This window comes from Crassostrea angulata, chromosome 3 (genome assembly GCF_025612915.1).
Source record: "Crassostrea angulata isolate pt1a10 chromosome 3, ASM2561291v2, whole genome shotgun sequence".
Lineage (NCBI taxonomy): Eukaryota > Metazoa > Mollusca > Bivalvia > Ostreida > Ostreidae > Magallana > Magallana angulata.
Window position 1 is genome coordinate 41498839 of NC_069113.1, and position 144179 is coordinate 41643017.

The 144179-nt window shown below is 33.9% G+C and overlaps 10 protein-coding genes and 1 long non-coding RNA gene across 17 annotated transcripts; 5 read left to right on the forward strand and 6 right to left on the reverse strand.

Annotated features, from left to right (window-relative positions):
* Positions 1-9387: 9387 nt before the first annotated feature.
* LOC128178157 (NF-kappa-B inhibitor alpha-like) lies at positions 9388-12109 on the reverse strand. The gene is made up of 5 exons (XM_052845194.1): positions 11498-12109; positions 10763-11085; positions 10543-10631; positions 10074-10313; positions 9388-9945 (listed from the first exon to the last, which is right to left on the reverse strand). Exons 1-5 carry the CDS (start codon positions 11926-11928, stop codon positions 9940-9942), a joined length of 1089 nt encoding a protein of 362 aa, XP_052701154.1. The 5' UTR covers positions 11929-12109; the 3' UTR covers positions 9388-9939.
* Positions 12110-19654: 7545 nt separating this feature from the next.
* Positions 19655-24626, forward strand: LOC128175915 (uncharacterized). Of its 3 annotated transcripts, none has more exons than XM_052841811.1 (5): positions 19655-19937; positions 21317-21386; positions 21493-21620; positions 21833-21910; positions 23263-24626. In XM_052841811.1, the coding sequence occupies exons 1-5, from the start codon at positions 19758-19760 to the stop codon at positions 23350-23352; spliced, it is 546 nt and encodes a 181-aa protein (XP_052697771.1). In that variant the 5' UTR covers positions 19655-19757; the 3' UTR covers positions 23353-24626. The 3 variants fall into 3 exon arrangements, with proteins under 3 accessions (XP_052697771.1, XP_052697773.1, XP_052697772.1); XM_052841813.1 differs by having other exon boundaries at positions 19656-19796; XM_052841812.1 differs by having other exon boundaries at positions 19664-19909; positions 21316-21386.
* A 1664-nt stretch (positions 24627-26290) lies between these two features.
* Positions 26291-30501, forward strand: LOC128175914 (DNA replication complex GINS protein PSF1-like). Its single transcript, XM_052841810.1, has 7 exons — positions 26291-26462; positions 26670-26734; positions 26816-26911; positions 27560-27650; positions 28029-28145; positions 28503-28577; positions 28814-30501. The coding sequence occupies exons 1-7, from the start codon at positions 26388-26390 to the stop codon at positions 28880-28882; spliced, it is 588 nt and encodes a 195-aa protein (XP_052697770.1). The 5' UTR covers positions 26291-26387; the 3' UTR covers positions 28883-30501.
* A 388-nt stretch (positions 30502-30889) lies between these two features.
* On the reverse strand, positions 30890-45554 carry LOC128175917 (adenylosuccinate synthetase-like). The gene is made up of 13 exons (XM_052841814.1): positions 45364-45554; positions 43205-43307; positions 42667-42780; positions 41181-41238; positions 40182-40227; positions 39423-39484; positions 39003-39084; positions 37895-38018; positions 37648-37802; positions 37157-37281; positions 32515-32615; positions 31978-32127; positions 30890-31674 (listed from the first exon to the last, which is right to left on the reverse strand). Exons 1-13 carry the CDS (start codon positions 45520-45522, stop codon positions 31622-31624), a joined length of 1332 nt encoding a protein of 443 aa, XP_052697774.1. The 5' UTR covers positions 45523-45554; the 3' UTR covers positions 30890-31621.
* A 5436-nt stretch (positions 45555-50990) lies between these two features.
* Positions 50991-58050, reverse strand: LOC128176134 (uncharacterized). Of its 2 annotated transcripts, XM_052842212.1 has the most exons (7): positions 57545-58050; positions 57023-57212; positions 55892-55912; positions 54884-55083; positions 53129-53288; positions 52650-52795; positions 50991-51609 (listed from the first exon to the last, which is right to left on the reverse strand). In XM_052842212.1, the coding sequence occupies exons 1-7, from the start codon at positions 57946-57948 to the stop codon at positions 51372-51374; spliced, it is 1359 nt and encodes a 452-aa protein (XP_052698172.1). In that variant the 5' UTR covers positions 57949-58050; the 3' UTR covers positions 50991-51371. The 2 variants fall into 2 exon arrangements, with proteins under 2 accessions (XP_052698172.1, XP_052698173.1); XM_052842213.1 differs by lacking the exon at positions 55892-55912 and having other exon boundaries at positions 50994-51609; positions 57545-58049.
* A 98-nt stretch (positions 58051-58148) lies between these two features.
* LOC128176133 (acetyl-coenzyme A synthetase 2-like, mitochondrial) lies at positions 58149-69622 on the forward strand. Its single transcript, XM_052842211.1, has 13 exons — positions 58149-58615; positions 61639-61735; positions 62482-62681; positions 63158-63330; positions 63873-64025; positions 64314-64465; positions 64565-64698; positions 64896-65101; positions 65509-65635; positions 65860-65987; positions 66991-67054; positions 67310-67431; positions 67702-69622. Exons 1-13 carry the CDS (start codon positions 58294-58296, stop codon positions 67870-67872), a joined length of 2049 nt encoding a protein of 682 aa, XP_052698171.1. The 5' UTR covers positions 58149-58293; the 3' UTR covers positions 67873-69622.
* Positions 69405-73375, reverse strand: LOC128176135 (mitochondrial import inner membrane translocase subunit Tim9-like). 2 transcript variants are annotated; one of them, XM_052842214.1, is made up of 4 exons: positions 73292-73375; positions 72006-72071; positions 71684-71779; positions 69405-71355 (listed from the first exon to the last, which is right to left on the reverse strand). In XM_052842214.1, the coding sequence occupies exons 2-4, from the start codon at positions 72054-72056 to the stop codon at positions 71227-71229; spliced, it is 276 nt and encodes a 91-aa protein (XP_052698174.1). In that variant the 5' UTR covers positions 72057-72071; positions 73292-73375; the 3' UTR covers positions 69405-71226. The 2 variants fall into 2 exon arrangements, with proteins under 2 accessions (XP_052698174.1, XP_052698175.1); XM_052842215.1 differs by lacking the exon at positions 73292-73375 and adding an exon at positions 73210-73282.
* Positions 73376-73557: 182 nt separating this feature from the next.
* Positions 73558-121641, forward strand: LOC128175314 (TALPID3 protein-like). 3 transcript variants are annotated; one of them, XM_052840846.1, is made up of 32 exons: positions 73558-73889; positions 74240-75189; positions 75338-75609; positions 75850-75992; positions 76415-76589; positions 76792-76974; positions 77488-77764; positions 78883-78970; positions 100104-100206; positions 102275-102319; positions 102833-102898; positions 111600-111814; positions 112717-112789; positions 113103-113369; positions 113497-113662; positions 113879-113986; positions 114232-114449; positions 114784-115005; positions 115213-115427; positions 115550-115692; positions 115947-116176; positions 116555-116801; positions 117065-117219; positions 117505-117704; positions 117883-118097; positions 118275-118363; positions 118602-118773; positions 119230-119514; positions 119641-119811; positions 119983-120150; positions 120346-120471; positions 120678-121641. In XM_052840846.1, the coding sequence occupies exons 1-32, from the start codon at positions 73822-73824 to the stop codon at positions 120992-120994; spliced, it is 6372 nt and encodes a 2123-aa protein (XP_052696806.1). In that variant the 5' UTR covers positions 73558-73821; the 3' UTR covers positions 120995-121641. The 3 variants fall into 3 exon arrangements, with proteins under 3 accessions (XP_052696806.1, XP_052696804.1, XP_052696805.1); XM_052840844.1 differs by having other exon boundaries at positions 119230-119811; XM_052840845.1 differs by having other exon boundaries at positions 113500-113662; positions 119230-119811.
* Positions 86316-96779, reverse strand: LOC128175316 (uncharacterized). Its single transcript, XR_008242663.1, has 2 exons — positions 94750-96779; positions 86316-86705 (listed from the first exon to the last, which is right to left on the reverse strand). It is a non-coding gene; the product is annotated as an uncharacterized LOC128175316 (long non-coding RNA).
* Positions 88210-91980, forward strand: LOC128175315 (probable E3 ubiquitin-protein ligase IRF2BPL). Its single transcript, XM_052840848.1, has one exon. The coding sequence runs from the start codon at positions 89576-89578 to the stop codon at positions 91382-91384; it is 1809 nt and encodes a 602-aa protein (XP_052696808.1). The 5' UTR covers positions 88210-89575; the 3' UTR covers positions 91385-91980.
* Positions 121642-137194: 15553 nt separating the features above from the next.
* LOC128177819 (microtubule-associated proteins 1A/1B light chain 3C-like) lies at positions 137195-143503 on the reverse strand. Its single transcript, XM_052844689.1, has 4 exons — positions 143343-143503; positions 140556-140611; positions 139543-139649; positions 137195-139275 (listed from the first exon to the last, which is right to left on the reverse strand). Exons 1-4 carry the CDS (start codon positions 143395-143397, stop codon positions 139110-139112), a joined length of 384 nt encoding a protein of 127 aa, XP_052700649.1. The 5' UTR covers positions 143398-143503; the 3' UTR covers positions 137195-139109.
* Between the last annotated feature and the right edge of the window lie 676 nt (positions 143504-144179).

Consider the following 144179-nt stretch of genomic DNA (forward strand, 5'->3'; position numbering starts at 1 on the left):
ATGATGTAATCGTTTGTAATTGTCCTATCAAATTTGAACTAGAATTAAAACAAAGTTCATAGAACAACAATACCGTAGAAGGTTGTTGGATCTGTTTATAAAAAATTGTTTTTATATATCAAATATTATATTTGATGGGCTTTCAAAACACACACTATTAGTTGGAAGAGTTATCTGACGAAGAAGGAAATAAATGTTGGATCAGTGCTGTTATTATGAATAAATATGTTATAAACATCTCCATGGCACATTGATCACAGAGTTTAGTGGTTATGAACTTCATAAATATTGAAAATTTATTTTACTGATACAAAAAAAAATTACAGTATGGGCATTGCCTTGCGGTTCAATGATATTACATGATTGAAATAATTCGCCCTTGTTTATTTTGCAAGTCATTTTATGTAAAAGAAAACAGGTTTTTAAACGAAATTTTTTTTTATGAATTCGCCCATTCAAAACAGTCTTCAAAACCTTTGTTTTTCTGTTTATATAACGAGCTTTATGAACATATATGTCTGTCATCTTATTCCCGTAAATGGAATTTTCCTTCTTTCAATTAATAAATTAAAATCGAAATTGTAAAATTTCCACTTGATATTCCATACAAATATCCATAAAAGGATTTTCACTTCCTACATATCTTTTAAATATTGTTCACAATGTTTTGTAACAATTCTTAAGAAAAATAACGATAATTTGTTTTTTCGGTCCTTTACAATCACAAAGAATTGCATTAAATTTATTCGGACCAAGAAAATATTTTGGGGTATTTTTCTCTCGTAATTTTCTTGATGTGTTCATAATTTGAGGGGGGGAGACGGTAGTATTATTCAAGAGAGAACTTGTGGAATATGATTTTTGTACTAAATAGATTAGACCTCTCTCTCTCTCTCTCTCTCTTGCTCTCTCTCTCTCTCTCTCTCTCTCTCTCTCTCTCTCTCTCTCTCTCAGAAGAAATTATTCGTGAATTATTGCACTCCTTATCGATCATCAAGGTCCATGATTTATCACGAAACCATACCATGAATAAAGTTTACGAAATTCTGGAGTTGCGAAAGATGAAAACGTGATCGCTACTTCATGCAATACTGAAGTGCAATTTCTTGATGTCAAAAACGAGAACGAGGTGAACAGGTAATCGAAGAGGATTACCGCGTACCTGTATCGTCTATATCTGACAATACGCCGCATGTTTAAATATCTCCCCCGCATTGCCCAATGCAGCACCCAAGACTTTACAATAAGAAATGCACACGCCTTAGATACGATACAAGGGGATTTTTTTTCCTTCAATTTTCTGTAGTGTTTGGGTGTAGTTTTGAATGGCATATTTTCACCCACGTGCAATTATACATGCAATCCAATGCCGACAGTTTTGCATATTTTTATTGAATTAACATCTGGGATAGTAAGTAAGAGGAAGTTTCATCCCTGAAAATGGTGTGATTTTACTCAGTTTAATGATATCATTAAATCGCACTATAAAAATGTCCGAAAAAATAACACCTAAAAATAGCTTCGAAATCTTTGCTTTATCTTTGTCCTTGTATATATCCCTTTTGTCTTTTAACGTTGCTTCAATCAGGTTTGCATATTACAAAAAGTAAGAAGAAACGAATTTTACCTGTAAATTTAGCGCCTTACTTGCATGACTTGGTTATATTGTAACTGTTGGGTGCAAAAGGGGAGGGGGGGGAGGGGGTAGCAAAGAAGTGGTTTAAATTGAACATATTGCATAACAATATACAGTGGGGTTGAACAATATCAATAACGAATTTTACTTTTACACCATATACCATGTACGTTTAGATAAGAATAAGGAGATACTTTTAATCAGATTCATTAATAAACATAACAGGATCGACACCGGAATGCTTCACACGCTCAATACGATGGACATTTAGAATTTATTATCGTTTGATCCCATAATGAGGATATTACATTACATTACATTATTACTTTACGCCAAATTATAAAATTTCCAACATCATTCAGGATTTTTAACATTTTGGGGAAGTAAATTTGACAACTTATATCTGTCTGTGCAAAATCTGATCTTTCATATGAAGTATTTTTCCTTCCTGCAAGATATAAAAACATACTATTTTAAATATGCTTTAAATTTCTTGTAAATACACTTCAAGACTTTTATGTGTTTTAAAATTTTATAGGCTACATATATATTCAAGAGAGTTCTTGACAATTTCATTATTTGTTTTATTTGTCGATTCTAATTCCTTAGTGTACATGTATGTCATCAATCGCTTTTGTGTAACTTGGTTAAATGTTAGCGCTAAGCAAATCAATTTGTTGTATTGTTGTACACAGTGTAAATTGAATAGATCACATTACACAGGACTGGTTCATGAAATGTATATACAACATTTCTCGGAGAGGGATGGGGGTTGATAGCTGAATCAAAAAACAAAATACTTGTAAGATAGCACGTATAACATTCCTTATGCATATCTTTCCATTGATAAATGCGCAATTACAAATATTGTTGTAACAATTCCTTTCTAGATATAAATACTCAGACAATCCTTCATTCAGCTTCCTTAATTAATCGTCGAAATAAACAGCTAGCCTGTAATAAAGATGTCGCCGTTTTTATTTAACGTATTTATGTTATCCTGTTGTTCACTTTGATTAATAATGATGAATTTTCGATTGTGCCCAGGTTAAATTTCTCTTATATCTTGTATAGATCTAAAAGTAATAGGAACGAACATTCTCTCTCTCTCTCTCTCTCTCTCTCTCTCTCTCTCTCTCTCTCTCTCTCTCTCTCTCTCTCTCTCTTTCTCTCTCTCTGTTGATTTATTTTAAATTTATTCTTATAACAGGTTACCTACATGTACATCGTAGCTGCAGATCTACAGCTAAATTATTATTCAACAAAACAAGGATTTTGTTGTTTGGTAAAAAAAAAATCATCAGTATAAGCTACTTATCTAAATATTTAATATACAAAAAATAACATGCATCCCGGAAATATTGTTTGGTTTTCATTTCTATATAAAGGGCCATGGAAAATTTTCCTCAGGGATAGTGCCATCTATAAATAATGAGAATAAATTTTTGAAATTAAAAATATCAGTAAGAGTTTATTGATTTATCGGTTATCATAACACACAGCACTCTGTATACGAAATCAAATATTTACAAAATATAATAATTCTTGAACACAGTTTTGATTTTAAAACCGATGTGAAAGTTGTAAACAATTATCTTATAAGATAATATACTTTCAAATTTTCCTTCAAATCCAATTCTGTCTTTGTTATTTACATGCAGCGAGCATCATTATCTTGTCTTAAATCAAATCAGAAATCAGACATTTATAAATCTGCAGATCATTGGATTTCAGTGGAGAGGCTTCCATTATGAAAGCTTTACAATAACCATAGGCACACCCCTACCCCCCCCCCCTCCCCTCCAACCCATTTCACGTTTGTTTTTGCTTTCTAAAAATCTGAGGCTGATACTCACTTTCTAACATGAAAACAGTGGTTTGCATATTATTTCTTAAGACAATGAAACCTCTCCGATTCTTTGAGCTATTTTCAAAAATCGCATTTTTCGACTGACACATAAAAAGAAATCTCTCTCTCTCTCTCTCTCTCTCTCTCTCTCTCTCTCTCTCTCTCTCTCTCTCTCTCTCTCTCTCTCTCTCTCTCTCTGTATCATATCAGTCGAAATGCGCTTTTTTAAACAAGCAAATTAAAAAAAAGGACTAATAAGTTGAATTATCGAAGAAGTATTATGCACATACTTAATGAAAACATGATAAGAAATAAGTGTGAGTTCGGCTCGGATATTTTTTTTTATTTTCAATAGATTAAGATCGGGGGTATCCATGCCCAAGAGCTTGTGACAATAACTTGTTCTATGTTCTGCTGAAAACTTTTAATCAAACAATGTATTTCTGCATTGCGGTAAATCATAAAGTTGGAATATACATCGGATGGGTGTGGATACCAATGCAAAGGATGGGCGTGGATACTAATGAAAAGTATCAATTCCGTCTAATGCAATGGAACTGTTATAAAAATGAGACAAAGATTTCAGAGTACATGTAACGAGTCGTGATAGAGTTAATACAAGTACACACCATCACACAGGGGAGGGACAAGGAGGCCACTTTTTAAAGGGAGGCGTGGTTCCGAGCATAATTATAATTCCTTTGTAGGAAAGCGGCCGGATCCCTTCACCCCCTCTCTCTCTCTCTCTCTCTCTCTCTCTCTCTCTCTCTCTCTCTCTCTCTCTCTCTCTCTGACCCCTTACCCCCCTCCTCCCCCACCCCATTTGAATCTGCTCCTTTTACCAAGCATCGATGTATACATACCATCTCTTCTATTCTAAAGAAAAATTATTGGACGGTGTCTCCATGGATTCCTAAATATTTCATAAATGCTACTGCATTCTTCATGCCGGGGGGGGGGGGCTATAATCATGTATAGCAGTGCAATGAAGTAAGTTACTTGATTTAGGACATCATGCAAGCAGTGGAAATTTTCAGATCTCCGGTATATCTACATGTACACATATATATATATATATAAACATATGCCGGTTGCTATTTAAAACCCCGTCAATATAGTTCTTATCATATAGCTGGTCAGAAATTAGAACATGGTATAACAATGAAAACTAAAATTATGCATATATAGCTTACGGTGGGTATTTAAATGGTTACCTACTTTAATATTACAATATGTTTAAAAGGTTCTGGACTTTCTCAAAGCAGTTGGGTTTCCCATTTCATATAGCATAAAATTAAATATTACGAAAGTAGTGAAAGAAAAAATGGGTCTCGTTTCGGCATTCCCTTTTAAGGATCTGCACGTCTGGGAATGATGTATGATTTATTTCAAGGTCCTTCCTTGTTATTAACAAGTACATCTTATAATACTTTAAGAAATCATTTTTCTTATTATTTTTTTTTTTGCATAAAAACATGAAAATCATTCCATAGCTAATGTACTGTACGCTTTTTAACTGTTTATTGAGAGAGAGAGAGAGAGAGAGAGAGAGAGAGAGAGAGAGAGAGAGAGAGAGAGAGAGATATTAAAGTTTAAAAAAAATGTTACTTTCAACGAAGGGTAATGTCTTATCGAACGCCCTCCTATTTACAGATCGTTCACCCTCCAAGACAACGTCCTGTGTAGGGCTTACTTTTATATGTATGAATCGTATTAAACCTTTTATCTCAAACACATATAGCAAATGGTATTTTTCAAAAGGATTTTAAACCACCGAGCAAAAGTTTCTTAGGACATGTATAAGTGACGGTAATAGGTCCCTTTGCTGAATTTTTCATGGAGTCGAAAATACGAGTTTATCAGTTCTTATTTGACAGTATAACCTATATAACAGTACTTAGTCGGTTGTACATGTACTTCGGAATTCGCCTTCGGGGCTTCATGCGTTTTCTTTCACATTCATCATTATTCACTTTTAGCAAAAATATTCATGGCTAATGGCGGAAATCAACATGGTTAATTTTGATTTTTGTTCCATCAGGGAAAGATAAGGGTTTATTTCTACATTACAGAAGCTATATTATTTATGCCCATTGAAATATGAATAAAAAGATATCGAGATCTAACCAAAAATATGAATGATAGCTAATTTCCTTACTCCGCGTTTTGTAGGAGACGTAATGAATTCATCATTTATCATCTACTTCCTAATCTAATTAACATGTAATCATCTATAAGACTGCTACATTCTTATATCTTTAATCCACTGTACGTCCCTGTAAGGTTGTGGTTTATTGTACGTTAAACATCAGACTGCGGAGCTCCATGTGACATTAATATGATAATGGCGAAACAAAACCAGTTCGTGACATTTCCTGGATTTTTCGGCGAAAGGTTCCATCTCCGTTATGCTGCATTGTCATTGTGAATCAATGCAAACCTTTTATATCTTACTTTGATCTACGTACTATAAAAAATATATAAATCATTCTTAAATATGTGTACAGTCTTATCAAAGATGTTTCGTCCTACAGTATAATCTGACTGTTCGATGATGCCAACAAGGCATTGCACGAAATTGAGAGCTTGAAGAAGATAAAAAAAAAAAAAGAGGAAATGTTGCAGTTTTCTGCGTTGTTTGAATCGAATATTTAATAATGCTGGAACCTCTTTTTATGATACAACGTTCAACAATTGTTCTCCAAATAGATTTGAAGAATTCAAATACTGTACATACATAAGTTAACATTATACGGATATATTATATTTAAACATGTTAGTTAAAGTAAATATTCCACTCTGTCATCGTTTACCTTTATCATAGATCAACAAAGACCTATTCTGATACCTCACCCAATGTACAACCGTTCATATTGCGTTTGTTATTTTCAGAGAACTTAATTCGTCTTTAGGACAATTAGTATGCAATTAAACAAAAATGGTTAGAATGAATATGCATATAAGCTTTTGAAAACACATGTTTGCTGAAAATTTCATGGCTATATTTGGTGTTATAGACAAATTAATGCACAACGTCTATATTTTCAAACGGTAAATTTCGATGTTTAATGTGTCCGGATTTTATATGTTACAGAGCCATTTATTCATTTCATTAAAAATGTATATCCCGTTTCCCGAAATCAAAAATAAATTTAGAATATATTTGGTTTAGCGCTTTATCATAGCACAGCGATAGCTGGTAACACAAATTAAATTAAATTCATGTATAATGATGAATTACCCGATGTGAATTAATTTATACATACATGTATCAATAATGTGTCTGTAGCAGCAGATCAAAATTTTATTACTAGATAATATTATATTGTATCATTATCTGTTGGAATAACTCTATTCTATTGGTATATTTAGACCACAGGCACCTGACATTGTATATATATTTTTCTCGTAACTAAAAATGTATATACTCTACATAATAATAGGTAGATGGTACATTTTTTAACATTACCATTTTTCTGTCTATCATCGTATGATAAAGTTCAACACAGTGAATAATTGGTTTTTAGAAAAATTTCGGAATTCTTAAAACAGTGTTGTATTCGTGTTTTTGTGGTTTGGCGGTTTCCATTTCCATCACACGGTACATTTACAACACCGCAAATTAAACATTCTAAATTTATCTTCTATTTTAAGAATGCTATTACCTCTACGTATTTTTTAGTTTTTCCTTTGCACTTTTCTATGTTAAAAGACCGTGCAAAATATGATCGAAAAACACTTAATTGTTTCTCAGAAATGAAGTGATTCCTTTATATTTTGAGGCAAACTTATTCAAATTCGGTGTGGTATATGCGGGGCATTAGCCACAGAAAATTAATCGAACATTAGCAGGAAATATAGATTTATACATGTATATCAATTCTTAATTAAAAATGACTTTTCGATCTATAGATGAAAGATTCTATAAAGTTAGTTCTTGAAATAAAAAAACTTAAACATTTTTTTTCCGAAGATAAAAATGGATTAATCCGGATTTGTTTATTCCTAGAGGATAAAATCTCGCGATGAAAAATTATAGATACAATTCATATAATATATCAAACTATTTAAGAAGAGTTTCTAAGATATTAAATATATTTTCCTGATATAAACGTTTTACCTGTAATTGTACTTTGATGTCGTCAGGGATATATTTAGTTAATTTAGTTTTAGCAAGTTCTTCTTTGTTGCATGATTTAACCGTGTGTGCTGTTGGGAAATCCAACGCACGTGGATCGTTGTGTTTATGATGAAGCAAATAAAAATGTTGTTTGTTGCTTTTTCTTATATTTAGCTTTGATGTTTGTAACAAGAACTATTCATCAATAATTATGTGTAAGTACGGGGTGTCACGAGCTCTGTGAGGGTTTGGAAAGGGGCCCATAGGCGCGGATCAAAAGGGGGTTCAGTGCCACCCTCTGGAAAACTAAATAAATATTTAAATCAGATAGCAAAGTTATCGAAAATAGACCTTGGATTCTCTCGATCCCAGAAAAAAATTATCCAGGTTAGGACACCCCCTCCTCCGCACGCATGAGGTCGAAACCCCGGGGGGAAATCATCGCTATTCAAAATAGCTTCTCGAAATCTATCAATATTTTGGCAAATGATTCAATAAAACCGAATGCAATTGTAATGATTCAATAAAACCGAATGCAATTGTATAACGCCTCGTCGATGTCTTGAGTCATTACGGAGTTCCCCCAGTCATCTGTGGGTTCTGCCAAAAGTTAAGGCATTTCCTCTCTACATTAAGCATTCATTCTCTCGGTATTTGAAGTGAATTTCCGTCGTAGCGAAAATAAAGATGGTGATTCAATGAATCTCTGAAAAGACACTATCAAGAAATCATAACTTCCTGCCTGTCACAAGATTTCGTGAATTGAGCACCAAATTTCATTGTTATCTACATTTTGCAAAATGCCCGGAAAATTGCCTTCAAAGATAACAATCCTATTTCTTCCGAACTAGGACACAATGCTAAAAAATGCTCAGCTAAAAAAATGTTCTTATTTCGTGAAAAGTCCTGTCCTTTTGTAATATGGCAAGCACTTAACGACAATTGATAGTGGACACATTAATCTTGAAAATCTTCTCAAATTAACAATTAGGAAGTCCGTTAACAAAACTGGGATTTTTAGGGAAAAAAGTGATAAAAAAATGGAAGTTTATACACAAAATCCCAACATGAATCCTGTTTCCTGGCATCTGGCTTCTATACCGCATTGTGGTCCCTCCTCCAGCTGATAGGAGGGTGGTACATAATGATCGTGGTTTACGACGATGATTTCACCGAGGTGTCACCGTGTCAGATGTAACTGACACCCAAGATTTATGAAACAAATACTTCATTATCTATTTTCAAAAGTCATATTGACTTACAAGATTCGTGAATATGATGATTTAAAGTTACTTCACCGTTTATCAGCAAAATAAAATTACACCCCCTTTACCCATACAATGTAATGAAATTACAACCCCTTTACCCATACAATGTAATGAAATTACACCCCCTTTACCCATACAATGTAATGAAATTACAACCCCTTTACCCATACAATGTAATGAAATTACAACCCCTTTACCCATACAATGTAATGAAATTACAACCCCTTTACCCATACAATGTAATGAAATTACAACCCCTTTACCCATACAATGTAACTTCGCATCTTCCTTCATGTACTAGTTTTCAGTAACTTCTTTTGTTACTTGATACCGTTTCCTAATCTCGCAAACTACATGAGCATTAGGTAAAAATGCAACTTTATAAGGAAACATATTGCATGTACTCATGCAAACAAAAGTTCTGTACTTTATATGGGAAATAGATTCTGTGTCATATCTTACACAAACACATACACTGTGAAATACATTTATTCACTTAAAGAAAACACAGTAATATTTTTATGATTATTCGATTTATTTCTCAAACAGATAAAAACAACACAGTGGAATGGAATAGATGTAGATCTTCCTCTACTGACCTGTCTGTTCACATACAACATTCACAATAAATATACAGGATTTCTACAGCGATTAGTTCTTTATACTGGCATAGGGCAAGTCCAGCTGGCACCTTTACATACAAAATTTTCAAAGATGTTCAGACCCATCATACAAAACTCAAAAAATCTTACACATGGTAAAAAAATCTCATGCATGTAAAAAAACACATTTTTCCTACATAACTTCCCGCTACTACTGCGAGATTATACATATATATCAAACATGTATTCCTTTAGATGAAAATACTGGAAAAAATTGTTGTTTTGTTTTTTTTGTTTTTTACAAATAATCACAACCATGGATTAAAGTTTGTAGTTTGAGTTTCCTGCCAGAGTTAGACTCGTATTTATCCTCGTAGGGACGAAGTTATCACAGATTGTGCCGGGAGTCATCTCGGGACGTCTTGGGCCGACCCAGTTGTGAGCATGACAATTGGAAAGTCATTTCAACTCTGAAAAAATACAAAGTAAACTCAACATTAGGATCAGTTCCATTAGAACTTAAAAGAAGGCAAAGTAAAGTAAGTAAATTTTCTGAAGAAAATAAATCTAATTTTAGATTCAGGGACCGTTATCTTACCATATCTTCCTCACTATCTGAAGAGTCATCGAAAGCAACATTTTCCAGTGACCCCCCGTATTTCTGCAATTGATGCACAATGTCGTGATAATTTCGTCCATCAGCTAACATGATGGCTGTGAGTCCACTGTACGTTCTGGAATGAAGGTTGATGGTGCTGTATTGCAGCAAAAAATCCAACAACAAAGTGTTCCCAGTTTCTGCAGCATAATGGATGACACTCTTGCCACTTTTTCCATCCTGGAAAAAGAGAAAAAAAGAACATTGTTAATTAAATTTTCTTGTTCAAGCCACAAAATTCTTACATACATTGCAAACTGTTGTGTAGTGAGTAGCGGAAATACCACACAGGTATAAATTAACGTATTCATATTAAAGGTCACACATGATCTCATAAATCTTTCATTTGAAGGAAGAGCTTTTTTGATTGGTTAATAGCTTTGCATTGTTTCAGACAAGGCTGTCTTACCTGTGTATTCAGGTTGGCTCCTGACATCACTAAAAGACGAATAATTGGGAGATGGGTGTTCTCTGCTGCCAAGTGCAGACAAGTCTGACCTACAAAACAAAGAAAAACATACAATTCTCTATGAATAAAAAAAATACTTCTTCCTCTATGAAACACTTATAATCTGGCTAAGAAGTAAATATGAATACACAGTTATAGTTTTGCAAATTTGCATGCATACCATCATAATTTCGAGCTTCCAAGTCCTGAGAAGTTCTTTTGCTTGCAGTACTAGCAGGTGCAAGCAAGATCAGGGCGATATCGTCATACCCCTCTCTACTGGCAATGTGAAGGGGAGTGTCCCCTTTAGAATCCCTGGCCTCAATGTCCGCTCCCCCATCAATGAGGGCCTTGACAACTTGGGGAAGTCGTGTCATGACAGCCAAATGAAGAGGGGTCTGGAGCATGTTGTTGGGAAGATTTAACCAATCTCTGCTAGGGGCTTGCTGGATGATATACAGAGCAATTGGCACCAGTAAATTGATGATTGCCATGTGTAGTTGCCTATAAAAAAAATATAGATATTAGATAATTTTAAGTTTCAGGTTTCATAATGATTTTTTCATCCATTCTTCTGATCTATTTTTATACTGCTTTTATCACCATATATCTTGTGATTTTTCAATTAAGTAAACACTATTTATAAAATTTGAGTGATCATTCAATGTTGACATATATCCAATATATGTGTCAGCTCAGTCAACATGTTTATTCATGAGTGAATCGGGAAGTACGTCTGACTCATTTGCATAAAGCTATCGTTTGACCTCGCGGCCGATCACATGCCCTACACGCGTGCGCAGTACTGGAAATCCCCAGATCGAACAAAGGTCGTTAACTACAAACCCTGCACCCTGCACACAAAAGTTTAAATTTTATATAATTTTGCAAATTTTAAATAAGATTGCGAACTTACGAGTCTCCATCATTATCTTGACTGTATAGCTGGAATACTTCTGGTGATATTTGGGGAGTTGGATCATGTGATAATTCACACGAAACTTCCTTTCTGTCGTAGCTTATATAACCATCATCCAGAGAGCATTTTGTTTCCTCTGTAGATGGATAGTTTTGAGAACCCAAAGTAAGCCCTTCCAATTTCTCCTCAATAGTTTGAGTGTCTGGGCTCTTCTCGGCAACTACGGGAAGAGACCCAGCATACGAACTGTAGCAACTTTCCACAGATCGAAGATCCACACCGCTGTCGCACACAGAATCGCACTTGTCTGACGAAAAGTGGTGTGCAGACTTTTTCAAATATTCTGTTGAACCTCCAAAAGGTGCACAGTCTTCAACCAAATCATCTTCAGCCAAATTTTGGTGGCGAGCAAAGTCTCTGTTCGACATTTTCAAATAAATATGGCTGCGATCGCTTCGTACAAATACGCTAATCAAAATCACACTTTCAGTTGAAAAAAAATCCAACAAATGTATGACTATATAAAGTTCCTGTGTTAAGAGATACACTAATACGTGTGTCGCTGTCTTCCGACTTTCAAATGGCCCGTCGCCCCGACGATGTTTATATTAAAATGCAATGGTTGGAATTCCCGTGATGACGTCAGTGGAAATCCCCGTCTACAGGCCATAGACATATATTCATTTTCACGTTTTGCACAAGAGAACGAAGAAGCTTTTATAAGACCTCGGTACAAATACTAACTTTAAAATTTTTATAAATATATTCTTTTTAAATTATTTATGTCTTTTACTCGGGTGTCGATTGTTTTTTGTTTTTTTTATTACATAACGTTAGAAAATTCAAATCACATGTAGATCTATATATATACGTAGCTCGGGTAAGTGGAATTTTTACTATTGCCATGCCTTTTATAATGGAATATCCATTGATATTGATACCGTATTTAAAAAAATATAAATTTGTATTTTACAATCTACATCACATGCAAATACCAATGTATTACGCATTAATAATCATGTACATCTATGATAATTATTTAGATCTGTAACACATGAATAGGGAGAAATATTATGAGTCTTGTTTCTGTTACATTTGGAAACTTTTTTGCTTTTATTTTTTATTGATTTATTGAATGGTGCTCTTATCGAATCTGAAAATTGATTGATAAAAAACAACAGAAACTTCGTTTTTCAATATGTTCAGAAATTGGGAATTATTCACCCCCCCCCAAACTTTGTCAATTGACAAATAATTTTATTTAAATAATGAATAAACAAATATCAAATTAAACACAAAAAAACTTCAAGAGAAACAAAATGAAATTGTTTACGGGATTATGATATAAACAATATTATAATAGCTTTATTTCAGGTTCGAATTTAATATGATGTGTATGTCATGATGATATGTAGCAATCTCATGAAAATGTCGTTTAGATCTAACATTGTTAACTGACTAATCATTAATATTTATATTTGAAATTATGTTATCTTCTTAGGACTTTTAAGGCATGTAAGTTTATACCGGACATTTCAGAATTTCCACTCAGAAATCCCTATTTATATATATACATTTTATAGGACTTTTAGAAATTAAAAACACTTCAGTTTTGCATAATGTAACACCCAAAAAATGATACTTCGTCCGTTAGAAGATCCCACAAAATAATCGTGTAATTGCAGTCCACGGATGCTTGCAGACAGACCCATCTTTCCAAGTCAACATAAATAAATGTTTATGTAGAGCAGAGCGGATCAGAAACCCTTGACTTGGGCATCGTCTCAAGCCACGGGTTTTGTGTCCATTCTATTTCCACAAACGTTTGTGGAAATAGAATGGACACAAAACCCGTGGCTTGAGACGATGTGACTTGGGAAGATAAGACAGACCTCGTAGGGCGTATTTATAAAGGCGATGTGTATGGGACGGGTAAAAATCGTTCTTTGGATTTTTTTTTTTAAAAATGCATGGGTTAAATTAAAATGTAATTATACAATAATATTTGTCTGTTGACCTCTCAAGGCGTTTAAATCGATTGAGGGTGGCCACAGACAACTGTAAACACCCATAAACAGTGCACACATGCATCTGTACATAATATGCGTTCATCGGACATAACCAACATTCCAGTAAATGCCGGGAAGAGCAGATCGGTTCAAGGATGTATAATTAAGGTTGTTCTTAACACAAACGTTCAATTGTGTAATTAAGCGACTCGCACACAGCTTTCTAAGAGAAGCAACTTCCTTTGAACAAAATTAAAGTTTTACAATTTTAAGTATATTAGCATTGGCAACCACCCTGCATTTTAAGATATCACATATTAGCATGCGCGGACCCAGACCTTTTTTCCGGGGGGGGGGGGGGGGGCACAGTTATTTGAGGGTTGTTTTTTTTTTTGGGGGGGGGTGAGGCATATTTTGGGGATTTTACCATGTAAATTTAAAGAAATTTGAATTTTGCAGACCCCCAGCCGCCTTCTAGATCCGTGCATGTATTAGGTTTTCATTTGGTTGAGACATTTTCCAAAATAATGTAATACAGTGAATATTCAAGCATATTTAGGTTCGATTTGAGTTATACAACAAAAATCTCTGAGTTTTTCAAACATTGCAATAGATAGTGTAATTATTGGCATGCTGCCAAAATATGTTGTATAACTAAAATGCACTGTAAATAACGTTTAAACTTTAAAATCTTTTTAGCGACTAAATATAGTGTTTAGAAAGACCAAGATCAAAATAAAAATGACAAGTACATTTATCGAAGGTTCATATACGATAAAATTTATATAAACGGTTCTATTCAGTGTGTACATGTATTAATAGATTAAATTTAAATGTTCTATATTTTATTGTATATTAGACTATCAAAATTGTCATATTTACGCATATTATTTTTCCACAGAGGATACAACATTTGTAAATGATAAACAGTTTACGTATTAATAAATCCTGAAAGTAAAAGTACTCTTATTGCATGTACTACTTTTTACTTTTTGTTATTCAAACAATATATTGTAATATTTAACTAGCCGCTCAAGGTAATCATGGATAGATCGGGATTCCATACATACTAATCGGGATAAGAAAAAATAAGAAAGAAAATCAAATAACTTCTAAATCATAAATGATCATGAATTTTGAGAGAGAGAGAGAGAGAGAGAGAGAGAGAGAGAGAGAGAGAGAGAGAGAGAGAGAGAGAGAGTGAGAGAGAGGTGATTACAAAGATGTTTCAAAAAGTATCATTCTGCATTTTTAAAACTCTGATGAATCACTCACAAAGGAATACATGTAAAACAATATATGTCTGACAACCAATTTTTCGATTTATCTTTTATTATTTTTCTTCTAAAACTGCAATTTGCGGATACGAGATACTTCTATATCAGGAATCGGAACACTTGAAATATGTTAAAGAATTTAGTTACTTAATGATTTTGCACTGTATACTATTTATGCACTTGACTCACCGTGATTTTCTATTTATTTGATACGTAATTTGTCAAAATTACGCGATAACACGTGATTTTGAAGTTTACGTAACCTTCAGTTCTAGTTCCGACTAGTTTTTTCCAGAAAGTCTTTTTTTGATCTAAGCGAGACAACTCGTGCAGCGAAATAGGGTTTTGATTGTCACATGACTACATTTGGAGCATTTCGAACTATTTTACGCTATCGGAATGCTCCTAATAACGTCATGCGACAATTTAAAAAAAACTAATGTTAGAAAATTGTGTATTTTCCTTTATATATGGAAATAGAGAAGAATGTACGTGATGTTTGCGTGATTGGGGAACAGTCGTCGTTCTGTATTAACTGCCGTGTTAGCTCATACAACATGAAAAATATCTTCGCAACATACTAGAGTTTTCATATTTTAGTTCAATTTCACTGTTTACGTAACAATACAAAAAAAATTTGTCGAATTTAAGTTTTAGTTTCACTTCGATTTTTTGCGATGTATATGTAATTATACCTATTTTAGCACTTGACTGATCGTATTTTCCTTTTTGATATAATACGCAGTATGTCGTTTATTACGCGATTACATTACATAAACCTTCTGGTTCTAACTCGTTGTTTCCAGAAAGTGTTTTGATCTTTTGATCTAAACGAGAAAAATCGAGCATCAAATACACAACTGAAATGGTAAAACATTAAAGTAAATTGGTGTTTGGTTGCGTTTTAAATAATATAGGTAATTGCATGTATATGTATCTTTATCAGCTCTCTCTCTCTCTCTCTCTCTCTCTCTCTCTCTCTCTCCCGCTCCGTTTCCCGGGGTCCTTGAATCAATGCATTCACAAATAGATCAAACATAAAAATGGATTATACTTCTGAAATTCGCTGAAGTTGATTTTGATCTGAACACCACAATGAATACTGTGTATAGATATAGCGGTAGTTCTTTGTTTCCACTTTCAATTAAAATGTATGAGTTTTTTTTATACAATTTTTTTAAATGTAGATTACTAGAATGGTGATGGTTTTCATGGAATGTTCGGAATAATACACAAATTTATTGGAAAACAAACCTGCATTAAAAAAAATAATAATAAGTAGTTACATTGGGGGTTTACACTAAACGATTTTCTGCGATGTACATCTATTTTTGTATTTTTGACTGCATGACCGTAGGTTCCTATTTTGTTTGAAACGCAGTTTGTCAATCTTACAAGACAGCATGTGATTTTGAAGCAGTTCTGACTATTGAACTATCTAAAGATCCGAATCGTTGTTTCCAGAAAGTTTTGATTTAAGTGAGACAACTCGTGCAGCGACCAAAGTAAAAAAAAATTGCATTTCCATATGCATTTATCAGCCTCACACGCATCCGAAAAATCTTTAACAGCCCCCCCCCCCCCCCCAAAAAAATCTTCGCAACATACCAGAGTTATGTAGTTCAAATTGATTGTTTACATAAAAATACAACAATTTTTTTTTTCGAATTTAAGGTTTAGTTTCAATTGGTGTTTACACTTCGATTTTCTGCGATATATTTATCTATTTTAGCACTTGACGGACCGTATTTTCCTTTTTTGATATAATACGCAATATGTTGATTATGTTTCCAGAAAGTTTTTTGATCTCCTGATCTAAGCGAGACAACTCGTGCAGCAAATACACAAAAACGTTAAACATCGTGGACACTAAATTGGTGTTTGGTTGCTGCATGTATATGCATCTTTATCAGCTCACCTCTCTCTCTCTCTCTCTCTCTCTCTCTCTCTCTCTCTCTCTCTCGTCAGCTTTTTCCCCCGCTCTGTTTCCCGGGGTCCTTGAATCAAAGCATTCACAAATAGAATTAGATCAAACAATATTCCTCTGAAATTCGCTGAAGTTGATTTTGATCTGAGCACCACAATGAATACTGTGTATAGATATAGCGCACAGGGGCCAACCCCGTTTTAACATTAATTTCAATGGCATAACCATAAATAGAGCTTGACTCCTGTGATATAGCGGTAGTTCATTCTTTCCACTTTCAGTTAAACGTATGATTTATTTTTACAATTCTTTTTAAATGTAGATTACTAGAATGGTGATTGTTTTCATGAAATGTTCGGAATAATACACAAATTTATTGGGGAAAAACCCCGCATTTTAAGTTCATTTAAAAAATGAATAAGTAGTTATATTGGGGGTTTACACTAAACAATTTTCTGCGATGTAAGTCTATTTTTGCATTTTTGATTTTCCTATTTTGTTTGAAACGCATTTTGTCAATCCTACGCAACAGCATGTGATTCTGAGGCTTCCACTACCCTCTGGTTCTGACTATTGAACCATCTATAGTTCCGAATCGTTGTTTCCAGAAAGTTTTGATTTTAGGGAGACAACTCGTGAAGCAATCAAAGTAATAAAAAAAACTAACAAAAATTGCATTTACATATGCTATTATCAGCTCCAAACTCGTCCGAAAAATCTTTACCCATCTCCACCCCTCCCCCCAAAAATTACAATTAAATTAAGTCATGAATACTCATGATTGATAATCCTAAATGTTACATGCTCACAAAAAAGGTAAGGCGAGGGGGGGGGGGGGGCTCAATCATAATTCAATATCTTTATTGTAAATTTAAGAAAAATGTTTACTGTGAGAAAAAGTTGGAAGGGGGGGGGCATACATGACTGAGCCCCCCCCCCCCCCCCCCCCCCGGTGTTAGAGGACGCACATCTCTCTGCATGACAGACTGGTACGTCTCACTAACTCGAACCAGATCTTTCCACGTACATGTTGACCTGCGTGTGTTTTTTAAAAATGACGAATGTAAAAAATCGTTTGAAATGTTTCTCTACAACATATTTTACAAGATTCAATTCAATTCAATTCAATGGTTTATTGACATCACCATAAAACATTTATCCAAGTAGATACATAGACATTTTGTAGCATTATAATCACATGGATTATAACAATTTTTTTTATGGGATCAATACCACAGTACAATTTATAATTGAAAATATCACAATAATGAAATCGAAGATTGTCATACACAGGACAGTAAAGTACAAAATGTTTTCCGACTAATAATTTACAAGCATAGCATAAACGTTTTTCCTTTGGGATAATTGGTTTACAATATCTACCTGTTTCAATGACTTATTCTTAATCTTGTTAGCAGGGATCTTTCATGCTTTTTCAAGGAAAACTGTAAGTAATCTTGCAACTTGTACTCGTTAGTATTTAATATTTTACTGTAAAAATGAAGTTTTCCTGAGTTAGAGGATGATATTTTGTTAAATTGCTCAAAGATCATATCAACAAAAAATTTATTTAACTTAAACTTAAAGTATAACTCTTTTTCGAAGCTAACTCTTTGTATTCTTTAAAAGCTGATACTAACAGTGCATTATTATATGTGGTATTTGATTCCATATTTCTTAGTCTGATATAGTATTTAAACATGTTTTCATAACAAAAATAGTAAAATAGATAAGAACCTAGTTCAGCATTGACTGCTAAATTTGATGCTTTTCTATGTACACCTAGAATATCTTTGAATATATGATTTTGAATTTTTTCAAATGGAAAAAATTCTGAGGATTTTAGATCTAGTTTATAGTCTGAGATCCATATTTCAGATCCAGTACAATATTTTTCCAAAGCATTTAGACAAGAAGTACATCCTATATTGGGCCAAGAGGAGAAGCAGAAACTATTGTAAAAGAACACACATCTTTAAATCGCTTTGTACCTAGGATTTCTTCAATGGTGTTTAGCTACATTTATTACATACATGTAACAAAGGGTTGTCGCTAATGATTTACGCCCAGTAAATTGATTTCGTTTATTCGATTTTAATATATAAAAACTTGCAATTATTATTATAATTATTCGTTAAATTTCAGGTGTTCACCCTCCTTAATTGATCAGACAAGCGATCTCCTGAAATATGACCATGCAAGTTCTTTCGTTTCGTAGAAGCCATAGAGGTGACTTTTCTTTGATCACTCTTTAATCTTGCCAGCTGTTCGACATTCACAAATACATGTAGATAAAAAACAAATACAAAAAACATTTAATATACATGTACTTCAAATCCATGTCTATCGATGATACTTTTGATTTAGATGTTTGTAAGGATTTGACTTTTATCTCAGCACCACAGTGAATACTATGTGCACATCGATAGTTCTTTGATAAGGGGTTGTTAACGATAATTAATAAAAGAAATAAAAAAAAAATTGAAAAAAAATAGAAAGGGGGGGGGGGGTAGTGCACGGTCCAGTCCACAAGCACCTGTGGCTTAATTACGAACCATTCTGTTTCCAGAAAATTTTTTGATCCAAGAGAGACAACTTTATGAATCAAGAAATCATATCTATATATATTTATTTTTATACATGTTTGGTGTTGATTTTGAGAGAAAATATTGGTTACTGAATGTAAGTTTTAAAAAAATGGTAATACATGTACAGTGACTGTCATTTAATTATTAAGAACCCAATTTTTGTGAAAGAGACTGTTTTGAAATAAAAGAGAATCTAATCATTGTATAAAAAATAATTTTAAAATGATGTCATTTTATACCAGGGACGTACATACGTCCCTGATATATCAACCAACAAGTGGGCGTATATTCCCAAGTCACGGGTTCTGATCCGATACGCTCTTTACAAAGATGAGCGGAGCGGATCGGACACCTTGGACTTGGGAAGATGAAAGTGCGCATGTGCAATGAAAGCACTTAGTAAACATTAGGCATGCTCTCGTTTTCCTTCATGTTCAAACGAGATACCGGTATTCAATGTATCAAGTACAATGGGACAAAGATTATGAAGTGAAAGTAATATATCCTTTCAGACTATCAAGAGTATTGTTTATAATTGTTATTTTAAATTTACTTTGGGTTTGGCTATTTTCCAAACTTAACCCATGGCTTGGATTGAAATTGGATCTGCATCTGACGAGTTATTTCGAACAAGAGGTGATGTGTGTTCGACCTATCATAGCATACGTATTACACCTTTATCAATTACGTTGTTTAGTTTAAAAACCAGCAATCAACCTTGGATCTTTAAATATTTAAATTCAAACTATTTCATTCCTAATGAATGCATGCCTTTCAATGGACAAGCTATGGATGATGGTCAACAATGTCGTACATTGAATAAACTGAAAGTCATACACATGTAAAACAATATACATATGCATAGATGTAATTAATTGAAAGGAAAACACGTAAGCATTTACAAATACATTCATAACATGTATATATATATTTTTTTTTTTTACCAACATGTTCATACATTTATAGGTACATGTACTTTTACAATATAAACTCATCATTTCATAAATAATGTATATAGAATATTACATGGCATTTTTTAAATCACATCCTATATTAGTCCAAGGTCATTGTATATCAGCCTGAGAGCCTTACAGGGACTGAGAGCTTAGAATATAGGGTGCGATATAAAAAATGCCATCAGGCATGTCACAGTGTTTTAATTTCATAAACTTAAAGAAAACATCATGTAATGAATGATTATTGTCAACAAATTGCTCCATGTCTATTTACCTGTCTCTTATATTTGCGCCAGCTGTTTGTATACCAAGTTGACGTCGACGTAATTGACCTCATACTCAGACATTGGAATTGAATGACACATACCAAATTCCATATTATAATAGCCAATTAATAACAGAAAGAGATGTTTAATTATAGCTAAGAGTGCTGGAAAAGGGTGTGTGATAAATTTTATTACACACCCCTAGGGTTTATTACACATGCACAGACAAATTTTCGTTTTATATTGCACAGGGTGGAAAAGGGTATATCTTCTATAGGTATAAGATATAGTTTAAATATCTGAGTTATAAATAAAAGCAATGTATATTTAATGTCCCCCTGGAACATATATGTATATTTTAGTTGGTTGGCACATGATATACATTGTAAGTCCCTGATTGATCATGCCCCCCCTCCCCCATCCAAGTCTTTTTTATATTTTTCAATGCATCTTCTAATGGAAAATATATATATTTTTTTTCCCAGAAATGAATTTATTTTGACCAACATTAACATTAATCCTGGTAGTTAGCTGCTGAACTGTAGCTCTTTGGAAAGATCCATTTGTAAAGTTTCATTTCTATGCATTGATTGAAAGTTAAGTTCTGCTGCTTATAGTTAAATCATGTATGATGCAGCACTGTGACTTTAAAATATATATACCCCAGTATTAATTGTGATTATCATATTGAGACCATTATCAATAGTATGTTCATGTTTCAGAAATATATATAGGCATAATTGTTCTGGATCATGATTTTATAAATTAAATAAAAAATTTTCATACATTTTAGATATTGCTCTCACATCTTGGGGTAACTATTATTGCCTGCTTCTTAATCCTGAAATTGGAAATCAGATCTGGTGAGTTTTTTATTCATATTAAATATCCATATGTCACAACTAGTTTTTGACATTTGTCAATTGAAAAATACAAATTAAATGTTGATATGTGTGTGTTGCATTCCAGAAAGCTTGCTTGTGATTCCTTCAGTTGGAATCAATGTTACATATGCCAACAGACTGGGACAAGTGTACACAGAGTTCTACTCAAGACAGCTGGTCATGGACCTTGTCATTGTTGAAGCTATAATCATGGTGAATATATCATTAAAAAAAGAAATACCTGTATTTACGTTAATAGGTTTTGACATTTTCAGTTTTGATTCATTTGTTTATGCAAGAAATCCATTTTTCTGAAATAAACAAAACATAAAAGGAAAAGCCTGCAATGCACCTTGAATATTATCAGGGTTTATAACACTTGTCTGATGTTTCATCTAATTGTTTCATTAATTTGGTATTTACAGCAAAAGCTTGCTACCTATCCAGTCATATTGTACCACGATTCTTTCACAAGGGAAATGAAAATTAAGCCCCTGTTCATGGTAAGCTTGGTGACAAAATCAGTGATTAGAACCACAGGCACCTGACAGCATAAATTTTCTCATAATAAAATTATATACCCTATACCTAATAATATAAGGTATAGGGTATTTATTATTATCTTTATTATGAGAAATATTTATAAAGTCAGGTGCCTGTGATTAGAACATAACCATTACACCCATCAAAACTGCAGTCTTCATCATTTAGAATTACAGTTGCATCAATTAAATTTTCAATTAACAACTTTGAGAACAAGAGGAGAGAGAGAGAGAACATTTTATTGGAGGTGAAGTTTGTTCAACAAGTGAAAAAAGGATCATAAACTTTAAGATAAGTTAGAGCATATTAATTAAATTGAATGTAACTATCATAAAGTGACTATGTGGGCTTTTCTAATCTCAATTGATTTTCCAGCAAAACTTCGAAAAATACTTGTTAAATTTCGAATGTCAAATCTCCAACTTTCTGTAGAAACTGGTAGATGGTTAGGCATTCCTCTGAATGAAAGACGCTCTACCTTATGTAATAATAATCAAATAGCAGATAAGATGCCTTTTATATTAGAATGTAATGCTCTCTCATGTATCAATCAAAAATACTTAGAACCTAGATTTTGTGAAAGACCAAACACCTTCAATTTTTGTGAATTATTGTCTACTTTAAAACTTAAAAAACTCAAAAAATTCTGTGTATTTATATAATATGAAATCAGTCCGTCCTCCTTGAACATTTGTACTTTTTTCTCATTTTTTTTCTCTAAATTGTACTGTACATTTACCCCTGACTCTATATCTACATTTGTAAATATTTAAACAATAAAATGCACTCTTTGGTGATTCATTCGGGATATGACACGCAATATAGTAAGTACCCCGGTAAGTAAATAATTTATTATAGTGACAATATATATATGTGTATATAGCATAATTACAAAATTCCTTTTACAAATATAACATCAATACACACGGCCCAACGGACCGAATAGTCACTTTCAAACTGTTACAATATGTGAATAAATTTTACATGTTTTAGGAGCTAGGTGGCTTTGTCAAGTGTTTCTGTCTTAATTTAAATTGTATAATTCGTTAATAAAATAAGCGATTTGGCGGGGGTAGTTATATATAAGTCAACGAACAGCATACTATCATTTGTATTATTTTGACTTACAGTTAAATAATATATATATAAACATATACATATTAACGGCCACAAGAACTTATATACCGGTAATCTCAATATTATTTTTAAATGCATGAATATGAAAATTAAAATATATATAGGCATTCAAATGAAGAGTGAAGAACCTTTAATCAAAGTTCAAAACCTTACTTATTAATTGTTATTCTTACAGAAATGCAGATTAAAGATGGCAGAACTTAAAAGTATTTACCAGAAAGTTCAGAAGAATCTTAGATTTACCTCATCAGAAAAGAAAAGTTGACCCAAGATTATTTTCAGCATTTTTTTCCCCCTTTTTATCCATTTGCTTAGTATATATACGTGTATATGAGCCTCTTCTGAGGATGTTTACAACCTTAATATTTATGGTAAATGTGATACATGAAATAGCATGGATATTTCAAAATAATAGTGGGATTTTTTTTATAATTCTTCTAAGCCTTTATATCGATCTTGGATATTTTTTTGGTTCTGTTAATTTTAAGACAATGAATTTTGACTGTTTTTTGTTTTTATTGATATTACCTTTACTTCCAGTTATTATGGCAGAGAACTATATATAGACATAGGTCTCTGGTAGTGTAAAATGATAATATCCACAACATGACAGTGATTCTGTATACAATACTAAAAATTACGGAATGTTTTAGAATTATAATGATTTTTAAGCATAATATACCATCACTCAGTGTCAAAATGAACAACTTTATATTAATGTATATGTATTCATGTGTTTAACAGATTTTTAGAATTTGCTGTTAACGTGCATCATAATTTATACATTCTAGTCTGTACGTTGTACCAATTACTTATTCCATGATACATCCTACAGGTAAATGAAGGCTTTCGTTCTATAATAGCTAGATCATAAGTTTTCCTCTTTTTTCACAAAGTATGTTCTGTACGTCTGCAATTAATTTTGTATATTCATATTGTTTTGCAATACATTAATTAGTTCATGTGTTAAGAAAATTTCAGGGACTAAAACTCATGTAGATTTTGTGTTTTTTTTATATCCAACTTAATTTATGAGTGTAACAGTTTGTTTTTTGTTTAAGTTAATTGTCACAACACTTAATCTAGTCTTTTTTTAATAGTACTGGTGGCTAAATTTGATGTTTCATTTTCAATACCAATGATACTTAGTAGATCGATTGTGATCTTGTATTCCATGAATATTGTGCTTTTTAGCTCACCTGAGCCAAAGGCTGAAGAGCTTTTCTGATTAAAATTTCTCTGTTGTTTGTTGTCATCATTGTTGTCAACTGTGTTGAAAGCTTTTTCTCTAAAACCACTGGGCCAATTTTAACTAAACATGGCACAAAGCATCCTTGGAAGAAGGTCTTTCAAATTCTTTCAAATGAAGGATCATATTTTGTCCAAATGGGAGATGATTAGAAAAGAGTGTAAAATTATTAAAAATTGAATTTCTGTTAGGTGTAGAAATAGAATGATTATAAACTGAATTAAACTATTGAATGAGTAAGATGGCATAACTCGATCTGTTGAGCAATTGTTGGTGGCTTGTAACAGCAGGGTCTTTGGCTGTGCTAATTGCAATTTTGGAATATATATTATTTTTGGGAGTTGATTTTAAATCAACTCTCCTATGCAGTCACGCGGACAAACCGAAAGTGAAACAGTGTTTGGACCTCAGCACAAATCATTGCTCCTGACAAGACTTAGTTCTTGAAAATAATTGACGAATTCGATGTAATGTATGCTAAAGCATTGTTTTTCAAGGAAACTTATTTACAAATACCTTAAAAATAGTCAAATTTTGAATGGGCCGAACAATTTAAATATTTTTTGTAGTCGTATGTATTCCTACGCCAGAGTTCAATATAGTCTCGTTCAACTCGACGCTCGGCTGTCTCCGTAAACCCTTGTCGGAGATTTACGGTGTCAGCCGAGCGTTTGCAATTGACTGAATGAGACTAGAGTTCAATATTGCTTGGATCCATACAATTTTCGAGAAATATTTCTACCACTGATACATAGTTTGATTGAATTAATTTTATCTTTAAATATTATTTAACATGATTCATATGGAGGTTTCTCGACATTGTAGTCGAAAAGGTTCAAAAATTCATATTATAAAAATATGCGTAATTCAAATTAGAAACTACGTATACATGTACTTGTCATGCAAAATAACATATCATTGATTTTAAAATAATTAAACATCGACAAAATCAACTCCCGCCAGTTCTTCAGTACTTTGATTTTGGTTTTAGAAGGGATATGCTGTCCTTGAATCCCAAAGCTGCCATTACATTGTAGCTGATTATAGTTATGTCCAATTAATGGTTCTCAGGTGAGCGATGTGGCCCCTGTACCATTATTAGTCATATTTTCTTTTTATACCTCAACAATAATTTGTTTTCTGCAGAAATCCCATGATTTTTCATCTTTGCTGCTGTTGTTGAAATTGCACAATAAGTGTATTGTAGTGTGTAAAACTGACTGTATGTTTTATTTTGAGAATTTTTTCTCAGGAAATTAATTGATCAAATTAAGAGCTATCTGATTAAACATATTTATTTTATTACTGAACAGATATGATTTACGTGATATAAAATTTAACAATTTTTAATATCGATGTATACATACATGTGTATAATGATTACAGAACAAATAAATATTAATCATATGCATTGTTAAGAAAGCTCAATTAATTAATTGATAATATTCAGTCTTACAACTTTAATATCACCATTTAATATTTTCATTTTTTGAATGTTATTTTGATATAAACAGTTATCAGCCAATTTAATTCCAAAAGATTTAAATATCTTTCTTTCGTTTGTTTAAGTTACTTGCATTAATGGAGTTTTAATTTGCACATCTGTCGTCAACCCTTTGTGTTACTTTTTTTATAATGACTTCTCACTCTGAGCTTCCAAAAAACTAAAGGTATAATATTTTATAACTCTCTACTTCCAAGAACATGCCAATTATAGACTTATATAAGTCACAACGAATGTATGATGAGTAATAAGTGTATACAAATTCAGACCCTGTAATTTGAACATGATATAAAACTCTTCTTAAAATGACAGTGAAGTATGTAACGATAGTGTCCCTAGAAACACAATGTTTTTGTGTTTATAATAATGAATTGCAAAGTCTTTATTTCCTGAACGGTTTTTGCCTTTTTTTAATGTCGGAAACAAATTAGAACGACTTATCAAGTAAGTGTGATTTTTATTAACCTGTCATCTATTGGATATTTTGGTCCAATCAAGAACGTCGTGACATATATTCTTTAAGATGGCGGGAAAAATGTAAACAAAAATGCTGGCAGAGAAAGCGCTTGACCTGTTACGAGAACTGCAGAGAACGTTGGATGGGTCCTTACCACCATACAATGTGTGAATACTTATCTTTGTTCTTTCCCATTTATTCATACATATTTTATTATCTAGCTCTGACTGATCACTCAAAAATATGCGCAAAGTATCATCAATCACAACTCTGATTTAAGTGTAAATATCTTATGTTAATACCAAAGCAGAGTCCACGATGCTTTTTTTTTTAATAAATTTAATGTCATTGTGATCTGTATAAATTTTTCAGGAAGATGGCATCCGACAAATTTTGGAAGAAATGAAGGCATTATTTGAACAGAACCAAAAAGATGTGTATGTTTTGTTATTTGTTAAATCTCATAAATATACACCCCCCTTGCCTCCATAACTACATGTGTTTTTATGTTTGTTTAGGAGTGCAACTGTTGCTGGTGAAAACGGTCTTTTTTCTGGTGTTCAGCTGAGACATTCTGCTTTGGAGCGTAACAAAAGATGTCTCCTGGCTTACTTGTGAGTATTAGATTTGTACCAGTATGTAAAAAATTAATGATAAAACAAGGATTCAAAACCAGGTTCCCCGAGTCTCTAGTCAGGAGCTCTACCAAATGAGCTGTCTGTTGCCGGGGATTGATATTACATTCCTCCCTTTTAAATGATCTTTGAAAATGATGGACCATATTGTCATTATGTGGTAGAGTCAGGTATATGGCATTCCTACTGGCTCTGGCTAGCGGGTTAACCCTTTAGCTCGATCGGTAGAGTGCTGGACTGGCATGCCAGAGGACCCGGGTTCAAACCCCAGCAGAGGCAATAAGTGTCTCTGTTACAATTAGACTGTTAAAACACGAGCCCCCCTGAATCTCTTGTCTCTTACCAACAGAGCAATCTGGCGCAGGCAATCAAACCAGTCTGACTGTCACAGATTCATAAATCGATTATAAGCTATTGCTGATTAATAAATAGCAGTTTAAATTTATCATTAACATTTAGAAATAATCTCATGAGTGAAAATTTTATTGAATGAAACTGTTAGAACACTAGAGAAACACAGAGTTGTTTAAAGATAAAACGTTACCTATTTTTGACTGTTTTCAGAATTTTTTTATTTCATATTTTATAAATTTAAATGTAAATATCATAGATTATTTATAAATCCAGGTACAATCGGTTGGAACAAATAAAGAAAATGAGGTGGGAATTCGGAAGTGTTCTTCCACCAGAGGTCAAATTCAACATGTGTGAACAAGAGGTATTAATAGACCCCTCACAATTACTGTAGTAATGCTCTCTTGCAGCTTAATAAAAAACGTAATACCTGCATTATTTGATCTACGTCATTTAATTATCTACCAACTGAAACCTCGCAAACATTATAATATGACTTACAAAAGAGCAGTACTAGAGGTTCACTGAAAGGGTCTCTTTTTTCAAGTTAATATTTGCTATAGAGGTTTATTCTATCAGCTATGATGAAATGTTTTTACTTATATATTATATATTGAGGGATGAATGATAGAAATTACATGCATCATTGCCTTTCAAAAATTCTTAGTTTTCATTAAAGGATTTTATATGTCTTTTATTGTCTTCAATCTTTCCATTTTCTGACCAATATTCTTCTTTTCAGGTGCAGTGGTTTAGCAAGTACAACAAGATGCTTGCCAATTATATGAGGTCCATTGGAGGGGAGGGAGGCCTTGACCTCACACAAGATCTAAAGCCTCCCAAAACACTATATATAGAGGTAAAGGTGTTTTTATTAATGGGCGTTAGAAAGTTTTCTTTTTTGGGGGGGGGTGAGAATGAGGGGTCAAATATCTTCCATAGAAGAATAAGATCTGCCTCCACTCGATCGAAAGAGAAATTCTGAGGGTGACTGACAAGGGTCCTAATAATGCTTATCCCTTTATAGTCATATTTAGATTTTTACCCATTGAAGCACCATCGAATTGATTAAACTTGTAAAACTACAAAATGTTTTACAAACCTGAAGTCTAACAACATCACTGCCAAAATCAAGGCTTGTAGTTCACTTGTGTTTATTTTTCACGAACTTAAATGCCAGAGGTGTCTTGTTTAGTGCAAACATCAAAATTTACAGGTTAGATGCTTGATGGACCATGGGGAATTCGAAACACAAGATGGAAATATTCTCTTATTGAAGAAAAACAGCCAGGTATTTTTCACAACACATATGTTAACTATCATATCAGTGATGAAATTACAAATACATATTTAAAAAAGAAAACTGTTTATTAACAAACTTTTGATCAATCAGTATTAGAAATACTTTGAATAAAAATTGAAAACTTGAATATAGATTTTATATGCAGTTCAGTTTGTATGATTTTAAACCAACTGCAGAATATCTGATCCCTCAGAAAAGATTAGACAATGTGATATATTTTTCAGCATTTCATGTTGAGATCGGAATGTGAACATTTGATTCGTCAGGGAATACTTGAACACATTGTCCACTGAAGTTAATTTATGTGATTGCTGACCTGAGGAAGTCTCAACAGTACCTGTACATTTAGCAAATTGATTTCCAAAGCTGAACAATTCAACTTCATAAAATGTACATTTTGGATACACTACCAATCATCAATGCAACCTAGCAATTGATACCAACTATATTGCTGCTTTCTGGAATGGTTTTTCTTACCTGTAATGGACAAAAAAAACTTCTACACCATTTTTTCACCTTTGTGTAGTAATCCAAGCAGTATCAAGTGCTATATGTATTTTATTTCTGTGCATGTTGGATAGTACAAATCCACATCCTTACTTGAGCTTGGTCATCTGTGATATCATTCAGTAAAAATGTCGCTTAAACATTGCATATGCTATCAGTTCCTTGAAATAAAGAGTTGGAATTACCTGCAACTTGTATTTGTATACTTGCAATTCAGTGTATAGAGTGAATGAATATGGATTAAAAATGTGTATAGAGAATTTCTAATCATTCCCCATGCCAGATCTTTCTTGTTGGATAACTACCTCTATCGCCAAATCAGAGAGGAGGACAAATGAAAATTTGATGTATTTAGCAAAATAGCAACAGATTTAAAATATCAAACTTAAAACTTTCCCAGATTTCATGAAATGAAACCTATGTATTTACAAGGACACTGTTAACTTTGTTAGCTTATTGTTCTATACATTATTTTATCTAGGGAGATGAGAATTACAAATGGGACACTTGGCTAACAAATATGGGACACTGTTAGACTATGTTCTTTGTAAATCAAGATAACCAAGAGGAGTTTAATGTGACATGATTATTTAATAGGGTAAAAGTAGGTACATTTACACAAGTATTCACTGTTGGAGTAAGCCTCTGGAAATCATTTCACTGTAAATACATGTTCATAACTCCTTAGTGTTTGGAAGATAACACTGAACTAAAAACATTCATATTGGAATTTTACAAAAGAAAAGCCTTCAAAAAAAGATATTCAAAACTACAATTTTTTTAAATATAATATAAACTTCAATCTGATGGTTGAATATGAAAAACACTGGGTTTTTTTTTTTTCATTTTTGAAATAATACGTGTAAAACATGAAATCAACAAACCCATAAAATCATAATAATCTGTTTACTTTCACAATGGCTTACCCAGAGAATAGAATCTACTGTTGAGAAAAAGATAAGTGTTCTATGCATCACATGTAATTTGGCTTTCAGATGCATGCTTTGAATAAAAGGTGAAATTCACTTCAAACAAACAAATTATTGGCAAAGAAGGATATTCAACAATCAAACAAAGTTTTGAAAAATATAATCATGTATGCATTTAATAATTATTGGCTTTGAACAACGGTGACTGACAAAAAGTAAGAACATTGTATTAAAATGCCTACACCTTAAACATTTCTGGAAAACTTAGTACCGGCAACCAGAATTGTTGAATCTTGCACTACAGCAAATAACCCAAGCCGAACAAACAAACCCTCTGAAGATTTGAAGTAACCAGATAGAGATGGAGATCCTATAGACCTTCTAAAGTCAAAGCCCAATATTGTGACAGTATACTTTACAGTCATGGAATTTACAGGTTAATACATGTATATGTGTCTTTACCATTTTTCATTTTTCTTCTTTAATAAAGAAAATTAATAATTGAGACAGTCAGTTATTGCCATGGGCTCTTGAAACTCCAATGGAACTTGAAGTTGAAAAATTTGATTTATGTCAAACTAATAATTGGTTTTAAAAACAGATCATTTCATTGTAAAATATATTTTAATATGCAGGTATGAAAAGAAATTATTAAATTAATAGAAAAGGAGTAAATTTGATGTAAGAAAATATTAAACAGGTATTTATGTGTATACAATGTATCTAAAATATAAATCGAGAAAGAATATATGAGCATATACTTTTTGACAGCCAATTAACACACATCCAGCAGTGTTTTGTTATTTCTTTAAGTTTGACACAATTCAGATTTTTATGTTCTCAATACTAAGCATTACTTAAAATAATAAAGCCTTAAGTTACCACTGGCATTAAAAAGAAAAATCTATAAAAAGATGACTGAACAATTGTTCCATGCAATTCATAAAATACCCGCAGAATATCAGTCATGCAGTCAGTACTGTAATCTCCTTGTCAACACAATCCATAACTTCTGCATTACAGTAATATGCCCTATGCAATGTACATAAAAAAAATCCACAAATTCAAGTCTTTAGAAAAAAAATCTTTTTAAAAATTCTGCAGCTGCTGCTAAAGTACATTAATTGAAGAATCAACAATGAACAGGTACACTATGCAGATATGCCATATGACAATGAACACAATGAATCAATACCCAGAAGTCTGATTAACACACAGACCAATAGATGCACAGGACATAAAAAACATGTACAAGTCACATCTCATTTCATTGTTGGTAGATCTTGATTTTTCAACATTTCATATGTGACACAAATACAGTGATAAAAATAAACGTGTACATTTACCATATACACAGTACAATAAGCATTTCCATTTAACATGTTATATCATAGTTTCTAAAAACATGATTCATTGAAAGATCACAGTCACATAATTTAATATCTTAAAATATGGAATAGTATTGTCAATTCTATTGTTAAACAATTTCATAAAATTTTTCCATCACCAACAGGTACATGTATAGAGGTGTGGATTTCTGATATTTGTCATTTTCCTCATTTTTATGCCACTGTTAATGTTGGAGGCGATAAAATGTTAACAGACTTCAATCACAGAGTCTCTGGCTTGTCCCACTCCAATCCATTTGACTGAAAATGTGAAAAGATAAACAACATTGGTTACAACTTTCAATAATGATTTTTCATACCATAAAGAAACTTAAATTTGTGACTTTATTTCACAACTTATAGGAGAAAAACTTATTCATGATAACTGATTTTGGGAGATGTACATGTTTTGAAAATAATATACCAAAGACAATTGAAAATTGATTCCCTTGAAAAAAATTCACGAGATCAAGTCTCTCGTGAAAATTTCTCATGTGCGAATGAAAGTATATGTAATGTATCAATGATTGTAAATGCAATTGCAAGACATTCAGATGGGTGTACCTGGTACTCCAACAAGTTCTTCTATCTTACGAACGTAGTTCTGGGCATTCTGAGGTAGTTCTGAGAAGTTCCGAGCTCCGGAGGTATCACTTTTCCATCCTGGCAGTGTCAAATATTCCACCTCTAATCGGCAGAGATCTTCATCAAGAGCTATCATAACAAAAATACCAAATTATGACATGATTCCTATTTCAATAGTGATATTCTAAAGCTGTTTTTTGTCAAATTTAACAGCAAAATTACAAAAATACAGTTCTCTGTGCATCATATTGATTTTAAAAATTTCTACAAATATTATTAAGTAAAGTAAAATTTTAACTACAATTGAAGAATCTCTCTCAAACCTCCCTCAACTTCAAGGAGTTATATGTATAAATTAAAAGCATTTAAAATTCTCAACACATGGACACTTCTTAATTTATAATTACAGAAACTTTTACAATAGTCTCTTATTTATCATCAGAATGAAATGAATTTTAATAGCATAATGTACATCTAAAGAGTTAAACATATTTTGAAATTGTTTCCAAAGATCACCTGGAAAACTGTCATAGTTTTTCTTTCCATCCATCTCATATGCTATTCCTATCTTTACTTCATCAAAATCATCCAAAACATCTAGCTTGGTTAGGGCAAGACTACAAAAGATATGTTAATAAATGTCTGCATCTATTTGAAGTGACTTTGTTTAAAACACTGGACTACACTTTATAGTTATACATAGTTATATCTACCAGGTACATGTATTCTCACTCCTAAGAGACTGAACCCATTTACAGAGTAAATCCCTTTTGACAAGTGAGGTACCAGTATGAATATGCCACTGGACAAAATCAACTTAGCATACACAAATTTTAGTCTTCATCACTGTTTTCATCACCGAGTCAACAGGGAAGAAAAAAATATGATGAAATTATCACAATGACACAATTGTCATAAATTGTATCATTTAAATAATAGACATATTCAATTTCAGTTCAATAATTCTTTTTTGGAGCAAGGCACTTTATTAAAAGCATTTTCCATTTATTACAACCATTCAAAACGAGATGTTTGTCAAACACTTATGTCCCCTCCTTTTGAAACATCTGTGAAGAAACTAAATAGAAACTGCAAATAACTGAAACATCTTAATTTCAATATGTTCATCCTCTCCAAAGAAAATGAGCGGAAACTGCAAATAATTGGAATTTTTATATGTCCAAGGGGCATAACTCTGTTAAAAATTGCTCAATTGTAACCAATATCAAACTTGACCTAGATATTATGATAAACCTGTATACCAAATTTCCTCTCTGCGAGGAAAATGAATGGAAATTGTTGGTGGACTGACATACCGACAGCAGCAAAACAATATGCCCTCCCTTCTTCAAAGGGGGACATAAAAAGATGTGTCACAGGACTGCAGTGTGTTGCATTAGTTTTACTGTGCAAGGCAGCAGTCTTAGTTTGGGAGACCACTGATGATGCGGGAGAAATGTAATATTGTGGAATCAGCATTTTTCGTGGGGGACCAATGTTCATGGCTTTCGTGGGTAACCCACTAACCCTTGCCCACGTCCCCACGAAGGTGTATACAAGCATTTGTTTAATATTTGATAAATTATCCTGAACTTCCTACCCCCACGAACAAGGAAAAATTTGGCTATCCACGAAAATTAACCCCGACAAATAAAAGAAATGGTTCCACAGTATAAAACATAGGTAATCACAGATTACAAAGCTCACCGAGACGAGACATCACCCTTATGAGACTTCACCTTTATGAGACCACCTTTATCATATTAAATGAAAACATACTTTATGATCTTGGATATTCATGGATTCTGTTTTGACACAATATCGTATATCATCTGTTAAAAAATTGTATGATAATCATATGTTCATATGTTAATCAATACAATAATATAAAATTAAATATTGCATACTATCATATTTACAACATATATCATATAATACAATAAAATATCATAATAAACAATGATGAGATATGATATTGTAACGTATGATATGACATTGTATTGTGTTAATATAAGTTATTGTATTTGATCACATAATACAATATCATAATATTTAAAACAATATAGCATTATATTACAATATCATATTACATAATACATCATAACATTGAAAAATATGATATTATATTGTATAATATAGTATGATATTGTATGATACTGTATCATTTTTGAAGCATAATATAATATTGTATCATATGATACAATATAATTTGATACAAAATTGTATCATATCAAATGATACAATATTATGTGATAAAGTAAAATATATAATACAACATTATATAATACATATTGTATCATATGATACAATAATATATTTTACAATATCATACAATTTCATGTGATGTGATAATATATCATATTATAAACCAATGTCATATTATACATTATTACCTAATCAAAGGGATTTTGTTGTTTTATTATAAATGAAATATTTGCGTCTATTTTGAACTGCCGGTCAATAGACTGCGATCTATTAGACCGCCGGTCAATAGACTGCGATCTATCGGACCGCCGGTCAATAGACTTCGATCTGTTGGACCGCCGGTCAATAGACTGCGATCTATTGGACCGGCAACGTATTTCAGAACGCAGGTATGTTAATGTTACATCCTTTCGATAGTTCTCAGGGAATGTATATTCCTTTACATAGACTCTGTTTTTAGTACATGTATTTGGTGAAACCAAATTCAAAGTTATCAAAATGGAGTTACTGTATCAAATAATCAACAGGTTTAAAGCCTCATATAAGGTAAAAGACTACATGTATTTAAAATCTAATGGGTTGAAAACTCCTCCTTCTTTGTGTAAACTAATATTAAATTGAGATGTTGTAATGCATGCAACAGGTTTTTTGCATGTAAAAGATGAAAAAAAATCTAAGTAAATATTGCATAATGGCACGAAAACCATCTGCAAAATTGTAAACCCCGAAAACTAAAAAAGAAATTAGGTAATAAAACAATTATTTAATGCTTGAACAGTCAATAGACCAGAATTTTTTCCCTTGGTGCAGGGAACAGCTCAGTATGATCTATTGCCCTCGGCCGTTGGCCTCGGGCAATAGATCATACTGAGCTGTTCCCTGCACCTCGGGAAAAAATATTCTGGTCTATTGACTGCTCAAGCATTAAATAATTGTATAATATTGTATGATACGATATTATATAATATTACAGTATCATATCATACAATTTCATGTGATATAATTCTATATTATAGAAACTAATATCATATAATACAATATTGTATGATACAATATTATAGAATATACAATATTTTATCATAGAATACAATATTATATTTTGCAATATCTTATGTAATAGTATCATGTGATAAAATAATAAATTAATAATACCATATTATAGCATACAATATTGTATCATAATATACAATACTATACATAACGATATCATGTTACAATATCATAACATAAAATATAAAAAAAATTGATACAATATTATATCGTATCATATAACTTTTTATTATATTACATATGATATTGTATTGTATCATATTAAACAATATTGTTTCATACCATACAATACTATATCATAGGAATCATGTTATAACATTTATTAACAAACACATCTATCTATCGAGCAGGTTTGGGCGAGGTAAGAAATTTCTTTAGCATCCTTGATAATGGAGATCAGGCTCTGCATCTGAAGCAACCTCTGCGTTTCATTTATAATAGAGTTAAATCAACTATGCAAGCTATCATCTATAAAACATGTGACCTGTTCCAAATAAACTAAACCTCATCCAGCATCTGAAACCTATGGCTCAGATTCAGCATTCAAGCCTGTCAGGTGCATCAGTATACATAAGACGCATCTCCATGCAAGTTTGGTGAAGTTCAGACCAGTAAAAACTAAGATATCATTAGAGGGCACTAGCAATTAAAACCTTAATATGCTCCAGCATCCGCAACCTATGGCTCAGATTCAACATCCATGCCTGTCTGGTGCATCTGTATCATAAGACACACCATCCATTCAAGTTTGGTGAAGTTAGGAATTGTAATAACTAAGATATATTTTTTAGCATCCTTGATAATGGAGATCAAGCTTTGCATCTGAAGCTTCCTCTGTGATTCATTCATATTACAGTTTAATCAACTATGCAAGTTTGAAATAGTACTATTAAACATGTGACCTGTTCCAAAAAACTTAACCATATCCAGCATCTGAAACCTATGGCTCAGACTCAGCATTCAAGCCCATCAGGTGCATCAGTATCATAAGACGCACCATCCATGGAAGTCTGGTGTAGTTAGGACAAGTAATAACTAAGATATAATCATCAGAGGGCACCTGTTTCAAAAACTTTAACCAGCTCTAAAAACCTTAACCTCCTCCAGCATCCGAAACCTATGGCTCAGATTCAGCATTCAAGCCTGTCTGGTGCACCAGTATCATAAGACACCCCATCCATGGAAGTCTGGTGAAGTTAGGACAAGTAGTAACTAAGATATAATCATCAGAGGGCACCTGCAACAAAAACTTTAACCAGCTCTAAAAACCTTAACCTCCTTCAGCATCTGTAACCTATAGCTCAGATTCATCATCCAAGCCTGCCTGGTGCATCAGTATTATAAGACACACCATCAATGCAAGTTTGGTGAAGTACGGACCAGCAGTAACTTAGATATTGCTATCAAAGGGCACATGCAACAAAAACTTTAACCTGCTCCAAAAACCTTAACCTCCTCCAGCATCCGAAACCTATAGCTCAGATTCAGCACTCAAGCCTGTCTGGTGCATCAGTATCATAAGACACACCATCCATGCAAGTTTGGTGAAGTACGGACCTGCAGTAACTTAGATATTGCTATCAAAGGGCACCTGCAACAAAAACTTTAACCTGGTCCAACAACCTTAACCTCCTCCAGCATCTGAAATTTAGGACTCAGATTCAGCATCAAAGTCTTTCAAGTCCATAAATAGGTCCAGATGCATCATCCATGCAAGTTTGGTGAAGATAGGACAAGTAATAGCTTAGATACAGGACCTGTAACAAAAACTTTAACCAGGTCCGGACGCCGACGGTATAGCATAAGCTCCCCCTGACTTCGTCTCGGTGAGCTAAAAAGTAAAATTTCCAGCAAGTCTTCAAGAAATTACTATTGATGAAAGAGAAATAATCCTAAGCCTTACTGTGAGAATCCGTTGATCATGGAGGAGTAACGTAACATGACGATATCCAGCCAACCCACGCGTCGCTTCCTTCCCGTCGTCACTCCGTACTCATGTCCGACATTCACAAGTTTTTCACCAATTTCCTGTTCATTATAGATGCTCAGTGATGATAATAACACTTTTCCGTATTATTCTGATACAATTTCTCTATTTAAATTTAAATATGTCATACACAAAAACAATAAGTTTCTGTTAACCAAATAGAATCATAATCCTTAATTTCACCTTTAAATTGATATTGGAATGACCTTGAATATTTAGCTTTAACCTTAAACATCTCTGAAGCAAGAAGTCCCAATTTTGTATCAATTTAGAGTAACAAAAAGATTTAGAAGTGCAGAGTCCTTTTCTGTTAAGAAACATACCAAACAAAATATGCCTCAGCTATTGTATCAAATATTATCATGTCAGACATTATAAAGAGGACATTCCGTAACATGTTCACTTACATTGTGGAGTTCAGTGGGAAATCCCCCACTGCCCACCCTGGTGAGGTAAGCTTTGACCACTCCCACAATGTCCCCCAAACAGTGAGGAGGGATTCCCAGTCCAGTGCAAACTCCTCCTATACTGCAGTTGGAGGATGTCACATACGGGTACAATCCTATTTAAAGACATGGAATGCTGATTAAATTTTACCATCAAGCAACTGCAAGTCATACAGTTAACAGATCAGTTTCACTCAATCCTTCTTACCAAAGTCAATGTCTAGAACATTAGATTGGGCTCCTTCAACCAGAATAATCTTCCCATCTTTGATGGCCTTGGCCAGGTATGGAATTGTATCCTTCACAAACGGCTTCACCTTGTTTCTTAATACCTGCAAAGCAATAAATCACAATTACAGACAGTTATACCTTATACCGGGAAATATTGGCCCCCATTGAATTTTAGCCCCTTTTGCCCTTAAAGTCAGAAGGTGAATTTAAGACTTGGGGAATACCAAGTTTCAAATTGTCTCTCTTTAATTACAAACATGCCTAGGGGATCTGAACTGCAGATGGGCAAAAATAACCCTGTATACAATATTTATGAACAAATTAAAAATCACTTGCTTTATCAATCAAGCATGCACATTTTTCTTCAATACTTAATTATTTTCAGCGTGCCGTTTGCATGAAATCATAATTTATCACTTAAATTTCTTGTTGACAAATCTGACAGACCAAAAAACACATAAATCAGTTATCCATTTCCTAATATTTTTTCTACTATTAGAGAAATATTTAGAATTGAGGTCAGACGACACGTTCCTCTAGCATCTTTTTGTATCTCCTTGTTATATAGAGTTCAAGTAAAATTATTATTATTTAAAATTATTTTTAATTTGATTGAAATTTTATTTATATATAGAATTATGTCTAGAAGGCCAACTGGTTAGAGAGGTGGCCACTCCCTGCTAGGAGCGCGGGTTTCATAGGTCGTGCGTTCAAGCCCTGGCCCCGGTGAAGCTCCAATATAGTGAATTTTCCTGTGCTGTAAATTTTTTTATTTCTATATCAGCAATTTAAGTGTATTTTCAAAAAGATTATAAAGGAGATTGCATACTCTAGTGTTTTGCAGAAATGCCTAGTAAGGTATTCTGATTTTTTGCAAGAAAGCGTGTCAAAGTAGTAGTAAATCAATAAGAAATTCCTGGAAAAAGTTATATAAAATTGAGGAACATGTCGTCTGTCCTTAAAGGTATGAATGATTTGCTTGACAAGCCTTTATATTATAGATGTGTAAGTTTAGTTATATGAAGGGTTTGATGACATAAAGCTATAACCTTGGCAATCTGTTGGGGACAGTGTAATTACAGTACCTTGTATCTTTCCAGCTCTTTGTTCACATCCACTTCAAGATCATCGTGGTGACTCTGGTAGTATTCAATCAACTTCTTAAATCTGAAGCAAGGAGTTGAACAAAATCGTTTTATGCACTTCTAAATACAATATCAAACATCAATTCCGTTTTTTTCTCACCAGTGATTTTCTGTTACTGTTAACAGACCTTAACTTGTGGAAACATGTGAATTTTATGGCAAAGTCTCCACAAAGAGTGCCATGTCTAAAAGATTTCTGAAAATATGTCGCAACATCTACATGTACAGGTATATCTTTACACCAACATTACATTTTACCTTCAATTATCCCTAAGCCACTGTAATGAAACAAAAGTGAGGCATGTTGGAGATACAAACTAGAATAATAGATGTTAGCCAAGTAAACTAAAAAGTACTCACTTTTCTGTAAATAGAGAGAAATCCCCAACGAGATCACCCACACGCAGACCATTACGAGTTGCCTGACAAAAATCAGATTCAGTGAGTGTAATTTCAAATACAATTTCTTGTTTAAGTGGTAAAAAACCCAAATGATTGGCTTAGAAACCTTTTGATCGCTCAGAAAAAAGATGAGTATAATCTATACACTAAAAGGGATTCACCCATTTGTATCCCATTCAAAAACAGTTTTGGCATACCTAATATAATGCATCAAAGGACAAGGTCACATAAAATAAAAATCGTGGTTCTCAGGCCCACCCTCACTAATTGATTTTGAGAAAGCTGAATTGCAAATTTTATTTTTTTTTTTAATGAAGCAAACAGACAGTAATACGGCCACATATCTGGAAAAAAAATATTCACTTCCACTTTTGTATGAATCAGAACTCCTCATGTTTAACCCTTATCTATTGCACTACCGTCAAAAGAATACTAATTAGTTTCAATTTTGCTTTCACTTCCTCTAGTCCTGTCATGCACAGTAAAGACTTCCGATGAAGTGGTTGGGACTTACAAATCACTTCAACATATTCCTTGTACTCGGGATATCAGTGTTTGAGATATCAAAGTTTAACTGTACAAAGATGTGTATTTTTTCGTTTGTTTCCAGACAGTTCAAAAATAAAGAAAAGCAAATTGCTGGACAATTTTTGTGTAAAAAGATAATAACAATAAAATCGCAAAAACCTCTGACATGCAACAACAGATTTTGCATACCTTAGATGAATAGGCCGGACCAATGCCTTTCTTTGTTGTTCCGATTCTATAAAGGAAAAATTTCTATTGTAGATATAGTCAAAGATTACAATGTATGACATAAATGTGATGGACATAAAAGTTACTTCCATATAACATGTATCTTATAGGTATGTTCAGGATTAGAACTTAACACTAAAGAACAAACAACTTTTGATAATTTTAATGCATCAATTTTAATCAGAATAATATGAACATATATACAATTGTAAATGATGTACACTTGTTTATGCCTGTAGCAAGTAGTTCAGTTCCTTAATTAGTTATAAATAGGAAATATTTAGGGATTCAGGTTAAATAATGTGTTACATAAAGGAATCACTTCTAGCTTATTTATAGCTTTGACAAGTACATTATCACTGTACAAGTCTCATTGAGATTTAGCATCTGTAATTGGCAGCATATAGACTGAAATACCAGGACAAGAGAATCCAGGATGTCGAAAGGAGAATGCTTACATAGATGTAAGCTTTAGTCTGCTGTCTGCTCCTTACAGTATTTATCTGAAGAAATTTTGTTTTGACTTGAATGAAAATAGGATGTTAAACTCAAACTAACGAGCAAATTGTCCTTGTGATTGTAGTGTACAAGAGTTCAGTGCTATGTTGCTTATATTTAAATCCCACATCAGTGTCTTGATCCCTGTACAGGTCACTCACACACAAATGTCAATTCTGATGCCAATGCTGCCAAAATATCCCCAGTCATTATGAAGTGTGCATTATTCTCCTATGATTTATACTGTGGTCTTTATTTAATCCTGGTTTAGGAACACATTTCAGTTATGCACTTGATAAATTAGACTAATAATATCCTTTATCTGAAACCACAGGCATATCCATGACCAAACTGTACATGATTATAACTTGCGTGTATAAGATAAACAAATGCATCTTATACAAAAATGAGAGTCTTAGAGATGACCTTTGAGCAAAAGTGACAGAAATAATTAGTACTTACACATTTTTGCCACGCCCAGACTCCTGGAGACCGTCCACCATCTGATGAACATCAAACACTGAAAACAATGGAACAAACAAATCATACGATACTGAATGGTCTGAAATCCAAGTTACAGTTCCATTTTCATGCCTTGCACAAAAATGTTTATGGTCATTTTGAAATATAAAATGTAACAATGGGTCTGGCTGTCACAAACCATTTAAGATATTGATAACAAACAACAGATGGGTCAAATTTTTCCTGAAAACAATGTTTTTTATAAAAAGTTTTGTGCATTTGATTACATGGGGTTGTAAATATAGAATGCCCATGGCAGCAGAATAAATTGAAGAGTGAAAATGTGCATCTTATTACACCTTATACAATGACTAAATGCTCTACTGTGTATAGATTACACAAACACATTCTACACTTCAATGTAGACCTATGACTGTCCAAGTTAAAAGATTGCCTTATTTATTTTCCTGAATAGGGAAGAGTTTTCCAGGTGATTAATTGTTTGATAAAATATGATTCGTGTCCGACTAGTTTCTTAATAGTTAATACTAAATAAGACAAAATACTTTCACCCAGCATTGTAGGTTATCAACGACCTTGAAATCATCTTTTCCTCACAAAATCATTTTAACCTGTTTAAATATTTAAAAACTAATCATCTAAATCCTGAGATTTACTTTGCCTTCAAACAGGAATCATACATAAATAATGAACAATTCAGCACATCCAATGCCTGCAAAAAACCTTTCATCAATTTCAAGGTCAACCTTTCTTAAACATCAAAGGTACCATTTACATAATATTGTGATTGCTTTGTGATCAGTTTGGCAGGGTCAATTACGAATATTCCAATTAGGAATATTTCTTTCTGCATTACAGCCTGTTCTTTGGGGGTATCAGTATGTATTGATTTTGTACAATACTCATCTTTATTGACAATATGGTAAAGAAACCTATGTTTATATTGGATACCTCGGGCATACAAAGAGCTAAACAACGCCAACCTGTTGTGTAGGATTTGCAATATGCTACATAAATATTTGCCTAATTGACAACATATGTGATCCCAGTAAAGAAATGATGTTTACCTTTCTGTATGATATTGTTCAAGTAATCTTATCTCTTTTTGATTTATTTTGTCAGAAATGCAAATAAACAATTATCCTATGAATAGATAAATGATTAAAATACATTTAAAATAGGCATCTTATCATGCTGAGAAATGGGACATGTCAAGACCACAGGAAACCCATTTAACTAACTCGTGCAGCTGTAGATTGTTACAAATAGAGAGGGAATGGAGAACAAATGAGTGAATTAGCAAAACAGTAAGAAACCTAACACAAATAAGCAGTTCTCAATCAGGTCAGGGACAAACCTTGACCTTCAGTAATATAGTCCATATTTCTTGAATGGCTTTCAATGTTACTTAATATATGACAATTCTGAATAAAGATTACTTTGTACACTTTGGCAATGCACTTACCTAGGTGGGCTCGGTTTGATATCAACAGTCTGTCTTGCCAACCTTCCAAACCCTTTGCAGCATTCTTTTCTATTTCTTCAAACAAGTTTGGCAGATGTACCACAACCCCATTTCCTGCATAAAGAGTGCATGAATGATAAGAGATACTATAAATTTAATGTAAATGGAATCAATATCTGCCATTCTTTCTTTCTCATTCCTGCACTGCCTTTGATCAATGAGTGCTATTGATAATTCAATTTTTTAAAAGTTTTGGAGGTGTTTGACAACAATCTTATATTAATTTCAATTTAAACGATGATTCGTTCATTATTTCTTGATGAATGATTGATGCATTGATAGTGCCAAGTTTCAAAAAAAATATTCAATTTGTAAAGTGCTTCTCATTTTCTTTCAGAGCATGCAAAACTATGAGAAAAAGTTATCAAAACCTCTAGCTGGCTTAATATACTCTGCAAGATTATCCCTAAAGTTAATATCTCTCGAAATACTAAAATCCCCTTTAAATAAGCTTTTTTAATGCAAATTTTATACAAACCTATAACAGCTGTGCACTTTTTGTTGACTATTCCACTGGGCAGAAGATGAAAATCATAAGCATTTTCACCGATAACAACAGTGTGGCCTGCATTGTTGCCTCCCTTTAAAAAAAAAATCAAATAAACTGATTTATTCAAACCTTTACTATCTTAATATCATTGAAAGGGGATAAATAAATATCTCAAAGACCAATAAAAGATAAAAATTAGAAAGGTTTCATGTTGGACTAACTTGATAATTTGAACAAGATAGGACCAAATGGAGAGAAAATATGTTCTAAACAACAATTTCTCATGCCCTGCTTTAATTAACCCTGACTGCTCAGGGCTCTCACACCTCTAATAAGGTATGGGGCTGAAGCCATTAAGATTGGGAAATTAGGAACTCTTAAATTTTTTGTTAACCATTATACATTAAATTCATGACACATTGGGTTTCTGGTCTTCTGTTATCAACTAAATTTTTGTCTTTGCAATAAAGAGGAGTATGTAAATAGCAAACATGGCTTTTGGAAAAATTAACACACTCAATTGGGAAAGAATTGGGAATGGGGCAACCATAGTCAATCAAGAGCCCGGGGGGGGGGGGGGGGGGGGGGGGGGGGGGGGGGGGCAGGGGGGTTGCTGTTGACCTATTACTTAATCGGTTGGTTTTAACTTCTTTCAAAATTCACAGCAAAGTTATGAAAGTATGCCTTGCACATCCCCCCCCCCCTAATGATTTTATTAGGTCTAGGCAACCTCCGTTTTTGGAGGATAGCTCAATTTCAAGATGGCTGCTGATTTTTACCATATATGGAAAGTCACTTTGCATTGTGGGTGAAATTATCCTCCATTTTTGGAGGATAGCATGGGTATATTTCAAAGGCTTCGTGCATATCTTTAATGAGAAAATGCAAGCACCAGACCATATGGGAATTAAAGTTAAGGGAATAAACTAATGATTGTATGCGGCGATTTGAAATTCTATGTATAGTATTTTCACAATATGCTTTGAAAGTGTGTACTTCCTGTGTTCAGTTTTACAAATGACATAGACTATTTACATGTTTCATTTAATAAAAATCACAAAATAGTGATGTTTATTACTCATTAAAACATTAATGAGTTCATTCACGTTGAGAGACACACAATAGATATCTTGATCTGCTATATTGTACATGTACAAAGTAAATGTTTGCATATACCTTAGGAACTTTGTAGCTCTTATTCTAATTAATTCACATGTTATTAAGTATCATTTAAATTTAATCCCTTCACACAAAAAGACATTGTTAAATTTTATTAATCAAAATGATACCTGGCATTTATAGATATCAATTATCCAGAATATTGAAAAAAATGTGAGAGTCTTCACATAAGATATTTTTCTTTAAAATCAGCCCTGCAATTATTTAAACTTTAATATTTATTAAATAGTATCAATAATTATAATTATCAATAGCTAAATAAGGTGATATTTTTATAGTATAATAATTATATTTTATTCATAGTTAACTCCCTTTGTAAAAACAGAGTTAATTGCCCTTCATCTGAAAAGATCCACCAGGGAGCACATACATCTATCCTCCAAAAACGGAGGATAAAATCTATCCTCCAAAAACGGAGGTTGCCTAGACCTGTTTATGTATCTGACACAATTCTATCTTTGCTTACACGCAAGGTGTTCAACATGTGTCTCTTGTTATTAATGTAGATTAGTTCAACAGATTCCAGCCAAATGATAATAAGTAGAAACATAGCATGCCTCCTCCTACACACTATAGACGCACTGTGCTAAACTGTACGCGTTCTACGGATATTAATAAAACCTGCTTAGTTATAATAATGTCACTGTAACCCAAATATGCTATTTGAGAAAGAATAATACTCAGGAATGCAGAAAACCCAAAGCTTGATCAAATTCACTACGCGAGACTCGAAGAGAGCGTTTCTTGATTTTTATTTTTAGTTCTTCATTTTCCGGATTTTGAAATAGTCCCTCGAGAAATAATAACGACATGCTTCTGTAATGTTATAGGAAGGTCGATCAAGGTTATCATTAACATGAAATACACGCAAAACTTTACAAATACATAACTTGTAACAAAAGAGTGAAAATCTACGTCAAATAATGCAACAAATAAAGAGAATTAAGATAAAACACGGTAATACGAACCTGACAGCGACAGCAAATGTCGGCATTGGCAGCGATCATGTCAACTATTTTTCCTTTCCCCTCATCTCCCCATTGTGATCCAAGGACAACAGTTACGGGGTGTGTGGGATCTGTTCTAGGTTTTTTATGGGGAGCAATGCCATTTAATGACGTTGCCATGTTTTTGTTTTTTTCACTCGACAGAGCTCAGAGGTCTATTCCCTTCAAACTTTAACACTGCGCATGAACAGGGAAAAAAGGCGCGAAGATATGATGCGTTTCGCCTATAGCAGGTCGTTCGTAGAATACTCCTTCAATTTACCACGGGTTGATCCAGGAGGGCGCTATAAGTCCGGGGGGGGGGGGGGGGGGGGGGGTCCTGGATTTTAGAGATTTTGTAGGGTAAACATGAAGTCTTCAAATTTTGGATTTTGTGATATTTGTTCTCATTAATGTTAGTATATTATACTTAAAAGTAAAACAATTCTTTACAATTTTTAACGGTTTTGAGATTTAGGAATTAGCAATAATCCTATCAAAAACCTCTGCCTTGCAAAAATATATAAAGAAACTTTTCTTTTAATTTTTATTGGGGTCCAGGGGGTGAAGCCCCCGGAAGCTCCTGGATTCTAGAGATTTTTGTAGGGTAAAATTGTAGCCTTCATATTGAGACTTATATTGTGATATTAACTTCTTCTCGTTATTGTACTTAAAAGCAATAACACTAGTTATAATTTTAAAAGGTTTGTAGATTTAAGACCTGCTGAGATCCCCTCAAAACCATCTGCCTTGAAGAAATATAATAAGAAATATTTCCTTTTATTTTTTTTTCTTACGAATAGTTGTAAATTAATCAGTTTTAAAAATCTAGTTCAATGGGACGGTGTAAATGATCTTTAACAAAAGAAACGATACCAGTTTGTATCATTATAAACATGGAAGAGTCGTAAAAAACACAAGCTGGTATACCAATTACATAAAAGTGGGTGACTGGTCACATTTGAACCCAAGGAGAGTTTAACTAAAATGAGGGTTTTTTGTACATTACATCATTGAACCTAAATCATACTAGTCTACTCCGTTGAAATTAGTCTAATGTAGAAAAATCTCATGAGTTTCCAAAAATTTGATAGTTAAGACTCGCAATTTGTACATTTTCTTTGCCAGAGGGAGTATGATTTATCTTTATTTCACAATTTTAGGGGCGCACCGGGTGCGCGCCCCCCCCCCCCCCCCCCCCTGAATTTGCCACTGCTTACTTAAACACGACTGCTTATAAATGTGTTATTACATGAATTAAGCTATAAAATGAATATTAGCACATATGAAAAACATATTCATGTTATATAATGTAATTAATGTCATGCTGTCAGAGGATTAAATTTCATATACTTTTCCCGGAATTTGAGATTCGTCGAGAATTAAAAAACATATATGAGGATATGTATTCCACCCAATGTGAAAACTCTTGGATTTCTATGGTAAAAAAATTATTGTGCTCTGCTGGTTTTAGCAATGTTTGGTATGCACAAAATGTTCCAAATCAAAGAAAACTATTTTTATATATTAAGCAAAGACTTTATGTGATGTCTTTATCCAGGAAAGAGACGCCTTCTTTGCAAGTTCCTCTAAATGTTACGTATACAAATACCGGTATTTGTACGACCCTTTTAGTCTCCAGTATTATCTTAAAAAATGTATATCAGAAAATATTGTTCGCTATTTGACAAAATATAGATTGTCTGCACATAGACTAGCAATAGAACAAGGTCGGTATAATCAAACTGTACGCTCGCGTCGCATTTGTAGATTGTGTACTCTTATTAGGATTGAAGATGAATATCACTTCATTCTAGAATGTCCAATGTACAGTCGTTTACGGTGTATTAATATCAATCAAAGTACTGAAGAACTGATGGGAGTTGATTTTGTCGATGTTTATTTATTTTAAAATCAATGATATGTTATTTTTCATGACAAGTATATGTAGTTTCTAATTTGATTTGAATTACGCACATTTATATAAATGAATTTGTGTACCTTTTCGACAAGAATGTCGAGAAACCCCCATATGAATCATGTTAAATAATATTTAAAGATAAAATTAATTCAATCAAACTATGTATCAGTAACAGAAATATTTTTCAAAAATTGCATGGATCCAAGCAATATTGAACTCTAGTCTCGTTCAACCAAACGCTCGGCTGACACCGTAAATCTCCGACAAAGATTTACGGAGACAGCCGAGCGTCGACTTGAACGAGACTATATTGAACTCTGGCGTAGGAATACACATACGACTACAAAAAATATTTAATTTGTTCGTACCATTTAAAATCTGACTATTTTCAAGGTATTTATAAATAGGTTTCCTTGAAAAACAATGCTTTAGCATACATTACATCGAATTTATCAATTATTTTCAAGAACTAAGTCTTGTCAGCAGCAATGATTTGTGCTGAAGTCCAAACACTGTTTCACTTTCGGTTTGTCTGAGTAACTGCATAGGAGAGTTGATTAAAATCAACTCCCAAAAATTATTACTGGTCAAAGCTTTCTTGCTTCAAGCTTGTTCAGTTGCTGAGTTGAAGAAATAAGAATTAAGAACAAACTATGTATTTTTCTTAAGAAAGCCACAGAGTATAGAAATAATTTGTTTTAATTAATATGTATATTATCGTCCTAATGTGATAATTTAAGTATTATAAAATACATATATGTACATTTTTCTTTTCTATTTTTAGCTCACCTGAGCTGAAAGCTCAAGTGAGCTATTCTGATCACATTTTGTCTGTCGTCCGTCTGTCCGTCTGTCCGTCCGTCTGTCCGTCCGTCCGTCTGTCCGTAAACTTTTCACATTTTCAACATCTTCTCAAGAACTACTAGGCCAATTTCAACCAAACTTGGCACAAATCATCCTTAGGCAAAGGGGATTCAAAGTTGTGAACATTAAGGGTCACACCCATTTTCAAGGGGAGATAATTAGAAATTAATGAAAAATTTCGAGAAATTTTCAAAAATCTTCTTCTCAAGAACCAGAAAGCCAGGAAAGCTGAAACTTGTGTGGAAGCATCCTCAGGTAGTGTAGATTCAAAGTTGTGAAAATCATGACCCCCGGGGGTAGGGTGGGGCCACAATGGGGGGTCGAAGTTTTACATAGGAATATATAGAGTAAATCTTTAAAAATCTTCTTCTCAGAAACTAAACAGCCAGGAAAGCTGAAACTTGTGTGGAAGCATCCTCAGGTAGTGTAGATTTAAAGTTGTGAAAATCTTGACCCCCGGTGGTATTGTGGGGCCACAATGGGGGGTCGAAGTTTTACATAGGAATATATAGAGTAAATCTTTAAAAAATCTTCTTCTTAGAAACTAATCAGCCAGGAAAGCTGAAACTTGTGTGGAAGCATCCTCAGGTAGTGTAGATTCAAATTTGTGAAAATCATGACCCCCAGGGGTAGGGTGGGGCCACAGTGGGGGGTCGAAGTTTCACATAGGAATATATAGAGTAAATCTTTAAAAATCTTCTTCTTAGAAACTAATCAGCCAGGAAAGCTGAAACTTGTGTGGAAGCATCCTCAGGTAGTGTAGATTCAAAGTTGTGAAAAGCATGACCCCTGGGGTTAGGTTGGGGCCACAATGGAGTGTCGAAGTTTTACATAGGAATATATAGAGTAAATCTTTAAAAATCTTCTTCTCAGAAACTAATCAGCCAGGAAAGCTGAAACTTGTGTGGAAGCATCCTCAGGTAGTGTAGATTCAAAGTTGTGAAAATCATGATCCCTAGGGGTAGGGTGAGGCCACATTGGGGGGGGGGGTGTTAAAATTTTACATAGGAATATATAGAGTAAATCTTTAAAAATCTTCTTCTCAGAAACTAATCAGCCAGGAAAGCTGAAACTTGTGGGAAGTATCTTCAGGTAGTGTAGATTCAAAGTTGTGAAAATCATGACCCCTGGGGGTAGGGTGAGGCCACATAGGGGGGGGGGGGTGTTAAAGTTTTACATAGGAATAAAGAGTAAATCTTTAAAAATCTTCTTCTCAGAAATTAATCAGCAAGATGATTCTTTATAATTGTTAAGACTTTGGCTCCAGGACAATTCTTCGGCCTCACAAGAAGGTTCAGAGTTTGATGTAGCAAAATATCCCATATATAAACAATTGTAAAGGATCTTTTTGAGAACTGCAATACTCAACATGTGATATGACTATAAAATTGAAGCAGGCAGCTATTTTTTCATTAGAATCTTTTTGTATTACTGTTTTGGGTTATTGCCCTTGATTTATTGATTCTTGATTATTTTAATTAATGCATCCACTGTTAACCAATTATTGTGATGATTATTTTTATACAATAATAAATATTCAATGTATATAAGTTGTTTTGCATAAGTAGTTTTGGGTTAGGCTGGATTAGTTTGTTTATTTTTGATTTCCAATTTTTAGATACTATGAATTATTTTAGGCCGGCACATATATAGGGACAGTGTCTATTGCTTTGTACCGAGCGACTGTTTGGGGTTAAACTTGAACAGGTACGGAGAGATTGAGGGTGTTAACATCCCTGGTCTATCTAAATTTCGTGTTTTTCTAACCAACGATACAGAATGTGTGGTCATTTCTGCCCTGTATCGCATTAATACAAGTGTGCGGTCATACCTGCTTGTATTGGTGGTGATTGCGGCGCCTGCGTTAGGTTGAGCTGTTGGCGCAAGTGTGCGGTCATCCCTGCTTGCGTTATCTCTGCTTGCGTTAACGTTTACCTGTTGAGTTGCGTAGGTGTGCGGTCATCCCTGCCTGCGTAACGTTGAGTCCCTATATATGTGCAGGAGCGGTGATTAAAGTCTGCTCTTGTAAATATTGGCAGCAATCAGGGCTATCCGAGTTCCAAGGGGGAAAAATGGATTTTATTTATACAGGATCTACATGTATTAATGTACATTGTCCAGATTGTATTATGACTCCATTAAGCTGACTTTATCATACCTGTTGTTCCTCAGGTGAGCGATGTGGCCCATGGGCCTCTTGTTTTTTAATGTAATTATTACATTGTACATTTGTGTTAATATCTCATAATGGCAAATGTGTCTATGTACTGCCAAAAAATTTGTTCACATATGCATTGATGATGCATTTACATGTATTTATACAATGCCTATAAACCATGTGGTTTTGAGCTAATAAACTATACTAAACAGTGTAACAGACAACTAAACCACTGCAAAAATAAACCACTGCAAAAAAAAAAAAAACACCTGTGCAAAATGTCCAACTATGATTTACATTTACTTTTCATCATCTCGCCCTTTGATATTGTTATCTGTTGTTGGCCATGAGAGGTTAGACAACAGACAAAGTCAACTGATAAAAGCGTGCACTGACTGAAAAGAAGAAGTCAGCAAGGAATTTTTTTCTCCTTCCTCAACATTTTTCACTTAGAGCAGAAAAGTGGCCCCCCACTTTTTCTCGCAGCAACAAATTTTCTAAAATTTACATATTAAGAATTGAATTATCCTTGAGATGCATCCCCCCCCCCCCCCACACTTTTTGAGGAGAATGTAAAAAATTGAAATGGAAATGAGGAAATGAAGAGTGAAATTGGAAGTCACAGATATACTACCCCCCCCCCCCCCCCAACCGAAGTTTCTTTGGTGATTCTTGGGGGATATAAAGGAGGCGACATTGCAGAAAAATACATAACCGGGGTAATGTAATTTTTCTGCGATGATCGTTATACCTTTATAACAAATAATTCACACATAATAGTGCTATATTAATTAATCTCCCAATTTTATTATTATTTTTTCATCAATAAATGTAACAAGGTTTTCTTTTATTAAAATAAAATCACAATCTCACAACAGTTATTGAGTTAGAGTTAGCCTACTGAACACTAAAACTAAATAATAACAAGTCAAAAACTGGTTTGTTGCTCGAAGAATTAAAAAGAATATTATAAGAGCTAATTTGAGTATTAATTACACATAGAATCTCCATCAAAGTCATATATTAATAACTGTACATAAAGCCATTTCATGAAAATGACCATTCAACCTCAGAACCCTCAGTATTTAGTGAGCTAGCAAACTGTGGAGAATATGATCGACGTAACCCTGCAAAATTGTAATTGCTGTTCAGAGAATCACTGTTGATGACTACACCGGAGGACGCCTCAATGGACTGGTAGCTGTCTGTAGAACAGACCAATAGTCCTCGCTCCTCCTCCAACGAGGACTCAGTCCTCTTGTTCTCCTCTGGCATCTCAACAGATCTGAGAAGATAAAGATATAAACTGGATTGCCATTTAAAAAATATGAAAATCAAGTGTGTATCAGATACATAAATACACTGTATACAGATAATGATCGATACACTAAACAAATCATTATTCTATTCATTTATAACTAATAGCAATGGAGTTTAACGAGGCCGAGCACAGAACGAGTACGCACGCTTTCGCGCAGAGTTGCTTTGTATTATGACGTCATCTTTTTGCTTTGTTGACGCCATGGCGTGATAGTTTCAACTGCAGATATTCAGCGAAATTTGTTGAAAATAGCTTGTTTGATGCGTAAAATTGATATTATATTGTGGAATAAACATAAATGTCTGGAAGTAAAAGCTGTATTTGGGCTCTGGTCGAAAACGTGTATAGGGTTCAGCAAGCCTGGCCCTCTGTCACGTTTTCTTAACCCGCCTAAATATTGATTAATTCATATATTTCAAGACAATAACCATGTATTTTATATTAATGACCCTAAATATGTGATGTTATATATTTATTTATTACTTAAATATGTCTGAATGTTTTAATAATACTATAAAAATCACCATTTCCGCCTTCGTCAAATAAAAAATAGCCATAATCCGACAAATCTGGGAAATTGGGCATACAAAAAAAACAACTTTGATAAGACCCCTAGAACAAACCAGGAGGTAAAAGCGTTTTTTTATTTGACCATTTGATGCCTTTTAGCAATAACTTTATTATGTAGAACGGAAAAAGAAATCCGAAGTTTTTTAAAAATGTAAAAAATGTGCAAGATTGATACATTTCAAGCAAAATCCCATAGGGTTCTATGTTAAAAATTAACAAACTTTGATATGATCCCTTAAACAAACGATGTGGTAAATGTTTTATTTTTTTATCTTTAAATAATAATTATATCCGTAGAAATTCATGTAAAAATTTTCATTCAAAAATCTAGGGCAGAACAATTTTGTCAAATTAGACCCGGCCTCGTTAAACATGCAGAGCTACAAAAAATATTCCAATTTTTTTATATTGTATTCACTTATATTGGTACTCACTTTTTGTTATAGCAGTAAATTGCAGGCAGCATTATACAAATAGACGCCATGCTAAGCCATGTGGAGAGATGGACATCAGGGTTCCAGCGGAAAGGCTTCTCATTAAACAATGTCCAAAACAGCACAACCAACGGGGTTTGGAGGCTCTAAAAGAGTTACTGCCCTTTAATTGTGTTCTGACACTCTCTTATTGCTACTATATATTCAAAATGAACAATAAAATGATGGACATAATTAAATAGAAATTTAAAATACTTTCAGTAGACTTAAATTCAGTGTATGACCTGATAATAAAACTTAATTTATTTAAGAGTAGATCCTCCATTAATTATGATATTAAAATGTTGAAAATCCGTTGCAATTAATGTCATTTTAATGTTTACATGCTGTACAGTAGTATCTATTAATTGTCAGATTTCAGATGATGACATACAGATATCAGTAAAATACATATTACCAGGAATGTCTTTGCTATTTACCATGATAATAATGAGGTAATTTGCTCCTTCTAAAAAGTGTAAGAACAGCACAACAAACAAGCGAGTCAGTAACATGGCTAGGATGGTTATCCCCGAGTATAAATGAGTCAGGTCTGGACAGTCAGTAGCACCAAGGAAGCACTCAAAATTAAATCGAAGCCTACAAGAAAATGGAAAGGAACCATGCAGAACTTGAGCACATGTGGTACAGGCGAAAAAGTCAAGAGGAATTGAATGCAATTCAAAGAATAAAATATATTGATTCAAAACTATAGAGAAGCCTAACAGTACTATGATCAAATTATTAGGATCGATCCATCAAAACATTACATTGAAACTTTTCTGGAGGTAACATCTATCAAAAGCTTCTACGTACCGGTAGTTCACTCACAGGGGCATCTTATCCGCTCTGCTTTCTATGAATACATATTAAATAATACATATCATTTATATATATGTCATAGAGAGCAGAGAAAATAAGATGCCTCTGTGGATCCCTATAATGCAAATTCCACAATGAGATTTTTTTAGATAGATTTTTTGGATTGAAAAAAAAATCACATAGCAGTGCATTTAGTTGCCAATATTGCAATGATAAAGACAATAAATGTACATTGAAGAAACCTGGGTTTTCCTCTCTGACACTGACCCAATCTGAATTAGGTACTGTTGGAATTCTATGATATATATATTACCGGTATATCTTTACCCATTAACACTCTAATAAAAGTCCCTTTTAATGAATCCATAATCATGCGCGGATCCAGAAAATTTTTCCAGGGGGGGTCCGAAGGATAATTGTGTTTGCCAGGGGGGGTCCGAGGCATATTTTCGCGATAATTTTACTATGTAAATTTAATAAATTTTCATTTTCCAGGGGGGGTCGGGACCCCCCCGACCCCCCCTCTAGATCTGCGCATGATAATAATACAACTTGATCAATCTGTGAAGAAATTTTACCAAACTTTGGAGAGAACTTACAGCTATAAATAATGCAAATATCAATATAAACTAGATCGTTCTCGTTGCGAGCAACGAGTGGGTATTCCGTCCGATTTTTGAGTAAATGAGATAAAATCCTTCACTTTTAAGACTAAATTGTTAATCAACGCCAAAAAAATTAGGGAAAAAAAATTTCGGCACCCAGGGCTTGAACCCAGGTCGCCTGGGCACATGTCCACCAATGTAACAACTGAGCTAATCGGACTCTCGCTTAAGGAATTTGATGCTTAATATCTCGGGAACGCATCAATCTATTTTAATTTTTTTTTACATATTCTTAATCAGTAAAAGAGTCTCTATCAACCCGTTAGAAAAAAATATATAAAGCAAAAAGTTGAAAAAACCGATTTTTTATCTTTCCTTCCGCTGACGACCGGAAGTGACGGCGGACTATTTTATGACCATGTTGCAACAGGTTAAGTGGATGTCTATCTTCACTGAAAATTTCAGCCTTATATCGTTATTCGTTTTTTAGATCTCTAGCCGACAAAATTGACTTTTAAAAATCGTAAACGGACGATAACTTCCGACTGGAAGTGATTATAAAAAAACTGAAACGGCGGTACAAACTTCAGATACCGACACATCAACCCTCAAAATTTGAAGAAAATCGAATGAGCCATCTTCGAGAAATTGCCTGCATAAATTTTTAAGACAAAAAAAGAATAAAAAGAATAATAAGAAAAGTGAAAAAGAATCAATAGAATAATAGTAGGGTCTTCCGCTGAAGACGGAAGACCCTAATAAACTAACCCTTTCCAAAATGACTTAATGGAGTCTGCATCACCAAACCCAGGAATAAGATCAGTCCAAAAGAGCAATATCAACGAAATGAGACAGAAGAAATAGGACCAGAACATCATGTGTATTGTTTCAAGAACAGCATGGTCTTTTGATGCAGTGGAAGATTTGGAAGACTTCTCAAATACAACATTGACAATGGCTTGTGGAACCTAAAAAAGCAATTAAAAACATAAAATGAAACTCATACTTTCTTATATAATATATAATATTATATACATTCCATTTATTTTTGCATGTTAAGTGTGTGGAAAGCTACTGCAGTTATAATTAAAACTGTAACACACACACAGGGAGGGTACTGAAAAGTAAAAATGTCTCAATATATTATGAGGTCACCAACATTGAACGCTGTAAATGGAAACATCACAAGCAAACACCCGTATTTTAGTTCACATTTGTGGCTGTTACAGAGGCTCATCCATTTCTATGAACTTACCCTTAGAATAAAATAGGATTTTTAAGGCATAAATCACATTGCAAAAGGTATGAAGTTAAAAAAAGGGTAAATATAAGAATTAAATAATTGTTAGTCTTATAACTGCAGCTGTGTGTGTATAGAAATTTTCATAATGCACTAATGCAGGTTACTCAATTTGCATGCACACACCGCTGCAGTTATGAGACTATATCTTTAAAAAAAAAATGATTCAATGATTAAGAAGTAGCAGGAGAAATACAAGTCTCCAGTGTGGCTCTTGAACTTATAATATTATGTCATCCTGTCTAACATGACCAGCATGACCTAATATTAAATCTGATCATAATAGGATTATACTGAATTGAAATGCTATTCACAGATGTGCAACTAAGAGCAAAATGTCATGCAACATTGATTAAATTCAGTACAATAGAGAAGTTTACTTCTGAAGGTCAGAAGAGATTACCGTAAACAAATTAGAGAGAGTCTGACTCCATGCTTAAAAAGATTGCTGATTAAAATTCTATATGTAAACATACCTGTTCTTTATTTTCAGCTCTCTGATAGCATAAAATTTCCAAACATGTAATTGTTATGACTTTTTTATGAACTTCATTATATCTAGTACATTTCTACTTCTGCTTATTATAAAATTATAAATTATAAAAGGACTTATATATTTTTAATATCAAATTAAATGTATTTATCATGGGTACTGAGCTTTATTTGTACATGTGGGAAAGTAGGCGGGTTTGTTTTGGTACGGGTGATTGGTTTTTACAATGATTGGCTATTTATATAGTAACTAGTACGCATGAGTGGATATGTTATATAAGGGCGTGTATTTGGTAAATGAGCCATTCGAAGGCTCAGATTCTTAACTTAGTTCACGTATTAGAGATATTCCCACCCACCAAACCCTTGTTATAATATGTTATTTGTAATAATCGATTTGCTATCAGTATTAAAGTTATAATTTATCTTTTGTAGTTTGATGATTGTACATATGGATGGAGTTAAACGAGAGATTGATTGATCGAGTTGATTTACTGTGATTGGATTTGATAAGAAACAGAAAAAGAGAATTTATGTAATGTGGTTGAATAAAATCTGAGTGCTTCGCCTCCTATCCTATAATAATGTGTTGTTTTATATGGTAAATGATTTATGTTCGTTTGAGTGTAACGAACTAAGAACATAAAGTACAATTAAATCTGTATACTTTTTCAACTTAAGTAACTAGTAAATGTGGATTCTGGCACCAGAGAAGGAAGATAATAGAACACATCCCCCATTTACCTGGTACTTTCCTAAACACCTCCCCTTGAAAATTTGTATGCATAGACCATTAGTGTTTGTAGATTTGAAAACACATGAACATTGTCGCTAATACATTAATTAAGAGCAATTCAAAATTGTTAAACCCTTGACTTTCAGTATGATGTATTATCTAACTCTTGCATCGATCAAAACAAGTTAAAAATGACACTGATCTTTAAAAAAAATTAAGCCCAAATTATGTAGCCCATGGTACAGAACAGAATTGCATGGACATATTTTGTTGATTTCAATAAAAAATGACTAAAAAAAATAAAATAGGCAAGCCTTCATCAAATTTCTATTTGACACAACTACCCTAAGTAAAATGGCTCTTACAATAATTAACTTACAAATCCAAAAAAATAGCAGAGAGTCCACAGAATCCCTGGTAGGCCAGGTGCTCCACCATCTTCTTTTCTTGCAGATTTATTCTCCAGCTTAGGAAATATGCTTGGTATGAGAGCAATCAGTTCAGCACAAAACACCAAAACTGCAGATGTTGCTTTTCTAACAGATGTTTTTTTACGAAGAATTATAAATCTATAAAACAAAGAAGTAATGGGTTATTTTACATGAAATAATTAATAATATTAATGCATATTAAAAAGAATAGTTTTATAATCAGAGTAAAGTGATACAAAATATATGGATCCTCAAAGCCTTAAATTCCAATTAAGTTTCATGAACTAATTACCACATGTTGGCTCGAACTTACAACCTTTATGAGTTTATTTACCCACTGAGTTGAAGGGATAACCCATCACTAGCTGCTGCTAGTGCTAAAAGGAGCATTGCAGCACATACACACAGTTACATAAGAAATTTAACAACGTAATTCACTTGCACATATATTCAGAATATGATGAGCCTACCTTGTGAGAAATGTCACTGGTATAGCAAAATTAGTGGCTAGAGCTTGAAGATATGGAGGAGTGCGTGACCCGTTGGCTGAATATACCAGGAATACAGTTGACACAGCATCAGCAAATCCTACCCATAGCATATCCCGCTTGTGAGAATTCAGTACTACTTGGCCGCTTTTGAAAAGTTTCCCTAAAAGTGAAATAGATACCAATATCACCGATAAAAGCAGTAGATTTATAACACTGACGATGAAGATGACAGCGTAATTGTCGATTGCAATTGTTGAAGAATTTCCAGTCGTGTTGGCAGGTATCACAGAACTGTTCATCGAGTCTAGCCATAATGGTGTAAATATTGTTGAAGTAGAAAGTCCGATCACAATTCCAATTGCAAGAACTAGAAATTTTAGCATTATCTAAAGGAAAACACAATTATTAACAGGGACACAGGGCAGTGTTCTTTCTGTATCATGTCTTGCACTTCTGCCATCTTGAAATCATGTGACCATAAATGATCACGTGATTTACTTTCGCTTTTGCGCTCTTGCTGTCAAAATGTCCAAATTCTAGTTATTTGAACTTGACACACGTATACTTCATAACAAAACTGAGCTGAATACAGCTGAGCTTGTTCTACTTTATTATCAACTCAAACCAAATGTGCATTCGAACAGAACTGGAAGATCCAGTGGTCAAGCATAGTCACGTGACATAGTTATCTCGACCCTTTGCTGTGCTGTGAGGTGAGGGTTTGAAATATGGCCAGCTCAATGCATTGCAAATCCATCATCGGGAGATGCACTGTAGGACTGCGTCGTGTAAATGATTTGAAGGTGGCAGCATGCACGTCTTGGATGCAACATCGTCCACTGTCAACTAAGTTCCCAGAATTTAAGAATAATCCACAACTTCAGAGCCATGACCAAATTTATAAGTTCAGTTTGGAGAACCCTGATCAGTTTTGGAGCACCCTTGCACGATCACGTTTGCAGTGGTCAAAAGATTTTGACACTGTTAAGGACTGTGACATTATCAAAGGACACATTAAGTGGTTCCTTGGAGGCCAGTTGAATGCATCAGGTAATTTTTGATTAACAGGTTGGGACCAATATCCGAAACGGGATAGAATATCTTAAACAGGTTATGACCCAAGGCTATGGTGGCTTAATTTTTAACTGTCTTGTATATACTTGGGTTCCAGTGAACAATCCAGATCCCTCTCATTGAAAGCATATTTTGGAAATTCTCAAAATATACCGCCAAATTTTATGTAGGCCCTAGCCTGTGGCTATATGGGATATCTTATAAATATAGCTCATTTGAGTCATGATAACCTGTTAGGGATATTTTATCCCATTTGGAAGATTGGTCCCTACATGATTAATATATTAAATTTAATGTGGGTCTTAAACGTAACATACATTTGGTGCAGGCTTGGGGTAATGCTAAATGTAATGGTAATGCATTGCAATGCATTACATGTTTTCAAAGTAATGCTAGTAATGTGTAATGCCTCAAAATTAGCATTACAAGTAATGCTAATGTAATGCATTACTTTCCAAAATCTAGTGTAATGCTGGCATTACATGGCATTACTTTGCATTACTATGCATATTTATGCATGTTCACTTTAAAAAATGTGATGAATAAATGAATAGTTGAAATTGAATTTGATTAAATTTATTTTTAAATAAGAAAGAAATAATTCTAATTAAGAAAAAAAGGTTTTAATTGTACATGTTTTATTAAAAAAGGGTTTTTAAAATTCATTTTTGAATTGTTTATATTACTAAAGATAACAGCACAATTTCATAACATTTTCAAGAGTGTTGTTATTAAGAGTTTTTAATCATTTAAACAATTTACTCCAATTAGTTTGCACTTCAATAAGAAATGTGTCAACAACACACTATGCCCCCAGGATAATCTAAGTATCAAAACAATCTATTGTTATAAGAAGTGCTAAACACCCCAATCCCCTTCCCTTCGCTATGTCACAATAGAATAGGAGACAGACATGCACCTTTAAAAGCAAAATGAATGCCTTGTCCATCCATGATGAAAATCAATATCACTTCCAATATTATAACCCATTTGAAAATAATCTTACTTATTTTCTCTCTTTCTCTCTGTCTCTCTCTCTCTCTCTCTCTCTCTCTCTCTTGTATATTAATTACACTGTACATTAGTTTGGACTGATAGAAAATACAAGATTTATGTATTTAATCTATTATAATTGCACTTAATATATCCTAAGATAAAGATCGTCAAACAGTATTTTCCAGCCCAAGCTTTGACTGCTCCTGCAAAACATTTATTTAGTATAGCCTGGAAGATGGATGCATTTAAAAGATGAACCCTTTGAAACTTCAATCATAAGTGCAACAGCAATCTTTTGTCTTAAAGTGTCCTCCGTAAAAAGAAATACGATTAAAATATATTAAGAAATATAACTGGGAAAAATCATCTGTTTATAAATTAATAAAATCAAGTGTCCAAAATTATAAAGATCTGTGTAATCTGGGGATATATCTATATTTAGCTTTTAAAAACCGCAACATTATTTCATAAATTGTTTTTGTTACGCATGTTATCCTGTGTCTCTATTTCATATCTGATATTGTATCATGCCAAATGTCTATAAATATCATTTTACTTATGTAATTTGTCGTTCATATTGCCACAATATGATTATATATTGAGCAAATAAAGAATGACTCTTGTTTATTCATTGAATTTGAACCTGATACTGAGCATGAAGCTGTAGATATGTTAAAGAGTGTTGTATATTTGAAACATTTGCAAAAACTCTTTATTAGGTTTACTTTTAAAAAAAAAGTAATGGTAATGGTAATGCATTACTTTACTCATGTAATGGTAATGTAATGCATTACTTCAAGAAAATCAAGTAATGGTAATGGTAATTTAATGCCCAAATTCATGAAGTAATGGTAATGTAATGCATTACTTTACAATGTAATTCGCCCCAAGCCTGATTTGGTGTACTGTTTTTTTTACCCTGGAAGTCTTACTTGAAGTTTTGCTTTTCTACCATTTTATGAGGAAGAGGGAGATAAAGATCATTGTCATTACTGTAGATTCCTTATTTTATGTGAATACTTAATTCTGCGAGTCAGCCGTTTTCTATCAAATCGTGAGTAGATAAAATCGCGAATGCCGAATTTTTATCATAGTTTCATGAAGTTTACATATACCGTATGTCCAAAAAATAAAAGTGATAATTCTAAATTCGCCAGATGCGCTTCTCGCGATTTTACGCGGATATTAATTCGTCGCGTTTAAATAGGAATCTATAGTATGTTTTACGTATTGTTAAAGTTGTGATAGTATAGTTATTAATTGAACTGATCACTGTATTCTTGCTGTGCAGAATTTTCTTCCTATCAAAAATTTGTATCCTGCACACATGAAAATTATTGTTTAAATAATAAACATAATTCAAAAATTATTAAAATGCATGCTTGATATATAGTTATACCAAGCCCTTGCCCTGTGTGACATTGACACTGTTTCAAATGAAAAAAACAGCCCTGGAAGAAGTCGGACAAGTGTCATTGTGTTCAATGTATTCATATCTATTAACCATTAATACTTGACAGTTAACCATGAGTAGACCCGCCTTCATCAAATCGGAGTTTGTCATGTATTGCCCAAAGTCCAAGCTCTTGTTAAAATGGCTCCAAGTGGATGAACTTTGTCGCGGCTAACCTTTCACCTATATTTCTTACAGCTGAAGTGTTTCCAGATCAGCAGTCTGATACATGTATTAACCATACTATGAAAATGAATTTTCTTCTAAATGGAGTAGAAAAGAAAAGTCAGATTTGTTTCCATTAAAGTAGGCAAAAAAATCTCATTCTGCGAATGAGAATGCTAGTAAAGATTTAAAACAAATTTACTTCCTGGTGTTATCTTAGAGATATTGGACTTTGCTGCAACCTGTATAGATGTTTCGCTGCAAAGCAAACTTTTTCCCACTTTAATCCTATTGGGTCACGACACAACTAAAGAATGCAAGTGCAAATGAATCTTGTCTATGAAGTCAATTGACATTTAAACTAATTTATTACTTTTATTTGAAGTGAACTGTGTTGACCGACATCTTGATACACTTGGGGATTCCACCGCCCTGATTTGGGAGAAAGATGAACCAGGAACCGAGGAACATGTTTCATACAGGTTACATACACAAGTGTGCTATTGGAGGGCTTATAGGAAATTTTATCGGCTATATATTTCAAATAAAACATTAACATAAACCTTTATGTTTAATTTTAAGAAATGAAATAATTAATAAATCCACAAATTATTAATAATTATGAATATCATTTCATTTAAAATATTTCAGAGAGAGGGGTGCCTGTAAAGTGCGAAACGAAATCGAAATGAAACGAAATCAAACGAAACCAATCGAAACGAAACGAAACCAATCGAAACAAAAGGAAACAAAACGAAACCAAACCAAAAATCGAAACAAAACGGAATTTAAACAAAACTAATATCAATTTTGACTACATAAAAGTGAAAATAAATTCATTGAAATATATTTTGGTTTCGTTTCGTTTCGTTTCGATTTTGTTTTGCACTTTACAGGCGCCCCAGAGAGAGAGAGAGAGAGGAGAGAGAGAAGGGAGGGGGAAGAAGACAGAGAGAGAGCTCCAATTTGATTACCATTAATGTGTAAAATGTACATTTTATGTAACATAATATTGATAATTCCTTTATGATTATTTGCGGTGATTTTAACTTGATGACTAAAAATTTAAAATTTATAATGAATATTTTGTTAATATGTCAGAAAATTTTGATATGCAACTCATATGCCTTCATGTTATTCATTAATAAGGAGCCATTCAAATTTTGGCCATACGTAATTGATGGTTTTGAGATAACTATAAACTTATATTATTTTTCTACCATTACAGACAGCTGTCACAGATGGTTAACAGAATCTCCAACATGCTTAAGAAGCATGGCGTAAAGAAAGGTGACCGGGTGGCCATCTACCTCCCCACCTCCCCAGTGGCGATCGCCTCCATGTTGGCCTGTGCCAGGATTGGTGCCGTTCACAGTGTCGTATTCGCTGGGTTCAGTGCAGAGGCTCTGGCAGGGAGGATAGAAGATGGTAGAAAATATTAACCATATATTATATATAAAGCTTACTGTAAATCTGGATTTTTCCGGGGTGCTATATATTTTTTAAAAATTTTGCAGTATCATCTCAGGCACACAAAAAAAATCAGTCACAACAAATATGAATATTATATTATCCTTTTTATCCACTTATTTAATAATTTGCCCCCCCCCCCCCCCAAAAAAAAAATGAAACTTAATAAAATCACAAAAACTGTAGAGAAAAAATAATTACCGGTACTGGTGTACAGTGTATTTCCTGTCCCCATTTCTTTGTATGGCTTATTTCTCATTTTGAAACGTAAACTAGGATTTAGAACATCTTTGATACAATAATGGTACATGTATATTTAGATATCAGATAGCATACAAGAGTCTCTCACAGGATCAACTTCATTTATGGCCCAGCAAAAATTTATCCAATTATTACATATGGTAATGTACATGTATTTTCTTTTGATATTGAAGCAAAAGCAGAAACAGTCATAACAGCTGACGAGGGTGTGAGGGGTGGTCGCAAGATTCCCCTGAAGAAGGTTGTAGATGAATCGGTATCCAAGTGCCCCTCAGTGAAGAGAGTCTTTGTCTACCGAAGAACAGGGATGGGAACCCGAGGGAAAAACGACTTCTCACTGGATGATGTAATTATCCTGATGTTACTAATTATACTTTTTTGTGTTTTGCTTTGATAAATAACTTTGATATTAAGGTGGAATAACACACCTGGAAAAAGTCACTCGAATTAACAGTAAATTGTTTGAATATGAAAGATATTATGATAAATAAACTGTACATATGTCAAATAAGCGAAAAATTTGCAGTTGGGGATAAAAAATGAATATCTAAAAAATTCAATTCAGTAAGTAACAGCAAAAGCCCCCAATGGATTCGAACGGATTACAAGTCCAACACTTTAACCACCTGGCTATGAAGTAAGGTACATAATGCCGTCAGTAAAATCCTTTTAATACAACGAAATGTTGTTTCGATCAGAGGTCAGCCATTTTGTGACGATGTATTATTCCACCTTAAACCAATAATGAATAAAAAGGAAATAAATATAACTGTAGTTACCTAGGATATTCATGATATGTGATGTTATATGTATTGATTAAAGACAAACAAATGTACAAATGATTTACAGTGTATCTACATATACAGTGTATGTGTGTAATTTCCAAAGGAAATGGCAAAAGAGTCCGATGTCTGTGATCCGGAGTTGATGGAAAGTGAAGACTTTTTGTTCATGCTGTACACCTCGGGCTCTACAGGAAAACCTAAAGGAATCGCCCACTCCACTGCGGGCTATCTGCTGTATGCTATGATGACCCAGAAGGTGAGTCAAATATTTGGAGTTTGTTTGCATGTCCATTGTCAATGCGCTGTGATCAAGGTTATGTTGCTTATTTTCAGATACAGTTGAGGAATTAACCTTTTTTTATTGAACAAGAATTTGAAAAGCTATGCAATGATGAACAACTTTTTACTAATCATCCCTGTCTGTGTGTGTGTGTGTGTGTGTGTGTCTCTCTCTCTCTCTCTCTCTCTCTCTCTCTCTCTCTCTCTCTCTCTCTCTCTCATATTGATTTCAGTGTATAATCCACCATTCCTTTGATATTGGCAGCATGTGTTTGACTACAAGGTCGGTGAGAGGTTTGGATGTGTGGCTGACATTGGTTGGATCACTGGACACAGTTATGTGGTCTATGGTCCGCTCCTCAATGGAGCTACTACAGTTCTATTTGAAAGTAATCCTATCTATCCAGATGCAGGCAAGTTAACAAAAAAACATTCAAACATAATACATTCAAGGGTCATACATGCATGTGTCCAATAAAGGTTTATTACAAAGGTTTCTTAACATTTTAAAGGCAGATATTGGGAGATGACAGAGCGACTGAAGCTGGAACACATGTACCTGTCCCCCACCGCTCTCCGCATGCTCCTAAAGGAGGGAGATAACTTTGTGACCAAGTATGACAGGTCTTCATTAAGAAAGCTTGGATGTGGTAAGGGGAGATAATCCGGTTAACTTTTCTTTTTAAATCAGTACTTTATTCCAGTACTTTCAATTTTGTCTTCTATATAAAATACTTGCAATGTAAATTCTTGTGATTGTATTTTTAAAAAATTAATTTCATAATTCATAACCTATTTAATAACGATTGTGGTTTTGATATATTATGCAGCAAATTTGTATTTTCAGTTGGGGAACCGCTGAACCGTGAAGCATTTGAGTGGTACAGGGATGTGGTAGGCGGTGGGCGGTGTGATGTGATAGACACTTGGTGGCAGACAGAGACTGGGGGAATCTGTATTACACCTCGCCCCTCAGAGGAAGGGGCGCCCATTTTACCAGGCATGCCAATGAGACCTTTCTATGGAATTGCTCCTGCACTGGTCGATCAAAAGGTAGAAATTTAATTCTTTAGCATTGTATGTTAATATTGTTGGATATATAGGCCTTAAGGGTCTAAAGAATGTCATAATAACAAAAGCTTTTTGTAAGGTCATAACTTTGGTGGCATCATGTTCGAGTGTTAGAAAAGGACAAGGTTAATTAGAACTTTGCCAGCCTTGATAATTCTCACCAGAAACCATTTTAGGTAGAGATTTGGGTTAGCTTGATATTTGGATTTATGCCTTAAAGTGTGATATGTTTTGTTTTTTATTAATTTTTCCTTAAACTAATCAATTTTTACAATATCAATTTTTCAAAACTTGTTTTTCCTTGGAAATCATTTTTGACTTTTAATGATACTATAAGTACATGTACAAGGTACTTGCAGTATATAAATTGGTATTTATTATTTTGGTAGGGAGAAGAAGTGACAGGAAATGATGTCAAGGGGGCTCTATGTATTAAATCAGTGTGGCCTGGGATGGCCCGCACAATTTACGGAGACCACCAAAGGTTTCTGAACACCTACTACACTCCATACCCAGGTATGTGCAACTTGCTCTGTGTAAGCATTTCTTCTCTTCACATTCTCACCTTACGAGCATAAACACAAACTTTTATTTAACTTTCATGATATTGATATTTAATGACCATAAATGGTACAGATATTATAACATTATGAGTACATGTACTGTTGACGTGCAGAAATCTAGCTGATGATATGTATCAACTTCAAAGTCAGTAATAATGGCTTTGAATATTATTTAAGGGTACTACTTCAGTGGGGATGGAGCCAGAAGGACAAAGAGTGGATACTACCAGATCACCGGGAGAATGGATGATGTTCTAAATGTTAGCGGCCACAGACTGGGGACAGCAGAGATTGAAGATGTACTGGTAAGTGTAAGAGTAAAGATGTAATGGTAAATGTAAAGATGTGGTAAGTGTAAGAGTAAAGATGTAATGGTAAGTGTAGAGTAAAGAACTAAAGATGTACTGGTAAGTGTAAAGATGTAATGGTAAGTGTAAAGATGTACTGGTGAGAGTAAAGATGTACTGGTAAGTGTAAGAGTAAAGATGTACTGGTAATTGTAAAGATGTACTGGCAAGAGATGTACTGGTAAGAGTAAAGATGTAATGGTAAGTGTAAAGAAGTACTGGTAAGTGTAAGAGAAAAGATGTACTGTAATTATAAGAGTAAAGATTTACTAGTAAGTGTAATGTTTATGGTGAAGATGCACTGGTAAGTGAAACAGTAAAGATGTACTGGTAAGAATAATAGTTAAGATGTACTTGTAAGCATTATGTTCAAGATGAAGATGTTCTTGGAAGTTTAACATTAAATATGATTGAAAGTAATGGAAATACAATGTATGTTGAAGTTTGATCAAAGTACAAAGTATTATTGGTAACAGAGAGTCACTTAAATTTTCATTTCAACACTTGATTCATAAACAATCCCTAAAGTTGTGTTCAATGCAAATCTGCCTGCCTGCTAGATTAACAGTATACCACAATAAGACTTCTATAGTAATTGTACTTATACATGGACCAGTATCAGTAAAAAATCATCAGGAAACGATATGTTTTATGCAGCATGTGCTTAATATGTGGGTGTTCATTTATGCTGACATTTAAAAACTCCACTGACTTGGAATGCATTACAGATACAGTTATTTTGTTGTTATTGTTACTTCTCATGACAGATTTCAGAAGCACAAATTTTAATATTGGTTGAAAAAGTTATGGTCTTTATACATGTTTTTATAAATGTTAGATATTTGGGTCGTTTGGCTGTGACCTCAAAGTGAGTTAATTTAGAGGTTTGAGAGCTGCAGCATATCAGAACAACTTACATGTCATTTAATCAGGTTGTCATTGGGTTGATCTATTTTTGCAGGATGACCAAGAAGAGGTTGCAGAATCAGCTGTTGTGGGATATCCCCATGACATCAAAGGAGAGGGTAAGACACTCCTCTCCCCCAAGGGAACAAATTTTAAACAATATCATGTTTCATATATTTAATATCATATATGCCTTAATTCTTCAATGTAGAAAGTTGGCATTTCATGTTTAATGAATTTGATGTAGAGTTTGTTTTAATTTCATTCACAAATTGGTGAATTAATTTTTTGTCACTAATAGTTCAGATACTTGAGAACGAATGTATTTATTACTTAGAAGAGCTGAATTATTTCTGTTGTTGGTCTTTTTGTAGGTATTTATGCATTTGTGGTCCTGAAAGGGGAACATGACATGCCTCTAGACAAGCTTGCTAATGAGCTGAGGGGCATGGTGAAAACAAGGATATCCTCGTTTGCTCAGCCTGATATGATTCTGGTATGATTATTGACATGGCTTCCAAGCTAATTGCTGTTGTTTTGAATTTACGTGTACATGTAATTTGTGCTTTTGATGTATTAAAAAACCAAATTTGTTATTTAATCAATCTATAGGCAAGTGGGATAAGGTTTGGTAATGGGTATTATGATTATAGTATAAAACATTTTTCTTCTTACTTACTTGCTTGAACCAAATTAAATTGATGTATTGTATAATGATAATATCTCGTTTGAAATTTTCAAGCATAATTTATTCTTTGATTTTAAGTTTGCTCCTGGACTTCCCAAAACAAGATCTGGTAAAATAATGAGGAGAATTCTACGGAAAGTGGCAGCAAATAAACCTGATGAACTTGGGGATACATCCACACTTTTTGATCCATCAGTTGTGGATGCCATCGTGGAAAAGCATGAGGAGGTCTATGGAAAGAAGCAATAGCCAAGCAATGACCAATTTGTTCCATCCAATTTAACTCTTTGTTTTTTTATTTCAAGTAGAGACATTGGTGTGGGTCTTTTATTGACAGGTGAAAAAATAACAGTATTAATCCAGTGAATGTGAATGTACCTTAATTACCACACCCTCTTTCTTGCAATATATTTTGACATACAGTAAACTTTATTTATAATTGAAAGGCTCAATTCCAAATATTCTAAATACAGGTAAAATCTAGTTTCAACATGCCCTCAGGACCTGTAATTTTATACCTTTAGTTTTCTGCAATTGTAAGTTTGCATCAGTACCTTGTTGCTTAGTACCGTACTTCTACCAGGTTGTAAGATTGAAACATACAATGTACCAAGAAATTGTTGTATATGCTAGCTCTGAGATTGGATAATTTGGAATTGATTAAAAAATATAAGAAAAGTATGTGAAACTTGCATTTATTCATGGAATGAATGTAAATTCATTATTTTATTTTTCTTTAATTCTGAAATATCTGTGAGAATCTATCGCGTGTATTAAACAAGTAAATGTTCGGTTGCAAATACGGTGTATTTATTACGAATATTCCTGTAAAAAAATTAGTTTTAACATTGAAAAGTATATTAAGTAGTGAATTGCCTTAAGAATTAACGATATAAACTATGCAACCCCTTTGTAATTTTTTTCCTTCTCAGTAGTTCTTTATACATTATGTATTTTAACTGTTATGTATATTACAGTACATAGTAATTATTTTCTTTTACATGTGTTGTAATTTTACAAAGGTCATCAGTTATCTAGTGTTTCTTGTAAAATTAAATTATAAGATCACCTAAAAATTGATTATTTGCTCTCTCAATTTCTATGAGTCAGTGGGCAGGCATATTATGTATTTAAAACCCCCAAAAAGATTTAGCCAAGATAGAAAGAAGAGGGCAGATAATTAAGTACCCCTGGATCAGTAGGAAATTCAATTGTTGTTAATTGCTGATTTTATGCATACAATCATATATCAATTGTTGTTAAGATTTTATACATTGTTATTTTTATAAATTGATCAATTTTGATAGATAATATTGTCATTCATCTAGTCATACCCAATTCTTACAATACCAACAGAGCTATACAGTTTTATCAGTTTGCCTTTTGTATTCATTGAATTTTGATTATGTTAATTAATTTCCAACAAATTTGTGTGATTTGGTCTTTTAGGACTTTATATGAAGAAACATTTAAGGTTGATGATTATAAAAACCTTTTTTTTTTTAAGCACATGTATACTGCATATATATGTTAAAGACATGTAAACTTGGCTCTGTGTAATATAATTGGCCATTATACACCGTGTATACTGGTACTTGCATTACAACCAGGATTTTTTAACGATAATATTCAATTGAATATAGATTTTATTTTTTACCAAAGTGCATGTTTTTTTCCAGTTTTATACTTTAAAATACCAAAATAGAGGGTTTGCATATTTTATGAAACATTTTTGAATAACACATGTAATGTTTTTATTTTTAGGTCAATCAGATAATGTGTTTTAGGTCAATCAGATAATGTGTTCTATCAATATCAGCTGCAACAGATGTATTTTTTTTAATAGAAGTCTGTATAATGACTATAATCACATGTACATGTACTGGTATATTACGTCACATGAATTACATTGTATAATTGTTTTTGTGGCTACACATATATAATAGAATGTAGTTTGTCATTTATTTATCATAGATAAATATATCCAAGGCAAAATATACGTGTGCATTTATTTCCTTTTTTCGCAAAGATGATTTCACTTGGGAATTTATTAGTTTTTCATAAAAAACTAGGTGTCGGGAAAATAGTGACCAACTCGGAGGATTTTAATTCTAGTAAAATTTACTAAAGACCATGGAAATATGCTCTGAAGATAGATTAAAATTACACCATGATGCTCTTTCACATTGACCTTTCATCCAGAGAATTGATTGAAGTTGTTTCTACTGTATCGAGTACATAACTAATTCTATTAAATCAAAACTACGCTTGGATGTTGAAAAACCTATTTCTGCCAAATATGGATCATAATATATTATAGGTTTACACATTAGAAAGAGATGAATTATTACCTTGACCTTTAATCAAGTACACTTAGAGTTATTGCACAACCTTTACCAATGAAGAGAGAAAATACATTTTAGACAATTTATATCTTTGTGAAAATATGCTCTGGACATATACCCCGGTACTTTATGAAGAGATCTACTATGACCTAGCTTGACTTTTGACCAATATCACTGCACATTTTTATATACAAGCAACTTTCAATGGATGAAGTATAAGCCAGATGAGACAATGGGTAGGGGAAATATGCTTTGAACAGGGATTTACAGAGAAATGTGATTTGACCTTTTATTTTTTTATCTGAATAAAGGTTACTGCACATCCATTATCCATTCAAATTATATGAAAGAAACTTAATCCAGATTGGGTCAGGGAACATAAAATATATTCTGAACATGTGATTTTGATATTGGAGAGACTAATTGCAATAAGTCACCTACAAACCAGGGCAATATTATCATGAGGTCCGTGCATGGGCCTCAGCAGCCTCCCAAATATAATGCTACCCTATAAAGATCAACCATAATCACATACATGCAAGTTATACCAACATAGCAAATAAGCTCTTGTTTATAAAAAGCATGGGTTAATTCAGCCTCGTTATCTGAAAAAGTTTTCATGAAAATTACCCGGAAGCAGTTTTCACATCCCGAGAACCCACAGATTTTCTATCCGTTACACTGCTTTCAACCGGGTTGAAAGCAGTGTAATGGATAGAAAATCTGTAGGTTCAGATGATGCAGTTTTCATTGCACTATCATATGACTGTTTACCGGTAAATGGTTTATGGGAATTTTATTTCATGTTTCAGTTGATATTACATAATCAAAGTCTGATTTCCAAGTGGAATTCATGTGAATAATAAGCAAACAAGAAAACTTGACATTTTGTTGTATTCGAAGTGAACATTTGATCAACTACAAAATAATGTACCGGTACAATCAATTTACATTTTCCATTTATCACAATTTGTATTCAGTATGATGTATTCTTTTGTACTGATGGTGCTTTTTAACCATTAACACTTTTAAAACAATCATGATTGTGTATTTCATCATGAGTGTATATTATTTTATCTACTCAGTTGACACATTAATACATGCATATATGGTAACAGATCTCTCCAGTCTCGATATCTCGGCAAAACATTGCATAATACACAATGGATACTGTTACAATAACCCATCACATGGGTTTCACACAAACTAATATTCTGTCAATTCGTTATGAAGTCCTCCTATATATTAAAACTTATCATCAACTTTTGCCTGCCATTGCTTTGTATGGAGAGTCGTCTGTGTACTGTAGATGGTGCTCCTGAAACCTGGTTGATATCCTTTGTGTGGACTTTAAATACTTCTCTAAGCAGTTAATGGAGCAGCTATTCTGAAAAAGAAATATGAAATGATGCTAGAAAAAACATTATCAATACCACATAAAATGTGTGGTAGGTATAGAGAAATTTTAAGCATTTCCTTGAAGTCAAGAGCAAATAAATACTTTACTCTATCCAAATATTAATATTTTCTAGCCAAAAAAATTCTTTTTTAAATAATCTAAATCACTTACGTTAATGTAAATAAAGAAATATTTCAAAAGAGCCACCATATATTTTAGTTTTTATCAAACCTTTTAAGATTTTTAAAAATAATTGGAATTTTCTGTTAGAATGCATGTGTCTATATAAGTATCAATGAATTATTCAAGTACAAACCTCTGCATTAGAAATTTTCCTTGTGGTAAAATCATGAACACAGTCTTTGAAACACATCTGAGTGATTTTGTTGTATGCTCCAATGAACTCTTTAAACTGATGCATGAAATAGAAATAAGAATCAAAACTTGTCTTGAAAAATGCATACCATATTTCTAAGGTATATAAGTACAGCTTTAATACTGCAATAATCAATATTGTTTTAAATTGCCAAAAAAATGCTGTTTTGATGCATTATTGAATTTGCAGTATCAATGCATCATTCTGAGAGCAATAAATGGTTTATTTTTTTGTTCTCAATATTGTAGATTTTAAGAATAACCTGTTTAACTGCTGCCTCTGGATCTATTTCTTGTAAATTTGGGGTTGCCATACTGTGTTTGTTTCACTAAAATAAAGAAGAATTCTTTATTCAACGTATAACATGTAACGTTCTGTAATGAGATTTTAAATTTCTATGACCTGAGTAAATAAGATCCCATCGTTTGAAACCCAGTCTTGCTTCTCTTTTCTCTTAGGTAAGAGAAGTGAGACTAACTGTGGGTTTCTGACGATGATCAGAGATAGATCAGTGATGCTCTCAATTTACAATATGTAGGAGTGACATACCATTATAATAATTTAGCACATGATTCAACATGGGGGGGGGGGGGGGGTGTTGACAGGGACATGCATTGTGTATGCAATAGACTCGGAATGTTTGTTCACTAAATTTTTAAGATTCATTCATCATTCATTAATCTTAATGATACTTTTTAAACACTGGCAAGATACCATGCAATTCTGATTTCAGATGAAACTTGTTTGTACATGTATATATATATATATATATAAATATGTACAGCTTAGCATTTGTATCAGGATGAGAGATTTAATGGCAGACCAGTCTGGGATTCAAATCTGAGCCTTGGGTACTCCTGCATATAAATTTAATAGGATGAGAGACATAATGATGGACCATGCACACTGGGCTATAAATATGTGCCCCCTGAATGATCGGATTCTCTTGTCAGATATTCTACCAATCTATCTGATGCTAGCAATCAAACTTGTCTGAGTGTCATATTCCTGACCCTAAATGATAAATGACTACTGGCGTGCGACCAGTTCTCGCCAGGTACCATTTCTCGACAGTACATTGTGACGTCATTTTATCAACATATAAAACTATAGACAAAAATGATGTCACAATGTACTGGCGAGAAATGGTACTCGGCGAGAACTGGTCGCACGCCAGTACTCTATTTATGTCATGAAAATGTAAACATGCTGAATACAGTCCTTGTATGATATCAACACTATGAAGAAAGAATGAATGGATTAACTAATTACAAAGACAGTATTGATGTCGCAAAAATAAAAACAAAACACGGTGCCAGCTCGTGTTAAGCCTCGTACAGTGAGGTATCATATGATTTAAGCACTTAAAATAGTACATGCTGCAACCTTGAAATAACAGAACAAATTCGAAATGAATGAACTATACTGAAAATTTGGCCGTGTCTCCAAATATTCACATATTTTACCTTGCTAATTAACGTAACATGATAAAATTATTTTTTAATTGTGTCTGAGAACAATTTTCATATTCAGCAAGGGTTTGTTTACCTTCCCACGTGGGTAATCTTGACAAGTTTCGACAAATACAACTTCTGCCGAAAGTGATGATAGACATCCAAGTTTTGATTACACGATGTCTGATTGGATAGTTACGATCAAAATTAAAATGATACTTTAAATATGCTACCACATAACTTTTATTTGTTTAAAAATCACGAATTGTATCTTTTATTTTAAAAACTATAAACAATTTGCTGGATATGAATAAGAAATATCAATTTTACGACAATCGTTTATGATAGATACACCAATGATAAAGCTCGTTACAAATTGCATTCCTGGAGATATTTTTGTTGACAAAAATGTAGCGGGTGTTTAAAAATGTTTTCAGTTTATAGACTAAATGAGAAATATGTGTGCTTTGCTTGATGGTGTTTAAACATGATAATTCTTCATAGACAACTGCTTAAAGTCTGGGAGAGCATAATGCCTGAAAGAGCCATTTCCCCAACAGTGCACCCTTCCGAATTTTCTTAGTTCAAAAGAGTTCATTCAACGGGTTCAACAAAGCATTGAAAATGGAAGAGATGCTTGAATTGCTGTCAACAACAGATGCAGCAGTAAAAGCGTTAGACAAATCTAATAGGTAAGGTCTGAAGGTATCATTTAATTTGACATTTCTTTAAATTCTGTCAAATAATAGATCTAGCTGTATCTTTTGGAGCAGCTGATGAAGGCAGAGCATTGAAATAGTACACAATTCATGTACGATCTCTCATTTCCTGTCAGATGTTTTCTGCATTAAATCTAATCAATGTAATATTTTGTTGACATAATTAATCTTAATTTCAAAAAATGCAGATCTTAATCTTGTTGATGATTCTGAACAGGACAAATCAGTGCTAAGTTAAATTTTGAGAGACCAAGTCAGTAATTGATCATATATATTAATTCTTTAGCTACTTTTTAAAAGTGAGTGACATTTATATTTTGCAGATCACAAGCATCTTCATGCAGCAGATCTTCCTCTGGGTCCAAGAAGAAAAGTTTTACAGAAATCCCAGATAGTGGGATAGGTAAAACAGAAGACAAATCTCCTAGAACTTTCCCATCTCATTCTAAAGAGGTAGATGAGTTAGATATTTCTCAACATAGTTCAGACGTCAGTACTACTGCCAGTGATGTACTGATAAGATCTACGACCGCTGCACGTGGGGAGAGGAGTGTGTTAGATGACAAGAGCTTTCAGAGTGTGGATAACACAAGTAACATCTCAAAGTGTTCCAAATATTCATTTGGCAAGGAGAATTTCAATAGTTCTGGGCCTGTGAAAGTTAAAGTCTCATCGAAACTGCTGAGGGAAATCAAATCTCCTTATGAAAGTCCACGGGAGGAAGTAAATGAAGGAATTGAATCCCCCAAAATTCAGAATGGACAACCAGAAGGAGCCATTATTAAAAAACAGAATACAAGCAGAGATGCACATGAACTTTCAACTGGGTCCCAATCAAGTTCCAGAGGGGGAGACAACCCAGGAGTAGCAAAACATTTTAGTCGACCAAACTCAGCAACATCAAAGTCTTCCACTGGAAGTAAGTCAGGATCTGTGATTAAAGGACCAACCTCAAAACCAGTTCAAGACTCAAAAACAGGTGGGCAGCAAGTTTCCTCCAAACCTGTAAGTAACAACCGTAAGGACATTATAACTCTACAGAGCACCCCACAAGGCAAACAGTCCAGCAAGCCAAAGAGGGATAGTACAGGTACCCCAGAAAAACCACAGAAAAAGGGAGGATTCCCACAACCAGCCTTTGTAGAAAGACACACTCCGGAGAAAGTTCTTAGAGACATGAGAGCATTGAAGGATCATGATGACAAAGGCAGCTACTTAGATGACTTTATCAAAGAGCAAGCAGAGAGTCAAGATATGGTGCCTGAAAAATTAGGTAGCATATTCATTTCTTTTGCAAAATTTTAATGTCTGATTTCTTACTTTTTACTTTGAAAATATTAATATTTAAACCAAGCTTTAGTTAATATTGAATTTTTGTTTAAAGAATCTTGATTTGTTATTGAAACTTGATTTGTCAACAGTTACAGAGTCAGTAGAGACCAGCATTCATAGTGCTACCAGCAGTCAACCAGAGATAGTGACTGTGCCAGAGAGGATTGTCACGGTCTCCACCCGGAGTTCCCTCTCCTCAGACAACTCTCTCAGTGACTCAGGCCAGATACTCACCATTCAGGAGAAGCTGGTCACAATATCAGCACCCCTATCCATGGAGGAGGAGTCCACAGCCAGTCAGGAGGAAGACGAGAAAATTCCACCCAGACTGCCAGATAAGTTCATTCATTACACAACAAAGGTAGGTTGAAAAAGCATATTGAAACTTGGTTATTTTATGAGAACTATTGCACTTTTGAAATTCTCCACTACATAAGTGCAAATACACTGAATTTTTCATGACTTCAATTTTGGCATTATAAAATGTAAAGATCTACAGAGTATGTGAGAAAATCAAGATTTTTTTCATGTTGATTGTCAGTGATATGTTTAGTATGTTAAATAATCATAGATATTATGTTTTTATTCTTCATTTTTAAAGCATCACAGTAATGGATTGAAGCAGGGATCTGAGAGCAGTGGAACATCCGTGGTGGATCATCCGTCAGATTCTGGAGAAATTCATGTGGAAAAATTCCACCTGTCAGAGAAACAACGGCTGATGAAAGAAAATTTTACAAAGAGGTAAGCTGTTCTTCCTAACTGACATAGATATATCGGCAGAACTTAAAATGATATAGTTAACTGACTTAAGATGAGTATCAGTGCAACATGTACAATCTATTCAATATTTGAATTAACACAAAAATGGTTTGGGAAGTTAATTTACTATTGTCATATAGAATATACTCCTCTAGCGATCATCAAGATTGCTTGATCCTCTGTTTGATGCAAATGTATAAAACATATTAAAAATAAAAAATGACAGCCTAGCACAGATACAGATGTGGGAATAACAAATGAACAATTCAATCAACAATTTCTTAATGAACCATGCAGCTCAAAAAATGGAAACCTTTTTATTTTGCTGCTTTGACAGAGACGTTGGTCAGTATTTAAAAAAAAAATCTATGGGTTTGGTCAATTACAAGTCCTTTTTTTCCCAGATTACAAGGGGGGCCTAAGAAAAGGGTGGTTCAGCCCAGACTTATAGGTCCAGCTGCCAAGACTTCGAAGAAGGAATCCAACAGTGTGAGCGATCAAACCACAGAGTCCCTGACTGCTGCTGTGGCTGCTAGTGCGGCGAGTGCTGCCATTGCCGCCACACAACCATTCCTCAAGGTAACAAAAGGGTGCACAGACTATATGATATAACCTAGCATAAGCTATGATGGAAAACAATTTTAATGAGTCTATTGATATATTGCAACATAACTTTAATTCTTGACTTGTAATGCTGAAACATTTGTATGCTGGAACTTTAAGTTTACACTATGGTTTACAGACATGATTAGATATTGAATGATCTGATATTTATACAAAGGCACAACAGGAGATGGCTAATATTCTGAATCGAATTGCCGGTCTCCAGTCTGGTGTTGCCCCACCACTGAAGGGGGAGTCGAAGTCTGAAAGAGTGGTTGAGCTAGAGAAACAGCTGGCATCAGTCACAGAAAAGAGAATACAGCACCTGGAGAGGTTAGAGGAACACCAGGTGGCCATGCAGGTAAGTGAATTCCTGGTCAGTGCCTAATGTGTAGACTACTGTAAATGACAATGTGATGTAAAGGTGAAATGTTCAAAAGTATAGAGGCTTGAAAATCATGTATTCAGCATTTCCAGAAGACATTTCCTATACCTATATCTTAGTAGAATTGCAATTCACAAAGAAGGTACTTGCATTTAACCCTTTGAGCATATAGAAAATGTAAGTGTAAAGTGTAAAGTAATTTTGTCCTAATAATGTACAAACTAATGTTGGGGTAAAAATATAGAATATTTAATTCTTATTTTGCTTTTAATAACCCTGTCATCTTAGCAGACACTTGTACAATCAGGCACTGAAGTTTTACTGTTTCAGTAGATGTTTCATATCAGACATGAAATGTACCAATACCTTGCAAATGTTTCTACAGCTTAAATTATCAAAATTATCAAAATTGAAATGATTTTATCGATTTCATAACTTTATAAAGCTGTAACAACTTAACCTGATATCAACTTTTATTCCACATTTAAGGCAAAGTTATTATCACTATCAAGAACGCCCCAAAACAGAGGGGAAGTACCTCGGCCGAAATCTCCCACAATCCGCTCTCCTTCAAGGAGCCCCCCAGTGCAGAGAAAGAGAGAGTTTCCCCCAAGACCTATAACAAAGATGACCGTCCCAAAACCGGGCCACAGTGACTACAACCAGGAACTGTTCCAGGACCATCAATCTCCAGAGACCCCCAAACCACGGGGCAACCCCCCAAAACCACTGTCATTTGAATTCAAAAACAAGAAACAGCAATCAAGTAATGGCATTTTTATTTACTTGTATTATACTTACAATGAATTGCATGTATTCAGTCATTATGATATTTTATTGAATATATTTTTGGGAGTTGATGTAATGAGTTCTTAAGCATTGTCCTTCAAGGAAACTCATTTATAGATACCTTGTAAATAGTCAGATTTTAAATGGTACGAACAATTTAGATATTATTTGAAGTCGTACATTTTATGTATTCCTATGCCAGAGTCCAAAATAGTCTTGTTCAACCAGACGCTCGGCTGTCTCCGTAAATCTCCGACAAGCATAGAGTCTCTCTTGCTTGTTGGAGATGAACGGATACAGCTGAGAGTCTGGTTGAATGAGAGTAGAGTTCAATTTTGCTTGGATCCATACAATTTCTCATAACTATTTCAATTACTAAAACATAGTTTGATGGAATAATTCTTTGAGTATTACACAACATGATTGATAGTGGATTTTCACGAAATTCCTGTAGGATTCATATTATAAAAATGTGCGTAATTCAAATACTTGTACGAATTTACTTGCCATGCAAAATAACATATCGTTGATTTTAAAATAAATAACAATCAATAAAATCAACTCCCGTCAGTACTTCAGTACTATGATTAATCATGCAGTTGAAATTGCATGGTCATGGAAGAAAAGTTTCTAAGAAATGTCATGAAAAGAACATGAACTTTGGTATTTTGGTGCCCTGGAAATTTACCATAGGATCTAAATTACCTGTTATTCATTCAACATAACATGCTAGTGAACAAAATTATCCAAGTGAATAAATTAGTCAAGAGTTTATTTGTTTTACTGGTAATTATTACCAGAAAATAGGTAAGGTTTATGATTTTGTAACTTTTTCTAAAGGGATTGTAATTAATATGATTATAAGATGCTATTTTTGTCCTGATTTTATTTTTGTTCATTTCATTCAGGTTCTCTTATAAGGGAATTTAAAACAGTAAATTATTATTGAATTGTATTGGAGTATAAATGTACGTAGTAGTTAAGAGGGGAAATTACGAAGTAGTGAAATTGATTTTTACTGCAATTGGGCTGAAATAGCATGGGTCAAATTCAATTCTGTATCTGATACTACAGGTATATCATAATTATTTATAGCTCGAGGAATTTTGGAGGAAATTCTGGCTGCTGATGGATCCCCTCGCAGGGATGTGCCGGAGCCCACAAAGTACCAGGATAAAGACAAGTAAGATCTTATCTATAAATAATCATATTTCAGAAACTGTTCTTTTCATTGAACATTCTAGATTGGGCAAAAATTTACCTTGGAATGAAATTATTTTCCTAGTTGAATTTTTCTATGAAAAGTAAAGTGTATGTATATACATGTAAATATATATTAAATAATTCTATTCATGAATGGCTGTAGTAATGATTTCCTAAAAATGCTGGTATATGCATTATAGAAACAAGATAAGTGCTATTGTGATTCTATTTACATTTAGTAAAAGTACCAATATAAATACATTTAACTTCCTGAATGAAATATATAACTGTGAAAGTGATTTTCAGAAATTTCAAGGCTTTTTGAAAAATTAAAATTTGATTATCTCCACTTTGAACAGAATTGAACTTTACCAGTCACCACAAACATAAAAACAATTGATTCGAGGAAAATGAATTAACCTAACTTGCCACCAGGGAAAAAGTACACAACTACTAAGTAGATATTAAAGTAATAATAATTTCCAAAAATGTTTCAAGGACGTGTATGATTGATACTTGTACATGCTACGCAGATTCCAGATATTTATAGTGCATATAATTTTTTCCAATAATTATAATTAGTAAACTATGCAGATTCCAGATATTTACATTGCATATAATTTTCCCCAATTATTAGAATTGTTGTACAGATTTAAAATTCTTGGCATATTAATAGTTGTACTTTATGAATCCACTGTGACACACTTTGCATGTACATTGTATGTGTACTCGCATTGATACTGTAGATTCATTATTTTACGGGAGTACTTATTTCTGTTGTTTTGTTTCAAATTGAGAGAATTTAAAATAGCGAGTGCTGAACTTTTATTGTAACTTCATAACTAATAACTGTCAGAAAATAAAAGTGAGATCTTTAAATATGTGACAGATAATTCTCACAATTTCATGCAGATATCATTCCACAATTTTGATTAGGAATTTACAGCAACACTGGAATCAATAATGAATCTATGGTTAAAATTAAACACATTTATCATTCCAAGTGGAAGTTGAATCTCAACTTTTAATTACATTCACCTTGGTATATTCATGAGCAGATGCACGGATATAGACGGGAAGGACACCCCCTCCCCCCCCCCCCCCCCCACCCCCCTTAATAAGTACACATTGTAAAATTGCAGAAAAAGGGCCTCAGACCCGACCCCCCCCCCCGGGGGGAAAATTTTCTGAATTTGTATGTAAATCTTTTTAAGTATATATACATGTATAATGTATTAATTAAGAGTTATTTAAGTTCCTGAAACATTGATTTTATCTCTGTTATATCCTAAAGTACCTGAATACAAAAATGGTGATTAGAAGGATTTAAAGACATTTCCATGGTTGTTAGAATTTTAACAATGTTATTCAGTCATCCGACTGTTGCATTTTAAATTTTAAAATTATTTTATTTACATTGATTTGTACTGGAATATTCAACATTTCAATTTGCTTGCATTTAAGAAGTATATGCAAATTCTTTGCTAACCTATAATCTAAAGCACATTCTTATGAAGGTGAGCATCCAGAAGAGACTACCTATGCATGTATGTACTACATATTGGTGTATATATTAACAGATTGGCAAGAAGCCATGTTGATTTCACAGATAGTGATCTTTGTGGTTAGTACAGAAGCACTCATGGGTTTATTGTGTATCTGCATAATGTAGTAAAGTATAGATATATACACAGATAAGCACAGTACACAAGCCAAGCAGGAAGAAATATTAAATGTTCCCGATTGATAAAAATATAACATAAAGAAGTTACGATGATTGGTTGGAGAATATCATAATTTTGTAAAATTATAGTGTGCAGTCTTAGTCATAAAAAGATTTCAATAGAATGTAAATTTCATGCATATGCCCAATGAGACTGTTAGGTGTAAATTACCTCTCTACTTCTATCAAATTTTAAAGATAGGGAACTCTAATTTTTGGATGAATAGAAAAGATTTTGATAGCTCTATTACATTTATTTAGAATTTTTAATGATTGTCACATGTATGGCTGGTATGTGCATTGTTACATATATCTTCATGATTCTTTCATCACTACAAAGTTGGAAGAAGCAATTCTAACAATTATTGACTACAGATTACAATTATGAAAAAAAAATATCCAGTTGAGTTGAAGATAAGGTAATTTGTCTTTTAATTAAATTTAGCCTCAATATTACTGTTCCTTTTCAAATTATTTTACAAAGGACCTTTTATTGGTTCTAAAACGGGAATTGTCTTTAACAAAATGATAGAAAAAGACCTTTAGAAGTGCGAACACTAGGGGTAATTAAAGAAAGCTAGTGATTTGTGTGTCTGCTGTAGTATGCAGTACATCAGATCATGATCACCTCCGCAGAACTCCTCCAGTGGTGGCCGATTAACTGACACCCACTTGTAGACTGTAGATTATTAACGGGATGCCATGTCACGGAACCCCAGAGATCACGTAGGAACAATTCCTGAAGACTGTCACGTGTTCCTTACTTTTTGACCTACTGTCTGTCCTTTAATGTAGATTCTAAGATATGTTTCCTTGAAAATTATGGGTAGAAAAGAGGAGTAAAAGGGTTATGCTGAGGAAACGAATTGTACAGCACTGTAAATTCAATTCTAGTCTGCTTAAGGCCGTGCAATATGACACTGACAGGGATTATACTTGGTAGTCATGGAAACTACCTAAAGTACTCTTACACAGCTTCAGGTACCGGTAGTCACGACTCGGCTCCATATATTCACTCTTAAATCACTACATTGCAGACTACCTTATGGAACAATAGGGGTACTGAAGCAAAAGATGCTCTGCTATAAAGAATTTTTATTTTTTCACTCATCTTCTTAACATTAAGGGCGTGTGACTATGTACCTTCCTATGTAATGCAATTTGCATTGTAAAGATGCACCAAAATCTGTTGTATTGTTTGAAGCGTTGGTGTTTAAAAGAACTAAACATGACAACCACTGAATTTTAGTTTTAGATGTCACAAGGCTGTAAATGAAAAAAATAATTCCATCATCAAGTTTACTAGGCCACCATAAACAAAAGGAAAATAAGGAGGGATGAATTTTGAGCTTGATGAGATGAAAATTTGATTGGTAATATGATCAAAGTCTTTAAAACCTGTGACTATATATTTTAATGTTAATTTTTAGCATTTTGACTCAATAAAACCAAGGTTTTATATAGTCTTGCAGAATATAAAATACCTTATTATTTTATTTGAGGAAAAATTTACCATATACAACTGTGAAAATAATTAATGTTGTCAAATAAATTTTGAAGCAAAAAAATTACTCCGTTACTGAGTGTTATATATTGATTCAAATGTATAACCACTCGGCAATAGAAATGTTCTCCTCACAACAAAACATACGAAAGCTTTGTTTAACCCTTTAAATTTCAATGTAACCAAGATCCAGAGCTATGCAGAGAGTCCATAAATTATTCATTTCCGTGTGCATGTGGGTGTGTTTGTGTGACATTGTCCCTCCAATATACTTGGCCTGAGGGTACTTATCAATGAATGTAATCCCCGTCATTTGCACACTAATAGTTCCTCACTACCATGACCCTTTGACCCCGAACGTCTCATCCCCAGCAAATCCAGCTGGTGTAATGAGTCACAAATCCTGTCAGATATGGGAGAGAAGTGACATTGAAAAGCAAACAAATGCTAAAGACATTTAATCAACATCCAGTTCAATATCATTTCCAAAGTGATAAAATCTTACGTGTTTCATTGATGTTAACACAACTGGCTACACTCCATACTCATTAAATAGCTCTCTGATTTGTTTAATTTGAAATGGGGAGGTGGCTAACGGAACATGTCTTAATTGTGCCTTATTTGGTATGTAGGACCCCTAGAAAAGACCTAGTTGTGTCTTGTGGACACAAGTGTTATACTTGACTCTAATAGCGAGCGCAGCTCGCCGGCGCGCAGCGCCGGCGCGAAGCGAGCTCTACCGGCAAGGCGTGTGTGAATAGAAAATTCGGACTATAGTTGCACATTCATTCAACGGATTTTTTTGGCGTCAGTAAATCGGACCAGTAATGCATCGTTTTAATCATCCCAGTAGTTCCCTGTAATCATGGCAATTTTTATCACTTCACACTCTCACGAGAATCAGCAAGACAAATTTAGACAGTAAAAACAATAACGATGTAAGCGACATACAGTCAATGTTACCTCTAAAGTTCACCTCAGTACACTTTCAATCGAAAATAATCGTGTGACGTCACAAACGTTTACACATTGATCCGATATATTTTTTCGGAGTCAGTAAATTTTGACCCACAATTCATAGTACCAATGGGTTTCCAACCTCACGTTCCAACATCACGTTCTCTCGAGAATCAAAGTAAAACCTTTGAAAAGTTTATATAAGGTGTAATTTTAAGAACATCATGTTTTTTAAGTAAATAAAACAGTATACTTCGCATACTTTTATTTCTCAGGGGAGTTTTAAAGAGTAAGATGACACTTAACCAACGTCAGCTTTGACGTCACAATAAGCACTGATAAGGGGAAATTACTCTAATTAAAGTTATTGTAAATCTGCTGAAATGACCAAAATCCTCTCAAAATCTTGCAAAGGCTAAGATAAAGAACAGCTGACGAATAAGGACATTTCTTCAGATACAGGAAACAGTTGTAAATTGCACTAATTTGGATGAATGCTCACAAATATTTTATTCACTATAATTCGGTAATTTCCTGAAACGTAACGTTATACGTAGCAGCGCCTTTTTTTAAAGGGGGTGGGTGGGTGGATGGCAGCCTCATCCAAAAAATCTTTGCAAGCAAAAAGAAAAATAAATCATGAAAATTCTAATCCTTCAGCTCTTTAGCAGTTCAATGGTTTCTTTATATTTTCACTTCAATTTATTACATGCGGGGGGGGGGGGGGGGGGGGGGGGGGGAGGGGAGGAGACAACACCATGTTCTTTTAACATGATAAGCAAATATTTTTAAGCGTAAATTAAAAATAAAATTAAACATTAATTATTTTTTTTTAAGTGGAGGGGCAAATCCATGGTAAGTCGATTTTCTATGTATAAATTGACAAAAATGAAAAAAAAATTAGCATGGGGGGAGCTCTATGATGAGTCAAGTTTTATATGTAAGTTTAAGAAAAAATGTCTACTGCAAAAAAAAAGGGGGAATCAATCAATCATAATCACAATCACTTTAAAAGAGGAGATGCAGTGCAATGAATATTTATATATTAAAATCTTTATTATTTAACAACATTGTATCTGAGATTAAACTATTGTTCTACATATAAATAAATAAATTATAACAAATCTTATAAACTATGAATAATGAAAATTTACTGAAAAATAGGTATGTTTTATTTCTTGGCATTCAAATTTCACGTTGTTAATTTTATTTTATTAATTTATTATAATTCATTGTTTGATCACATGCTGTGCTCGCCCCAACGGTCGCACCGTAAAACATATTATTTTTTGAATTGGAAAACAGAATACCAGTATTAGATATTTTACAGTGGCCAAAAAACATTATTTTTCATTTGATCAAAAGGTCCTAGACGTCATTATTTCATGCTTAAAAAATTAGTCTCTAAAAAAACCTCACATAAAATGTTTTATGACATTGCTTGCTAAAGACTCCGGACATCAAAACAAGAGGTCCATGGGTTACAGCTCTCACCATAGCAACGACATTCTTCTCCGACTAACAGCGTACTAATTTTATTTAATATTACTATCTAAAATAATGTTAATTTCATAAAATATTGCCTCCTTTTTCTTCAGAAGAATTATTTTTGAGATAAAATAAATGTAAGTAAAGGGACCTCTCTCAATACTAAATGTCATGGTACCCACTAACTTAAAGCTTCTGTGCATTAGCACGCCGTCGTATTGGTATTTTGGAAGGCCCTTTAGCAAAAGATTTTTAAAAGTGTTCATTTATTTTTGGGAGTTGATTTTAATCAACTCTCCTATGCAGTTACTCTGACAAACCGAAAGTGAAACAGTGTTTGGACCAAAGCACAAATCTTCGCCGCTGACAAGAAATAGTTCTTGAGAATAATTGATAAATCCGAAATAATGTATAAGTCACTATGCTAAAGCATTGTTTTTCAAGGAAACATATTTATAAATACTTGGAAAATAGTCAGATTTTAAATGGTACGAACAATTTAGATATTGTTTGTAGTTGTATGTATTCTTACGCCATAGTTCAATATATAGTCTCGTTCAACTCGACGCTCGGCTGTCTCCGTAAATCTCCGACAAGCAGAGAGTCTCCCTTGCTTGTCGGAGATTAACGGCGACAGCCGAGCGTTTGGTTGAACGAGACGAGAGTTCAAAATTTTCTTGGATCCATAAATTTTCCAGAAATATTTCTATCACTGATACATAGTTTGATTGAATTTATTCTATCTTTTAATATTACTTAACATGATTCATATGGGGTTTTATCAACATTCTTGTGTCGAAAAAGTCCGAAAATTCATATTATAAAAATGTGTGTAATTTAAATACAGATTAGAAACATCCTGTACTTGTCATGCACAATAACATATCCTTGATTTAAAAAAAAATAACCATAGTATTTGGTACATGTACATGTTTTACCAATTATCTGGTTTTAGAGAGGATGATTTAACACATTTCTTAATTAATTCCCCTTGACAAGGGTCTAAGGAATCACGAAAGCCCGTAACCCTCGAATGTCCTGTGCCAAATGTTGGTAGAAATGGACTCAGAATTAACGTCGAAACTGACGGACGCCGGACGTTTGGCTCAGGTGAGCTAAAACTGCGACTAAAGCCATTGTACCAATTAAACCTGTCAATCGCTTTAGAAGTGTGAAGCCCAGAATTCCCCCGGATTGCAATCAGCATTGAGTTTTGGGTATAATTGGGTCATTCAACGTTGTCGGCCCCGAGTCAAATGGTGGAGACTTCCTGTTATTAAAAGTCTCCGCGCGTCTTATCATGAGCGCAGTAGGGGGTCTCAGGAAGTCGTTATATAACAGAAATGGGACAAATTTGAATATTGAATGTTGATCAGAAATGCACACTTTGGCCAAAGGCTTACTTAAGAAAGTACGGGTCACATTAAGATGGTAATGTTGATGAAAGTACATCATATTCCTAATATATCTTATTGATTTTTTTTTTCAATTTGAAGTTTAATAAAAACAGTTAAAATTTTTAAAGAAAGACCAGAACTGTAAAAGCTACAGCGGCTTTTGAACTCATTTCTCGCAGACCAGTGTAGCTGCTTGTTACCATTTGCGCTTCACCTTTAGACAACAAGAATTTAAAAGAAAATTATAAGATTATACTGAATTTTATATATTTATTTTGAAAGAAAATGCACAATATGAAGGGGTCCATTATATATATAGAATATGTGTATGAAGTGTCTTTCTGTTAACGACATTTGTATAATGGTTCAGATATAGTCGAGAAGAAAATCAAAATTTCATCTGATCATTAACACCCCTCGTCTCGTAGTGATGCCCATAATGCGATGTTTGACGAGACTTCTCTCCAAAAATATCCTGAATCGTTCAGTTTCATCTTGTACTCTCAGCGGAACAAGCTCTGTATCTGACAGATGTCTTGGACGTGTTTCAAGAGAGCTGCTATTTACGACTCTTCAGACGTCTGTCTTTGAAATGTCCCCCAAAGCGAATCCCCAAGAAGGTGGATGATCTTTTGATTGAGCTATACTAAAAAATAATTATATTATCAAAATCTATACATCGTATTTTTGGATCACAATTGAAAATTTAACATGTTTCTTTATAAGACATACACAGCAAGTAAATAACTATTTTTTTTTATAATTTGTTTACTTACGTATACTCAGTAAATACGGTTCTTTTTTTTCATTTCCTAGAAAAATGCATGCATAGATAGATAGATAGATAGATAGATAGATAGATAGATAGATAGATAGATAGATAGATAGATAGATAGATAGATAGATAGATAGATAGATATGAGAGAGAAAGAGAATGAGAGAGATAGAATCTGAAAATCTTGGCGTGTCTGTTTTAATACCATCTTATTTTATCGACTTGAACCCTATAAAATTTTAATCATGCATGCCCCCTTTGCTTTTTCTGTTTTCATGACAACATGCCATCCCTTCTACATAGGAAAAGCTTTCCTGACATTATTGTCAACAGTTCATATGTATTTTAATATGCAATTTGCATGTCCAAGGCGATTGGATTGCTGAAAAATAATGATTAATTTCTGATCTCTCTTGTCATCTGGACCCTTGAATGGCGTGCGAATGGAGGGACCGCTAATTGCATTCCGTGCCCGAGGTCTATATCTCGTGGTACATTGAGGCAAAGTTGCGTGACTTATCGAAAATGACACAATCTGTTAGCGACGCGCCGATCCCTGTGCAAAATAACCCTCCTATCGGCTGATCTTGGAATCTAAACTTCATAGTACAGAGTATATATATTGTAAACATAGAAGTGTACAGAGTGATGCCGAGAAGGCGAATCAGGTAGCATCAGACAACAGTGACTTACTTTATGGAACAAAACAAGCACACTACACGAAACAAAATAACAAAATAAACCAACCCATATATTCAATATTTTTCTGTCCAGTTTGGCTTTCTGCAACTAAAGAATTGCATTCTTTAGAAAAATAAAATAGTTTGGATACAAAATGGACCCTTGGGTTATCTTAATAGCTGACAGGACAGGTCATTGAACAGCTTCTTATGTTGTATCTACATGTAATTTGAATTCGCTCGGTATTTGTATGAATGTAAGCGAATGAGCACTTGTTCAGAAAGCATTTGTTTAAATTTGATCTCTACCCAGCGTAGTTTTTTGTCAAATTTGAAGATGACTTTAAACTTATACGTAATTTCCTTTACATGACAGCCGAACTAGAAGTGTACATCAATAAATTAGCAGAAAAAATAGAAACCAATAAATCGATTTTTTGGTTGTAAATTAAAAATGATTGCATGATTTAAGCTAAAATAATCCCATGACATTAATATTTACGCGCTTCCGTAGACAAACAGTTTTGAGGACAGTTTTTAGATTTAGATTCAAAGTGTCGTTTTGCAGCTATATTAGTATCGCTTCTGTTAACTTTCGTTTATATGAAGTATCAGTATTGACAATAGCTAATGAAGACTTTAAAATGTTAAAGTATTATGTATTTATTATTAATGAAGAAGACAAGGGTAATAAAAAGTAAAGGTTAAGATGGATTTTATTGGTCTCCCTCAGTACTGCAAAGCTTTCTTAGGACGCTGTGACGTCATTGCCTCCTCAACGATCGCTAAAACAATAGACCCACATACATATATTAGTAGACAGTTTCTTTTACCAGCAGCAATCAAACAACGAGCAAGAGAAAACAAAGTGTGACCTTCACTGATTTCCATGACCTTGTCTGATTCGCTCGAATTTAATTAAATTTGCGACATCTGTAATATATTGCACAGGAGATGCAACGGTGTAACTTGCAAAAAATCAACTTAGACTCAGTGGAAATCGATGGTTGATGAAAATAGAACTACTGGCTAAGTACCAATTATCTAGGGTTGTGACGTCATTTTGAACATTGAACGATTTGTTTCCATGGCGAGAAGAAAATTGGGACACATGCGCCATAGTTCTCACACCGTTTCAATAGATTTTTTTTCCACAATTGATTTTCTGTTTTGAATACAGTTTCTTTTTACAAGATATGGACCCCCTTCTCCGGCTTAATGCGAGGTTATTGATGTGCCCGTCTGTGCTCAAGGTTCATATCGGAAAATCTGGAAACCCCGTGCCCGTCACGAACAGTAAATGACATAAAGACACGCAAATGAACGCGATTTAATTAATTCTTAGCAAGGAAATACGTTTACGGCACGAACAACCTCCATTTTATCAACACAACTTTTTCCGATTTTCATGCCGAAGCATATAACTCAAGAATACACCAATTACTGCATGTAAATTTTATCCAGGGACATGTTATTGCTGGTATAGTATACAGCAGTTATCGCGTGTTGACCCGTTGTTTAGGAAGGGAATTCTTTGTCTCGAGCAGTTTAAAGAAAAGCCACCTTTTGGTGAAGACGTGTCAGTTTGATTTAAAGCATATCATAACAAAATACGCCAGAGCCGATTGATAATTATGCGGTCTTTGGTCACCAAGAGATGAATGAATAGCCGAGAATTCTCTTAGGTTTGCGTGACACTCTATTATTTTTTTTTCCTGATGTCTCCATCGGATCTCCTCGCTAGTACATTTGGAATCCAATTACTGTTGCGTGCAGAGGCAATATGGATGGGTTTTTCCGGTGAACAGCGCATTGTGCAAAAGTATAATGTGTCTATCGGCAGAATAACTGTCGACTGTGCAAGCCATACGTGAAGGATGATTGAGTTTTAAGTATTGGGAAATCCGCATGCGCAAGAATGTTCTGTATTGTTGATTTTCAAGTGGATGGCGGTTTTGTTGACATTCGTGTGTACGATGCGTTAGAGTGTTGACGTACGAAGAAAACGTTGTGAGAGATAATACATGGTGATTCTTCGGTGAACTAAAAAAGATTAAAACAATGTCAATGCCTCACCGTACGCAGAGACAACAATGTTACTTGTGCGATTTACCCCGCATGCCATGGGCAATGCTGCACGACTTTTCCGAGCCGGTATGTCGTGGGTGTGTCAACTATGAAGGTGCAGATAGGATAGAAATGGTACTGGAGAGTGCACGGAGTATGAAGAGGTCGCATGGATTCCACGAGAGTCGCCAGTCAGTGAAACACCACGGACTGCCTCCCCAGAGGACTGCCATTGACCAGCATGGGTCCATTGACCACCCACGTGGCCACCCGCCCCTCGAGCGTTACGACAGCCGGTCTAGAGCCATGATGAGTGACTATAATACGCCGCCACAGAACCATTCTAACGGTGGTGTCCCGGGGCGGGTCGAGGATCAAATGCAAGAGCACCACCGCGCGTCCAACATGCCGATGTCGTCGGCTCGAGCAGTGTCAGCGGTGTTTCCCATACACCATCTTCCGGACCACAATGCCAGGTTTTGCGCACACCCCCAGGGCAGACCAGGGTACGTACCCAACCCAAACGTCGCTTCAATGGGCAGTCACAGTCTGCAGCATACAAAGAAACGTAGCGCGGACCATGATGATGATGATGCTTCAGGCAACCATCATGAGGATAACATTTTCAAATTTACTTCGCCGGAAGATATGGCGAAGCGTCCACAAATTGTCCGCGAAACAATTGCAGCCTTGTCGTCAGCAGTTCCGTTTGAAATTCGATTCAAGAAAGACTATCATTTTGTTGGACGTGTCTTTGCATTTGATTCAACTTCGAAAAATGGTGTCGATTTTGAGTTGAAGGTGTTCATGGAGTACCCTCTTGGTTCAGGTAATATTTACAACAGTGCATCAAGTGTTGTAAAACAAATGCACGTAGACAGCATGAAAGATGTGGGCAAAGGGCTCTCATCTGGTTACAAGTATTTGGAGTACGAAATGAAGCATAATTCGAATGACTGGAAAGTTTTAAGTGAGCTTTTATCAGAAACTGTAAGGTTTTTCAAAGAAGCTGTTAAACCTGAAATAATTCCATCTCCCTACCACAACCCAAGTTTACCACCCTTGCCAACACCGAACACACGGCCACATGTTCCTCTTGCACACACCCGAAGTCAGGGGTCCCATGGATCTTTTGAGGGACAGTCTAAGAAGAGGAAGGCGTCCCCTGAACCGGATAACGATTTTGGAGAGCAAAGGAAGCGTCAGCAATGGATTCAAAGCCAATCGGAGGCGCTGAAGATGACCATGAATTCCACGGGGTACGGGTCTGCTGGATCCTCGTCGACCTCCCCATCAAGTAACCACACCCCTACTCCACCAGAGGGCGCTACAATGAACGGCCCCTCGCCAATGGCTGCCTTGATGAACGTTACCGATAACATCACTTCCGGTCCCGTCTCGCCGAACAACCGGAACTCCCTCACAAATCCGGGTAGTTCGCAAGGAACCTCTGTGGCAAGACGGGGTCCACCAATATCCATCAAAGAAAGTGCCCCGTCTTCGTTGTTGGAGACCAACGTACAAAGCTCAGAGACCTTAAAATGCACACTTTGCCACGAGCGTCTCGAGGACACGCACTTTGTACAGTGTCCGTCAATAAGTGAGCACAAGTTCTGTTTCCCGTGCTCCAGGAATAGCATCAAAATGCAAGGCGCTGGATCAGAGGTGTACTGTCCCAGTGGCAAAAAATGCCCCCTGGTTGGGTCCAACGTTCCCTGGGCTTTCATGCAGGGGGAAATTGCGACAATTCTGGGTGGCGAAGTAAGACCAGACATGAATATCAAAAAGGAACGTGACACGTGACTTTACTAGAAATATTTATGTGACTAAAACCGAAACCCAAAACGGTTTTTGATATTCTCTCTCAGTTTATATTGTCCAAGTATTTCTTGCCTGCAAACAAGAAGATATTCGAGAAGAATATACTTTATCAAAGGAGTTACGGAAGCGTTTTTCGGGCATTGACATTGTGTCCACTGACTTCATTTTTTGTAACATCGGTTAATAGCACAGACGATGAAACTGGTGTTAAGCATGCCTGAATTTCGGACACTTGCGCAAGAAAGCATTGAGACAGTTGTGAAAAATAGATTAAAAGCAAAAGATTGCGTAATTTGCAAATTTTTGTGTGACATTTTTTCATGTTTTTCAACAACTGCCGAGTGCCGTGGTCAGTTCCCGCTCCATTATACACTTGTGGTGTCGTGTTTTATCGAACTTATATGTCTACAATTTGTGCTGCTGTACTACTGTATGATCACAGTTTAGACAAATTTTCAACGCACAGACATTTACTTTTATCGTCGTGATAAATGTTGATATATTGTTTTTATTTTTAAAAGTTGTTTTTATCGTTATGTATGTTAATTATTCGTAAATACAAGAAAATTTCAACACTTTTCTGACGTCTTTCATCCAATTTTAATTAATTGTTTGCATTTTCACAGAAATAATTATTACGTTCTACATGTAGGAATAAATAGTTATTACGTTTTACACTTATATAAATATTGTCGTCTGCTTAGCGCGTGGAGTCTCGAAGTCATTGAATCTCCTTCAACGATTTCCATAAGTTTTGCAATAGTAACCTACTTATATACGACAACAAGGTTTCTTTTGTTGCAGCCAGCGAGATGTATTTCGTGTATACATTAACTTATCGCTCAAACTTACAAATTATATTTAGCATATACTACTTAAGTTATTAAAAAAGAAAGGAAATACGTAGTATTGATAAAGGATGAAATAAATTCAGAAAGGCATTAATTCGAGCGTTCTTTTCCGTTCACATACATCAAGTAGTATTAGAATTGCGAAGAAGAAAAAAAACATCACGTGTAATAAGATAAATTGAACACGTGCATGGAATACTAATGCTGGAAGAAAACGTAACTAAAGGTGGGCACATTACTGTCTCGTTTTTGGTTTATATACGTTTAAAAAAAAGTAAAACTGTTTTTATTAATATATTTAAAAAACAAAACAAAAATCGGAAGATAAAGGAAATGCCTCACGAACTTGGACACTTGAGAATTCGCACCTGAGGTCCGATGTTTGCAGAGGGTTAGCGGGCCAAACATATCGCAGATGCGCATTTCCTCTGCGTATGGTGACGCACGTTACAATTTATTGTAGCGATATTTATTTTAGACTACCTTGAGTCATAAAAAGTTGGCTAACAGCGGAGCGCAAATTTGTCGTCACGTCTCTACACAATTAAAAAATTTAAAGAGCCGCACTATCATGAAGTCACAGTGCCAGAGATGCTGTGCTATTTCTTTACTTTGAAAAATTAATAAGATATTATATATGAATTTGATAACTGTATGATTTGCCATTAATGCATCTGTTGTGAATGCACCCCAACCCTACATATAGAAGAAATCAATTCTCTCTCTTTCCCTCTTTCTCTCTCAGATATATAAAAAAAAATTAATATGTGGATCAGTTATGGAATATTTTACTTATCTTTGTAAGTTTAGAAAAATTGGGAAAAGTCTCCCATTCCAATGAAACCCAGACCCTAGTAACACAAGACCATATTATATCTGGAGGCCTGTCAAGAACAGAGAAGAATTGATTGCTTGTAAATCTAACATTCGGAAATTTTTTAGAAAGTTTTATCTGTTATGCCAGTTCAAGTCTAGCTTTTTATTAATCTGGATTTCAGAGTTTTCCTTAGAAATAGTTTCGTTGTCCCGACCAGTGGGCTGGTGTATTATTTTAGAAATAACTGTAAAAGGCTAGTGCTTGACCCTCACTTTTCATCCAAAAAGATTTCAAGTATCTTTTTTTATTTGCTCTATGAGAAACGTAAGAGCATGAAAGGGTAATTGGTTGTTTTGATGCTACACAAATATTTATAGAAGACTTCATACCAGTAAAGAACTGCGATTTTAAACTGTCTGTTTTCATTACTGCTTTTAAATCAGTATGTGCATGCATATAAAATACTTATCTAGCTATATAAATCATATCATGCAATTAAGGAAGAAAAGAAAGATATTTATTGTGTATGTTAGCCATGATATTTCATTCTTTTTTTTTAAACTTTTTTTTTTATCTGATAATAAAACTTCAAAGTGATTAATGATGAAAGTACCTCTAGCTTTAGTTGACCTACAATCTACATTGCTAAATTCAGTTTTATTCATTCTTTCCTGTTTTATTTCCTTAAAAAAATAAGAAAATTGCAAAATAAAAAAAAATAAATATTGAATATAGGAGCAGGAAGTGCATGTTGATAGGGACAACCGAGATCCACACAAAATCTTTCTGCTGATATTAGGAGTCTATAACTAGCTTGCTTGTGACAGATTATTTCCCGGGAATTCCGGTGTTGCTAGAACTCCACACTTATCAGAATTAATCAGTTGCCTGGTATTATACTGTGCTAGGAATCAACTTATTGATACGGCATAACTCAAGTCATTGTCTACGTACCCTAGGCAAAAACTTTCTGCGTAGGATTCCACCAAAAGGACGCTTTCCCTATAATGGGACGTGTTTAATTTTCCCCTGTTGCAGCTTTAGAAAAAAAATGCCCCGGTGCTGTTTATGGAGTGTTTTAATGTTTTTATTATACCGTAATTTCAAAGCGAGGGTAAAAGTTAATATCTTTATGCTCTTTCTAAAAGCAAATTCAAATTACAAGTTTGCAGCTGAAACGTGACACCTTTTCTCTCTCTGGAGAAAAAGAGGTGGAGTGCGCTGTTGATATGTAATGCGCTGCAAAATGGAGGCTTTTATTGGGTGATTGGATACACATTCCTCGTTAAAAGGATTGGAGCAAAATTTGTATGAATTCTCCATCCGATTAGAATGTCATAGCTGGAATTTGATCTCTCATTAAAATTGATTACTTTATTTTTATGATTATCAATACCAGTGTGATTCTTTGACATGGGTATATTTTTAATAATTTGAATATTTCATTATTAAAAAATTGATTCACTTTTTTTAAAACGTTGGTATTAAAAAATGTTATCAAGGTATTATTCAAAGAATATGCTATAAACTTACACACATGACCTTAAATTCTCTTTGAATATCAAGTTAAACATTTCAACAGAGATAATTTAGGAATTATTCTGATTGTAATTCATGTCAATTTCATATGACTCTGAAATGCTATATTCAACTCTTTATGAAATGAAATGAATTCTTACCTGTAACCCTTGCCCCACCATTTAATACATGCTTCTGTTATTTGATAACCCTTTATGAACACCTTTAGGTTATCTGAGGCAAAGGCTCAATTTGTCATCAGTGTCTTATGCCCCAATCATGTATTTGGCGATATAATGTCCATCTTTTTATCCCTCTAACTTTTGTTCATCCTGTCCATCTTTCATACCTTAAAATTACCACAGTTTCAAAGATAATTTTTTTTTAGATATTACATGTGTAATCAAACTTGAACCAAAGATACATTTTGATTAGATCAATTCAACCTTTGTCTAATATTTAGACTTTGACTTTCCATATACATGTATAAGAAAGAAAATGTAACAGAAATGACCCAAAATTTCATTACTCAGGTGAGCAATTAGGCCCACATGCATCATGTTTCACTAATATTTGCAGTAATCAAGCTAAACTGAATTATTGTATTCTGTAATATACATGTTCAAATATTAAAAACTTTAAAGGCTTTAATTTAAGCAATAAGTTGGATTTGTGGCACATTGCTGTATCTTTTTTCTATGATTCCAATAACATTATTTTGTATCTGGCAAATTTGCAAAACATATAACACCGCAGGAAAATCCACTCTATTGTCAGCAAACAAGTAGAATTCAAAATGCATGAAAGGGCCAACTGTTTTTCATGTAAAATATTTCAAAAGTTCATTTTGGGCATTAATGTCGCAAATTTATTCGTCAATACACTGTGAAATCAAGTGTAATTTTCACAGGAAATGTGTTTGAAAAATTGTTAGTATGCACACCTTCGTGGTGATGGCAAATTTGTTTGATGGTTGAAATATCGTCAGAAGTTCCATGTACTTAAGGTGTTGTCGTGACCCAATCATCACTTTCCCTAATGAACATTACATAAATAAAAAAAAGTCTACAATGAAAAGTCGTCATCTGAGCGATGTGAGAGAAGCGTGATTTATGGGCAATCAGCGTAAAAAAAATAGCAGCACAAATGACAGCAACGATTTGGTGTCAGACATTATAAATGTTTTTATCACTGTTAAGTGATTGTTTAAATTGCATGGCAAAGAAAATTTGTTGCTTGAAGAAAGTTGCAGCATATGTTCTGTTTGGGTAAAAAAAAAGAAATGGCATATTATTTTTTTTTCCTTGTCGCTAAAAGAAAATTGCAACTTTTTTATTAGAAAAAGAAGAGAGGCTTGAATTTGTGTACTTTTTTTTATTGTGTCTAAGGCTTTTTAGAATGCAGAACATGTAATTAGTACAAACAGCATGGAAGTAAAGAAAGACATGAATGGAAATTACACACCATCTTGTTTTCTACCAAACATGGCATATTGAAAAATGATCCTCTAATTTATATGCAAGGCATGTCCTGGTGCTTAGAAAGGAATGGTGCAAACACTCATTAAGTATTCAAGAGCAGAACTTACACCAGATTTCATTCAAGTCTGACAAATCATTTTAACTCCATTATGTGTGTTTTTTGACGAGCATTTGGAGTCTGCAGTAATATAAGAGCTAGGAGTCATGCATCTCTTGGGTCTATACTAACAAGCATTCAGTGCTGCAAGGGATTGAGCGGTCAACACTGAATCAATGTTATTTATTTCATTAGCAGCACCAGAATACATTTAAAATATACGATCTGCAAAATCAAGTGTTTTCAATTTTGAATCATTCTCTGGTGAATGAACTACTGATCGAGTTTCTTAAATCCAATAAGTTCAGATATAGTCTGTCTCATTATCATATCAATAGAATTTATGTCAAATTATTTTGAAATAGCCCTTTTAAAGAAATTTCCCAATCCTGTTCTCTTTACATGTAAACACTAAAGGATATGCTTCCAAAACATGTTTATTGTATTCCAGCAAACTGAAACTTTACCCTGCTTGAATCCAAACTTCAAATATTATTTTTTGTATTGATTAAACAAGCAAACAACCAGCTTTTCAAACAAATAAGTAGAATTTCTTTTCAAAATGATTTTGATTGAGTGTACTTACCTGTAAAAAGTTTGTTACGGTCAGGTTCTTTTTAGCTCACCGAGACGAAGACAAGGAGAGCTTATGCTATACCCTCGGCGTCGGCGGTGGCGTCGGCGTCGGCGTCGGCGTCCGGACCTGGTTAAAGTTTTTGTTGCAGGTCCTGTATCTAAGCTATTACTTGTCCTGTCTTCACCAAACTTGCATGGATGATGCATCTGGACCTACTTATGGACTTGAAAGACTTGGATGCTGAATCTGGGTCCTAAATTTCAGATGCTGGAGGAGGTTAAGGTTGTTGGACCAGGTTAAAGTTTTTGTTGCAGGTGCCCTTTGATAGCAATATCTTAGTTACTGCTGGTCCGTACTTCACCAAACTTGCATGGATGGTGTGTCTTATGATACTGATGCACCAGACAGGTTTGAGTGCTGAATCTGAGCTATAGGTTGCGGATGCTGGAGGAGGTTAAGGTTTTTGGAGCAGGTTAAAGTTTTTGTTGCAGGTGCCCATTGATAGCAATATCTAAGTTACTACTGGTCCTAACTTCACCAAACTTGTATGAATGATGCGTCTTATGATACTAATGCACCTGACAAGCTTGAATGCTGAATATGAGCAATAGGTTTCGGATGCTGGAAGAGGTTAAGGTTTTTAGAGCTGGTTAAAGTTTTTGTTGCAGTTGCCCTCTGATGATTATATCTTAGTTACTACTGGTCCTAACTTCACCAAACTTGTATGGATGGTGCGTCTTATGATACTGATGCACCTGACAAGCTTGAATGCTGAATCTGAGCAATAGGTTTCGGATGCTGGAGGAGGTTAAGGTTTTAAAAGCTGGTTAAATAAAGTTTTTGAAACAGGTGCCCTCTGATGATGATATCTTAGTTATTACTTGTCCTTACTTCACCAGACTTCCATGGATGGTGTGTCTTATGATACTGATGCACCTGACAGGCTTGAATGCTGAGTGTGAGCCATATGTTTCGGATGCTGGATAAAGTTAAGTTTTTTGGAACAGGTCACAAGTTTAATAGATGATAGTACTATTTCAAACTTGCATAGTTGATTTAACTGTAATATGAATGAATCGCAGAGGTAACTTCAGATGCAGAGCTTGATCTCCATTATCAAGGATGCTAAAAAATAAATCTTAGTTATTACAGGTCCTAACTTCACCAAACTTGAATGTATGGTGTGTCTTATGATACAGATGCACCTGACAGGCATGGATGCTGAATCTGAGCTATAGGTTGCGGATGCTGGAGGAAGTAAAGGTTTTAATTGCTAGTGCCCTCTGATGATGATATCTTAGTTATTACTGGTCCAAACTTCACCAAACTTGCATGGATGATGGGTCTTATGATACCAATGCACCTGATGGGCTTGAATGCTGAATCTCAGCCATAGGTTTCGGATGCTGGATGAGGTTAGTTTTTTGGAACAGTTCACATGTTTTATAGATGAAAGCTTGCATAGTTGATTTAACTTTATTATAAATTAAACGCAGAGGTTGCTTCAGATGCAGAGCCTGATCTCCATTATCAAGGATACTAAAGAAATCTCCTACCTCACTCAAACCAGCTTGATAGATAGATGTGTTTGTTGATAAATGATATAACATGATTCCTATGATATTGTATGATATGAAACAATATTGTTTGATATGATACAATATGATATCATATGTTATATTATAAAAAGTTATACGATATGATATGATATTGTATCAATTTTTGTGATATTTTATGATATGATATTGTATCATGATATTGTTATGTATAGTATTGTATATTATGATACAATATTGTATAATATTATATTGTATTTTTAATTTATTATTTTATTACATGGTACAATTACATAAGATATTGCAAAATATTATATTGTATCCTATGATACAATATTGTATATTCTATAATATTGTATCATACAATATTGTATAATATGATATTGGTTTCAGTAATATAGAATTATATCACATGAAACAGTATTATATGATATTGTAATATTATATAATATTGTATCATACGATATTGTATGATATGATATTGGTTTATATAATATATTATCATATCACATGAAATTGTATTATATGATATTGTAATATATATTATTGTGTCATATGATACTATATGTATAATATAATAATGTATTTTATAATATTTTACTTTATCACATAATATTGTATCATTTGATAAGATGCAATGTTGGAATCAAATTATATTGTATTATATGATATAATATCATATAATGTATCAAATATGTTTCAGTGTCCCTCAATACAATATCATACTATATTATACAATATAATATCATGTTTCAATGTTATGATGTATTATGTAATATGATATTGTAATATAATACTATATTGTATTATATTTTATGATATTGTATTATGTGATCAAATACAATTAGGTATAACACAATACAATGTCATATCATACGTTACAATATCATATCTCATTATTGTTTATTACGGTATTTTATTGTTTTATATGATATATATTATAAATATGACATGATGCAATATTTAATTTTATATCATTGAATTGATTAACATATGAACATATGATTATCATAAAAAAATTTATCAGATGATATACGATATTTTGTCAAAACAGAATCCATGAATATCCAAGATCATAAAGTATGATTTTCATATAAAATGATAAAGGTGGTCTTATGAAGGTGATGTCTCATAAGGGTGATGCTCCGTCTCGGTGAGCTTAGTAATCTATGATTACCTATGTTTTAAATTGCAAATATCTCCCCACTAGTCCTCTCATTACCTCTAGATTTGTACAAATGGTCAGTACTGCGGTGATATATGTGTAGTATGTATCAACTCAAGTTATTGCAAGATACTTATGTTTTGTTTAAAAAAAATCAACATTATTGATGATTTTTACCGATAAATTAAATGTATATAACCATGCAGATTCTGGTATACAAAAGGAAAAGCAATGCCATGTACATGTACATATTTTTTTAATAATTGTATACACTTGTAGCATTATTTTCTTCCCAAAAAAATAGTTATATAGTTTAATTTCCCCAAAGAAAATGTATAAATTTTAATCTACAGATTTTAAGCCTTTTTTTTATTGGAAATCTTATGCATGAAATACACAGACAAAATATAATTGTCATGTACGTCCTATATTTATTTATTATCATTAATATTTGGAAGATTTTTTAATTGCATTGTTTAGGTTTGTTGATTAGAGTTTCTCCCTGAAATTATACAACATCAAATATTCTCATTGACATGTATTTTCAGGTGGGGGGGGGGTTGTTTCAGAACCATGTAAATAAAAATAAATAGGTTTTTACAGTTTTACAACGCAAACAATCTTGTAAATGTTTTGTAGACTGAGAGGAGAGTGTGTTGAGAAGTCACCGGCTGTAAAAAGGGCCGAAAAACTGGTTCATCAGATTGAAGATGTCAAAGAGAAGCTGCAACATGATCTTGCTGTAAGCTATTCCAGTTGGAAACAATCTACTACTGGTCATATTTTTTTTCTTTTAACAAGTTGACACATTAGCAATAAACAAACATTTTTCAGTAAATATGGCAGTATGAGGTGTAATTGCTTCAGTTGCATATTCCATGATGTGCCAATGCATGTTATGGTATTCATGCCATATTGATAATTAAAATATGTTTTGCATTTTGATTTGTTATTACATTTTGAGACTTTTAATAATGGATTCAATTTACACGTACTGCATTTATGGAGTTATAAATGTAGATACTTATAGTTGAAAGGTGTTTATGTAGGCAGCAATGTGCAAATGGTAAACAAACATTGAAATAGGGCACCAGCAAGTCAACAATTGAAGAGCACAGACAATAAACTCACAGATATGCACATTTTAACAGCAAAATGCAATTTGCTTATGATTACGTGTACTGGAAACAAGTTTTTGTCATCTCTTTATACTATATACTCTCAGCCTTACCTGCTCTTTCTTTATTCTTCCAAAAAAAGTAAAAAAAAAAAAACAAACAGAAACAAAAAAGTAAAAAACAAATAACAATGCGTGAAAAAAAATCTGCTCTCATATTTAAGAATTGCAAATGATAGTGACAAGCCTTCAAAGGACAAATAAAAGCCCTGTGGCACTACCTTATCAAAAAAAAATAAAATGCAAGCAAAGATATAGATTGTACAAAATAGCTGTCAAGAGGAGATAAATGAAAATAATACTATGAAAATTGATCTTTGATGGCTCAATTTCGATAAACTAGTCATTTTATTGGAAAAACATAGACATGTAATTTGACAATCAATCTAAATGGTTGCAGAATATAGATGAATAATTGCCTTAAATTGATGTATTTTTGAAACTGGTTAAAACTATCGTTACATGATTTTAATCTGTACCTTTTACGTATTACGAAAATTTTCAGTTTTTGGCTTTTAATGTCCATTAATCCCTCGGATGCATATGACTATGAGTGGGTCGATATATGATATGAGTTAGGTAATGAACAAATCTTTAAAAAATTAAATTGATTTTTGTGCCATATAATATATGTTTTGTCCATGCAAAATTTGTTATAGAAATCTTTAAAAAGTTTATTTGACTTACATATATGCGACCATTTAAGAAGGAATTTATTGATTGAAATCATATATTAGAGTTACAATAAATGAAAGTTAAAAAAGCTACATTTTTTTATTCCATTTCTTTTTTTATATTTTATAATTTACTACTTTCAGTACATGCACACCTTAAAATAACCATCATTTTAGAATCCTAAATTCTATTAGACAGGTTATTATAATTTCTGTATGATACAATCAAATTTATCTAACTTTTACTTGGTTAATACATTGGATTTTATATTTCTGAGGTCTGCTAATCAGTGTTTTCAAAAACTCAATATTAATTATATAATCTAAAAATGTGCAAAAGGGATGCTAAACATATCTGATTTGGTAACAATATGGCAAGAGGAACATTAAAATCATGGGCTAATCTAAGATAACGGCTATAAAACAAGGAAATAATGGTTCATCCAAATCAGTGTGTTCTATTATTTTACTTCTCTGATATTTAACACAATTAAGATGATATTTGATCTCATTTTGGTAAATGATGTGTCAACCCAACCCTGCCTGTGCAAATTATGTCAAACGTAAATACGGCTTTGGAATATTAAGCAGCAATTTGCCGGGGGCAAGGTATTTTTATTACATTGTTATATCTGTTCAACTCCAATTGATTAGAGGTATGAAATTTAATGAAGCATCTTTAGGCACTTAATTAACCAACTTTCTCCAAAAGGCTTTTTTTTCTTCCTGAAATAATAATTTTTTTGGGCTACACAGTGCAGATATGGAAATGTCTGAGAAGACGTAATTCATGTATAGTAAATTGATAACACCAATCAAAATTCATTACACGTTTTACCTGTATATGCATTATTAGGACAGACTATTCGTGATTTCATTTCAGAGAAAATGAAAATAAAACCACAAAAGTTTTTTCGGAGGAAAATCAGTGTTAATATTTCTTGTTTCATGTATTGTAGGATGCAGAGAACATGGAGAAAGATTTGGAGGAAAAGAAGCTCAAGGTTATATAAGCAGTCCCATGAATAGTTGTTACCATACACGTGCTAATCTATTTATTATTATTCATTGGCATTAAAAGTGTATTTCCGGCTGTAGATAAGGAATGACCCTATTTTAGGTAGAATTTGCACTTTCCTACAACAGATTTGAGAGAAATATTTTCTTTTTACGTGTTAGGAATAATCATTTTAAAGCATCACATGTACTGGATATGAATAATACTGTTCAAGAGAGTTTACGTGTTTGCAACACTTTTTGAAATAACGTTTTTTAATCGCATTAAAATTACAATAGATATTGAGAATATTGCTGGTACCTAATGTGTTATGTCAAATATCTTGTTGCATACTTTATTTTATTAAAAACAATTCAAACTCAAGTTAAAAATGCAATTAATGTTTAATCGACAAAGCAGAAGTAAAAGTCAGCTCTGATTTCACAATTACATTTTTTTCAAAAATAATTTTTTTTTAAAAAGCATCAAATTTTTGACACTTTTATTATAATTGAAACAGGATATAGAATATGAAAAAAAGCTGATGGAAAAGCTACATGGTCCCTCCCCTCTGGATCCTTATTTGGTACGTACTAATTCACATATGGTAATATCAAATGTAATGAACTCTTTTTCATACAATAGGGGCTAGATTTGGGGACCAAAAGGATACCTTGGCTTGGTCTGTTCATCAGCCATAAATTACAACATTTATGTTATCTTATTTTCATGAAACTGTGTATGTTTAAAGAAAATCTAATCTGATTATATAATCTAAAGTAAAAGTATACATGTATATAAAAAGGGTTGTGTTGCATTCGGTGCGTATTTTCATCTGTTGCCTTTTATGAACTATTGTTGCAGGGATAAATTCATTTCTCATGAAATGCAAGATCAAAGTTACCTTTAATTTAGGTCATTGATCGCACGAGGTCAAGGTAAAAAATGGAATAATAAGTATGACTGGCTTCAGGAAATAAGAGTTTCCTTGGCCCAAGGCATATTCACTATCAGTTGAGCAGCCAAAGTACTGGAGATTTCCTATCTACCACCCCCATAACAAGAAAATTAAATCGTGCCTTTGTTTAAAGAGATACAATTGGTTCAGTTTGATCTGTTATCGGAGCGAGTGGGTAGGCGCCACCTGAGCGTACAAATCAGTTTATTCTTGTCATTTCTAGAATGGATAGGCTATGTGTTCTCAGCAATTGGAATAGTTATACAATGATACAGATCAATATATGAATGAGCCTTCAGAGACGTGACACCCACATACGATATTCCATTCAGTGCTCTAAGCTTCATTTCTGTTTTTATAAGGCACCCTTTGGCTCACCTGAGTGCTGACTGATCAAATCTTGGTGCTGGAGAACATAGAGACAAAAGAATCTCAGTATTATGAATATTGATGTCTTTTCTTTTGATTTGCAATGAATGATATTTAAGAGAATCAGTGTTTTAAACCTTGGAGGAATTACTGTGAAAACAAAAATAAATCGCATACAAATTTAAAATGTTTTTATGCATGAAAAATCCTAATGAAAACATTTTACACTTTATATTGTCACTGAAATTTTTGTTTAAAAATGTTTGCTGCTGTATTTCACTTTTTCTTTCCATGCAGCTACAGTTTCAATATTATATTATCAGAGGAATATACTAAAATTAATAAAATTGAAAAAGCCAGTTCAAACTGTATTTTCACTCTCTAAATATTGCCTACAGTTGGACTACAATGGCTGCTAATATCCTGATTTCACTGCAAAATACTTGCATGTCTTGACAAAATCATGCCCGTTGTTCATCCCTTTCAACAACATATACTGAGTCACTGTTCTTCAAACGGGAATCAAATTTCCTGTCTTTGCTCTGGGAAAATTCTATACTCTTAGATAGGAAGCAGTTTTCATTGTTTATCATTGTGACTTGACATATAATCCAGCATGACTCATGAACTTAATATCTGCAATTTTGGGTTGAAATTGCTGTTTTTGATGCTCCTTCCTGAAATTTCTAGGAAACATATTTTCCCTGTATGTATACTGTTTGCCCATTATACATACATGTATATATAGGAAATATGTCAATTCTACATATGGATGATAAACCTAAGTTAATATGCATATGAATTTCAATTCTTCATTAGAATATCTTGCAAGATACTGTAAATTCCTTTTTTACACAAGTACTTAATTTTGTGATTCCAACGTTTTGCATCAAATTGCAAGAATATAAAATTGCGAGCACCAAATTTTTATCATAGTATCATTTACTTTACATCTGTCTTAAAAAATAAAAGAGAGATTTTAAAATCAACTGGATGTGCTTTTTAGCTCACTGAGACGAAGTCAGGGGGAGCTTATGCTATACCCTCGGCGTCGGCGTCGGTGTCGGCGTCCGGACCTGGTTAAAGTTTTTGTTGCAGGTCCTGTATCTAAGCTATTACTTGTCCTATCTTCACCAAACTTGCATGTATGATGCATCTGGACCTACTTATGGACTTGAAAGACTTGGATGCTGAATCTGAGTCCTAAATTTCAGATGCTGGAGGAGGTTAAGGTTGTTGGACCAGGTTAAAGTTTTTGTTGCAGGTGCCCTTTGACAGCAATATCTAAGTTACTGCAGGTCAGTACTTCACCAAACTTGCATGGATGGTTTGTCTTATGATACTGATGCACCAGACAGGCTTGAGTGCTGAATCTGAGCTATAGGTTTCGGATGCTGGAGGAGGTTAAGGTTTTTGGAGCAGGTTAAAGTTTTTGTTGCAGGTGCCCTTTGATAGCAATATCTAAGTTACTGCTGGTCCGTACTTCACCAAACTTGCATTGATGGTGTGTCTTATGATACTGATGCACCAGGCAGGCTTGAATGCTGAATCTGAGCTATATGTTACAGATGCTGAAGGAGGTTAAGGTTTTTAGAGCTGGTTAAAGTTTTTGTTGCAGGTGCCCTCTGATGATTATATCTTAGTTACTACTTGTCCTAACTTCACCTGACTTCCATGGATGGTGCGTCTTATGAAACTGATGCACCCGACAGGCTTGAATGCTGAATCTGAGCCATAGGTTTCGGATGCTGGAGAAAGTTAAGGTTTTTAGCTCACCTGAGCTGAAAGCTCAAGTGAGCTATTCTGATCACATTTTGTCTGTCGTCCGTCTGTCCGTCTGTCTGTCTGTCCGTCTGTCTGTCTGTCCGTAAACTTTTCACATTTTCAACATCTTCTCAAAAACTACTGGACCAAATTCAACCAAACTTGGCACAAATCATCCTTAGGCAAAGGGGATTCAAAGTTGTGAAAATTAAGGGCCACACTCGTTTTCAAGGGAAGATAATTAGAAATTAATGAAAAATTTCGAGAAATTTTCAAAAATCTTCTTCTCAAGAACCAGAAAGCCAGGAAAGCTGAAACTTGTGTGGAAGCATCCTCAGGTAGTGTAGATTTAAAGTTGTGAAAAACATGACCCCCAGGGGTAGGGTGGACCACAATGGGGGGGGGGTCGAAGTTTTACATAGGAATATATAGAGTAAATATTTTAAAATCTTCTTCTCGGAAACTAATCAGCCAGGAAAGCTGAAACTCGTGTGGAAGTACCTCAGGCAGTGTAGATTCAAAGTTGTGAAAATCATGATTCCTGGGGGTAGGGTGGGGCACAATGGGGGGTCGAAGTTTTACATAGGAATATATAGAGTAAATATCTAAAAATCTTCTTCTCAGAAACTAATCAGCCAGGAAAGCTGAAACTTGTGTGGAAGTATCCTCAGGTAGTGTAGATTCAAAGTTATGAAAACATGATCCCTGGGGGTAGGGTGAGCCCACATTGGGGGGGGGGGGGTGTTAAAGTTTTACATAGGAATATATAGAGTAAATATTTAAAAATCTTCTTCTCAGAAACTAATCAGCCAGGAAAGCTGAAACTTGTGTTGAAGTATCCTCAGGTAGTGTAGATTCAAAGTTGTGAAAACATGATCCCTGGGGGTAGGGTGAGCCCACATTGGGGGGGGGGGGGTTAAAGTTTTACACAGGAATATATAGAGTAAATATTTTAAAATCTTCTTCTCAGAAACTAATCAGCCAGATGATTCTTTATAATTGTTAAGACTTTGGCTCCAGGACAATTCTTTGGCCTAATCAGAGTTTCATGTAGCTTAATATCCCATATATAAACAATTGTAAGGGATCTTTTTGAGGACTGCAATACTCAACATGTGATATGACTATAAAATCATCCTGTTAGAAAAGGGACTAATGATTATAAACATAAGAATATCCAGGGGGAAAAATGGATTTTATTTATACAGGATCTACAAGTATTATTGTACATTGTCCAGATTGTTTGTATTATGACTCCATTAAGCTGATTTTATCATACCTATTGTTCCTCAGGTGAGCGATGTGGCCCATGGGCCTCTTGTTAGAGCTGGTTAAAGTTTTTGTTGCAGGTGCCCTCTGATGATTATATCTTAGTTATTACTTGTCCTAACTTCACCAGACTTCCATGGATGGTGCGTCTTATGATACTGATGCACCTGGCAGGCTTGAATGCTGAGTCTGAGCCATAGGTTTCAGATGCTGGATATGGTTAAGTTTTTTTGAACAGGTCACATGTTTAATAGATAATAGTACTATTTCAAACTTGCATAGTTGATTAAACTGTAATATGAATGAATCACAGAGGAAGCTTCAGATGCAGAGCTTGATCTCCATTATCATGGATGCTAAAAAATATATCTTAGTTATTACAGGTCCTAACTTCACCAAACTTGAATGAATGGTGTGTCTTATGATACAGATGCACCTGACAGGCATGGATGTTGAATCTGAGCCATAGGTTGCGGATGCTGGAGCAGGTTAAGGTTTTAATTGCTAGTGCCCTCTGATGATGATATCTTAGTTATTACTGGTCTGAACTTCACCAAACTTGCATGGAGATGCGTCTTATGTATACTGATGCACCCGACAGGCTTGAATGCTGAATCTGAGCCATAGGTTTCGGATGCTGGATGAGGTTTAGTTTTTTTGGAACAGGTCACATGTTTTAAAGATGATAGCTTGCATAGTCGATTTAACTATATTATAAATGAAACACAGAGGTTGCTTCAGATGCAGAGCCTGATCTCCATTATCAAGGATGCTAAAGAAATCTCCTACCTCACTCAAACCTGCTCGATAGGTAGATGTGTTTGTTGATAAATGATATAACATGATTCCTATGATATAGAATTGTATGGTATGAAACAATATTGTTTAATATGATACAATATAATATCATATGTAATAATATAAAAGTTATATGATATGATATTGTATCACTTTTTTTGATATTTTATATTATGATATTGTATCATGATATCGTTATGTATAGTATTGTATATTATGATATAATATTGTATAATATTATATTGTATTATTAATTTATTATTTTATCACATGATACTATTACATAAGATATTGCAAAATATAATATTGTATCCTATGACACAATATTGTATATTCTATGATATTGTATCATACGATATTGTATAATATGATAAAAGTTTCTGTAATATAGAATAATATCACATGAGATTGTATAATAAGATACTGTAATATTATATAATATCGTATCATACGATATTGTATAATATGATATTGGTTTATAATATGATATAATATCACATCACATGAAATTGTTTTGTATGATATTGTAAAATATATTATTGTATCATATGATACAATATGTATAATATGATATTGTATTATATGATATTGTACTATAATACTATATTGTTTTATATATTATGATATTGTATTATGTGATTTAATACAATAACGTATAACACAACACAATGTCATATCATATGTTACAATATCATATCTCATCATTGTTTTTTATGGTATTTTATTGTATTATATGATATATGTAATAAATATGATAGGATTCAATATTTTATTTTATATTATTGTATTGATTAACATATGAACATATGATTATCATACAATTTTTTAACAGATGATTTACGATATTGTGTCAAAACAGAATCCATGAATATCCAAGATCATAAAGTATGATTTTCATTTAATATGATAAAGGTGGTTTCATAAAGGTGAAGTCTCATAAGGGTGATGTCTCGTCTCGGTGAGCTTTGTAATCTGTGATTACCTATGTTTGCAATATTATGCCAATATTAATTCCCTTGATTTAATTAGGAATCTACAGTTCCTACCCCCTCCATATATGGCTGGGGCTATTAATGTTTGAAATGCTCATCTTCCATCTTAAATGCCTATGTACCTGGTACTTCTGTCACACTCTTCATTTTTTCAGTTTTAAAGAAACGTGGGATTTTTTTATCAAACATTTTACAAAGAAACATACATGTATTGGCAAGCAATTCAATTCTGACCTTGTTGTTCACATCAAAAGCCATGAACATCATATAAAGACTGAAGAAAATCAGGGAACATTTCTCTTGATGTTGCTCTACAAATGCACCATTGGATAAAGCATTGACAATATATAGACATATTTACTGTCAATTAAATCTGTGTTATTAGTTTAGTTGTCTCATTGCAATTTTGACATTGCAAATGATTACAAACACTGTAGTACAGTCCCTTATTTTAATTATCATTTTAATTATCTTATGAATTTTTCGCTCAAGTAAGCTTTTCTTATCAACTAGAAATGTGTTTGCTGAGCCTCTTGTTTTCTTGGGTTAGTTTTTTTGTTGTTGTTTTTTTTTTTTGCATTGATTTGAACATTCCTTTTGAAAATTGATCTCTAAGTTCATTTAATGATGTAAAATATAAAAGGATTTCATATGATCAATGAATATTACAATGATTGATTACATGAAATAAGAAAGTTTAAAAATATTAGTTGTAGGTAGACTAATGAATTGTAAATATCTTCTAATATTGATGTGTTTTGCATCAAGTTCTGGTAACAAGAAAAACATGTTTTTTCAGGTTTGATCCAGTTTTCTACCCTGAACAATATAGCTTATATTACTTGGTGCTTTCATTTCTTCTCCCTTTTATCTTTAAAACTTCCGCAGGCATGTTCTATTCTCTATGATTACACAAATAACACAGCAAAAATAAAAGGGATCCTCTCTGATTACATTCATTCTAACTAACTTGATTTGTTTATATCTCCAATCAGACTTCATTTTTCAATGAAGTCCTATATTCTAGTATACTGTAATGTTTGTTGTACTTTCAAGATTAAATCGATATCCTCACAAATTTAGAGTTGGGAATGATGATATTGGAAGAAAAACTCCAGACGATTTGACATGTAAATTGAGAGAATGACTTGAATTTAGGGTATCATTTGCTTCTGAAACGTGATATGATTCCAGAAAATAGAAAATACAAGCATCATTATTTGTAATGTAGAAGATCAGTTATCAAATATAAGGCATAGCAGTCAGGCACATATTGCTTTGTGGTTAGGTTGTTTTTCCCAATAATACAGCCATGCAGACGATTTGTTCAAAAACAATACCCACAGCTGAGATCAAGACAGGTATAGAGTAAAACCAGCAGGGGACATGTTTGTTTATAATTGCTCTGCAAACTATTATTACATTTTTCTTCAATATTGGAAAACAAGACCTATAACAACAACTTTACATTTCATGAGAAAGAAATTGTGTCAGACTATTTGGGGTGTGCATCGTACATAAAAACTGTTTTTATTCAGACGTGTATTTGTTGGACTGGTTTTCAATACTTTCTTCAACTTCCTGGGTGCATATTATACCATCAAAATCGTTTGTATAAGCAGCTTTCTCTTTTAACTGTATTCTTCCTTGGAATCAACTTTAGCTTTCATCAATCCTTTATTGAAGTGCGTTTTATAAGAAATGTTGAAAGCTAGCTGTGACAAAACCACATTTGTTCCGTTTTCAAGTGCAATGTAACAATATTGTATGCACGCAAACGTTCCCATACAGCAAAACCTGACAGACTTGTACTAAATCACATCAAAATGCCAAACCTTCGGCCGTCGAAATCCGGAAGTTTCCACCTCTGGCTTATATGCAGGAAGTGTGCATCGTTGCAGAAGAATCATAAGCCTGACATGAATTCAATGCAGTCATTGTAACATTCAGTAATTATTTCTTCATCAGAACTGAGCCACTTTTCTTGACATTGCGGCGTGTGATGTGACATAATCTCTGTTTATTTTACATCCATGCTGTCCTTTTGTTCTTATACAACTGCTGTTTTCTCTTTATACAAGAGAGGTTTTGTATCTTTGCATCTCTTTATTGGGATGGACTTGCACTGAAAGTCTAGTACTGATTTCATTATTGTTTTAAATTATCTATTTTTATGTATTTATAGGTGCAGTTATAGCTCTCATTTTAACTACAGGTGTGGTTATGTATCAAATAGCTGTGACCTTCAATTTTCCTTCATCTTAAAATGATAGTCATATGATAGCTTAAAATATTGTCACCATAAAGACCCTTCAAAGTCACGATCAAGTTATAAAAGAAGTTTGGGGTCTTTGCGTGATGTTAATGTATCAGCTTACATATACACATGCATTGATATTACCTTTCTTAGTGTCAAGGTCACAAAGCAAATAAATGTCAATCTGATTTAAAATTTGTTTTTTTATTTTTCATTTTATGTGAATTCATGGTTTGTAGCACACTTATTATGAAAGCAAATGCCATGATCTTTACACACACTCAGACACACACGTAGTGTGAATTTTAAATATGTCAATTCATGTTTAATTGGTAGATTCTTTGTTTTTCGTAATTCTTTTATAAAAACAAAATATTGTTTGTGTTTTCTGGAAATGTTACATGTATAATTAGAAAGTATAAGGGTTATGTTATCTGGAAGTGTGGGTGTGTGTAGACAAAGGCTTGGAGGTTCATGTTGAAATAAACAATGGTGTTATTATTGATAGAGATTGCCACCTGCATCGAACAAAGATAATTAAATGATATTAGGTCTAAAGATTGCATAAATATAAAAATGATTTTGTTTAGAGTTCTTGACTTCTATTTTTGGAATGTGCTAATTTTGTTTTGTCATGAATCTGAAGCAAAAAATAAAATCTATTATTGAAAATAGTTTCAAGATCTATCCAACACTGCATGGAACCAGAGACATTAATAACATGTTATTTATGTCTCTGATGAAACTCATTAAACCATAAAAAATCATAACAGGTTTTGAATGGCCAAAATCACACATATCTCTAAATACATGTACTGGTAGTTTTATCCTATGAGAATATACATTAATACAATTTAAACCATGTACATGTATTTAACAGCTTCCCTCCAATAAGGATCTAAGGAGTCCCTACAAGATGATTCCAGGTCAGAGTAAACATGGTACCACAATTCCCTCCAGCTTCTCAGATGCTGCCCTGACCCTTCAACAGGTCAAAGAGAACAGGGCCATCCTGGAGGCGAACCTGGAGGCCGTATTCAGGGCCAGGCAGGAGGCAGAAGTCTTCTCCATCATGGAGAATCTCTATCAGGAGGGGTAGGTTCTGTGGGGGGGGGGGGGGGGGGGGGGTTTACACAGGCACCTGTTTCTGCGAATATGTCCCTGTAAAGTGTGAAGTACATTATGATTGATTTTGCTCATCATGCATAAATGAAAATAGTGTTATGTGGAGAATTTACAGGCTACTTTCAAGCTCCCTTATGCAAAGCTTTGAAAAAAGCATTAGAAACACCCCTGTTTGGAGGGGAAGGGACATAGTTGAGCCTGCTTATACACAGCAATGTTTCATTCAGTAATACACTATACCAACACTCTGACATACCATGTAAAATATATCCATATATACTTGGGGGGGGGGGGTGCTTGGAGGGAGGGGGGGGGGGGGTGTTAACATTCTGAATAATTTGCAAAAAAAAATGTTAACCTGTTTACCTGTACATTTTGAACTTAAAATAAAGTTGTTTTTTTGTTACCCAATAATTTATATAACATCTGCATATAGTTAAATTTTGATAATTACCTGGATGACAAAAAATATCCATGCTTGGGGCAGAAAAAAATGGACTGACAACATTTATTATATCTAATGAAGATGATAATTTAATTACAGTGCAATTTATGCATTTTGCCAAAAAATAGGTTTTTTGCTAATTACCGGTTCATTGTCAAGCTCATTAATCATTTGTCAGTTCCTATTTGGATATTTTGTGATAAACAATTTTTTTTTAGCATTATACCGGTAGTTGTATTTATGTCTGTTTTTATTCTGTTTGACTTTATTGCCATGCATGGAAAAAATGATATAAAAAATGTTATGCAGTACTGTATTCGAATAATTTACAAGTCATCTAGATATTTATCAAGCCTGCAAGAGTTCTTGTTCTTGGTCAAATGAGTATGTTCAATTTTCAAGTCATCATCTTTTCTTTTGTGAGCAGAAATAATTCTGATTTACTGAAAATCAGAAAGATGGTGGATAAAAAGATATCTCTTCTACGATCCCAAGTTGAGGTCTGTATAGCCATAAATTGATTCTTTTTAATAATCTCAGTGTCTCTTACTTTAATAAATAATGATAAATTGCATGTAAACTGTATGTCATTGCTACAGTCAAGGCAGTGCATGCGTTTCAATACTACTGTAGTAGTTTACGAAACAGATATTTCTTATCAGAATAATTGATTTGAACATATTTTATTGTTTTATTACACAAGAGGATTGGAAACAAGTTCTTACAACTTACGTGTTCTTCTCCTATCAGAATAATTGAATCCCTGTAATACAATTACCTAATATCGTTGTCTTTAACCTGTACATCCACCAGAGGGAAGTAACAGATGATGTGATATTAGCTGAGCTGCAGAAAAAAGATGCCCCAGTTCTTATAAAGCCTGCCCAGTCAGGTCTGACTAAGCCTGCCCCATATGCCCAGAGGGCCACAGCAAGGGCCAGAGCAGGGGCAAAAATTGACACTGGGCTCAGCAGGATGAAGGGACCAAGCTTTGGACCTCCGCCCAGCAAAACTTTGAAAGGGAAAGAAAACAAGCCATCTACTGCAACCGCTGCAATACACAAACCACCTGCTGCAAAGGTGAATATGATGTTTATAAGAACTTCATACAGTTTGAGATGCATACTTTGAAACCAAATGTAGAATGATAGGTATGCTAAATATAATATTTTACAATTAAAATTCTGTCAATCATTTCACTCTGTAGCAGCCTAAGATTCGACCTGTGGTAGAGGATGAGAACTACATGACCAAGGTTTATGGGAAGGCTTCCTATCAAAACAAGAGAACCACAGTCAAAGACCCCTACCTTCACTACCAGAACGTACCCAAACCAAAGCCCGACAGGCCGGCAGGTGCCCCTGACATGTCCAGTAAGTTGCAGGGTCTAACTGAGAGACGCAAGATTATGAGTCCTAAATCTTGACTGTAATGTATTGCCAAAGAGTGATTTTTGGGACCTATACAGAACCCTTCCACATGTTCAACACACATTTGTTGGATGCATGTTAGCAAACTGAAAAATACACTCTTTTAAAAAATAAAATTATTATGATATATCAGATTTATTCCTATTCATTGTATTGCAGCGGCTCGTTTGGTGAAATCATCAAAGACTCAGACTGCCTCAGGAATAAAGCAGTTTTACTTCAGCCCTACACACGGCACTTATATCCCTGTCACATCAGCACAACACGGTAAGCAGAGAGCAACCTGCAATTAAACACACTTATTATTATGTTCAATATATCACTTGTAATACCCGGTATGATTTTAACATGTTTGAGAGATGTACCAGGTAGTGTTATTTTCAAGATATGCTTATTGAATTTCAATGAAACTAAAATATTCTAAAAATGTATTTTAATATTGTGTGTCTATTAAAGAGACATTGACCTGGTTTAATAATATTTAAACAAATTAATTTTTACTTGAAATTCAGCCCCAATCCAAGGACAGTTAGTGCCCATGGCAGTACCCCTTGGAGACCCCAGGATGGAAACAGGACTTACCTACTCTGCTTCACCCCCTCCTGGGCCCCTCACTACCTCCACACCAGCCTCTCAGCATCCCATGTCGGCCCTCAAGAATGTGGCCATGATCTCTGTCCCTGTTGAAGATGACCTCAGAAGACGACCCGAACCAGAACTTGGGAAACAGGTAGAAAAATTGTCTCTCTGAGCAGAACATCAATTTTCCACCACAAGGGATGAGTAATTTAGATTTATTATAATGCTAACTCTTTATATATTTAATAAGTTTATTATACTATTTAAAGATTAGAGGAATGGAATGATTTGTGCTGTAAGCATGAATTCACTATAAGCATGTTCGCTGTAACCATGTTTACTGTATCCAGGAATTACCAAAGATAATGTCTTCATTTTGGCTCCAAAAGACTGATCAATTGAAATTTCTCAGGTCTAGAAATGCATTTGCATGTATCAATATGTAATTGTTTGAAAATATTTTAAAGTTAAAAAATTGTTTACAGGTTTTACCAAGTGTGGATATTGACAGCAATTTATCAGAGGCTTCACCAATCCCGAAATCCCGTTCAAGATCCAGGTCCCCCGAGAAGCCCAGATCTCTTACCCCAGAGAGAGATGTCATGAGTCGGGCCTCTACACAACATGGGGAGGTACAAATGCAGTCTCCTCAAAAGTCTCCCAGCAAGAGCAGGCTAGAGGTCACCTTTCACAGAGAGGAGGATGAGGTTTGTATCAGAATGACTGGTAATGGAGTGCATACCAGAAATGGTGTATGTAAGAGTGACATTGCCTCACAAACATCATCAGTTGGAAAATAACAATAATATTATAAATTCATTGTACAGAATAAAAATCATTAAGTTTATAGAATATGTTTTAACAGTAATTGAGTTGCAATGAGTTCATCATAGATATGCTATTTATTGCCACAGGAAACTCTGACTGATGTTTCTGGTGATCTGAACCCGGAGGATGCCCCAGGGATTGCCCTGCCTGGGTATCATCCTCCATCCCCACCCCCAGTGGAGGACAGACAGCCAGTGTTTCCCCAACAGAGGCTACTGGACCACATGCACCCAGTTGTGTCTGATGTGTTAGCAGAAGACATTCGAAGACGAGATGATATAGAGAAGAGAGCGGAAGAATGGTATGTGAATCCCATGATCCCAGGATCTCAGGCTCTCTGTATATTAAGGATATATGAATGCAGGCAGTGCAATAAAGATACTTTGAATGTTTAATTAACGGACTGTTTAACTAACATTGCAGGTTACAGCAGGAGCTGCTGGCTAAGATGATTTCTGAAATCTGTCCCACTGAGGCAGAAGAAGAACCTGCTTCAGGTCTTCCACACTTTGTGGATGAAGACTCCATACAAAGTGAGGTGGAAGATAAAGAACAGTCAATGTTTGGTAAGAGGAAATTTATTATGTATTTTATGATATTCATGTGAAATAAGATTCATCTTTATAACAGGCACCAACCCATTTATTAAATATTACCCGGTAATCATCATATACATGCAATTGTACCAATTCTAATGAATAACTTGCTTTTTTATGGTTTTCCCTACTTTTACACTCTTATAAGAGCAAGCTTATATTGTAATCTGTTAAAAAAGTGAGTGATGGTAAAGAGATAATGTACAATGCTTGTACATTGATAGTAATGGACTCTATTGGAAGAGCTGGGATGCAGTTGTTTGTGGATGCTGGTCAGGCTGTTGACAGTGACCTTGTGAATGGCCTGATCCGGGAGGTCTTAGTGGAGAAGGTCGTGACCTTGCTAGGTCAGCGACCTTCAGATGAGGAGCAGGCTGCTGAGCAGAGAGCAGTCCCCAAATTGTCAGCTGGGGTCGATGAGGACAAGATGGGAACCACTGAACCATCCCCAAGGGTATGTCCACAGAATGAAATATAAGAATGAAATATGTTGTGAATCTAAATTTTTAAAATCATTGTGTCAAGATAGGTAGACGTTATAAATAAAACTATATACAGTCAAAGAAGGTTAACATACCTATATCAAATTCATGCTTACAGCAAAGTCAGTTTCATTTCCCTTATCTTAAAATTGTATTATTTATCAGACATAAAGAATACCTGTTAATGATAAATCAATATTGCTCATCCCTGTTGCTTTGCTATAACTATATTTAACTGTATTAAGATATGAAACAGAGGGAAAGAGGAAAAAGAATTATTGTTGTAAATTACCAAAAAGATTTTTTTTAAAGAAATCAAGAAATGATGCATGTTTTTTTTAATTCTGCAGGAGTATCTGTACAGTCCAGATCAGATAGAGACCCCACAGCCCACCCCTAAAGCTACCCCCATAGCTTCCCCGGTGAGGGTTGTATCCCCACCGGTCACTCCAGAATTATCCCCATTACAGTCTCCCAGACGAGAGGTGAGGAAAGTGGAGCCACCTCCAGAATTCACGAGGCCACCACCCCAGCCAGAGCCTGAGTCTGAGGCATCCGAGTCCCTGGATCTCAGTGAAGAGCTACGAATTCTCCAACGTGAGTCTGCAATGTAAAATAATGGTCATCTTTTTTTTTTATTGAGTTTTCTACACATGCTTGTGTAGTAATTGTACAAGCATTGATAGAAAAAATGTGCCAGAATACTCTCTGAAAGGTATATTTGGACTCTATAGAACATAACAATGATCGACAGAATAGATATTTAGTAGATTTTTTTTTCCACTCTTTTAATTTCAGGTCATAGAGATTCACTACCAATTTTCATTTCTTTTTCAAGAAAGTTTTTTTTTTTTCCTCAGAGAAATTGGTGTTACCTGTGACAACACAGTCGTTAGATGAGGTACATGACATTGAGACACCTGTGCCCACACCTGTCCCAGAAGAACCCCCACAGGAACTGCTCCCAATGTCCCCACCCCCACCCACCCCACGACCGGTGGAGTCTCCACCAAAGGTATGCATTTCACTTGAGAATTTATAAAGGAGAAGGCAAAACCCTGATCTGGAATAACAGGAAAAAAAACCCAGGACATATTGATATAGTGGTATCTAAACACAACGGAGTGATCTGCCCTTGAGATAAATAAAGTGCTGGATAAAGAATTGCTTTTAAAAAAGGGAAATTTATCAGTAATATAATACAATCATGTGAAAATAAATTATGTTTTGTGACAAATATCCAATCCACGTAGAAGTAGATGTTGCATATCAAATTTCTGAAAATATGGAGTTCCGACAGGTTTTGGAACCCCCACCTCAGGTCGAAGTGAAGAAAGTTGAGCCTCCACCTGTCCAGGAAGTGACTGTTAGTAAAGAACCAGTGAAGGTTACAGAGGAATCAGGTCAGAGTCCGGAGCCTTGGGGAGACCCAGGGTCGCCCCGCCCAGAGGAAAACCCCGAGTACAGGGACCCAATGGAGCCTGACCAACCAGAACCAATGTAAATCTCAACTTTATGCAATAATGGAATCACTGATAATTTTTATTTCAACAATATTTTCTTGATTTTTTTATGTAGACAATTGTTAAACCTGTTAATTTGTTACCATTTTTTATGATGGAGAAGAAGTAGCTTTAAAAGTTTGTTTTTGAGATATCACTTTCAATTCCTTTTGAAGGATTCTGCCACCGACAGAGACCATTAAGGAAGAGAGGCGATCTCCCTCCCCCAAGAGACAGAAATCTCCAGTTCGCGAGCCAAGCCCCGCGCCCTCTCTGCCAGAGAGTGTTTCGGAGTCCTCTGTTTCTGACACAATCAACCAGAGTGTGTCCGAGGGTCAGTGGCTCCTCAACAAGAGTGAAGGGGAGGTGGCTGACTTCCCCATTGATGAAGGTAAAACCTGCTGACCAGTCAATGAACAGCTTGATTACAATATTATGGGATTTTAATATGATTGTGTTGGAGCCATTAGCTTTAAAGAATTATGATTAAAAGCTTTAAAGTCAATTATTTGTTCATTAATTTTATGGTCCTTATGACTATAGGTGGTTTTATTTTTGGTTTTTGTAGTAACAAGACAGAGAGCATTGGAAAAGGCACTACGACTGAGGGCAGAACAAAGCATGGCCAGCACACTCAAAGATACATCAGAAATCCCGGTAAGCTTTCTCTATACAGAAAATTTAGTATAAAACACTTGTAACAATTTTATTATATAATATTAGAAAACATCTTGTATTTTTTTTTCACATAACAGTAAATGTACTTGGTTTGACTGATATATGTGACACATGATCTTGATTTATTAAACATTTATCTCAAATTAAGAGGATAATTAGACAGTTTTCGATGTGAAATCTCCAAAAAAAGTTACGCTGTATTGTTCATGCTCTATAGGATGAGTCCACCGAGTTTCCGATCAGTGAGGGAGAGTTCCAGTATAACCCAGCTATCCCCCCAGAGAAGGACCCGGTCCTACTGCTGCTGTCTAGACTCCAGCACGGACCCATCCACCCCGGGCAGCTGGACATGACGTCCGCCCAGGTGTCCGATCTACTGGACCATACAGGTAAAAGTCTATATGTATGATGCATGCGTAGGAATGATTCTTATACATGTAATACACTTTTCAGTCACTGTTTTATTAATCCCTCACTCCTCCCAAGTTGGAATTGAATAATGTGGTGCATTGGAAACTTTGATTTTATTTTCAAATGGGAAGAAGCTTTCAAATTTTTAAATGAACCTTTAAATTTAAAGTTAATTTATTGCAGTATTTTCATTTTAACCAACATACACATATGAGATTTTTACTCATTAGAATGAAACTGCTAAGTATTCCTGATGTCAAAATAATGTACCGTACTTCGTATGCATTGGTATTGATTTTTATAAAACTCATTTTCTTTATGTTTATAATAACTTGAAAGCTAAGAAATATTATTTATCTTTTAAAATGTTTCCTTATCTACAAACAAACAATCCTTTAAAAAGTTTTTTAATACATTTCTGCTAATTGTTATAGGAGACCTAAGTGTTAGCCATCTTAGAGCCTCTGTGGATAGAAGTGTAGGGGAAATTAGGCCAAAGAAGCACCGCACGCAGCATGCCTCTCCAGAGAGGGATTATGGGAGATACGACTATGGCCGACACCTGAGATCTCCCTCCCCTGACCAGGGGAGACAGTCACCCAGCAGGGGGAGGGTGTCCCCAGGGTATTACGATTCCCCCGGGAGAAAGTCCCCTCAACCTCAGTATGAATATGATGAAAATGGCCGTAGATCTCCCAGCAAAGGTAGGGCATCTCCTAATGGAAGAGTCGACAGATATGATAGACCTCCCAGTCGCGGAAAAGAGTCCCAATACAGAGATGCTCCGAACAGACAATACACCCCCGAGAGGGATGGAAGAGATTCTCCAGAGAGAGATCGACGAGATGGAAGGTACTCTCCCCAGAGGGATCCTCGAGATGGGAGATATTCTCCACAAAGAGACGCAAGAGATGGGCGTAAATCTCCACACCGAGATTCACAAGGAAGACGCTCCCCTCAGAGATCCAGTGTAGAAAATGGAAGAACTTCTCCACTGAGAGTATCTTATGAAATGGGTATGAATATTTTATAAATTTTTTGAGTGTTGCATTCTCAGCAAACATGATAATTAGTAAGTCTACAATCTAAATTCCCTTAAATAAATAGAATTTTTTTTTTTTTAAGAATCAGCTATGTCAAAATTATTTCATTTCAAGACTGTAAGATTTATCACCCTTTTATTTAAGATCTGGAAGACAGAGATGCTGATAGATATATTATAGAAACTTCTACTATGACTAAGAAGACAACCAGAACCACTCATGGCACCCCCAGCCGAAGAACCCCAACCAGATCCTCCACCCCAGGGGGAGTGTCCTTAGGGGGCAGCCTCACCAGCGGAAGGAAATCGCCAAGTTAGTACATATACTTGACAATGATAGAAATATTATTAGTGATTACTGACTGATGTTATAAGTGAAAGCAAAATCACCATTGTAACCATAACTCTTACTTAATCATGAATCAGAATCCCCTGTTAATAAAAGTGATTATGGTATTCTTCTTCAAAAATCTAACAATTTAACTTAGATTTAACTGTTATTTAACAGTAAAGTCAGCCCTCAAAAAGCCTCCTCAAGCCACCAAGTCACCAGGGTTACCTGACAAGTCGGTCACCATGACAGGACCAAGGACCTACCCACTGCCAGGGTCTGAGGACCCAAGGACTTCGCAGAGTAAGTCCTCAACTACCAGTATTGTCAATAGCTACATTCTTTTCATTTCTTCATTTTCTTTGGATTTGAATTAGATTGAAGTTCATTATGTTTTGTAAACAATCATCAAGGAAGGCTGGGTTGGTTAACTTAAAATTGTTTGAGATTACCCCCGGTACCCTTTATAAACCTTGATTTAAATTGATATTTTGACTGTGATTTTCAAGGTATGAGTGAGAGAGGAACTCGAGCCTTCACCCCTGATCAGATGAACATGGAGGAACTGTTACAGTCCGGCTACCTGTCCCAAACATTCAGTCAGTCCTCCACTGGAAGAGTTCCCTCCCCTGAGTACCGACAGCGACAACTCAGCCCGACTCGACTCGGCAAGGAGAAGAAGTCCGTAGGAATGACTTACTCATTTGAGTCGGAAGGAGGTGCTGCAGACTCGTTTAGTGAGTCAGAACTCAGAAGACTGGCAGACTCGGATTCTTTGAAGATGTCCGTGACTTTGCCATCAATGGACGATTCTGAATTTCTGTAGACGTGTCATATATATTAGAAACTGATAAATGCATTTTATTAGAGTTAAGATCTGAGTTTAGAATTAATATATGGATTGCTAGGAGTCTCAATTTATTGATGTATATTTCTTTTTTTATTTCTTTTCTCTATTTTATCTGTATAATGCTATATTAAGAATATACATGTGAAATTAATTTTGATCTGATTGTAATTACTAAGCATATTTAGTTGTATATTTGTATAAGAGTCTCAAAAATTATTTTTTTCTTGTGTTTAGACAAAGTTTGAAGCTGTTGTTGATTCCTTTTCTAAAATAGAGTAAGAAAATGATGCTAGCATGTAGAGGAGATCTGATATATCATGTACGTGTACATTCTCTGTTTTCTGTGATACAAGCTTCTCTATTTAGATGCTGTCCGTCCAGGTTGTTTTACAAATGAAAGGGGAGTTCTAATTAATGAATTTGTAAGATACATTATATTTAAATTATAAAAGATATGAGAACATGGATGATATCATCTTCATAAGGTAAGGGTCAGATTTGTTTATTCTATATGACTGGTGTGGATGGGTTGATATTTACTCTCTGTGTATTCATGTCATATATTCTGTATGGTACAGCTAGTTATTCAATAGTGGTTTAGAGAATAAATGTCATTCAACCAAGCTCTTTTAGTCTTCTTTACGTATTTTGATCAGAAGATGCCTTGATTTCCCAAATTTTATTTCATGTTATTTTGGTGTCTAATACTTTCTTTCACAGCAAAATGATGCGGTTGTATAGGTTCAGAGAATTTCATTATCAATAACCACAATCCCCATTTGCCATGACTGTATACTCTGACTTTTATAATGGGGTATGGACATCTATCATGTATGTAGACGTATGACCCCCCCCCCCCCCCCAACTTCTTATTACAGTGATGGCAGGGGTACACACATTAGCAGAAAAGGTGCAATTACCTATGATAAAGATCTGTATGTGGAATAAAGATATGTTAGTCATACGTACAAACTACAGTTCACTGACCGATGAAAAGGTTTGAAAAGCAATGTTCAGACCAAGTATACATGATGACTTTAAAAATTGTAACTTCCTGTACACTGTAATTAATATACACCCACCCAACCCCTCCCCCAAACTTCCCTCCTACTGCAACAAATAATACAGGCAGAGTAGGACTGTAGTTGATTCCAGCTAGCGGTCAATTGGGGTAGATGTCCTTGTATTGATAGGTCTGATCAACTACCTACTGTGTGGCGTGACTGATGGGCACGTCTGTTTGAGGGGGAGTCAGTTATTTGCAAATGTCATCGTCGTATAAATGTATTTTATTTTCGTTTATTCCGTATCGTCTTTGTTAGCATCTAAAAAATAATTCAGTATCCAGTGCATTGTACATTTATGGTATACATCTTGTCGTATTTCATTAATGCATGTATCTTAATAGCAATTTCATGAACACAATTCTAAAAGGTGTATCCAAAGTAGTACACAAGGTTTATCACTGCAACTCAATCCAGACACAATCTCTCTCTCTCTCTCTCTCTCTCTCTCTCTCTCTCTCTCGTGTCAATTAACACACGATATCTCATCTTAAGTGTCCAGTTTGGACGAAGAAAAATAAATTAACATATTATTTAAAATGTTAGTCCGTGATGCAGGCTTGGGGCAAATTACATTGTAAAGTAATGCATTACATTACCATTACTTCATGAATTTGGGCATTAAATTACCATTACCATTACTTGATTTTCTTGAAGTAATGCATTACATTACCATTACATGAGTAAAGTAATGCATTACCATTACCATTACTTTTTTTTTTAAAGTAAAGCTAATAAAGAGTTTTTGCAAATGTTTCAAATATACAACACTCTTTAACGTATCTACAGCTTCATGCTCAGTATCAGGTTCAAATTCAATTAATAAACAAGAGTCATTCTTTATTTGCTCAATATATAATCATATTGAGGTAATATGAACAACATATTACATAAGTAAAATGATATTTATAGACATTTGGCATGATATAATATCAGATATGAAATAGAGACACAGGATAACATGCGTAACAAAAACAATTAATGAAATAATATTGCGGTTTTTAAAAGCTAAATATAGATATATTCCCAGATTACACAAATCTTTATAATTTTGGACACTAAATTTTATTAATTTATAAACAGATGATTTTTCCCAGTTATATTTCTTAATATATTTTAATCGTATTTCTTTTTACGGAGTACACTTAAAGACAAAAGATTGCTGTTGCACTTTATGATCGAAGTTTCAAAGGGTTCATCTTTTAACTGCATCCTGTTAGTTTGAAAATCTTCCCAGCTATACTAAATAAATGTTTTACAGGAGCAGTCGAAGCTTGGACTGAAAAGTACTCTTTGACGATCTTTATCTTAGGATATATTAAGTGCAATAATAGAAAAAATACATGAATCTTGTATTTTCTATCAGTCCAAACTAATGTACAGTGTAATTAATATACAAGAGAGAGACAGAGACAGAGAGAGAGACAGACAGAGAGATAGAGAGAAAATAAGTAAGATTATTTTCAAATGGGTTATAATATTGGAAGTGATATTGATTTTCACCATGGATGGACAGTGCATTCATCATGCTTTCAAAGGTGCATGTCTGTCTCCTAATCTATTGTCTATTGTGACATAGCGAAGGGAAGGGGATAGGGGTGTTTAGCACTTCTTATAACAATAGATTGTTTTGATACTTAGATCATCCTGGGGGCATAGTGTGTTGTTGACACATTTCTTATTAAAGTGCAAACTAATTGGAGTAAATTGTTTAAATGATTAAAAACTCTTATCTTAATAACAACACTCTTAAAAATGTTATGAAATTGTGCTGTTATCTTTAGTAATATAAGTAATATAAACAATTCAAAAATGAATTTTAAAAAACTTTTTTTAATAAAACATGTACAATTAAAACATTTTTTTCTTAATTAGAATTATTTCTTTCTTCTTTGAAAATAAATTTAATCAAATTCAATTTCAACTATTCATTTATTCATCACATTTTTTAAAGTGAACATGCATAAATATGCATAGTAATGCAAAGTAATGCCATGTAATGCCAGCATTACACTAGATTTTGGAAAGTAATGCATTACATTAGCATTACTTGTAATGCTAATTTTGAGGCATTACGCATTACTAGCATTACTTTGAAAACATGTAATGCATTGCAATGCATTACCATTACATTTAGCATTACCCCAAGCCTGCCGTGATGTAATAGTGCAATGAACTGGAAAATACTTATCAAGAGTATTATTGGGTGGCAACTGAAACTGAAGAAGTCTGAAAAACAATTTAATTTAAAGTTCAGACCAAATAAACATGTTGATTTAACTTTGGCTGTAAACAATTAACACCCTATTTCATCTTTCTCCATGTCCCTGCAATGAATAATGCAAAACAAGTTGTTGATTATATGATAGATTCTATACAGCGGTCAGTTGGGGTAGACGTCTTTGGGTAGATAGGTCTGATCAGTGCCCCCTGTGTGATGTGTGGCGTGACTGATGGGCACATGTCCATCTTACAGGGTGCTAATGGACGGTCAGTTACAGGCAAATGTCCGCGCATCCATTTTTTTTTTTATAATAAAGTATTATAATTTAACACATATTTTATTATGCAAATAAATACATAATAGGATAGGACATTAGGATGTGCCTATTTTAGTCCTCTACCCAAGGATCAAAGTTACAACTGATATATCAGTTACATTTGAATTATATTTCCACTATTATTATCATTATCTTGAATAATGGTCATTTAAAAAGTTGGAATTAAGTAAAATAAAGTATTATTTCAAATCGTGTGATATAATTACATGTATATGTGTAAAACGTACAACAAGTACCTGTGAATTGTGAAGTACGTGTGTATTTACAATACACCTCAGAGGAACGATATTATAAAAAATTATTGTTAATTACGATTCAGTTTATAGTTTTTTTGCCCCTTCAATTTTTTTTTATTTTGTTTCCGATGTCTGTTCCCTTAACAAAACTCTATTAACCACTAAATCCTGAAAATAATTGCTAAAGTTCATTGAGTATGAACGGCACAGTTCATTATGACACGTGTTTTCTCATCATGTAGTAAATGTAACCATGAATTTTGATACCTTGACCGAGGAGAACAATTTGACAGTACAAAAGGTTAGCCTGTTATAGTAGTTATAGTGCAATGATCTTGAAAATACTTATCTACAAGGTCGCTGATTTGCACAAATATTCTGTCATATCTGTTATTTCGGCCTGATTCTAGATGTGTGTAGTGACTCCCATCAGACAAGTTGGCCGATAAGTGATAAAAGCAGTCGGCGTATGAATCATGTCGAGCGATATCCACTGTCTGTATCATACACCGGGTACCCCCCATCAGTGCCTTCAACGTCAGCTGTTAATAAAATAGCTTTTTTTTTCTTTTTTCTTTTTTTTTTAAATCTGAAAAACCAAGACGACACATTGCTCATTTGAAGGAGCTGGGAATGTCGAGAATTCCAAAATTTATAACAAAAACATAATTACATGTATGTTGTGTTTTGAAGAATTTATTCCCAAGACGACGAATCTAGCAAACTTTAACGCTATTGAGATTACCTGCAATTTCTTTCTACTCACTTGAAATCTCGAAGTCTGTAACATAAAAGATTTAAATTGTGTAAATCATGTTCTCTAGTCTACGATATCAATAATGACCTCGATTGAAGTAAAATGATGCGCGTAACCGTGTGTTTCCTTTACAGGCGCTTTAAGTCATTCTTTTTATTTTATTATTATAAATTCTGAGTATTTTTTTTGTTGTTGAAAGAGTCATTGTCCTTTTTTTGCATTGTTCGTGAAAACCTTGTTGTACATGTATGACTTTATCCTTCTCTTACTGGTCTAATTGGTAGATCCGTAAAATCTTTTTTACCGCAAATATTCATGTAAAAGTAAGTAAATAAATAAATGAAATCAATGTCTAAAACTGAATATATGTGTGCTACATAGTCACTTAAACAGGCATTATTAATCATCTTTCTGCAACGAAAGGCGTGGTGGAGGTTGGGGGGGGGGGGCAATTTTAGTATATAGTACAAACTGCAGGCGTGCTGATACTGGACTTTTCGGGTTCTTGGACCACAAATATAGGTCAGTCCTCAATCCACTATAAAATGTTGCAATATGATCAGACGATCTGTAAAGCATCACTAAGATTAAAAATCGTTTAAAACGCAGTACTCCCAAAGTTGGACAATATTATACACCAGCTGATTTGTTGTCATGGCAACTGAGGATCAAGTTCTTATGACTAAATCGTATGGTTCACTGACTCTTACAATTCTAAAAATCGGTTGATGAACATTAATAAGAACCGCCGTGATAAGATTAAATGACCGAGATTAAACATTACATAAAGTGGAGTCAACTTCCTATCAGATAAACTGTTCATGTACGCTTGCATCTTGAAAAAAATTGCAGAGGACCTAAAATTTGTCATTAACTGCAATATTGAGCCTTCTGTAAATATTCAATGCACAGCGTTATACTGTGTAAAAATAATGAATAATTAAATTCTGTGTTGTTTGTTTTTCAAATCGATGAATTCATACGATACCCAATCGGATTTGGTTATCTATTTTTTTATTAAACGAAGATCCGGGTTAAATAAGGAATAAGGAATCATTCTTTGAGTATTATGAGGTGATAATTTTGGTCGGGGCGTGATCAAATCCAATAGAGCCCGAAGGGCTTAATGATAGATTTGATCATGCCCCGACCGAAATTATCACCTCATTATATTCAAAGAATGATTCTTTATTCCTTATATTTATATAATTTTTAGCCATCGTACGATTAAATATTTAAATATAAATAAGCAAACCTCGCTGGCGCCTCAATTTGGCGTCATTTGTATTATGGGTTATATAGTACAAAATCGATACGTAGTGTTATCACAGGCAAAGACACTGGAAAATGTAGTATACATTGAAGCTAACTATTTCTTATGCTACATTTTGTCATCAAAATACGTTATATACAGTTAGTTATGGTTTCCACCCTCACCATCTCGTATTCACTACGTCATGTATGTGAAGGAAGACCAGCATATAATAATTGTTGTTGGTTCCGGTGTAATGAAGAATAATGACCCCCGTAGAATAATGACCGGGGGTCATTTTTCTACGTAGAAAAATGACCCCCCGGTCATTATTCTACGCCGAAAAATGACCCCCCCGGTCATTATTGTACGTAGAAAAATGACCCCTTTGCCTGAAGAATAAGTGTCATTTTCATAAAAATGAGCACACTCCACATGAAGAAAAGTGACCCCTGTAGAATAATGACCCCCTTGTAGATTAAAGTTTTTCAGTAAATTTTTTTATTATTTGTGAAATAGTCTTTAGTCTTTACACTATTGTAAATTTTACCGCTAAAGTTTCCATAAAGTAACAGAAATTATAATTCATATTCAAATAAACTTAAAGTGAAAGAAGGGGTATATCTTAGAAAAAAAAATCCTTCCGCTATAACAAGATATTGACGTATTGCATCGGGATATGATTGTCATCTTAACAATTACATTTACATATATCTATGGTGTTCCGATAGGGCCACTTCGACCTTAAGGCGAAGATGCGAAGTTGCAAAGGCGATAGTGCGAAGACGAAAGAGCAAAGGTGTGAAGATGCGACGACGAAGCGCGAAGATGATGCCTAAAGTGCGAAAGTGCGAAGGCGAAGGAGCAATACTTCTATCGCTCCTTCCCAACTTTGCACTCTGGCCTTCGCATCTTCGCACTTTTGCCTTCGCATTTTTTTATTGCATTCACAGGCACTGTACTCGCCAAGGTTTTCCGATTAATCCATGCTGTTATTTACGAAAGCCGAGAAGGATCATTCGAGATTCGAGATTCGAAATACGAGATTCGAAATACGAGATTCGAGATTCGAAATTCGAGATTCAATATCTAAATTAACCAATCAAATCATGGATCTGAAACCTGTATCCTAGCAACATCAAACTGTTCTAAATAAAGATCATTCGTACATGCTCTTTCCTCCAAATAAATGTCTTAATAGCTCTTATATAGTGGTTATAAAATGGTAAATTAACATTGATGAATTAACCCCACACAGTATAAACCATTAAATTAGAAATAACACTGTTGGCTTTGCGAATCTAAGTGGTTTTGTTTGCCCTGTATGTATTTCTCCCCGAACAATTTTAACCCGAAGTGTATTCGCCCCAACTGTGTAAAAATCGGCTCGCGAAGAAAAAAAAGTTTAATCTAAATGTTTTAGCTATGAAACGAAACTCAATGAAATAATCGACATGTCAAAATATAGGTTATGATAAAGTTTTAAACCATAAAAGATATAATGATTTACAACCTCAAAGACAAAAACCCAGATAAGAATAGTGTATTGTAGGATATGGCAATTGCCGATATGAGAGAGAGAGAGAGAGAGAGAGAGAGAGAGAGAGAGAGAGAGAGAGAGAGAGAGAGAGAGACAGACAGACAGACAGACAGACAGACAGACAGAGTTTTGTAGTGTCAAATTCAGTTTGATTTAGAATTTGCTATTGATTTGATTTGTTACAAGCATATATAGACAATAATTAAGCCTCTAAAACGAGAAAAGAGAGGAGGTAGCTAGGGTAGGGCAGACCAACTAGCAAGCTTTAATTTTAACGGTGTTAGCGCACCTGTGATTTACATCGACTCTCTCTCTCTCTCTCTCTCTCTCTCTCTCTCTCTCTCTCTCTCTCTCTCTCTCTCTCTCTCATCAACTAGCATTTCCTTTTCCGTGAGGGGGTTTGGGGTATTTGTGATGTCTTACATTAGCTAGCGAAAATGAAAAAAAAACATGAAATTTTCTTAAAATTGTGTGCGGATGTTGTACGCCAATAATCTGTTTTCAGTATATACATTTCAAGAGGGGGGGGGGGGGTGGTCTTTATAGTCCTAATTAATTTGTCAGTTATTCTGTCCCCACTTTGTTTTCTCTTCGTTTTCCAGGTTTTTTTTTAATTGGCTCGGCAAATTAATATAAAACTTTCTGTGTAGCTCCATAACGATGCACTGTAGATAAATTATGAGTAGTTTTACTTTTGATAAACAGGTACATATCCGTACTTGATTTTTAATTTGACTCTTATAATCGGATTTAATATTCCAATAATTATAGGGTAGGAAAGAGTAGACGGGACTTTTTTGCGCATATCCTACTGTACCATTCATTCAACACAGGTATTAGCACTCATCGAGTTCGACTTGCTTTCCTTTTCTTTCATCCACTGGATTTAAAGCTATTAATTTCTGAAAATATTTTGAATTTAGGGCCTGATTATATATTAATTAAAGCTGCGCTGGTGCATATATTTACCCAAATGGACCAAAATATAACCAAATGAATCTAAAAATTTTGACAAAATTAGTTTTAAACGTACGACTCTTTTTCAATTCTAATCGGGTATGTCCTTTAGAAAAATCTTGAACCACACACATTTTAGCAAATAAAACGGCAATTTTTTAAGGGGAGGGAGGTGGTGCCGGTAAAGGACATGTATTGCTTGTGGCAGTTGTGCTATACTCTCATTTGTTATAATAGGTAATACTACATATTGATATAAAATGAAAGTTTCCAATTACACTGTACATAGCTTCTATCACGCATTTTGACCCGTGCGATAGTTTAAAACAATTTTCAAAGCATTTAATGTAATTCAACCGATCATTTTTGAAATTTAATTTTCTGGATCCCCGCCTGATACGTCCGCCTTCTTGTATATTAGAATTACATGTACGTTGACCATATGTACACATTAACTTAATCGGCTATGTTATGGGACGATAACATTTTTTATCAATGTTTTTGCAGGATATGTAACAAATAACAGCCTATTTGTGGGTTTTTGCACTGATTATTTGAGATAATTTGCCGCCATCTTTTATGCATTCCACACACCACTCACAGTTTCTTTATTTGGTGTTCTGTGTGTATGGCGACAAATTGGTAAATTTGCACCACTCACCCCTTGTAGCTTCATCCTGATTACATTTTATCTGGCTAAGTGTAATGTAGTAGTATATTAAATACACACATCTTTGTTTGCAGTGCTTATATACATCATTAGAGATTTACTTACAAAAAAGGAAACATTTGTATGACTTATATGTAATTATTGTCAATTTTGGTGCGGTGGGGGTAGGGGGTAGGAAACTACAGAGAAACTTAACTTGGCTGTGAAACATATGCTTTTATTCTTTCTTGTTGATATATCAATGAATGAATTACAACAAAATATATGTACAACAATTAATTTTGAAATATTCATGCACAATCAAATAAAAGGTTTTACTGTTCTCTGCACAAGAAATCGGCAATGTGAACAAATTGGCACCCTATCATCCCTACCTTTAATTGTAGAGAGTAGGTATCCTTCTATATTGAAAAGAATTCCAAAAGTAAGACTCATAATAAGTTGTCTACTGAGGAAAAGGAAAAAAATTGTATTTATTAATAATTCCGTATGATGTGATAATATCTCAATGATTTGTTTATAATCATAGTACTAGTGTATCACTGTATGCATACATAAAAACGATAAGTAATGCTTATATTTATTAGTGAAACAGGACAGATTATTTATATTTAGATTATTTAGATACATGTACTAATCTTCATGCGGGGATCTAGAAAGGAGGGGGTCAGGGGATCTGGACCCCCTCCTCGGGAAAATTGGAGCTAATTAAATTTACATAGTAAAATTTTTAAAAATTTGCCTAGGACCTCCTACAGAAAAAATTAGCTACGCTTATGAAGTTCTCTACCATAACACAAAAGGGGTGAATAAACCCGGGTTTTAAACTATAACTGGTGGTGAAATACCTTAGGGTTCAAACGCATCAGGTGGAAATGCACCAGGGCAAACAAAATCACTTAGATCCGCGAAGCACACTGCATTATTACTAGTCTACTTAGATATTCTGTGTAAAAGTAAATACAAATAATTATTTAGTTAGGTTGGGAGAAGTGAACATAGCATTTATTTGTATATAAGAGCACGTACCTATGAATTTTATTTAGAACAGTTTGATGTCGCTAGGATACATATTTTCAGATCCTTGATTTGATTGGTTAATTTAGATATTGAATCTCGAATTTCGAATCTCGAATCTCGTATTTCGAATCTCGTATTTCGAATCTCGAATGATCCTTCTCGGCTTTCGTAGTTATTGGTACTCATGCGCTAGGCCATCGCGCTTACTATGAATGTTTATAAATATTTTAATGTGTACATGTAACATATATGTTTATCGGTGCTGGCTATGCCTAATCATTATCTACTCCGAACAAAATTTAATGTCCGCCATAATGTGTACAAATCCACTTCCAGCCGTCTCTTTACAGTGGACCAAACACAGTAACAATGTTATTTCATTACGCGACACTCCTTGCTTATGCATGGATCTAGAGGGGGATAGGGGGTCCGCCCCCACCCCGGAAAATTAAATATTAATAATTTCACGCAGTAAAAGGGGAGAGGGAGTCCGTAACCCATCCACCTGGTTAATTTTATTTGATTAATTCTATAAAAATAAGATTTCCAAAATATGCCTCGGAACCCTTTAAAAGAGGGAGAGCTCCGCAATTATAAAACATAGGTATTCACAGATTACAAAGCTCACCGAGACGAGGCATCACCTTTATGAGGCATCGCCTTTATGAGACCACCTTTATTATATGAAAACCATCCTTTATGATCTTGGATATTCATGGATTCTGTTTTGAAACAATATCGTATATCATCGTATATCATCTGTTAAAAAACTGTATGATAATCATATGTTCATATGTTAATCCATACAATAATATAAAATTAAAATTGCATCCTATCATAATTACAATATATATCATATAATACCATAAAATACCGTAAAATATTGTGAGATATGATATTGTAACGTACGATGTGACATTGTATTGTCTTATACATTATTGTATTTGATCAAACAATACAATATTATAAAACATAATACAATATTGTATTATATGAAACAATATCAAACTGCAATAATACATCATAACATTGAAACATATAATATTATATTGTATAATTAAGCATTGAATCATTATTGTTTGAAAGATGTGGTCTCATAACTGCAACGGTTCGGCATACAAATTGTATAAAGCGCTAGCGCGTTACGAAAATTTGCTTGCACACATTGTTGCAGTTATGAGATCACATCTTTCAAAAAATAATGATTCAATGCTTATATTTACGTTTTTTAAACATGTATTTCCTTCCCGCAAATATAATTTTTTTAAAAGGCTCTGTCTTATTCAACAAGTGATGCGAAATTAACAGAATGGCCACTGGAACAGCCACAATATGCTGACAAAAATAGTACGCAGCGTTTTAAATTCTAATAACACAATTTTATTTTTCTTTCTGTAATTTAATGAATTTACTCTTGGTATACTAAGAAATTAATCAATTGAATTCATTTAATTGTCAAAATATATTTACATCAATGAAATATTTATCAGCGTAAGTATAATATCAGGTCGTTATCCGGTTTGAAGTCGCGAGAAGAGTCAGTTCTTGTTCTTTGAGAAATACTGAAGAAATACTGAATGTATTCATACGCACCAGATTTGGTGATTAAGTCTTCTGTGTTGTGTGTAAATATCACTAAAATTAACCAATGCAATTTAATAGAGGGACAGAAAGTGAATATAGACATTATAGTATGATATTGTATTGTATGATACTGTATCATATTTGATATATAATATGATATTGTATTATAAAATACAATATAATTTGATAAACATTGTATCATATCAAATGAAACAATATCATGGGATAAAGTATAATATTATATAATACAATCATACTATACCCATTGTATCATATGATACAATAATATACAATAAAATCTCATAAAATACAATTCCATGTGATATGATAATTTATTACATACTTAGTAATAAATACAGGTTTTTTGCACATGTGATACAGATGACATCACAAAATTCGTATCGGCCTCCGGGGCTGATACAGGTTATCAGCCCTCCAGGGCTGATACGGATCCGTATCACACCCCTTGCGGAACTCCTCTGCCTTTTTTCGCTTCGGCATTTTTGCATGTTTACAGACGAAAAATAAAACATTTTCAGTTACAGTCGACATTTTTTAGTGCAGTTGAAAACTTCAAATGCTAGCAAATGTTTTAAAGCAGTCAACTTTGTAAAGCCTGATGAAATTCCGTTCCAAAATACTAAACCTCAACAAGAATCATAAACCTATGGCTCTGATTCAGCATTCAAGCCTGTCAGGTGCATCACTATAATAAGACGCATCATCCATACAAGTTTAATGAAGTTAGGACCAGTAGTAACTAAGATATTATCATTAGAGGGCACCTGCAACAAAAATTTTAACCAGCTCCATAAACCTTTACCTCCTCCTGCATCCGAAACCTATAGCTCAGATTCAGCACTCAAGCCTGTCTGGTGTATCAGTATCATAAGACACACCATCCATGCAAGTTTGGTGAAGTACGGACCAGCAGTAACTTAGATATTGCTATTTAAGGCACCTACAACACAAACTTTAACCTGCTCCAAAACCCTTAACCTCCTCCAGCATCTGAAAGTTAGGAACCAGATTCAGAAGGTCCAGATGCATCCTCAATGTAACTTTGGTGAAGAGAGAACAAGTAATAGCTTAGATACAGAAGCTGCAACTAAAACTTTAACCAGCTCCGGACGCCGACGCCGGGGGTATGGTATATGCTCCCATTGACTTCGTTTCGGTGAGCTAAAAAGGCGAAAGCGCGAAGATTCGAAGGCGAGAGTGCGAAGTTGCAAAGACGAAGAAGCGGTAGTAGTATCACTTCTTCGCCCTCGCAACTTAGCACTTTCGTCTTCGCATCTTCGCGCTTCGCTGTTGCATCTTCTATATTCTTCATATTGTTCATGAATTATACTTGCATTGAGGATTTTCGCAATACAAACTGCTGGGTATACAAGTGCATCACCTAGAATTATTGATGAAACCAAAATTATGAAAAGTTTACTCCACTGTTATGCATTATAACCAAGCTGAAGTTAGAGCCATTACGCCAGTAGAGGTGAACCACCAATAAGGAAAATCGTCAAAGTACTGAGAGTACTCGTACAGAAAATATATTTTACTTTATCCTCGGCATACTTTAATAAGTTTAGTTAATATCAAGATGATTAATGCATCAATAGTTTGTATGAGCATTGGTAACGTTGGATACAATAAAGACCGTGTGATCAAAATCAAGAGGGATATAAACCCCTAACCTGGGCCCTAACCTCTTATCAACGTTATAAGAAACAATCTTTTCTTATTATAATCGATCAGTGTTTATTATATATTAAGATTTACTATAGTCAGGTACTCTACACAAATTTGCTCTAAAAGAATAAAGTCTATCCATGATCACAAATACAACATTACAACAAATGTTTAGAATATTGATGTTCATGTATTCCGTAGAAGAAAACAAAACTGACGCAGAATGGTTTTTTTAAAAATCACTTTCCCCAAGAAATGTAAATAAGAAGTATCCATATTCCTACGTTACCTGCCCCCTTAGTCTTTTTCCATTAAGATATATTCGTGTATCATTCTTCGATTGACAATTCATTAACCAATGAATATTGCTTATATTATTACAACAATTATTCTTTCATGATTGTTCGTTAATTATCACACAATATCCTCATTGTGTATGAATTTTTCTTTATATGCGTCTTTTCCCGCCGTTTGTCGACGAGAGAAGTAATGTAACTGTTAACAATCAATTTGTGGCATTGTAAGAGTGTTTTGCATGTGCTTGCTACGGATAGAAAAAACTATATACAGCGATTTATTTACAAGATCGGTGTTTATAACTTCAAAATCAGTTGAACAGAGTAAAAAATAAAGTAACTTCAAAGTCATATCTTGGATACGGTGTAACCAATTTCTATTCATGTTTACGGGGGGGGGGGTCAATTTTTTATGGGGGTCATTTTTCTTCATGTTTAACATGAAGAAAAATAACCCCTGGGTCTTTTTTCTTCAGAAAAATCCAATTATTCTTCAGCTAGGGGGGGTCATTATTCTACGTAGAAAAATGACCCCCGGTCATTATTCTACGGGGGTCATTATACTTCATTACACCGGTATATTTTTTAGTTGCGATAAAATTTCAGTAAGCGAACATTTATATCAAACTCGACAGTCGTATTTATTTAGTTGGGTCTTATTTTTCTTGGGCTTGGGGGAAGAGGGGAGGGGTCGTGAGGAAATTGTTGTATGACTCCTAAAAAATATTTAGGTTGAGGTCAATTTATCTTTTGAAGGTAAAGGTCAGAATATAATACGTTCAACTTTATATTTTTATTTTGGCCTTCACGAAGTCAAGTCACTTATAAAAATTATAGGAGAAAGGTCAACAAAATATACAACTACTCTCTTTGAATGGTTCATATACCATAGACAGTTTTGCTTATCAAGGATAATTACATTTATTTACTACTTTCATGGAGTTCATCGTTTTGCGCCAACTTTGTCAATTTATGGAGACACTGGATGGGTACCTAGTCATTATAGACGTTGGATTAATGTAATTAGATATTAGAATAGAGTTTTATCCTTTGACAATGAACGGATCACAAGAAATGTATTTGAAATTGATTACAACAGATGTAGGAATAATTGGTGTAGTGATTTAAAAGGAATTTTTCACTGTTTAGATTTAGATTACTACTTTGACTCTAGAATGATAGTAGACACAAATATAGTTCAATCAAAAATACACTTCTTCTATTCAAATTTCTGGAACAGTGAGATTAGCAATATTCTAAAACTACGTACTTACGCACTTTTTAAATCAGTTTTTGGTAGAGAAAATTATGTAGTTTTAGATATGCCTAAACAATTGCGTTCAATTTTAGCTCAGTTTAGATGTGGGATTTTACCTTTGAGAATTGAGACGGGTAGATACCACGGTGAACCCGTTGAAGATGGAATTTGTACTTTTTGTTGTAAAAATAGTATAGAAAACGAAATTCACTTTTTATTACATTGTCCTTTATATAACGGCTATAGAAGAATCCTTTTCGAAAATACTGGGTTTAATCAATTACTAGATTTGTCAGATACAGATGCACTAATTGTTCTTATTTCAAATTATCCTCGGCAGGTTGCCAAATACTTATATCATTCTTTTAGACGTAGACAATCTTTATTGTTCAGAAAATAAACATACACTGTATTATATAAACTATGCAAACTCAAGGTTCTGAAGAAATTTTTACACTCATACATGTATATTTTCAATCATATCTTTGTTTACCGCTTGATGCTGTGTTATTTTCTTTTCTTTTTTCATGTATTATGTGTTTAAAGTAGCATAAAGGCCAGACGGGCGGGGTGTTTAATCGATGCTAACTGTTGTTAATATTATACATGTCACTATAAATAAATAAATTACTTACTTACTAACGAGGAACAATAGAGAACACTGTACTTTCTTTTTTTATATGATCATTCCCTTTGCTTTAGTACTTTGATTATGTGATCAAGCATTTTTTAAATGCAAGCCAAAAAATAATAACTAATCATTTATTTTATTCTTTGAAGACTGGAATTTTACGAATATTCATTGGCACATATAGCATAATCTTTGAAACAAATTACCTTTGATGGAAATGTATAGTACAAAACATTTTATCAATGATTGTTTTAAATATTTAATCAAACTAGTTCTATAGCTGCAGGACTGTAGCTCCCGGTCTGAAAAAAATTCGAATGAACGACCTTGGACAGTCCTGCAGCTAACTAGTTCTATTGCTGAAAATTATAAAATTATCATATCATATAAATTATCATATAATACAGCTGTTAATAAGGAATCAAATAAGATCCGGCGTGATAAAATTTATCGTAAAGTCCTTCGGGTGTTTTTGGATTTGATCACCTCATAATACTCAAAGAATGATTTCTGACCACAATTAATAATTATTGAAATCGTATTAATATATGTATTTCGTTTGATTTCAAACTGAGGATTGTTGGAGTAATTGTCAGGCTTTCTAGACAGGTAGACAGGACTTGTATACCTAATTTATTGAAACTATGAAATAAAGCAAGCATTTGATAAAGTATTTAATATTTATTATTTCAGTAAATTTTACTTGAACAGTCACATTTTATTCTTAGATCACTAATACCTTTAACCAGCGAAAAGGCAGATTACAAATGTACAACTGAAAATGCCAAAATATTAACAGATATCACAGACATAATTCAAGCACAGTGTTGTATAGGCTTCACTACACATGCCATTATATGATGCAATGAAAACATTTCATCTTATGTCATCAATATAAATACATCTGACAAAAATAAATAATTCTACTCTCTGATTTTGCTAGATAAAGAAGATAATAATGCCATAACATAAGGAGCTTATACATTTGTTGGAATGCTAATATTTGAAAGAAATTAAGCACTTAGTTTGAGTAACACATATTAACAAAACATCTTACCCTTTTTCAGACATCATATTATAAAACATTATTTTTATAATCCTCTTTTCTTTGATATATACTTTTAAATACTGATGAACAATGAAGTGTGTTTGTGTGATCTTTATCCTAAGTTTCAAACAAATGCCAAATTTCTCCAACACAAAAGACAACATAATGAAGATCAAAATTGCAGGCAGAACATAAATAGGAAATAAATATCAACAAAATAAATTGAAAAGGGGAAATGCCAGTTCAAATATCTATAATTAATTGAGCCTGAAATTCTTCATCATCACAAGTCAAGGAAACAGTAGAGTAACTCTGAGAGTACATAAGATTTGGCAGATGTTTCAAATATAAAAGAGACAGTGCAAGTTCATATGGTTTTAAAATTTTATGTTTAACAATGATTTGAGACTTAATTTTGACTTCTTAGTATACTGAGCAATATCAAAAATATAGAATAATTATTATGATCAATATAATTACCATTTTGTTTTCATGAATATATACATTTATACATGTATAATTATTTCTATATGGTCCACAACTTATTGCACAACATCCATTATAATGTACTAATATGAAACTCATAAAGAATTGAAAGAAAAAAATGATTAAACAACATATATCTGCACGTGTTTTAAAGTCATTTTAAAAAAAATCATAGATGCAAGTACATGTACATGTGTATGATATTGCAATTTGGCTAATCCAACTAAAATTGATTTTACCAGCATTTTACAAGAAAAAAAAATACTGTAAAAGTCTCTCTAATAGTTTAAGTTTTGCAATTTTCACTGACAAAATACAAGTGATGATCCATACTGATTAATTCATTTATCACAGTACCGGTACCATGTTAACTGGTTGTTAGTAAAAATGACAATGTCATCCATGAAATTAACAAAAGACAGGTTCATCAAACCAGACTGTTGCTTACATTATTCCATTGTATTGGGTTGGATATATTGCAAAATTGAATTATGGTAATTCATTACGATACTATGGAGTTCCTATTGCATTTATTTCTAGGCAATCAAGAGACAATGTGCACATATTCATACTTTCAATATTAGATAAAAAAATGAATATTGTGAGATTCAAATCTATAGTAAGCTGGTTTAAGTGTGTGTTCATCATATTTATAGCACATCTGTCTACAATTTGATCAAAAGAATCAACAGTACCTACATGTATGCAGATATCTGAATCTCATTCTCATGGAAAAATGCTTACCGATACATGAGATGCACCAAAGTCTAGTATGATTTTATCCAAACCATGCATTTAAAGTGAAAAATCATATACTTATATATCTCTATGCATTGGTCATAATCATTTATCACATAAGTAATGAATATGAAAATATTTGTAAAAGTTTCGCATTTTTTATATCCTTTCATGGCTCTTTTCATAAGTCTGTCACCATGGCACTGGTTGAAAATCTAAAGCAGTCTCCATGGCAACTTCCTAAATCTGGTCATATGACCTGACGAACACTGTCCAATCACAACACAGCTTGCATGGGTTATCATCAGCATCCTCCAAACATTTCTTGTGATGCATAAGTCATGTAAAGGAAACCATCTTCATCTTTTTCATCCCGATAGACTTCAGCCAGAGTCATTGACATGCTTGATATACTTTTGTTGTTCACAATTAAGTAAAATGCTTGATTGGAGTTCAGTGACATTCGGTTCCTGATTAAAAAAAAAAGATGACAAAACTTGATGTAATGTTAATAGTAATTATGAAATATGCATTTGCCCATGGAAAGCATTTCAAGAATACGTATGGAATGAAAGGTCAGAACTCAATTTTTCAAATTTTCTTTTTTGACAACTTTTCATTCCTCTTGCATATCAATTTTATATTTTGAATTACATGATTTTCCATACAATTAGTTCCTATTTTTCCTATTCTACAGTGGGCTTTTAGAAGAAAAGTAAAACAACAGTTCAAAATACCTAATGATGGAAGCGAATTGTGACATGGAGAGTTCTTGTGGCACGAGGAATTTGGTTTTATCCAGCATAGGTAGCTGCTGTTCCTTGTAGTATCTCTCTACTATCACCTGTAGAAACAAAACCAGGGTCATAACTAGCTGCCACAGGATTGCATTGCTGTGATCCAAATTTTTTTTAATGTCATACATCACATATACGTGTTTCCGCAAAAAAAAAAACCACAGTTGGACCAATGAAAAGTTTGTCAGAGTTGTATTCCACTCAAAATTATATCATTGCATTATTCATCCTTTGCATTCCAAAATCCTCTATATTATATCTTTTAATTTAATAAAAAAGTTTTGATTTTTCAACAGAAGGTGGGGGTGGGGGCTGGATCACATTTATTCATTAGAAATATGAGTACATTCAAGTACCGGTAAATTATATATAGAAGAAAGCTTTCTTGGTATCTTTTATATGTATATATAAACTAATACAGAATGAAAAGAATCTTGTTGTAAGGAACACAAAACTACTGTTTCAAGGACTTCCTCATTGGATTTCATGTATGTCCTCACCATCACATCTTTATCAGACAGCTTTATCAGAGGATCACATTTTGACTGATATCCTAGGCTTTTGCTGACTATATATATAAAATCCCACAGGCAGATTTTTACACTAGCTTAGTTAAGCCTCTGTTTTCCTTCCCGTGAAAAACTTTATCTTCTTTTTCTTGACAACTAAATTTCTATTTGGACAATGATGTCCTTCAGAAAAAGGATGGAACTACATATCCTATAATATTATATCATCCACACCAGTATTGAAGTACATCATGTACCACCTGCTTTATTCTACAATTATATATCATTTTTCAAACTTTTATGTTTGAAACCTTTGTTTTTATGAAATGATGGAAAGGTTTCAAAAGCATTCTATTATTGATTTGAATGTTAAAAACAATTGTGCATATATGTAAACTCTGGATGCTGATGAAATAATAGAAGAAACAGAAAAAAAGAACGTACCGGTACTTTTGTAGGAAACTTTGATCTAATGCCCACTACTTCTTCTTTCCGCACCGCTGAAAGAATAACCAATTTAAACCCCATATGAGATTAGCACAATAAAACATATATAAATGTAGTTCATATTAAGATCATCATACAATCGTACAATGCTCACAGTAGCATGTCTGTTTGACTGTGATCATTTATCAAATTTAGTTGTCATATTCATATCCCAATGACTGAACAGGATGTCCTTCATAATTAAATGTATAAAAAAAAAAAAAAGAGAATGTAGATTGATCTTGAGGGCTAGACACTAAACACTGAAATGACCCCACCTATAACTGTAAACAGCTGTTGAACTTTTATTCAATAAAATCAATAAGAGAGAAAACCCTTCAGCATTTAGGATAGAAAACTCTGAATACTCAGTCAAGTACAGCAATATAATTCTTATTTCTAATGAACATTCACACTGATTAGATATGGAGCAAGTTCAGATGAACAGGGAGAAATAAGAAATGAAATTAACTTGCAATTAAACTATTTTAACAACAAAAAAGACTTTTTGCAATGTGGTTCTTCAGTGGTATCTACGACCATTATATACTTCACCAATGAACCACTAATATGCATGAACAGGGGAATTATATGTACTAAATGTTATGTATACAAGTAGGCACAAAACCATTATAATGTTTTTTAAGTCACTTACTCTGAATACCAAATTTAAGAAAGAAGTTTTAAGGCCCAATCTTATAATTACGTAGACAAGACACTAATTTCAGTTCATTGATAACTATTACATAACTCTGCCTCAGTTGATCATGATGTACAAAAAATATGAAACAGCTGGTTTGGAATCTCTCCAGAATCATGTAGAGCCGTGTACTGACAGATAGCCAAGTGAACATAAAGATATACATATATAAGATGTATCATATTAAACTAAATATACATGTAATGATGAAATAATTCAAGGTACCCCAATTTGTGGATCACTTTATCATTAGGGGTAGATGACCTGTCAGTCTACGGCTCTGTATGACTAGCTTATTAAATGTTTAACACACACAAGAGAATGTCAATGACCTAACACTGTCTGGATTCAATTTCTTGGCACAATTCATGTAAACCTTAAAAATAAATATGATGAATTCTATGCAGTAAAACTGGAAAGTACTAGTCCTGAAAAAAAATATTGTACTAAAGTTTGTACTTAAGTGGGAGAAAATTTTCATATTAAAAAAAATTCAAGTATTTAATTATTTTTCCAGGTCGAGTTAAAAAGAATACATCTTTAAGAAGCCAGCTACAGTCTGTCCCAAGAACTCCTTGATTCACATTTTGCTTAATTTACTTGATACTTATAAATACCTCAGGAATCAAATGATGTTCATTTAAAAGTATGAAAAATTTCCAAGATCTCTCTGTTCCCTTTAGCTTATCAAATTTCAATACACGGTTAAAAAAAGTTATGTCTACAGGAATTTGTATTGCAGCAGACCTGAATGATAACATTGAAAAATTGCATAAGGTATTCCAGGCGAGTTAAGATGTAAACATTCCCCCATATAAATCTGCGTAAGACATCTGTTTTCATTCCTGTTAATTTTTCTGAATGAAAAATTGTAATGTGTCTGTGTCTTAGAAATTTTCCCTTTTATCATTTTCAATTGCACTCCTTTCACAGGTATGTGTATTTTTATTAAAATTCGGCCAAATGTGCTACTTAAATATCTTAGGAGAGACTATACATAGAAAAACTGAAGTTAATATGTATGTGTTACAGTAGTATATTGTACTAAGTGTGTTCAACTACAGCTTTATGATTATTCATGCAATTTCTATCATATCAAAGTTGATGTGATGTTCAATCAATTTGCACATGATTTTATCAGTTAGATAAAAAGTCAATATCGCCCTATACCAGTACTGGCTGGCCATTGCATGTATGTATGACCTTGCACCAGGTGGTCTGGTTCCGAACAAGTCACTCACGAGTCATAATTATTTTGCTTCAAGGTCAACAATCTTTAAATCTACCTGTCCATAGTAATAATAGACTTACACTTTGTAGGTTAAAGGAATGGAATTTTCATTTAAGACATTTAATTACTCAATGTTTGATCAGTTTGTTGATTAGCAGTGTGCCTGTATATTGGGACAGATTGGGAGATCAGCTGACATTTGTTTAGAAAAAAAATATGTACCCTAAGTTTACATGTTTTACAAATTTGGTAGGAAAAAACCAGGGCATGTCTTTATATCTTTTCTCCATACAAACATACATAGCATAAACTTACACAGCACTGACAATCAATTAAAAATAACAAATAACTATGCCAAATTTTACTTAAACAGTTAACATGGTTAAAAAAATAATTAAAACGTGTGCCACTAATTAATATATTGTCTATCGTCAGTAGGTCATGTAATTTTATGAAGTCCATATGAGCCAAATATGTCATTGTCTGTGTACAACAAGAAGTGCGTATATAGTATACACAGACAAAAAAAATGTCATGGCCAGATTTGAATCGATGCACATATGTCGACTGAAAGTTGGGTTTCAATCGTATTTCTGGACAAAGATCTAAAAATTGTCAACGATTAAATCATTTCATTCGACAAATTCATTAGATGACAATGTTGTGTATATAGGCTAAGAATATAAATGATTGAGAATGATGAAAGATGACAGAGATAGTAAGCCTGTATAATCAGAGATCACACTATTATTTATATTTTGAAAGAAGAGCAACAAGTGATTGCTTTAAACATTTTAAAAAGAAATCGGCTTACCGAAACTTTTCCTCTGTTTGAAGGTTTTATAGGTATCTCCACCTTTCTCTGGCATTGTCACGGTTAAGTGTCCTCACTTACAATGACGGGTCAACTGATTTTGACAAGTGTTAGTCGCTCACTATCAGAAAATGGCGCAAACAATTGACGCAGCTGTGATCTTTTATTAATAAGACAAGAGGGTATTCCGAACAGTTAAGCACAGTTTTCCCGCGAAAAATCAAATCATGATGCATTATCAGCACTTCACTTCCTCGTTTACATGGTTTAATTAAATGCACTAAAAAGTTATAAAATTTGTCAGATCTTTCCCTCATTTCTAGTTTTTGAGGGACCTTACTCTCTGTATTTTGTGTGTTTTGATGATGGTGTTGTATGTGTGTGTGTGTGTGTGTGGGGGGGGGGGGGGGGGGTGATAGAGGTGGGGATCGTCCTACCCATTGTTGTCATCATCATTTAGATATTTGACACCCGATGTCATTCTACAGTGTTCTAGGGCTGGTAGTTTGGCCGTTGTTTATGGAATTCGATGATACCGCCAGTATCACCCTAAAAAATTCCAGTGATTCGATCTGTAGTCCACGTATTTTCTTTCAATAGGACCGAGTGGTGGATGCCACTTTAAGACTATAATAGATATGTCTTCTTTAAGAAGAAAAGCTCTGTACAAAATATATGAAAACTTCATGACATAAAGTTGAAATATATGAACTTTTTCTTTACCTTTAAAATAGTTGGTCGCCTATAACAAATCGTTTTTTAATTAAAGGTGCATGTAGATCTAATGGGTAATTATTGACCACCCAGCCTCCCTAAAGATTCTCTGTACACTGCACA

Bases quoted from the DNA above. Each gene is read 5' to 3' on its own strand.
- LOC128178157 (XM_052845194.1), bottom strand. From the start codon at position 11,928: ATGTCGAACAGAGACTTTGCTCGCCACCAAAATTTGGCTGAAGATGAT. The intron at 11,086-11,497 runs GTAAGTTCGCAA...TTTTTTTTATAG, and splicing joins CAAGATAATGATGGAGACTC to GCAACTACACATGGCAATCA. The intron at 10,314-10,542 runs GTAAGACAGCCT...CTCTTTTTCCAG, and splicing joins GAGCCAACCTGAATACACAG to GATGGAAAAAGTGGCAAGAG.
- LOC128175915 (XM_052841811.1), top strand. From the start codon at position 19,758: ATGTATCAAGTACAATGGGACAAAGATTATGAAGTGAAAGTAATATAT. The intron at 21,387-21,492 runs GTGAGTTTTTTA...GTTGCATTCCAG, and splicing joins GAAATTGGAAATCAGATCTG to AAAGCTTGCTTGTGATTCCT. The intron at 21,621-21,832 runs GTGAATATATCA...TGGTATTTACAG, and splicing joins TTGTTGAAGCTATAATCATG to CAAAAGCTTGCTACCTATCC.
- LOC128175914 (XM_052841810.1), top strand. From the start codon at position 26,388: ATGCTGGCAGAGAAAGCGCTTGACCTGTTACGAGAACTGCAGAGAACG. The intron at 26,735-26,815 runs GTATGTTTTGTT...ATGTTTGTTTAG, and splicing joins GAACAGAACCAAAAAGATGT to GAGTGCAACTGTTGCTGGTG. The intron at 28,578-28,813 runs GTATTTTTCACA...TATATTTTTCAG, and splicing joins TATTGAAGAAAAACAGCCAG to CATTTCATGTTGAGATCGGA.
- LOC128175917 (XM_052841814.1), bottom strand. From the start codon at position 45,522: ATGGCAACGTCATTAAATGGCATTGCTCCCCATAAAAAACCTAGAACA. The intron at 43,308-45,363 runs GTTCGTATTACC...TTTTTTTTAAAG, and splicing joins ACATTTGCTGTCGCTGTCAG to GGAGGCAACAATGCAGGCCA. The intron at 39,485-40,181 runs GTATGCAAAATC...GATTTTTGTCAG, and splicing joins GTCCGGCCTATTCATCTAAG to GCAACTCGTAATGGTCTGCG.
- LOC128176134 (XM_052842212.1), bottom strand. From the start codon at position 57,948: ATGCTAAAATTTCTAGTTCTTGCAATTGGAATTGTGATCGGACTTTCT. The intron at 57,213-57,544 runs GTAGGCTCATCA...TTTGTTTTATAG, and splicing joins CCAGTGACATTTCTCACAAG to ATTTATAATTCTTCGTAAAA. The intron at 52,796-53,128 runs GTAAATAGCAAA...TAACTCTTTTAG, and splicing joins ATTACCTCATTATTATCATG to AGCCTCCAAACCCCGTTGGT.
- LOC128176133 (XM_052842211.1), top strand. From the start codon at position 58,294: ATGGCCAGCTCAATGCATTGCAAATCCATCATCGGGAGATGCACTGTA. The intron at 58,616-61,638 runs GTAATTTTTGAT...TTTTATTTGAAG, and splicing joins AGGCCAGTTGAATGCATCAG to TGAACTGTGTTGACCGACAT. The intron at 63,331-63,872 runs GTAATTATCCTG...TAATTTCCAAAG, and splicing joins ACGACTTCTCACTGGATGAT to GAAATGGCAAAAGAGTCCGA.
- LOC128176135 (XM_052842214.1), bottom strand. From the start codon at position 72,056: ATGGCAACCCCAAATTTACAAGAAATAGATCCAGAGGCAGCAGTTAAA. The intron at 71,780-72,005 runs GTTATTCTTAAA...TTCATGCATCAG, and splicing joins CAGAGGCAGCAGTTAAACAG to TTTAAAGAGTTCATTGGAGC. The intron at 71,356-71,683 runs GTTTGTACTTGA...TTTCTTTTTCAG, and splicing joins GGAAAATTTCTAATGCAGAG to AATAGCTGCTCCATTAACTG.
- LOC128175314 (XM_052840844.1), top strand. From the start codon at position 73,822: ATGGAAGAGATGCTTGAATTGCTGTCAACAACAGATGCAGCAGTAAAA. The intron at 76,590-76,791 runs GTAACAAAAGGG...ATTTATACAAAG, and splicing joins CCACACAACCATTCCTCAAG to GCACAACAGGAGATGGCTAA. The intron at 118,098-118,274 runs GTAAAACCTGCT...TGGTTTTTGTAG, and splicing joins TGACTTCCCCATTGATGAAG to TAACAAGACAGAGAGCATTG.
- LOC128175315 (XM_052840848.1), top strand. From the start codon at position 89,576: ATGTCAATGCCTCACCGTACGCAGAGACAACAATGTTACTTGTGCGAT.
- LOC128177819 (XM_052844689.1), bottom strand. From the start codon at position 143,397: ATGCCAGAGAAAGGTGGAGATACCTATAAAACCTTCAAACAGAGGAAA. The intron at 139,650-140,555 runs GTACGTTCTTTT...TTGTTTCTACAG, and splicing joins AGTTTCCTACAAAAGTACCG to GTGATAGTAGAGAGATACTA. The intron at 139,276-139,542 runs GTATTTTGAACT...TTTTTTAATCAG, and splicing joins CAATTCGCTTCCATCATTAG to GAACCGAATGTCACTGAACT.